The 138534-nt window shown below is 42.6% G+C and overlaps 2 protein-coding genes across 2 annotated transcripts in view; one reads left to right on the top strand and one right to left on the bottom strand.

Annotated features, from left to right (window-relative positions):
* Positions 1-15708, bottom strand: part of SPIDR (scaffold protein involved in DNA repair) — a 1142289-nt gene extending 1126581 nt beyond the window's left edge. The window contains exon 1 of the mRNA XM_082258691.1: positions 15548-15708. Coding sequence (XP_082114817.1) covers positions 15548-15562 — 15 coding nt within the window. The 5' untranslated portion in view covers positions 15563-15708. The remainder of the gene's footprint in view (positions 1-15547) is intronic.
* A 41632-nt stretch (positions 15709-57340) lies between these two features.
* LOC309556950 (ethanolaminephosphotransferase 1-like) lies at positions 57341-127441 on the top strand (the record flags this gene model as incomplete). The annotated part of the gene is made up of 10 exons (XM_082259528.1): positions 57341-57397; positions 89375-89443; positions 99066-99174; positions 106341-106415; positions 113372-113640; positions 113891-113999; positions 116207-116255; positions 119090-119270; positions 124505-124687; positions 127376-127441. 10 exons carry the CDS (start codon positions 57341-57343, stop codon positions 127439-127441), a joined length of 1167 nt encoding a protein of 388 aa, XP_082115654.1.
* Between the last annotated feature and the right edge of the window lie 11093 nt (positions 127442-138534).

The raw sequence follows: 138534 nt of genomic DNA, 5'->3' as shown, positions 1-138534 counted from the left end.
ACATGGAAGGGTCCTCTGCGCCCTCCTGTGGTGCAATCTCCTCCACCAGGCCCAATAAGAAAACCGAGACCGTCAGAGGTAGCGCAATGCACATTAGGGATGTCCTCAGAAGTTTGAGAAGGTTTGGCAATGTTGGCTATCTGATACCCTGAATTAGATACATTTTCATCAAATGTTATAGTAAGATGAAGGTACGAATTTTGGCAAAGTGAGGGAGTTGTTTAGAAGAGACCTGTCTAGCTCTCTGGTACATACTATTGGTATTGAGTCCTGGTTGACTGTGGGTAATGTTATTCCGTGCTCTTGTGAATCTTTATGCACTGTATAGACTATTGCACTACGGGGTTGGGGGGGGGGGGGGGTTGAATTGTCTACTTTACTGTCCACCTAGTTAAGTGTTTTCATGTTTTGTAAGTCTGTACTGTTTTTTGTGTACGTTGAAAAAATCTCAAAAATAATTTTCCAAAAAAAGATCATTTGGCCTTCACTAAAGGCTATGCCTACAAATGGAAGGGTAGGAATGATGGGAGAAGTGGCCCCGTAAGGGAGGGTCAAGCCCAGGGCCCCCCTGTTATCCATGATCTTATTGAATCTGATTCATATTTACTATCTACTTTTTCTCAAAAGACAAGTTCACGTTTCGATGGATCACAGGCTTCTAACTCGTCACGTAAACAATCTAGTTTTGGCCGTGGTTCTTCATCTGCGGAGTTTAAAAAGGGTAAAAAAAAAAAAAAACAAACAAAACATCGAGACAACCACACACCCACGTCACCCCCTAGAGGACCCTTACCTTTAGGTGTTGGCAATCCTTTACTTACACTCCACAATATAATTCCCAAAATGTTGGGTCCAGTCCCCTCTAAAACGCCATCTGTCAATGACAATGTTTTTTTAGAGCTCACAATCTGAGTCAAGGAGACAGCAGAAACCTAGACACGTTTGTCCTCAAACCATCGACTAACCCACCTCTCATCATAATAACCACTATACACAATAAATTATTATTAATCTCGCTATCATGTAACTTTCACAGGAATAGATGTCTGTCTTACAATTGGGCCTAGGATTTTTCCCATTGAACACACTTAATGTCACTTAGACAAAGGATTTATACCTTAAAAGAGGTTGTAAACCCATATATATTTTTTTTTTTTTTTTTTGTAACCTGAAAGATAAAACACATGAGCTAGTATGCACCGCATACTAGCTCAGTATGAAATACTTACCTTAGGACGAGCCCCCGCCGTGCCGCCCGCTTACCTGTATGACGGGCGACATGTCCAGTCGCCCGTTTTCCGGGATCGCGGCATCCGGCCATCTGATTGGCCGGAGCCGCAGGAGCCGATGGTCACGGCACGGGACTCTGAAGGAACGGCACCAGCGGCCGTTCCCTCAGAGCGCATGCGCCAGTGACGTCACTGGCTGCATGTAAGGTAAATATCTCCTAAACGGTGCATGTTTAGGAGATATTTACAGTACCTATAGGTAAGCCTTATCATAGGCTTACCTATAGGTAAAAGTGTCAGAGGAGGGTTTACTTCCTCTTTAAGTTTATTTTTGACAAGAATCAGCAACAGGCACAACTGGAAAGAGACCTAACTGAACGCACCAAATATTTTGCTATGACTGAATTTCAGGCCCTTCAGGACCTTATGTTACTGTATGAGGAGGAGGGGGCAGTGGAGAATGATCTCTCCCCTGCCCCTACACCTCCTATTGTTACTTCTACCTAGTCGCAGACATCATTGGGCCAACCATCAACCCATCAGGACTTACCAAATCTACCTCTTCCAAAATATTTAAACCTTGATCACAAAATTTTCCAGATCCAATGACGACCCCGATTATTTGGGCCTTTTTACATACCATCAAAGACCCAAAACATCAAGAATGGTTGGACGTTCATCCTAATTTTGCCCCTGGACAAAGTAGGGCCCTAAAAAAAAAAACCTTCAAACCATTACAGATATTGTTAATAAACCATCGGATAAGGGTGGGAATATTATACTAATGCTGACCCACAGACAATATCAATTAACGTGCCATAGGAACCTGGACAATTGAGCCTGGTATGGACTGAATTCCCCACAGTTGATTCAGGAGTTCATCTGTGAATACCAAGCTCTGATTGCGGGGGGCCTTCTGGAATGGCCTTATTGACAAAGACAACTTCCAATTTTTGAACATAAAACACCCACGTACACCAACATTTTCCACGCTTCCAAAAACCCATAAAGATTAAGAATCACCGTCTGGTAGACCTACAGTGTCAGGCATTGGCTCTTTGACAGAAAACGGGAGTAGGTTTGTGGATGCTTTTCTGGTGCCCCATGGCCACGCCCTGCCATCTTATATTAAAGAATCCACTGATCTTAAACATATCGAGGACATTCAGGTCCCTCCGGATGCCCTCTACATGGTCTATAGACGTGGAGGCATTGTACTCCAGCATTCCCACTAGGGGAGTATCCAGTCGGCAAAAGCGTTTTTGATGGAACAGGATCGTTCCACCTGGAATCTGAATGATTTTATTTTCAAATTATTGTAATTTATCCTAACACGGAACTATTTTGTCTTCATGGAACAACACTATTTACAAGTGCAAGGTGTGGCCATGGGGGCAGCATGTGTACCGTCTTACACCAATATTTATCTGGGGGGTTGGGAGAGGTTTGTCTTTTCTGATGTCTATGCACCTTACCTTCATCATATACTATTTTGGTACAGGTAGATTGATGACCTGTTATGGGTGTCGACTGGCCCAGAGGGGACTTTGAATTTGTCCAACTTTTGAACACTAACAATTTCAATTTACGTTTAAATTTCCATTATGATCAATGTCAGATATCCTATTTAGATATGTTGATCATCAAGGAATCAGATGGAACAATTGTTACTAATCTTTACCGTAAACCCACAGCAGGAAATACCTTGCTACATGCGACTAGCGCACATCCCAAACCTTTAGTCCGTAGCATTTCATATGCACAATGTCTGCCCCTTCGCAGAAACTGTTTAAAAGATGAGGATTTCTTTACTCAGGCCAACCTGCTCCGTGAGCGCCTCCTGTTGATAGGATACTCACAGACTACTCTTAAAAAAGTCTTTAATTGGGCTTTTACACAAAATAGAACCTCCTTACTCTATGATTCACCACAATCCAAACAATGGGATACAGTAAAAATCATTACCAAATACTCCGCCCATTATCATCAACTTCGTAATAATTCGACCAAACATTGGCATCTTTTAACTGATCACCATATCATCACTAAATGTTAGAGACACCCCGGAATTGGTGTTTTGCAGAGCTGTGTCTCTGCAGGATCGCCTAACCAAGAGCCACTATACCATTGAGCACAATGCGCAGCCTGTCAGACGAGGCACCTTCCAATGTGGCCAGTGCCCCCCTGTCCTTTGGTCCTTGAGGGCACCACTTTCAAACTTCTCAATGGCGACCTCTTTTCATCACGCACACATGCCCACTGTGGCACTGAAGGTGTGATCTATTTGATGACATGTAATGATGAATGTAAGGCATTGTATGTTGGCAAAACCATTAGTGAATTTTGCCAACGCATTGGTGACCACCTTTATTACTCCACCAATGGTAAATTTTCCACAATAGGTCACTATATAGAGCTGAACCATATGTTTAACTTTGAAGTAGCCACATTTTTTGTATTGGAAGTGGTTTTCCGGGACTACAGAGGGGGTGACTGGGACAAGATTGTGCTACAACGTGAGACTATGTGGACTGAAAGGCTTAATACCACTGTTCCACCTGACCTCAATGAGGTATTGACTTATAAGTAATTTCTTTGATTACCTCTCTGTATTTTTTTTTATGTGCAAATTTTGGGGTACCATCCTCTCTCCAGGTTCCCTTGATATTTTAGTGCATCTTTGGGTCATTTTCCTTGCCTTGTTTGTTCTTTTTCCACTTAATTTTGTGTTTTATCCTTTTCTTTTATTTCTCCCACACTTTTTCCTTTCCCCCCTCCCCCTTCCTTTTCCCTACTTTGTTCAACACGCTTACCCAGGCAATGGTCCGCGTTATCCTATGGGTCAGTCTGGGGTCAATTTATAATTATATATTTTTCTTTGATTGTTTCATAATGTTATTTGTAATTCATTATGCATTTGTCCTTCTTAGCTTGTCTTAATATGTTTGTGATTGATATTGTAACCTCTGTAGACGTGCTGTTATCCCATCTACATTTGTGATTGTAAACATCTGAGATATTGCTGAATGCCATGGTTCCCAGTGGCCTGGTATTTGCTTCCTTCTCTCCCCGGCGGATATGTGATGCGCTGGGTGGGGGGAGGTCTCAGTACTTTAAGCACAAAAATGGTGACTGCACTCCGACGTACATAGAAGCATTGAAGTTTTATTGATCACCACAAATTCCATACAGGACTGACACATCACAGGACAGGTACATAGGTTGACGCGTTTCACGACACTATGATCGCTTACTCATAACCATGCCATGAGGGAGGTCTCAGTACCTCTTCCCGCTTGTGTGCTGCGTTCCAATGTGGACCACAGCCGAAATGCACATGCGTGATATTCGCGCAAGCACGATACGGTGCATCAAACCTGACGGCAATGCACACCGACGAATGTCGGTGTGATACATGCCGCTGAGTTGGGGACTATATAAGCAGGCGGTACCATCATGTAGGTGAGCTATCCTATACGTTATTGTACACTCTATTATAGGCCATGCTCACCTCCCTCTCCCTTCTATTTTACCTTTGGAAACTATAGATTGGTTAGTCCCCACAGCGGGAAGGATAAGATCCAATCATACATGTCTACCTTCAGTCCATGTGGCGAATTTCCAGCTATGTCTTAACCCTTAAAACATCAGGATACATATATTGCACCTGCACTTGATAAGGCACCCCACCTGACCCACACTCTGGCTTGCATTTTGTGGTCATACTAATCAGAAGGTCAGGTCAGTTCTATATCAACCATGTATAATAGGTAATATACACTGTTTGATCATTTTCCTTCTGGTTTTCTACCGTGTGATTTTTTTATTATTTAGGCTTTATACATATAGTCCCCCATGTCCGTCGGGGCGAGTGCCGTTTGGCTGGCCATTCTGCAGTATCAGGTAACTGGTGCACCTTCTTTGGTGAGCAGCAGTATCTTTTATGTTTTTATTCCCCTATACCTGCAGTATATATGCATGTATAGGTTTTATGCATGTTCCTGACTATGATTTAACATGTCTCTATATATATGTGGTTATACATTTATACTTACATTCTATTACTATATCCTTTTAGAATTATTATAACAATCATCCTCCTGAAGAAACTGGTCATCCCCTGCGAAACATGTCGGGGATAATTAATGTTCCACTTTGGAAGGTTCTATGCTATGTCTTCGGAATGTATATAATCCCTACTAATTGAGTAGATATTTGGCCAGTTTGGCTATATTCATACACTATTCTGTTGAATGCAATTGTTTATGTACTTAATTTGTCTATTTTAAACTCATGTATGTGTTAATAAAACTTTTTTAGATTTCCTTGTGTATATATCTATGCATTTAGGTACCTAGAAAGTCCCAACTCCCCCTTTATATATTTTACACACATACATACATACATACATACACAGGAAATGTATTTTTTTTATACTAGTAATGGCAGCAATTAGCAGCTTCTAGCAGGACTGCGATAGTGTGATGGGCAAACTGACACTGGGTGTGAACTAAATCTCACTAACACTAATACAATGCACTGTACTAATGACACTTGATAGAAAGGGGTTAACATCTGGGGCAATCAAAGGGTTAACTGTGTGCCTAGTGAGTGTTTGTGTTTACTGTGTGGTGCTTTTACTCAGGGATGTGACAGGTCTTACTCCGTGACAAAAACCACCACATTCCCGTTGTCAGGAGAGAGATCCGTGTTGTTTACATACACAGATGTCTCTCCGGCCATGAATTATTGGGACCCAGTGATCGACATGTAAGGGAGGCAATGGCAGTGAAATAGCAGTACACTAATCTTCCCAGTGCAAGGGGGTGTCAGCATAAGTCTGACAACTGGAGTACAGGCAGGCTGTGCTCCCAAGTAGAATGCAAAAAAAAAAAAAAAACCACGCTGGGATGGATGTACTTCCATGCCCTGGTGTGGTCAGCTTAAAACAGGAAACCAAGACTGTCACAATCGCCTATTTTACACAAAGGAAGTAATGCAAAGAGAACAGGATAATTTTTCATACAACTTCATGCACAGGCACATATCAGAAATATGAAATGTTGGAGCACCAAACACTTTAAGCACTGCCCAATCACATTAATACTGTAACCATTAGATTTAAAATCTCGTTTAGGACATTCCATAACATCCCAACTCTAAAGTACAGCTAACTCCAGCAGATCAAGATGAGCAAAACTTCCAGCAGGATCATATACTAAACAAAATTATAAAACGCAACACTTGTTTTTTCCCCCATTTTTCATGAGCTGAACTCACAGATCTAAGAAAACTGGGATTCATCCATGAAGAGAACACTTCTCCAAAGTGCCAGACGCCATTGAATGTGAGCATTTACCCACTCAAGTCAGTTAGGACGACGAACTGCAGTCAGGTCGAGCCCCCGATGAGGACGAGGAGCACGCAGATGAGCTTCCCTGAGACGGTTTCTGACAGTTTGTGCAGAAATTCTTTGGTTATGCAAACCTGGACAGATTTCTTCGCTAACAATAGTGATAAATAAGTATGAAATAACAACATTAAAGTTTTTGTGAAAAAGGGGAAGCTGCACACATGGACCTATAGAGAATCCAAAAAGTTGCTATATATATATATATATATATATATATATTTATATGTGTAGCGCTTAACCCATTAATAAATGCATGAAAAAAATGATTTTATAATTAAAAATATGAACAGCATGTGATATCCACAAAATAAAAATTAAATGTGATAATTACTGAGTCCACTGATAACAGTCCCAATATATACAGTGCCTTGCGAAAGTATTCGGCCCCCTTGAACTTTGCGACCATTTGCCACATTTCAGGCTTCAAACATAAAGATATCAAACTATAATTTTTTGAGAAAGAATCAACAAGTGGGACACAATCATGAAGTGGAACGAAATTTATTGGGTATTTCAAACTTTAACAAATAAAAAACTGAAAAATTGGGCGTGCAAAATTATTCAGCCCCCTTAAGTTAATACTTTGTAGCGCCACCTTTTGCTGCGATTACAGCTGTAAGTCGCTTGGGGTATGTCTCTATCAGTTTTGCACATCGAGAGACTGACATTTTTGCCCATTCCTCCTTGCAAAACAGCTCAAACTCAGTGAGGTTGGATGGAGAGCGTTTGTGAACAGCAGTTTTCAGTTCTTTCGACAGATTCTCGATTGGATTCAGGTCTGGACTTTGACTTGGCCATTCTAACACCTGGATATGTTTATTTGTGAACCATTCCATTGTAGATTTTGCTTTATGTTTTGGATCATTGTCTTGTTGGAAGACAAATCTTTGTTCCAGTCTCAGGTCTTTTGCAGACTCCATCAGGTTTTCTTCCAGAATGGTCCTGTATTTGGCTCCATCCATCTTCCCATCAATTTTAACCATCTTCCCTGTCCCTGCTGAAGAAAAGCAGGCCCAAACCATGATGCTGCCACCACCATGTTTGACAGTGGGGATGGTGTGTTCAGGGTGATGAGCTGTGTTGCTTTTACGCCAAACATTACGTTTTGCATTGTTGCCAAAAAGTTTGATTTTGGTTTCATCTGACCAGAGCACCTTATTCCACATGTTTGGTGCGTCTCCCAGGTGGCTTGTGGCAAACTTTAAACGACACTTTTTATGGATATCTTTAAGAAATGGCTTTCTTCTTGCCACTCTTCCATAAAGGCCAGATTTTTGCAGTATACGACTGATTGTTGTCCTATGGACAGAATCTCCCACCTCAGCTGTAGATCTCTGCAGTTCATCCAGAGTGATCATGGGCCTCTTGGCTGCATCTCTGATCAGTCTTCTCCTTGTATGAGCTGAAAGTTTAGAGGGACGGCCAGGTCTTCGTAGATTTGCAGTGGTCTGATACTCCTCTTTCTGTCTTTTAGCAATTGAGCTCCCTTGAACATCTAAATATACATGTCATACACCATTATACCTGTGTTTATGAAGCCTGCTGAGGTCTATCCCTTAAATTAGGTGACCATGTATATTTGGTAAGCGGCGCCTTTGGATGTTTTTTTTGGGTGATCACTCATGGGTGTGTGTGATATCTCCTACATTTACCAACGGAGTGGAGTTTCATCTGCTGAAATCTGTGGTTCTTCTCCCTGATTTTTGGCTTTGCATGTGACACATGGGATTAATGAGGCCTTTCATGTGAGTGTAACATCTTACTTCTCTTCTTCCCACCGTGTGTACGGTATCACGCTATGTTTTTTTTAATACCTTGTTTTACATATGATCTCTGAATACCCGCTATTGAATGCCCTCTACCCCTATATTGGTGTGAATAAGACTGGGTGGATCCTGCCAATACTTACTTGAGCGAGCTGAGGTCTATCCATTAATTTGGATGACCATCTGCATCTGGTAAGCAGCCCCTTTCATTAAAGCCTAACGTGCACTTCTTCAACGCAATACACTGAGCAGCATCCACATATTGGGATTTGTTATACTAACAGCCTTTCAGCAATAAGAGTGACCTTTAGACGCTGGAACCTGATTTCTTTAATATTTTTTTGCACCTATATATTGGGACTGTTATCAGTAGACTCAGTAATTATCATATTTAATTTTTATTTTGTGAATATCACATGCTGTTCATATTTATTTATAAAATATTTTTTTTCATGCATTTATTAATGGGTTAATCACTACACACATATATATATATATATATATATATATATATGCAAACCAATTGTTGCAGCAGCTGTCTGGGTGGCTGGTCTAAGACGATGTTGGAGGTGAAGATGCTGGATGTGGAGGTCTTGGACTGGTGTGGTTACACGTGGTCTGTGGTTGTGAGGCTGGTTGGATGTACTGCCAAATTCTCTGAAACACCTCTGGAGACGGCTTATGGTAGAGAAATGAACAGTCAATTCACGGGCAACAGCTTTGGTAGACATTCCTGCAGTCAGCATGCCAATTGCACGCTCCCTCAAAACCTGCGACATCTGTGGCATTGTGCTTTGTGATAAAACTGCACATTTTAGAGTGGCCTTTTATTGTGACCAGCCTAAGTCACACCTGTGCAATAATCATACTGTCTAATCAGCATATTGATATGCCACACCTGTGAGGTGGATGGATTATCTCAGCAAAGGAGAAGTACTCACTAACAGATTTGGAGAGATTTGTGAACAATAAGTGAGAGAAATAGGCCTTTCGTGTACATAGAAAAGTCTTAGATCTTTGAGTTCAGCTCATGAAAAATGGGGGCAAAAACAAAAGTGTTGCGTTTATAATTTTGTTCAGTATAAATCCAGCTAAACTTATGGTGATCTACAACACCTCTTATAGCAATAGGCAATTTGTGTGCCACACTCTGTATATGGGAGAGGGGTGAGGAGTGTGCCTCTCTCTGTTTATGGGATAAGGATGAGGAGTGTGCCTCTCTGTGTATATGGGATAAGAATGAGGAGTGTACCTCTCTCTGTATATGGGATAAGGATGAGGAGTGTGACTCTCTCTGTATATGGGATAGGGATGAGGAGTGTGACTCTCTCTGTATATGGGATAGGGATGAGTAGTGTGCCTCTCTCTGTTTTTGGGAGAGGGATGAGGAGTGTGCCTCTCTCTGTTTATGGGATAGGGATGAGGAGTGTGCCTATCTCTGTATATGGGATAGGAATGAGGAGTGTGCCTATCTCTGTATATGGGATAGGAATGAGGAGTGTGCCTCTCTCTGTTTATGGGATAGGGATGAGGAGTGTGCCTCTCTCTGTTTATGGGATAGAGATGAGGAGTGTGCCTCTCTCTGTATATGGGATAGGAATGAGGAGTGTGCCTCTTTCTGTATATGGGATAGAAATGAGGAGTGTGCCTCTCTCTCTGTATATGGGATAGAAATGAGGAGTCTGCCTCTTTCTGTATATGGGATAGAAATTAGGAGTGTGCCTCTCTCTCTGTATATGGGATACGAATGAGGAGTGTGCCTCTCTGTATATGGGATAGGAATGAGGAGTGTGCCTCTCCCTGCATAAGGGATAGGAATGAGGAGTGTGCCTCTCTCTCTGTATATGGGATAGAGATGAGGAGTGTGCTCCTCTCTCTCTCAGTATATGGGATAGGGATGAGGAGTGTGCCTCTCTCCCTCTGTATATGGGATAGGAATGAGGAGTGTGCCTCTCTCTGTATATGGGATAGGAATGAGGAGTGTGCCTCTCTCTCTGTATATGAGATAGGTAGGAATGAGGAGTATGCCTCTCTCCCTCTGTATATGGGATAGGAATGAGGCGTGTACCTCTCTCTCTGTATATGGGATAGGGATGAGGAGTGTGCCTCTCTCTGTATAAGGGATAGGAAGGAGGAGTGTGCCTCTCTCTGTATAAGGGATAGGAATGAGGAGTGTGCCTCTCTCTCTCTGTAAATGGGATAGGGATGAGGAGTGTGTCTCTCTCTCTGTATATGGGACAGGAATGAGGAGTGTGCCTCTCTCTCTCTGTATATGGGATAGAAATGAGGAGTGTGCCTCTCTCTCTCAGTATATGGGACAGGGATGAGGAGTGTGTCTCTCGCGCTCTCTCTCAGTATATGGGAGAGGGGTGAGGAGTGTACCTCTCTCTGTGTATGGGAGAGGGATGAGGAGTGTGCCTCTCTCTATATATGGGAGAGGGGTGAGGAGTGTGCCTGTATATGGGAGAGGAGTGTGCCTCTCTCTATATATGGGAGAGGGGTGAGGAGTGTGCCTGTATATGGGAGAGGGATGAGGAGTGTGCCTCTCTCTGTATATGGCAGAGGGATGAGGAGTGTGCCTCTCTCTGTATATGGCAGAGGGATGAGGAGTGTGCCTCTCTCTGTACATGGCAGAGGGGTGAGGAGTGTGCCTCTCTCTGTATGTGGGAAAGGGATGAGGAGTGTGCCTCTCTCTGTATGTGGGAAAGGGGTGAGGAGTGTGCCTCTCTCTGTATAAGGGATTGGGATGAGGAGTGTGCCTCTCTCTGTATATGGGAGAGGGGTGTGCCTCTCTCTGTATATGGGAGAGGGGTGAGGAGTGTACCTCTCTCTGTATATGGGAGAGGGATGAGGAGTGTGCCTCTCACTGTATATGGGAGAGGGATGAGGAGTGTGCCTCTCTCTGTATATGGCAGAGGGGTGAGGAGTGTGCCTCTCTCTGTATATGGCAGAGGAGTGTGCCTCTCTCTGTATATGGCAGAGGGGTGAGGAGTGTGCCTCTCTCTGTATATGGCAGAGGGGTGAGGAGTGTGCCTCTCTCTGTATATGGCAGAGGGGTGAGGAGTGTGCCTCTCTCTGTATATGGCAGAGGGGTGAGGAGTGTGCCTCTCTCTGTATATGGCAGAGGGGTGAGGAGTGTGCCTCTCTCTGTATATGGCAGAGGGGTGAGGAGTGTGCCTCTCTCTGTATATGGCAGAGGAGTGTGCCTCTCTCTGTATATGGGAGAGGGGTGAGGAGTATACCTCTTCCTGTATATGGGAGAGGAGTGTACCTCACTCTGTATATGGGAGAGGAGTGTGCCTCTCTCTGTATATGGGAGAGGAGTGTACCTCTCTCTGTATATGGGTGAGGAGTGTGCCTCTCTCTGTATATGGGAGAGGGGTGAGGAGTGTGCCTCTCTCTGTATATGGGAGAGGGGTGAGGAGTGTGCCTCTCTCTGTATATGGGAGAGGGGTGAGGAGTGTGCCTCTCTCTGTATATGGGAGAGGAGTGTGCCTCTTTCTGTATATGGGAGAGGGGAGAGGAGTGTACCTCACTCTGTATATGGGAGAGGAGTGTACCTCACTCTGTATATGGGAGAGGAGTGTGCCTCACTCTGTATATGGGAGAGGAGTGTGCCTCACTCTGTATATGGGAGAGGAGTGTGCCTCACTCTGTATATGGGAGAGGAGTGTGCCTCACTCTGTATATGGGAGAGGAGTGTGCCTCACTCTGTATATGGGAGAGGGGTGAGGAGTGTGCCTATCTCTGTATATGGGAGAGGGGTGTGCCTCTCTCTGTATATGGGAGAGGGGTGAGGAGTGTGCCTCTCTCTGTATATGGGAGAGGGGTGAGGAGTGTGCCTCTCTCTGTATATGGGAGAGGGGTGAGGAGTGTGCCTCTCTCTGTACATGGGAGAGGGGTGAGGAGTGTGCCTATCTCTGTGTATGGGAGAGGGATGAGGAGTGTGCCTCTCTCTGTGTATGGGAGAGGGGCGAGGAGTGTGCCTCTCTCTGTATATGGGAGAGGGGTGAGGAGTGTACCTTTTCCTGCATATGGGAGAGGAGTGTACCTCTTCCTGTATATGGGAGAGGAGTGTGCCTCACTCTGTATATGGGAGAGGAGTGTGCCTCACTCTGTATATGGGAGAGGAGTGTGCCTCACTCTGTATATGGGAGAGGAGTGAGGAGTGTGCCTATCTCTGTATATGGGTGAGGAGTGTGCCTCTCTCTGTATATGGGAGAGGGGTGAGGAGTGTGCCTCTCTCTGTATATGGGAGAGGGGTGAGGAGTGTGCCCCTCTCTGTATATGGGAGAGGGGTGAGGAGTGTGCCCCTCTCTGTATATGGGAGAGGGGTGAGGAGTGTGCCTCTCTCTGTATATGGGAGAGGGGTGAGGAGTGTGCCTCTCTCTGTATATGGGAGAGGAGTGAGGAGTGTGCCTATCTCTGTATATGGGTGAGGAGTGTGCCTCTCTCTGTATATGGCAGAGGGGTGAGGAGTGTGCCTCTCTCTGTATATGGGAGAGGGGTGAGGAGTGTGCCTCTCTCTGTATATGGGATAGGGAGTGTACATCTCTTTAGAGGAGTGTGCCTCTCTCTGTATATGGGAGAGGGGTGAGGAGTGTGCCTCTCTCTGTATATGGGAGAGGGGTGTGCCTCTCTCTGTATATGGGAGAGGAGTGTGCCTCTCTCTGTATATGGGAGAGGGGTGTGCCTCACTCTGTATATGGGAGAGGGGTGTGCCTCACTCTGTATATGGGAGAGGGGTGAGGAGTGTGCCTCACTCTGTATATGGGTGAGGAGTGTACCTCACTCTGTATATGGGAGAGGGGTGAGGAGTGTGCCTCACTCTGTATATGGGTGAGGAGTGTACCTCTCTCTGTATATGGGAGAGGGGTGAGGAGTGTGCCTCTCTCTGTATATGGGAGAGGGGTGAGGAGTGTGCCTCTCTCTGTATATGGGAGAGGGGTGAGGAGTGTGCCTCTCTCTGTATATGGGATAGGGAGTGTACATCTCTTTAGAGGAGTGTGCCTCTCTCTGTATATGGGAGAGGGGTGAGGAGTGTGCCTCTCTCTGTATATGGGAGAGGGGTGTGCCTCTCTCTGTATATGGGAGAGGGGTGTGCCTCTCTCTGTATATGGGAGAGGGGTGTGCCTCTCTCTGTATATGGGAGAGGGGTGTGCCTCACTCTGTATATGGGAGAGGAGTGTGCCTCTCTCTGTATATGGGAGAGGAGTGAGGAGTGTGCCTCTCTCTGTATATGGGAGAGGAGTGAGGAGTGTGCCTCTCTCTGTATATGGGAGAGGAGTGAGGAGTGTGCCTCTCTCTGTATATGGGAGAGGGGTGAGGAGTGTGCCTCTCTCTGTATATGGGAGAGGGGTGAGGAGTGTGCCTCTCTCTGTATATGGGAGAGGGGTGAGGAGTGTGCCTCTCTCTGTATATGGGATAGGGAGTGTACATCTCTTTAGAGGAGTGTGCCTCTCTCTGTATATGGGAGAGGGGTGAGGAGTGTGCCTCTCTCTGTATATGGGAGAGGGGTGTGCCTCTCTCTGTATATGGGAGAGGAGTGTGCCTCTCTCTGTATATGGGAGAGGGGTGTGCCTCACTCTGTATATGGGAGAGGGGTGTGCCTCACTCTGTATATGGGAGAGGGGTGAGGAGTGTGCCTCACTCTGTATATGGGTGAGGAGTGTACCTCACTCTGTATATGGGAGAGGGGTGAGGAGTGTGCCTCACTCTGTATATGGGTGAGGAGTGTACCTCTCTCTGTATATGGGAGAGGGGTGAGGAGTGTGCCTCTCTCTGTATATGGGAGAGGGGTGAGGAGTGTGCCTCTCTCTGTATATGGGAGAGGGGTGAGGAGTGTGCCTCTCTCTGTATATGGGATAGGGAGTGTACATCTCTTTAGAGGAGTGTGCCTCTCTCTGTATATGGGAGAGGGGTGAGGAGTGTGCCTCTCTCTGTATATGGGAGAGGGGTGTGCCTCTCTCTGTATATGGGAGAGGGGTGTGCCTCTCTCTGTATATGGGAGAGGGGTGTGCCTCTCTCTGTATATGGGAGAGGGGTGTGCCTCACTCTGTATATGGGAGAGGAGTGTGCCTCTCTCTGTATATGGGAGAGGAGTGAGGAGTGTGCCTCTCTCTGTATATGGGAGAGGAGTGAGGAGTGTGCCTCTCTCTGTATATGGGAGAGGAGTGAGGAGTGTGCCTCTCTCTGTATATGGGAGAGGGGTGAGGAGTGTGCCTCTCTCTGTATATGGGAGAGGGGTGAGGAGTGTGCCTCTCTCTGTATATGGGAGAGGGGTGAGGAGTGTGCCTCTCTCTGCATATGGGAGAGGGGTGAGGAGTGTACCTCACTCTGTATATGGGTGAGGAGTGTACCTCACTCTGTATATGGGAGAGGGGTGAGGAGTGTACCTCACTCTGTATATGGGAGAGGGGTGAGGAGTGTACCTCACTCTGTATATGGGAGAGGAGTGAGGAGTGTGCCTCACTCTGTATATGGGAGAGGGGTGAGGAGTGTACCTCACTCTGTATATGAGAGAGGGGTGAGGAGTGTACCTCACTCTGTATATGAGAGAGGGGTGAGGAGTGTACCTCACTCTGTATATGGGAGAGGAGTGAGGAGTGTGCCTCACTCTGTATATGGGAGAGGGGTGAGGAGTGTACCTCACTCTGTATATGAGAGAGGGGTGAGGAGTGTACCTCACTCTGTATATGAGAGAGGGGTGAGGAGTGTACCTCACTCTGTATATGGGAGAGGAGTGTACCTCACTCTGTATATGGGAGAGGGGTGAGGAGTGTACCTCACTCTGTATATGGGAGAGGGGTGTACCTCACTCTGTATATGGGAGAGGGGTGAGGAGTGTACCTCACTCTGTATATGGGAGAGGGGTGAGGAGTGTGCCTCACTCTGTATATGGGAGAGGAGTGTACCTCACTCTGTATATGGGAGAGGGGTGAGGAGTGTACCTCACTCTGTATATGGGAGAGGGGTGAGGAGTGTACCTCACTCTGTATATGGGAGAGGAGTGTACCTCACTCTGTATATGGGAGAGGGGTGAGGAGTGTACCTCACTCTGTATATGAGTGAGAAGTGTGCTTCTCTCTGTACGCAGAAGTTTAGACACGTCTACGGAAGTTGCGGCGGAGCTGGGTTACCTTCCCATGTGGCATGGCGGGCTGAGCGGACTCCAGCTGCTGTAATCCGGGAACCTTTGCCGGACAAAGCCGCTCGCCCTCCGCACTCCCGGATCACCCTGAGAGCACTTCTCGTTGGTGTCTGGCGCCCATGCTTGTATTTCTCTCGTGATTGGTCAGCAGTCGCCGGGAAACGCGCCAATAGAAGGATAGCAATATCTACGCATGCGGGAAAGTAAGAGGCACGCACAGCGCATGCTGCATGTGTAAATGAAAGCGATCTGCTTGGGAGAAGCGATGGGCTGGTTGCTAGCAAGCTCTGCTGCCTTCAGCCTAGCAAGAACTGTGTAATAAAAAAAGAAATGTGTAGGAATAAAGTGCACATTATAGCAGCCTGGAATAAATATCCTGCTGGAACAGTGAAGTATTTGGTCCTTCTTACAGACTGAAAGGATAATGTTGACACTATGGCACCAATTTTTATTCAAGGTCCGTAGCCTATAATGAACTGTCACTTTGCTAGTGATAAAAGCACTCACTGATTTTGCCAAGGAAGGTTCTAGACAGCACAGTAATATGAAACATTTACCATTGGACTGGTCTCAGCGCAGCACCATGATTGGCGGTGTGATGCGCAGTTTATATTGATTCTTCATTGGTGTCCCTGCAGTGTATTGTGCTGTTGTGTGGTGGAATGTGGGGCAGACATGCCGTATCTTTCTGCACTAAACATCACATCAGTGACATAGGCGTGCGCAGCCTATTGCATTAGGGTGTGCACCCCAAAGCTCAAACACACATGCATGTATATATATATATATATAGAGCAGTGATGGCGAACCTTGGCATGAGACGGTCAGAGACTGCAGACATGATACAGGAGATGGTCAGAGACTGCAGACATGATACAAGAGATGGTCAGAGACTGCAGACGTGATACAATAGATGGTCAGAGACTGCAGACGTGATACAGGAGATGGTCAGAGACTGCAGACATGATACAGGAGATGGTCAGAGACTGCAGACATGATACAGGAGATGGTGAGAGACTGCAGACATGATACAGGAGGTGGTCAGAGATTGCAGACATGATACAGGAGATGGTCAGAGACTGCAGACATGATACAGGAGATGGTCAGAGACTGCAGACATGATACAGGAGATGGTCAGAGACTGCAGACATGATACAGGAGATGGTCAGAGACTGCAGACATGATACAGGAGATGGTCAGAGACTGCAGACATAATACAGGAGATGGTGAGAGACTGCAGGCATGATACAAGAGATGGTCAGAGACTGCAGACATGATACAGGAGATGGTCAGAGACTGCAGACATGATACAGGAGATGGTCAGAGACTGCAGACATGATACAGGAGATGGTCAGAGACTGCAGACATGATACAGGAGATGGTCAGAGACTGCAGACATGATACAGAAGATGCTCAGAGACTGAGGACATGATAGAAGATAGAAGAGCACTAGGGGGGCCGGAGAGCACAGGGAAAGCAGAGAGCACTGGAGGAGGTGAAGGGCACGGTGGGTGGGGGGGGGGGGGGAACTGGAGAGAATTAAGAGGGGGTTTGCAAAGCATTGTAGGGGGGTTGGAAGGTGCAGGGGGTGGAGAGCACTGGGGGGGCGAGCAGGGAAAACCAGGGGGGTGGAGAGCACTGGGGGGGACAGGGAGCACTTGGGGGGCGGGCAGGGAAAACCAGGGGGGTGGAGAGCACTGGGGGGGACAGGGAGCATAGGGGGGAGGGAGATAAAATGCACTGTGGGGAGCTGAAGAGCATGGGGGGGCTAAAGAACAGGGGGTCTAGTGCACTGGGGGGGGGTAAGAGCACTGAGGGGGGGATAAGAACACTGGAGGGGGGGTTAAGAGAGCACTGGGGGGCCAGCAAAGGAAGTTGTATAGGAGGGGGATGGGGCAGCTGCATATAGAGGAATTGATCTTTCACCATTCTTCCTGCAGGAGGGAGAGGAGGACAATCAGTTATTCAGCAGCTGCAGGAAGGATGAATTCCTCTATATGCAGCTTCCCCATCCTCCTCCTATCCAACACAGAGCACACACACACTTGGGCAATGGGCACTCACCTTCTTCCCGCCGAGGCTCCGCCCCCTCCTTCCAGCTGAGGCTCCGCCCCTTTCTTCCCGCCGCGGCTCCGCCCCCTTCATCCCGCCGCATCTCCGCCCCCCGCTTGCAGCACGGATGCCTTCACACTGCCATACAGGACGCTGGCTGATACCCCCCAGTGCGCCCCCCTATTGGTACCCCACTGTGTGTGTGTGACACAGTCACTGTCATGTAGCTGCTTGCAGGGAGGAAGACCAGCTGTCAAAACTTAGCGGTGATGTCGGGGGTGGGCGGGATCAAGCAGCTGTCAAACACCAGCCAATGATTGGGCTGCTTAAGAAAGGGGCGGAGCCACATAAATGAAGCAGCCGCCCAGACCCCATCCCATTGGCTGGTGTTTGATAGCTGTTCGGTCCCGCCCATCCCCGACATCACCGCTGAGTTTTGACAGCTTGTCTTTCTCCCTGCAAGCAGTTACATTACCTGACAGTGTCACACACATGGCAAGCCTCACTGTCTGCTGGAGCCAACAGCACAGCCGCCTCTCCACCGAGTATCTCACTACCCTCAGTGCCAAAGATGGAGATCTTGGGAGGCAGCTACACTAACAGACACAGGGTGATTAGGGTGTGCCCAGGCACACCCGGCACACCCCGTGCGCACGCCTATGATCAGTGACATTGTGGTGAAGGCAGGGCACATAAAACACAATTCTTTCTCTATCGTCCATTGACAGACGCAGCTCCATATCTTCTTAGACCATTGGGTTCTGCTCCTCCCATCAGGGATAGGACACTAGGCAGAAAAAAGCTTTACCACGCCTATGAGGGCTGTCCCTGCAGGCATAACCCCACACACTGCTACAGCCCTTAGTTTGTTTCTGCCTAGTTTAGGAGTAGGACCTAGTTCCCTGCTGGGACTTCGGTCTTAGCTATTTAAAAGGTACATTTTTGTGATGTGTAATTTTTATTTACTAATTTAGAGTTTCTTGATAATTACAAGCAACAGATGGCTGGGTTTCGGACTGGATAGTCTAGATCTCTAAGGGTTCCCAGCCTGGCCAGCAAGCGTGAGCAGGTCATAGTCCAGCACTAGGGTAAAATAGTCTGGTGCACTAATTGGTGAAGTTGTGTAAACAATTAAATGTGATGAAAACCACACATAAATATCATACAAAAATATTTGTGATGTCTAAATCAAAACTATTCATCGTGATACATATAATAATGTGAAATTGGTACAAATTTCCAAAAATTGGAAGTGAAACAATGTTGCAAAAAGTTCAACTCAAAGTCCAACAGTGCAGGATGTGATAAACGTGAAAAACGAGAAATGGACTGGTGCTGGAAAAAACAAAAAATGATCCAACGTAGGATGTGACAGTTTCCCACCACCTCAAAGGTTTGCTTCTTACCAGCAGATGCAGTATAAAGGGCATATGAAAGGCAGAAACCAATTTAGGGAGAACCTCTTGTGACGGAACAAATAGAAGTGATCAATTCCCACACCTTTAGGCAAAGGGGCCTCTTACCAGATACAAAATATATTAGGCTTCAAGGTATACTCCTTCCGTCTCTCCTGACACCTTATGAATGGATAGGATAGAGTTCTCCTGGCTCACACACTCAATTCGACATCCAGATATTTTACATAAATGGAGCAAGAACAGAGGGAGGCGGATAGTGCATTATCCCCAAGATTTTATTAAAAATAAGGTAGAGCACTTACAATTATGAAGACACAATCTGTCTGGTTGTAGATACTGTGATCCGCGGTTGCCTGCAGTGCAAGCCGCGGTGATGTGAGTGACAGCGCGGCTCCTCCTTGCGCTGACGCGTTTCCTCCCAATAGGGCTTCCACGGAGATAGGAGGGGTAGGCCCAGGCACGACAGAGCCCCGATGGATGGGGACGAGCCTGCGAGTGGACCATCTCGCTGGGACGTGACGACCTGGAACACCTTGAGTCGCAGTGTACCCCCTGGCTGGCAGCACCCCCACCCTCGGTTTGAGGTGGTCTGTTCAGAGTGGCACCCACCTGGTACCATGGTATGGTGAGTAATGCTGTCCCCCCCAATCCTCTGGCAGACTCGGGTGTATGTGGGCCCACTCCTGGGAATGTTCGGACTCTCGGGAGATCCCTCGGTTCCTCTGGCCTCTCGGACATACCAGACCTCCCCCCAGTTATTCCTCCCCCTTCCCCTAGTAGGTTCCTACCTTGGGGGGCAGTAATATTATGGCCACTGCGGCATTCCTGCGGCGTTGGGGTGACTGTCTTGGTGGGGTCCTCTGTTAAGGACCTTCCAATGCCACTTGTCTGCGACCCCCCTCTGGTGTCCGGGAGACCGCATGGCGCGCTGTAGGGGCCGCCATTTTGCTGTAGATTCATGCTCATTATTTTCCATTGACAATGTATGGACAGCCATTTTCTGTTAGTTCCCCATAAGAATGCATGGGGTGGCCATTTTCTTGTAGTCCAGATCGCTGGACAGACAGCAGGCATGGCACTTTTGATCTAGCAATGACCCAGGCATTTTTTTCTATTCTATTTTCTGTGTCAGATCGTTTTTACTTTCTGTTTCACAGAACGTTCCAGCAAGCCTCCTGAGCAGTTGGGTAATGTTTTTGGGGTCCCCTGTAGGTTGTCCTTACTCACTCTGCTATCAGATTGTACTGGATTGGGATCTGTGATACAGCTAGTGCGGCGATAGGATCGTGATTTTGCGATCTGTTTAAAGGGACACTGGATTATTATAAATCAGTGAAAAATTGAGTCCCAGGACAATGTTTCAACTACAGACCACCTCAGCGACTCTGGGTTCCGCTTTGGCAAGGGGTTTTCTTCCCCTGGACAAGCTGCAGAAGTTGCAGGGGGCAATTCGGTTGCTGTTGGCAAAAATCTGTGGATTTGCATGCGGGCCTTGGGTCTGATGGTATCAACCTTCGAGGCAGTTCCATTTTTGATCAGTTCCACACGAGACCTTTACAAAGAGAGATTCTTGTCAAATGGAACAAGGATCCGAAGTCCTTGGACATCTTGATTCAGTTGAGCCACAACACAAAGTCTGCTCTGTTGTGGTGGCTTCAGTCGCCAGCACTATGCCAGGTCAAGTCTTTCCTGACGTTGTTTTGGACGGTGGTGATCACGGACGCCAGCCTGTCAGTCTGCGGTGGGGTAATGGAAAGCTCTGTGCCCAGGGAACCTGGACAGTGGAAGAGTAAAAACTAACGATCAATGTTTTGGAGCTCAGAGCAATAAAGCTTTGTCTGAGCCAATGGACGACTCGTCTGCGAAGATGTCCGGTTCGGATTTAATCGGTCAATGCCACGGCTGTGGCTTACATCAATCATCAGGGGGGCACCAGGAGTGTCTTGGCGGCCAGGGAGGTGGCCGAGATTCTGGTTTGGGCAGAAACATTTGTTACAGCCCTCTTTGCTGTATACATCCCAGGTTTGGAGAACTGGCAAGTGGATCACCTGAGTCATTATCTGAGGTGTTTCATCTCCTGTGTGTCCGGTGGGGGATTCCCAAGGTCGATCTGTTTGCTTCTCGTCTCAACAGGAAGGTTCAGAGGTTCATAACCGGGTCTTGGGATCCTCTGGCCAATGCAACAGATGCACTGGTAGCTCCTTGGGGTCGGTATCGGCTGATTTATGCCTTTTCTCCACTGAAACTCCTGCCGAGGCTTCTATGCAGGATAGAGGTGGAAAGGATTCCGGTCGTTCTGGTGGCAACAGACTGGCCTCGCCAGTCTTGGTATGCAGACCTGGTAAGGTTGGTTGCCAATGCTCTTTGGAGACTTCCTCTCAGAGAGGATCTGCTGTCTCAAGGGCCGATCTTCCATCCTGCTTTACAGTCGCTGGCTTTAACGGCATGGCTGTTGAAAGCCAAGTGTTGAGAGATAGAGGTCTTTCTGACTCTGTGATTCCTAGACTATTGAAGGCCAGGAAGTCGACTTCCAGGAAGATCTATCATCGTACGTGGAAATCGTAAATTTAATGGTGTGAATCATTGAAGGTGCACCCTCGCTTGTTTTCAGTAGCTAGGGTTGTGGCCTTTCTGCAAAAATGGGTTGAACAGCGGTTTGCTTTGGGCACTATCAAGGGCCAAGTGTCAACTTTGGCTGTATATTTCCAACGCCCATTAGCTACACATGCCTTGATTTGCACTTTTATTCAGGGAGTTCGCCATATGGCTCCACCGAGACGATCCCCACTACCTCCGTGGGATCTGAATTTGGTATTATTTCTTCCTCAAAAGCCTCCTTTTGAGAACATTCGGGAGATTTCTCTGCTTTCATTGTCTCAGAAGGTTGCATTTTTGGTGGCTATCACTTCTGCCCACAGAGTATCTGAATTGGTGGCATTGTCCTGCAGCTCACCTTATTTGGTGGTCCACAAAGATAAGGTGGTACTCCGACCTAATCAGTCTTTTCTTCCTAAGGTGTTTCTGATTTTCATTTGAATGAAGACATTATGCTGCTTTCACTTTGTCCCAAGCCCAAGCATCCCAAGGAATTAGCCTTGCATTCTTTGGATGTGGTCCAGGCGATCATGGTTTGCCTGGCGGGCACTGAGTCTTTCCGAAAATCAGATGCTCTTTTTGTCCTTACCTTGTAAAGGATTGGCTGTGTCTGCTGTGACCATATCCAGATGGCTCAGGCAGACGGCTGTTAAAGCTTATTCACTAAAGTGTCAGGTTCCTCCTTTCCCTACAAAGGTGCATTCTACTAGGGCGCTGAGTGCCTCTTGGGCTTTTCACCATCAGGCGTCAGTGATGCAAGTTTGCAAGTTGGCAACTTGGTCGTCTTTGCATACGTTCACAAAATTCTACAAAGTAGATGTGTTGGCATCTTCGGATGCCTCTTTTGACCGCAAGGTTTTGCAGGCTGCTGTTTCAAAGAGAACCTTTTTTTTTTGTTCTCTTTGAGGGTGTATGTTTTTTTTAGGTGAGCTCCAGTTGTTCCTGGATGAGCTCCATGTTACCTGGTTGGCTAATTTTAGCCTTTGGGGAATTACCTTCTTCTCTGCGTTGTTTTTTCCCACCCCTCATGCATGTACTGCATTGGGACGTCCCAATGGTCTAAGAAGATATGGAGCGATGTCTGTCAATGAACGATAAAGAAAACTGGATTTTTGTACTTACCATAAAATCCTTTTCTCTGAAGTTCATTGACAGACGCAGCACCCACCCCTCTACTTGTGAGTGAAATTGGGTTTTTTTGTCTTCTAAACACTGCTTGCAACTAATCTAAGGGCTGTATCAGAGTGTGTGCGGTTATGCCTACAGGGACAGCCCCATAGGCATGGTAAAGCTTTTTTCTGCCTAGTGTCCTATTCCTGATTGGAGGAGCATAACCCAATGGTCTAAGAAGATATTGAGCTTGGTCTGTCAATGAACTTCAGAGAAAATAATTTTACGGTAAGTACAAAAATCCAGTTTTTCTGTGTCCTGGCAGTTGCCTGCGTTATCCAGTGCAGAAAAACACCAGTCACCGCACACAGTTTAAACACCCCCAATGTGCTTGACGTTTTTCTGCACTGCTAGGATACACAGAAAATAACTGTATTCTTTGTGCCCTGTTCTCACTGCAACAAAGCTAGGAGCAGCGGGAAAAGGCAGACAAGGCACTGCATATCATTGTACAGTAATGCAACACACAACACTGCTCTACGGTGACATGAATGAAGTGTCACTTTCGTGCACTTTAAATTAGGTTTCTACAAAAAAAAGAAAGGGAGCTGTGTGATGCAGTAAAACATGCACCGCCCTGCCCCCTACCACCAACTCACTGCAGCTAGAGCAGAATACTGCCCACACACTAAAACGCTGCAGTTTAGTGTGTCGACAGTGAGAACTGGCCCTAAAGGTTCAGTATACCTATAGGGCCATGTTTTTTCCTACACCCTCACTTTGGCTTTACTATGAAATATAGTCACATTCGCCAACACCCCATCTTCAAACCACCATCCACTTACCTTAAAGAGCTGGATCAGTTTGTAAAAAATTAAAAGTCCACAGCTACAAATAAAGTTGCTGCTGACTTTTATTAAAAGGACACTTACCTGTCCAGGGATCCAGTGCTGTCCTCCCCTGGGCTGGCTCTTCACCAGTCTTCAAGTCCTCAGTGCCAGCATGTTTACTAAGGGAAGCCAGCTCCAACTTCTTCATAGCCGGCTTCCCACTGTACATGGTCTCGCAGCCTCCTGTGACATGTTTCAAAAGGTTTTGGTATAATTGCTAATGCAGTCAGAGCAGAAGTTGGAAACTGGTACCTGTCAAAACTAAGTACATGCTCCCCCCCCATCAAAACAAAACATATTTCAAATATGACCCCTTTCACACTAGCGGACCGATTGGATCAGTTTTTCAGGCGGACCTGATCGAACCTTTCAGTCCCCACTATGGATGGACATGTGTCCATTTATACGCGCTGAAATCTGATCCTATCAGCTAAAAACAGACGGATGGGGTATCCGTCCCCAATCCGTCTGGCGAATCGGAAGTCAGTTGGGTGTAAACGGACAGGCAGTCCATTTCCATCCAGCTGACCATAGAAGAGAGTGGCTGTGTCTGTGCCCGCTCTGCATAAGCGGAGCAGACATAGCCATCCGCCTGTTTAGCGGGAATCAGCGGACAGATTCCCCGCTGAACAGGTGGAATCCAATGGAGCCTGCGCCGTGTGGAAGGGGCCTATGATAGAGGAGGGAAGGAGGAGGAAGAAAAGCTTATGGTGAAGTTCCAAGTATAATGTTGATGTTTTATTATAGCGTGGTTGTGAACAGCTCCAACTACACAGTCACATTCATCCACACATCTATTCACAGGGATCTGTGAATGTGAAGACTATACGTCCCATCTGTCACATCTGTCATCAGAGGCACTTGTGGGTCATACTGGCACCAGTATAGTGGCATCACCGTACTTGTAGTCCATTGTTTACTTTCTCCAGCCCCACAGCAGAATGTCTGTACCTTCTCTCTCGTACCTGGGGCTGGGATGTAAAACAAAGCAGGTGCCTTTGCATTGCACCTTCCCTGTACTCAACACAGTTGCAGTGCTTTACAGGCTTCAGTGCAAACATTTATTTATTGCCCATTTTTTATTTTATTGATGTGGGTGCATGTATTACATTTTTGCAAAAGTTGAACTATGCCTTTAACACAGTTTGGCAGCTACAAGAGCATCCCAGCTGGTGTGAATCATCCCTTATATAAGAAGTCCCAAAAAAAGTCACGCTCAAGCCAAAACTAAAAAGTAAACCTTGGGACGTATACAATGGGCATTGCCTACCTGCAGAGTGATTTAGTTTTTCTTTCCGGCATTGTAGTACTGCACTTTTCTACTCCACTTCCTATTGTCTGTCATCTAGTGATCCCCAAATGTGCCTACCGGTAATACATGCAGGAAGCCTGATGTAAAAGAAATGGCAGTACCGTGAGGTTTCTCAAAACCTATAATCAGATTGAAACATGCTGTGGAAATCACTGCAGTGCACAATTTACTTGTTAGGCCCCTTTCACACAGACGGTCCGTTTGTTCGTTTTTCATCCATCTGTTGACGGATGAAAAACGGACATCAATGCATCTCTATGTAAAAACGGATGACAACGGATGATCATCTGTTTTCATCTGCTTCTGTCAATGTCCGTTTTTTGGAACGGGTGAATACCCTATTTTTCATCCGTCCAAAAAAACGGATCGGAAGAAAAACAGATGTAAACGGACAAACGGTTTTTGCATTGGTAGTGGATGTAAAAAAAACGGATGAAAAAAAACGGATGAAAAAACTGATGAAAAACGGATGAAAAACGGATGAAAAAACGGATGAAAAACTGAGACATTTTGACGTGATTGAACCGATGAACTGAACAAACCATATGTGTGAAAGGGGCCTTAAGAGGTGCTCTTTATTATTTACCTACAGTAGGCCAAGGTTCAAAATGTTTTACTCCATACCCATTTTGAGCAAAACTGCAATTAATTCCTTTTTACTATATTACAGTACATGATGACATATGAAGCTGACATGTCAAGCTCTTTTCTTTTTTTCTTTTCTTTTGTATGTTTTTTCTTTTGGGGGGGGGGGGGGAGTAGGGCAAGTTACCTTTTTTGTCCTTTCTTGTTTTCCTCAGCCAGTTTAGTAGTGTTAATTGAATAAGACCCCACATTGTTCCAAAAGTTTTAAAGGCAACCATAGCGAAAATGTTCTCTTTTTTTGGATATTTTAGCTAGGATCTTTATCAGGATTATTTTTATTAAAGTGTAACTCCAGGCATAGGCTTTTCTAATTTTGATTGTGTAAAGAAAACTAATCTCTCCTGATGACACTAGACCTGCAGTGTATCAGAGCCTCAGCACTCATATCTACAACGAACAGATGTACAGCAAGAGATTTTGGATAGCATCTTTATCAGGACTTTTTAAAATTAAAGCAGGACTTCAAGCATAGGCTTTTATATTTCGGGTTTGTAAACAATAGTTTATATGCTGAGGAGTATCCCATGGTTCTATTAATGACACTAGCCCTTCGAGGTATGAGAACCGTGGCTCTCATATTCACAGAGATTGGAAGTACAGCTAGAGCAGGACAGAGTGGCAATCTGGCCATAGAATTCACCTTAGGAGAGGTACCTATTGTTTATTGCCAAAAGAAAGTCCATGCCTGGAGTTCTGCTTTAATATCTGTGAGAAATTCACTGTCCTGTTGTCAAGATGGCAGCATACATGTGATAGTTTGCTGCCATGGATTAGTGCCAGGAAAGGAAAATTACAGTAAGTATTTGATACAATTTCCGTTTTCCATTTCTGTCCCTCTGAGAATTGTCACTGGAGCAGTAAATAAGGCAAAATCTAAAAATTGACATTTGTTGATACAACAAGAAGTAACTGGAAATCCAGTACTGAGAAGTAGACAGGAAATTGTCTGCCAGGGTAAGACCACCCTATTTCCAAGGTGGTAACTCGGCCGATTATAAGAGATATGCTGCTGTGTAGTACCGCTGTAAGTTATCTGTGGCGAAAATGCTGATGTAAGGGCGGCCATGGAGCACTGACCTGCATGCCAGGACAATACCATTTGTTGGTGTGTGGTGACGGACCCGCTGTGTCCTCTCGGACTGGGAGAGAGTACTTTGGCCAGGTGTGTGCGACCAGGCTGGCCGAAAGGCACAGGGAGATGATGTCAAAGGCTGTTAGCGGCTACCACGGATACCAATTGTGATGTCGTATGCACAAGTGGATGATGAATCCAATATCCAGCAGTCTATCAAGGGGTCCTCGTCCTGACGATGTGTTTTGGTCGTGGCCCTTCTTCTGGTCATGTGACATGGACAGCCTATAGGGGTTTATATATAGGCAAGTGCTATGTGAGTTAGGTGTTTGTTAAAGGCAAAACTTTTCCACATTGTGGAGGCAGCAAGCTGGATTGCACCTTCTCCTTTGTTGTCAGGTGTCCGCCACCGAGGCCAGGTTTTTAACTGGGTAAGAGAGGGAAGTGGTTTGCCTTTAACAAACACCTAACTCCTAAAGCACTTGCCTATATAAACTAGTGATCGACCGATATTGTTTTTTTGTTGCCGATACCGATATTTTGGTCAATGCATATTGGTATCAGCCGATATGGGCCGATATTTTTGTACATCTTTTTTTTTTTTTTTTACTTTACAGGTTCCCCCTGTGGAGGGATCTGGGGGTCTAAAAGACCCAAACCCCTCCTTTGCACTTAAAAGCATTCAAAACGCCAAGTTTGGCTGTTTTGAATGCTGTCATTTTTTTTTTTATCTGGCGCCAGACAGTACCCGGAAGTGATGTCACTAATGACATCACTTCCGGATTTTTGCATGGAGATCCGATCAGAGTCAAATGTGGCTTTGATCGGGTCTTCGATGGCCATGCAGGCTGGTTGCCCGGGTCTCCGGGGGGGACGGGAGACCCAGGCAAGCCGCAGAAGGCCCCTCCCGCTCCTTGTAATGACAGCCGAGCGGCTTCTCAGCCGCATTGGTTGTCATTACAATACAGCCGACCGTCGGCTATGGATGCCTGTACCGGGGTAATGCCTCTAGCTGCAGGCATCACTCCAGTACAAGCACTTTCCCGAAATATTGGCAATATCGGTCACCTTGGTGGCCGATTCCGATATATGGGGGAAAGTGCATATCAGCCCTCGATATATCGGCTTTGCCGATAAGCGGCCGATCTCTAATATAAACCCCTGTTGGCTGTTCATGTCACATGAGCAGAAGAAGGGCCATGCCTGAAACGCGTAGTCAGGATGACAGCCCCATGACAGACTGCTGGATATTGGATCCATCATCCACTTGTGTATATGGCATCACAATTGATATCCGTGGCAGCCACTGACAGCCTCTGACATCATCTCCCTTGCACCTTTCGGCCAGCCAGGCCACACACATCCAGTTGAAGTACTCGCTCCCAGTGCTCCGTGGCCGCCCTTACATCAGTATTTTAGCCACTCATGGAGACGTTGCAGTGGTGCTACACATAGCAGCATATCCCTATATCCCTAAGGATTGGCCAAGTTACAATCCTTGGAGATAGGGCAGACCATTTCCGTCTCTTTCTCAGTATTGGTTCCTGTATGGTATTTGAAGCCTTGTGTGCAGCTTCTGTTTAAAATGTCTGTTTATGATGTCTTAGTTTTTTGACTGTTTATTTAATAAACATTGCATATCTTCATCATCTGTCTGTGGATTCATCTAATTCTGTGGGACTACTAGTGCTAGCCAGCAAGATCTTTTATTTTGGCTGCATAGACTCACATCCCCCAGCACTACATTTCAAGGTTTTCTGTGTTGTTCTTTTGTGTATTGGCACCTCCTTTGGTGCAATATATGTTCCTCTCAGCTATGGGTGTATATCTTGTTTGTTTATTTATCTATCACTGATTTATCACATATCAGCTTATTTTCCTTTTTATTTATTATTTGTTTTCTATGGTCCACTATATAGTGCATGAATAATTTGTTTGTAGTACCTGGAAATTATCCAGTGGGGACACCTGCTTTGGTTACAACTGTCAAAGGTGAGATTTCCCCTCAGGTTGCATCATGGACATTTCTTTTCACTTCCTGTCCTGTTTCCAGGACAGGAAGTGGAAGGTAAAATGAACTAAAAAAAAAAACATAGAAAGCCATAAACTTGAGATAGTTTCCAACCCTTTCCCACGCATCCAAAAAACAAATCAATATAAATGTAGTTCCATTAAAAATGCTAAATATACAGAACAATTGAAAAAAAAAATTACACACTATATGTGATATATACCTTAAAGTTAATGTATCATTAAAATGTAAATTCACATGGATCAATAGAATACACAAAAATTAACAGACACGTTATTATTAATATTATTATTATTATTATTATTATGAGAAATATCATACCTCCTTTTTACCATTAATAAAAAACTCCTGTCACCCAGCTCCCTGCAGCGGCAGCAAAGGTCAATCATTCACCAATGTATTCTACAAGACCTATGATATTTTTTTTTTTTTATTTTAAGACCTATGATATTTCAGTCTCGGCCCAGTGGTGCCTCAGGTCTTATAGATATTTCTAATGTCTCTATGTTACAGTATCTATAACATAAGACACACATTCTACATAAAATGTGAAAATGTGTATTAGAAACTATTTCAAGTTTACCACTAGATGGAGACATATTTATGCACTATTTACTACGGGCAAATGCTATGTAACCTAATATGCTGGGATAGTCACAAAAAGCAAAAATTATTTATTAGTGTGACGTGTCTCTAGGGACTGTTTTACACAAATTATAATAGGGCCGTGTGTGCGAAAAACAGAGTCTTTAAATAAGTCTTTAGCATGCATAGTCACATGTGAGAGAAGTGAAATGTAGGTGTTCTTTTAAAGTATAACTACATTTTTTTTTTTTTGTTGTTATCTTTGGATAGAGTGGAGAAGTATTAGAACACATATAAGGCAGCATTCACAGGGGACAAGTGTGAATTGCACCAACCAGCCGCTGCAGCAATTTGCAGCTATTTGCACAACCAGGCCTGCAGTGTTCCCTGGCTGTGTGGACAGCAGCAAGTAGCTGTGGCTGTCAGTGACCATCCATTTTAGTCAGTGTCATCTTAACAGCATTAAAGGGCCCCCGGGCAATGCAGTGCACTGGGGCCCTGCCTACACAACCACCCATGAGAATAAAAATGCAAATTATCGATAAGGCAATATTTATTGGTACAGCAGTGCCAGGCTAATGACAGCTTCCAAGTTGGGTGGCTGGGTCCGGTGAACACACACACGGATGGGAGTCAGACTCGACTATTTACTGCTTTTCTTGTGATCAATAATACATTCCATACAAATGACTTATTACCACCAATTATACTTCTGTGTTCTCTAAAATATAGCAGTAATGGGAGGTGGGTAAGGGGTGGAACCAAGGGAACAGTGCTCAGTGGTTGGTAGGGTAGAGAAAATGGGTGACTTAGAAATGGGTAGTTCCTGCTCCTAGTCTCTAAGAAAAAAAGCCCTTCTAATAGGTATACAGATGATGGTCCCTACAGGGGAGCATCATGCAGAGAGAGGAATGTAGTGACTGGCCAGAACTGTTATCCAGAAGAATGGGTGAGTAGAGTCACTTCATCCAGACTATGGGGAAAGTTACAATGAACTGGTGCCCCGACACAGCAAAGGTAACACAATATCCTTAGTAACATGGAAAGCAGAGATACTTTGGGCAAAAAGGAGGTCCTTGATCCAAAAACAAACGTGTCTTTGTGTAATTAAGGCTACCTTATGGGATACCAACTTAAAGGAAATGCTCTGAATAAATGTATGTAGACAGAGATCTTTTTAACACCAACAATACAAGATTTAAATTCCACGTTTAGACTGGAGGTTAAACACTCGAAGCAACATTTGTAACATCTGAGTATGAATCAGTGAATTATTATTTTTATGTTGAAAAAGAAAAGACAGGGCAGGCACCTGACCCTTTTTGGTGCTAAGGGCTAAATGTCGTTCAACCTATAACTAAGGCAAAGAAATATCACGGCCCCCTAAGAAGGCACGTGGAGAACCTCCCAAGGCCTCATGCCAGTGAAAATAAGTCATCAACTTGTGAGGATTTATCTTGCAGGAAGTAGACTTACTGTTAGGAACCATGAATCAGACTGAGACAGAAAATGCAGTAAAAATCACACCTTTATTGTAATAATAAAAATAGTACAGATCAGGAACATAGTCAAAACATACAGTAAGCCAGGGTTCAGAAGCCAAAACGGGAAATCAGACAAGCCAGTGATCAGGGAGCCAGAAATCAGCATAGTCGAAAGCAGAAGGTCGGGATCCAGAACCAGAATGGACGTCAGCCTGGCAAAGTCTTTAAAAGGAACACAGCAGAGAAATTTAGAATATATTGACAAGGCAAAAGCAGGAAAGGAATGAACAAGGCAGCCTATAAAGCAAGAAGGAGCTGGCTGTAGTTGGGACTGACGAGCAGATAACGATAACCAGATGAGCCACTGAGGAAACCATGCTGACAATTATCCGACAGCTGGGCAGCCCGAACACAGAGAAGAGAGCTGCTGCAAGCCCAGCCCTGACAGTACCCCCTCCTCAACAACCCCTCCCCCTCGGAGGGGCACCAGGTTTGAGAGAAAAATGTCTATGGAAAGCACGGCGGAGGACAGGAGCTTGTACGCCCGAGCATGAGACCCAAGAGCGGTCCTCCTGACTGTACCCTCTCCAATGAACAAGGTACTGTATGCATCCCCCCAACCTACGGGAGGCAATATTGGATTGTATCTCATAGTCCTCATTGTTCTCAACCTGCACCGGGCGAGGACGTGGTACCGAGGTGGTGAAGCAGTTGCACACCAAAGTTTTTAATAATTTTAATACATTTGAAATACGCATGTTAGAAAGAAGGTATAATGCAGGGATCCTCAAACTATGGCCCTCCAGCTGTTGCGGAACTACACAGGTATGACTAGGCATGATGGGAATTGTAGTTCCTGAACAACTGGAGGGCCATAGTTTGAAGACCCCTGGTCTAATGCGTAAGCCACAGGGTTGATCCTACAAAGAATACAGGAAGGCCCAATATACCACAGTGCCAGTTTCAGTGACGGAACATGGAGTCAGAGGTTACGAGTTGACAGCCAGATCCTCTCACCAACCTGATAGGAAGGCTCAGGTAAGTGTTGGGGGTTGGCATGTTGCAAGAATTCTTGGACCTGCACCCAAGTGGAACGGAGATCATGGAGATGCTCCTTTAAGTCAGGGATTCTTTGAGGAACAAATGTGTCAGGCAACATTGATGGCGTTTTCAGAGGTAAGACGTTGAGACAGAAGGGCTCCTACTGCAGTCTCAGATGAATCAACCTCAAGAATGAAAGGTAACGGAGGATCAGGATGTGCCAGCACAGGAGCTTAAACAAAGCCAGCATTGAGAGACTCAAAGGCTTTAATGGAATCCGGAGACCAACTCTGTGGGTTAATGGTAATGGGGATACCTGCGCTTAGGCTAAATATAGGACATTTATGTGTTAAAGCTGCTGCTAGATGAAAAAGTAGGACCCTTGTAAAATCAAAACCCTGACTGATATGGCCAGGAAGGATGGCAACCCACAGAGTTGTGTGAAAAAATATCAGCGCTGCTTAAAAAAGTGTGAAACGAAATTGCGACATAAAGTGAAATAAGTGTAATAAATTATTACTAGAACAATCAAATCATTATTAAATTATTAAATATATCAAATTAATTATATCAAATTAAACAAGTTTACATATTGTGCACTTTATATAACACAAGATAATTGTTTAATTTGATATATTTAATAATTTAATAATGATTTGATTGTTCTAGTAATAATATATTACACGTATTTCACTATATGTCGCAATTTAGTTTCACACTTTTTTAAGCAGCGCTGATATATTTTCACACAACTCTGTGGGTTGCCATCCTTCCTGGCCATATCAGTCAGGGTTTTGACCTGAGAAGAGAAGTTATGAATGCATTTCCGATTTTAATTGGCAAAGCCAAGAAAAGCTTGTAGCGGACGTAGACGTACGGGTTGAGGCCACTGTAGAACTGCAGATAGGTTCTCTGGGTCCATAGAAAAAATGGCAATAAAAATTACATAAACCAGAAAAGTAACCTGTGTACGATGGAACTTGACTTCTTCAACTTACAATACAGGTTATTATCTCCAAACCTTTGTAGCACAGGGGAGACATCTGTGTGGTGGCTCTCCAGGGATTTTGAATATATGAGAATATAAACCACCACACATTGCTGCAACATATCTCAGCGGACATCATTGATGAATTCTTGAAAAACTGCAGGAGCGTTGCAGAGACCAAATATTGTTACAAGGTATTTGTAATGTCCAGTCCTGCTATTAAACGCAGTTTTCCTTTAGACACCCTCCTTGATCCTCATGAGATTGTATGCCCCTCTCAAATCAAGCTTAGTGAAAATCGTGGCTCCCTTGAGGCTGTCAAATAATTCCGTAATCAATGGAATCAGATAAGCGTTCTTAATCGTGATGCGATTGAGACTCCTATAATCGATACAAGGTCTCAGTTCACCACTCTTCTTTTTCACAAACAGGAAGCCAGCACCGGCAGTAGACAAGGACTTGAGGATGAACCCTTAAGAAAGAGAATCTGCAACATAGTCCTCCGTGGCTTTATACTCCAAGACAGACAAAGGGTTGACCCGGCCACAAGGGCCTTGGCACTAGGTTGAAGTCAATTGTGCAATCATACGACCGGTGTGTGGAGTCAAACTACCGGCTTGACCTTTGTCAAAGACATCTCTAAATTTGCGGTACTCCTCTGGCAAGGAGGAGAGTGAAGAGGTGCACAAGACCTTAACAACTTTCTGAAAACTTGTTTTATTGCATTGTGTCAACCAGAAAAGAACATCAGCACAATGCCGATCAAAAGAGGGGTTGTGCCTCTGTAATCAAGGATAACCAATGACCACTGGGTAATAAGATGAGGAAATGATTTGAAATTGGATTATCTCATAGTGCAGAGCCCCTACGGCCATGGTTAAAAGAGCACATGGGCAGGCTGTAAAGGTCTCCCATCAATAGCCTCAATGGCAAGTGGAGTGGCACGAATCTGTGAACAGGCCTGCAGCCCCAGAATAAATTAGAGCCTGTGTATTGATGGACGACTCAGACCAAGAAAGCCAAGAAAGGGTACCTGGAACTAGAGGCTTATCCTTCAGGATATCTGGGGACATAAAAATGTCACCTAAGGTCTGTCCCCTACAGAACCTCAGGTGCGGGTGTCCCCCCCAGATGGGTAGAACAAGACTTCAAAAAGTGACCTGCCTAGCCACAGTAAAGGCACAATCTCTCCCTCCTCTTAAAGACCCTCTCTTCAGCAGAGAGACGTGTAAAACCCAACTGCACGGCCTCAGTACCAGGAGGCATGAGGTGAGGGAGGCATGGGTGCAAATGCAAAGCTCTGAGCCAAATGCACAGGAGGCTTCCACAAGCACTACTTAAAGTAAGGTCTCTCTCGGAGTTTGGAGTCAATAAGAATGGCAACGGTGATTAACTTTTCTAGTTCCGTAGGTATGTCTTGGGCTGCTATTTAATCTTTAATGTTATCTGAGAGACCATGAGAAAAAGGCCACGAGGGCCTCATTGTTCCAAGCAACCTCTGCTTCCAGAGTACGGAATTCAATGGCGTAATTGGCAACAGTTCTCGTACTCTGTTTCATGGACATGAGGCTCTTGGCAGCAGAAGTGGAGCGAACAGGAACGTCAAATACCCTTTTAAAGGCAGCCACAAACTCAGGGTTACTCAGGACAATGGGTTTTTGCATCTCCATAGAGGGTTTGCCCAGGCCAGGGTCTATCAGAAAGCAAAGAAATAATAAAGCCTACTTTGCTTTTGCCGTGGGGAATGCCTAGGGCAGCATCTCAAAGTATATCCCAACCTGGTTGAGAAACCCTCTGCATTGAACTGGATCGCCCCCAAAATACTGGGGAAGGGGAAGCGGAAACACACATACTTCTTACAGAGGTAATATTCAAGGCGGGTGCCTGCACAAAGACTGGAGCAGCAGCAGGGATGGCCTGCAACACTGGTTGTACCAGAACAGCCACAGTGGGAGGATCCAGGTGAGCAGTACGAATCAGGAGCGTCTGTAACACTGTGGCAAACTGATCCATGTTCCTGCTCATTCAATCTGGAAAAAATACTACCACTAGGAGGATTGCCTGCATCGTCTGAATTCATGGCCTTTGCCTAATGTCAGGAACCATGAATCGGACTGAGACAGAAAATGCAGTAAAAATCAAACCTTTAATGTAATAGTAAAAATAGTACAGATCAGTAACGTAGTCAAAACATAAGCCAGCGTAGTCGGAAGCAGAAGGTCGGGATCCGTAACCAGAAGGCATGTCAGCCGGGCAAAGACTTTAACAGGAAAACAGCAGAGAAACTCAGGATATCTTGACAAGGCGAAGGTAGGACAGGAATGAACAAGGCAGCCTTGAGAGCTGCTGCTGGCCCAGCCCAGACACTTACAAGCTTTAAGCATGGCTTTAATCAGTTGCGAATCATCCATCGGTGCAGGGTGTTCACTGAACATGGGCCCGAAAGGGGGGTGCCACTGTGCTCTGAACCACACTGCATTCATAGATGATCCATCCCTGGTTGACAGTTGGGGATGATCAGTGCGTTGGTGGGGGCAGTTACAGGCACTGATCTCCCTTTACAGCTTTCAAGGAAGCAGCAGACAGCCGCGGGAGGCAGAGGAGGTGAAGCAGAGAGGGAGAAGCCTGTAAGCGCCCCCACCACGGCACTGACCATCCCTAACTGTGCCCCCTTGTCCTCCTCCAGCCCCCCCTGTGTGCTCCTCTGGCCCCCCCCTGTGTCCTCCTCCGGGCACCCTGTGTCCTCCTCTGGCCCCCGTGTCCTCCTCTGACCCCCCTCTTCCCCCCGCAGAGCTGCAAAACAAAACAAAAAACGACTAACATCATCCACTGCCCTACTGACATTGTCCGACTGTCCACTCCCCCCCCCCCTTCCCTACCAACACATTGTGGAAAAAAATAATTTAGAAAAATAAATTGTAAAAGATTATAAAATAAATAAAATTGTAAAAAATAATAAAAAATAAAATAATAATAAAAAAAAAAATAATCTGACACTGTGCCATGCTCTACTGACACCATCCACTGCCCTACTGACCTTATCCACTGGCCCCCAAAAAGCATTTTGAAAAAAAATGAAAAAGAAAAATAATAAAAAATAATAAAACAATTAAATTGACAAAAAAAAATGAAATAATAACAAAAAAGAACTACTAACACTGCCCACTGCACTACTGACACCATCTTGCACATACTACCCACCACCATACACGCAGAACTCCACATCTGCAGATACTGCCCACCGCCATACACTCTGCACTCCTCTCCTGCAAATACTAATCACTGCCATACACTCCACACTCCCCTCCTGCACATAATACCCACCGCCGTACACTCTGCACTCCTCTCCTGCACATAATACCCACTGCCATATACTCTGCACTCCTCTCCTGCACATACTACCCACTGGCGCACACTCGGCACCCCTCTTCTGCACATACTATCCACCGCCATACACTCCGCACTCCTTTCCCTGCACATACCACCCACCGCCATACACTCCATACTCCTCTCCCTGCACATACTAACCACTGCCATACACTCCGCACTCCTCTCCTGCACATACTACCCACCGCCATACCCTCTGCACTCCTCTCCCTGCACATATCACCCACCGACATACACTCCACACTTCTCTCCTGCACAAAATACCCACCGACGTACACTCCACACTTCTCTCCTGCACAAAATACCCACCACGATACACTCTACAGCCCTATTCTGCATATACTACCCACCACCGTACACTTTGCACTATACATTCCCTGTTTACCATTACCATATTCTGCACATGTAAGTCATCTCAGACTCCCCTTAAAGCCAGGCCGAATATTTAGTGCAATTTAAACCATGCCTACTTTTCGCTGTGGTGCGCTTTGCATTTATTCTTTTATCAGTGCCTAGGGCTCACTCTTTTCTTGCACACAGGCCCATTTATTTCATGATATGCCCCTGGCTGCAATAACTAAATCCGCCAAGCCTCTGTCTCTTTAACAGCCAGGTCATCAAAGCCAACAACCAAGAAACAGGGCTGAAGATCGATCCTTGCCCTCCGGCAATGTTGGGAAAGAAGTCACAACAAAGACATATTGGTTTGTAGATGTTGGAAACTTATCCAGGGAAAGACTGGGCTTGTCCAAAGCTGTGATGATACACATTTGTAAAGTTCTAGAGTGAAATTGGGCAAATAAAACTGTATCAAATGTGGATACCATTAATCCCATTACTCACATGCATGCAGCTCTGTTGGGAAGACCGAAACCAGGATTGAAATTGCTGAACCAGACAGTGCAGTTTTGTCAACGTCCCCTAGGATAGGAAGAGCCTGGCTTAAAAGGTATCCAGGAGAAGGCCCAAGCAATGTGACAAATTCAGATATGAGTTTTTGAATGTTACAGTACCTATTAGATCTGCGTCTGTACATCCAAAGGCCTGGACCATGCTGTCCACATGGGACAATTGTGCACTAAATCATTGTCTTTTGGCTATAGCCAGTTTCATGTGTAGACATGAGCATGCATGTTGATTTTTGTGCTTAACCACTTGCCGACCAGTCGCCGTAGTTATATGGCGGTAGGTCGGCTCTGTTACGCGAAACAACGTACCTGTATGTCGTTTCGTGTAGCAGATAGTGGGGGTGTGCGTGCGCCGATTGGTTAGAGTCGGCATCTGCAATCGCTCGATGTAAACATAGCAGACCGCTGTTCTGTCAGCGATTAACACAGAGATCCTGTGTTCCTCCTATTTAGCAACACAGGTCTCTGTGTTCATCCAGTAAGTAAATCCCCCACACAGTTAGAAAGCATCCCCTAGGATATATTTAACCCTTTGATCGCCCCTGGTGTTAACCCCCTTCCCTGCCAGTGTTATTAGTACAGTAACAGTGCATATTTTTAGCTGATTACTTAAGTAATGTCCCTGTACCCCTCAAAAGTGTTAGTTAGGTGTCCAATAATGTCGCAGTCCCGCTAAATGCCACTGATCGCCGCCATTACTAGTTAAAAAAAAAATAAATACATAAAAATTACATAAATCTTTCCCCTAGTTTGTGGACGCAATAATTTTTGCGCAAACTAATCAATATACACTTATTGAGATTTTTTAATCTCAATGCTCCTGGTGGTGAAGATAGATTTGGCTGCATCCTGGTGCCAGGTCCCAACTCCTGGGTGAACCTTGTTGCTGGTGCGGAGACAAGCCATTCAAGAGGACAATGAAGGGAACAGGAGTACAGGCAGGCAGAGATGAAGAGGAGATCCATAAAACAGGCCGAAGATCATAGAAGGCATCAGATGAGCTAATCTGATAGATACGGCCAGGGTTTCTACATAGTAGATCAATCCATCAAAACAATAGGTAGGACAAGAAGTAGCAAGAGGGAGCTCAGAGACAAATGAGAGTGTTTCTCAGACAATAGGAGCCAATCTGAGTGTGACTTAAATAATAAGAGAGATTGGGAGGCTGGACAGAGAGTGGCCAAGAAGAAAGTTATATTACTCAGCAGGCAGGTGAAGCAGCAAGGAATCAAAAAATGAGTACAAGCTTGTAGAACCATAGCACCAGCGGAACCAAAGCAGCATGGAGGTAAGAACAAACCACAATCATCACAGATGCAAATCTCAGCTCAGCCAGCTGCCAGTCAGGCATGTGAGAGGATCCTGACATTATTGTCGTGATCCTGGCAGAGCCTGAACCAGCTGTGTGATATCAGCTGACAGCAGACTTTAGCCCACTGCCTGTTGAATCTGGTTCACAGGAGTGCAGAAATAAGTGCACTCTTGTAACCCACAGGAGAAGTATGGCCAAAAGAGCTTTAGCCATACTTCTTTATTAACGTGTAATGTTGTTTTAATAGTGACTATCCCTTCCTGAGACCTCTATGCCTGGCCTGTATTTAGCATAGATACTCACCACAGACAATGTTCGTCAGATAGCTGAACTCACTAAACACTCGAAATCCAGAGTTGTATAAAGTACTCCAAACCCATACTTGAGTAAAAGTACAAGTGCTCGATCAAAAAGTGACTTGAGTAGAAGTACTAAAGTATTCAACATTTTTTGTACTTAAGCATTGCAAGTAGTTTTTAAAAAATGTTGCTACTCAAGTACTGAAAGTAAAAGTACCGGTAGTTTTGAAAAAAAAATGCTACTCAAGTACTGAAAGTAAAAGTACAAGTACTGTGTTATGTAGTTATTAAAGAAAGAAGTCAAAAGTTTGAACATCATATTGTTTTTTATTATGTCAAATGCAGCTTTTATTTATACATACAGTAGCTTTTATTTTCGTATGCGATAATACACATGTTTTGAGCTTCATGAAATCTGCCATCTACTGTTCTGGCAGTGGTAATTTTTAAAATTGTAACGAGTAACTATGCAGCACAAAAAAAAAATATCGGAGTAGAAGTATTGAAATCATTGAAAAAATGTAGTGAAGTAAAAGTGGAAGTAGGAGAAAAAAATTCTACTCAAGGAAAGTACAGATACCGCCTTTCGGTACTTAAGTACAGTAGTGAAGTAGTTCTACTTAGTTACTATACATCTCTGTCGAAATCCACAAATGTCTTTATTGCATGCAGAAAGCTGTGGCAATACAATAAGATGCGGTAGACTTGACAGGAGTCTCTTAGACAGTCAAAAAGGAGTATTGGCTTTTTCTAGCCCCAGTGTGTGTCTTGTGAAGGGAAGGGGGGGGATAAAACTTACACAAGGAAGAGGAAATTATCTCACAAGAAGAGAAAAAGAAATACAGAAAATAACATGTAACACTAAAAATGGACACAAGGTGGCAGCATGAAAATCATAAAAAACAACTAACCAGAAAACAACACAGGCTGTATTCATGGATACATCTGCACTTTCTTTGTACTACAGAGGCAGCACACTTTTTCTTATTGGAATTATGGGTGGAACAAATTTGATGAGTATTAGCTATATAGTATCTTGTGCTACTGTGATGTGTAAACAACAGGCTTTAACCCCTTGCCACCTCCCCCGGGTCTTTAAGAGGATCTAAATGCTGGAAAGCATGCTTTCACCTACCTCCCAACTTTTTGAGATGGAAAAGAGGGACACCTATTAGCAAAAGTTTGTAGGCATAGGAAACACCTCCTGCCACGCCCCCTTAAGGGAGAATTTAACCACTTAAGCCCCAGAGGATTTGGCTGCTCAAAGACCAGGCCCTATTTTGCGATTCGGCAATGCGTGACTGTATCGGACGATTGCTCGGTCGCGTGACGCTGTACCCAAATGACATATTTTCCCGCAAGCAGAGCTTTCTTTTGGTGGTATTTAATCACCTGTGCGATTTTTACTTTTTACACTATAAACAAATAAAGAGCGACAATTTAAAAAAAAAAGCAATATTTTTTAAATTTTTTATATGAAATTCTCAAAAAAATGTAAAAATCAAAATTTTTTAACATTTTAGGCCAATTTGTTTTCTGCTACATATTTTTGGTAAAAAAATCACAATAAGCGTATTTTGATTGGTTTGTGCAAAAGTTATTGCGTTTACTAACTACGGGAAAGATTTATGTCATTTATATTGTTTTTTTTTTAACTAGTAATGGTGGCTATCTGCGATTTTTTTTACGGGACTGCGACATTGCACTGCACAGATCGGACCCCTGACTGACATTGTTGACACTTTTGGGGTTACCAGTGACATTACTACAGTAATCGGTGCTAAAAATATGCACTGTTACTGTAAAAATGACACTGTCAGGGAAGGGGTTAACTTTATTGGTGATCAAAGGGTTAAGTGTGTCCCTAGGGACGTGATTCTAACTGTCAGTGGGCGTGGCTTGTTAGATCATCACAGAGACATACGATCCTACATAGCATGATCGTATAGCCTCTGTCATGATCTAAGGGAGAATGACAGACGGCTGTGTTTACATCAGCCGTCTGTCTTTCTCCCTCTCCTGAGGGAGATCGCGAGTGGCCGGTGGACATTGGAGCCGCCGGTCACACGCGCAGGGAAGGCAAGGAATGAGCGGGGGCGGGAACGAGCGGGGGCGGGAGCGCGCCGCCGCCAGCTCGGGCTCGCCCCCTACAGGCTCGTGGGCGAGCGAGGTAGGTCCAAGTCGCTTTGCCCAGGAGCGGCTGACTGCCGCAGTAAATAGTCGTGCGGCAGTCGGCAAGTGATTAACAAATAAAGATTAGGTGAACCCACAAGTGCTTTTTTTTTTTTACCCTTATTATTCCTTTATACTGGCTTTTGAAATATACAAATGCAGCAATTTAGAATTTGGATGAAAGATTAAGCACTGTGAAACACTTTTTTAAAGATAAATAGTGCATTTTATATACAAAAATATAGATCAAACCAAAATGAGGGACAAAAAAGGAGGAAAGAGGAACACAGGGACATTGTTCTAAAACAAGGACAGTCCCTCAAAATAATTTGGGAGCTATGCTTTCAGATCTTGTGACTGATGTGACTGGAAGCTACTGAAAGTAGGTGTGCTACGGGAGCTGCTGCAAACAGAAAACAAACAAAGGGCGCACCGACCTAGCGCATTATCCTCAATAAAGGCTTTATTGAATAGAAAAAAGTAACTACTTACAAACAATGGTTATAAAACAGCATATCCAATCCAAACATCAGGAACAATCTGTGACGATACCCACTGTCCTGAACGGATGATGGCTGACGCGTTTTGAGGCTTAGCCCCTTCCTCAGAGCCAGTGGGTCATGTCAAGACCACTAGTTTAGATAGCAAATGACCCATGCCTTAAACAACTCCTCCCCCATGGGTGTGGTTTCAATAATATCACCCCCTACGACACAAACTAATGATATCAACCTCCAAACCTTCCATCATAAACTGAAGATTCATAGCTGTCATGAAATATAAAACAATCAGATATACAAACAGTCATATGACAGCCTCCTGTGTTCACGCTTGCTGCGCGCCCACTGCTGGGCGCAGGCAGCGCACTCTGTGTTCGGCAGTGTCTGGAGCACAGATTGAGGTAAAGAGCCAATCAGCAGCTCTTTACTATGTGATCAGCTGTGTCCAATCACAGCTGACCACGACGCCAACAGAAGCCAGTTACTGGCTCTCTTCACCGCTCCTTCACACACTGTCAGCATGTGGAGGAGAGGAGAAAAGAGCTGATCATCAGCTTCTGCCAATCTGTGTCCACCACTGCTGCCAATCAGTGCCCACTGCTACCAATCAGTGCCCACTTCTGATGCCAATCAGTGCCTACCAGTGTCTCCTCATCAATGTCACCTATCAGTACCGCCTACCAGTGCCCATCAGTGTCACCTACCAGTAACCATCAGTGCCACCTATTAGTGGCCATCAGTGCCAAATATCAGTGCCCATCAGTGCCATCTATCAGTGCCCATCAGTGCCACCTATCAGTGACCATCAATGCCACCTATCAGTGCAGCCTCATCAGTGCCCACCAGTGCCGCCTCATCAGTGCAGCCTAATCAGTGCCCATCAAAGCCGGTTCATCAGTGCACATCAGTGCCCATCAATGCAGGCTATCAGCGCCCATCAGTGCAGCCTATCAGTGCTACCTCTTTATCGCACATCAGTGAAGGAGAAAAATTACCTGTTTGCAAAATTGTATAACAAACTATGAAAACGTTTTATTTATTTTTTTCATAATATTCAATCCTTTTTTTTTTAATTTTTTTTTTTAGCATTAAATACCACTAAAAGAAAGCTCTATTTGTGTGAAAAAAATTGATAAAAATGTTGTTTGGGTACAGTGTTGCATGACTGGGCAATTGGCATTCAAAGTGAAAAGCTGAAAATTGGCCTGGTCAGGAAGGGGATGAAAGTGGCCAGTGGTAATGCATTCCTTGCATTAGGGTAAAAAAATGTTTAGGTAGCAGTATGCCCCAACCCCCCCCCCCCACCATACTTACCTGAGCCTTCACTCGATCTAACACTGTGCCTGTCTGCACCGGCTCGCCCTACTCCCACATGCTTTGCTAGCAGGCAGCAGGAGCCATTAGCCCCCAGTGGTTTCAGTCAAATCCTGTACAAAAGGAGTGAGAAGGGGGGCGTGGCGGGGCTGAGCCAAGCCACACTGTGTGTACCCATGGACGCAGGCAGAGCTGTTTGGAATAGAACCTGCAGGTGTGTCACAATAGGAAGTGACTTCCTATGGTGGCACACTGAGAAGAGGAGGAGCCAGGAGTTCCAGCAGGGGACCCAAGAAAAAGAGATTTGGGGCCACTCTGCGCAATTCCATTTACAAAGCAGGTAAGTATAAACCCATTTGTTATTTTTTTGTTTGTTTGTTTTTTGTTTTGTTTTTTAAAACAGAGTTTACTTTTAGGCTCCGTTCACATCTAGGCGTTTTGGGGCGTTTTTGGGGAGTTTTTCTGCTCTAGGATCAGCTCTCAAAACGCCCAACAAGACAAATCCTATTCATTTCAATGGCCCCTGTTCACATCTGAGCGTTTTGACGCTGTATACAAAACGCCCAACGCTCAAAAAAGTACATGAGCTTCTTTTTGGGCAGATTACAGGCGTTTTCCATTGGTCTCTATTCAATCTAAAAACGCCTGCACAAAAATCGCGGTAAAAATCGCGGTAAAATCGCGGTAAAAAACGCCGCAAAAATCGCGGTAAAATCGCGGTAAAAAACGCGCGAAAAACGCTACGCTCAGGTGTGAATGTAGCCTAAGCCATCTCCTGTAGCATTGCACCAAACTGCATTTTTTCCTGGCAGGCATAGTAAACACCCTTAATAGGATGTTTCAAGTATCACTACACCTTGACCCTAAATAGTGTTTTTTAAGTATCATAGATACTTTACAATTACAAACCTTCACCCGTGAGGCCATTACAAGAGTCCTGTTTCAAGCACGTAGGCTTATATTAGTATGCTGGAAATCAACTTGTCCACCCACACATGCAGAATGGTTGAAGCAGATGGGAGAGACCCAGAGTTGTATAAAGTACTCGAAACCCATACTTGAGTAAAAGTACAAGTGCTCGATCAAAAAGTGACTTGAGTAGAAGTGGAAGTGCTCAATCAAAAAGTGACTTGAGTAGAAGTACTAAAGTATTCAACATTTTTTGTACTTAAGTATTGCAAGTAGTTTTTTTTTTAATTTTGCTACTCAAGTACTGAAAGTAAAAGTACCAGTAGTTTTGAAAAAAAATTGCTACTCAAGTACTGAAAGTAAAAGTACAAGTACTGTGTTATGTAGTTATTAAAGAAAGAAGTCAAAAAGTTTGAACATCATATTGTTTTTTATTATTTCAAATGCAGCTTTTATTTATACATACAGTAGCATTTATTTTCGTATGCGCTGATAATACACATGTTTTGAGCTTCATGAAACCTGCCATCTACTGTTCTGGCAGTGGTAATTTTTATAATAGTAACGAGTAACTATGCAGCACAAAAAAAATATATTGGAGTAGAAGTATTGAAATCATCGAAAAAATGTAGTGAAGTAAAAGTGGAAGTAGGAGAAAATAATTCTACTCTAGGAAAGTACAGATACCGCCTTTCGGTACTTAAGTACAGTAGTGAAGTAGTTCTACTTAGTTACTATACATCTCTGGAGAGACCCTCATACAGGAGTGATTCATTTATCAGCACAGGGACTGCCCAAGCAAATTTGAAATTTATGAGTTCCATGGCTTGATACCCCAGGCCTCAGTCCTATTTATTAAGTTACTGACATCATTTTGTTATAAAGATATCTATATCTGGAACTTTGATTAATATAAGGCAAAGCACTGCATCTGCTCATGGGATATTATATTACTTTATATGAATGTAGCTACATGTCTATTAGGTGGCAATATGTTGTTCTCTTATGGATGTCTATTTACATAGATTATGTATATATGTTGCAATGCATCCTGTCTGCTCTGGAATGCAGTTTTGGAATTTCTTTCAATAAAATCTATTTTCTGAATAAAAAATACAAAAAGGTCCACCAACCCAGCATCTGCATACATGTATGACTGGTGAAAACAGGTAATCATCATGCTGACAAAACAATAAGGATTAAACAAAGCATCCCACCTGCTGGTTAAAAAAGAAAGGCATAAATATTTTTAATAACATTTTATTTTTCTAGCTTTGCCTATAATAATAACTAAATAAATACAATATGTTTAAAACCACTACACATTCCCAGTATTCTTACATTGATCCAGCTTGGAAAACCTCCTTTGCCACTGGACTGGAGTCTGACTCTTACCTGTGTAGTTAAATGTTAATTTGTAAAGTGATATTTAGCCCAAAACTAAAAATATTATAAATTGCAGCTTAAGAATCATTGGATGTGGTGGCTGCATTAGTTTCTTTAGGCTTTTCCCTCTCTGTTTTTACCTGGTGATCTGGCCAGTAACACACCTCCTGTATTACAATGCACCCACTCTAGATGAAGGAGCACCGGAGCACCTTGGGACTGCAGAATTGTCAGTCTGGGGGAAGGGCAGTGTTAGATGTACAAGCAGATTTAAATACTGTACATTAACACATTGAAGCCAAACTCCAGCTAGTACTTTATAAGCAGTTACAGCAAACAGTTTTTTCCTTTTGAGATAAAGGTTTTACATAAATAAATAAAAGGTGATCATTGTAAGCATTATGGTACTATGTACCCCATACTCATTCACATGGGGGGGTGGGATCTGAGGGCTTCCAGATTCCGATAAACCCCCTGCCCGCAGACTCCCACAACCACCAGCCAGGGTTGTGAGGAAGAGGCCCTTGTCCCCATTAACATGGGGTGCTTTGAGGAGAGCCCCCCTGCAACAATGCACCCCCCCATGTTGAGGGCATGTGGCCTGGTACGGTTCGGGTGGGGGGGCGCTCGCCTCTTTCCTGGCCTGCTGGGCTGAATGCTCGGATACGTTTTTGTTATACATTTTGGCATCAGAGTTCCCCTGAAAATCCATACCAGACCCAAAGGAGGTGACTCTGTTATTCCAAGATCTTCCCAAAAACAATGATGTCATCAATATACACCAGTTTCTCGACTAAGTTCATATCTCACACTGTCCGCTCCATCAGTTGCTGGGTGGTAGCGGGGGGACCGGAAAGGCCCTGCGGCATTATGTTGAACTCGCAGAATCCTACTGGGGTGATGAAGGATGTCTTTTCTTGAGATGCTTGGGTATCTGATAATACCAACTCTTCAAATCCAGCATGCTGAAACACTTAGCCTCCCGATAGGGTCTGCAGAGCATCATTGATTTGGAATGTAGTGTACTAATCGGGAATTGTCCACCCATTGAGCATCTGATAGTGAATGCCAATGTCCTCAGGGACCCATTCTTCTTTCACACCACCACAATGGGTGAAGCATAGGGGCTCTGTGATTCTCAAATAATGCCAGTCTTCCTTAGTTCTATGAGTTGCTCACGCAGATCTTCCAAGTCACTTAATGGCATTTGCTGCATTCTCTCTCTGAACTGCTTGTCTTCTTGTAGGCGAATATGGTGTTGTGCTTGAGAATATTTTCTGCCATCTCAGGAGTCACTGCTTAACTCTCTTTCTCCACCCGGGGGGTAAGGGAGAATGTTGGGGGTTCAAGGTATCCTCCAAGACTTCAGAGACTCCCCCCACTAAAGCAGTTGGAGCCACAGGAGTGGCATAATGCACTTGTCCTAACAACACAAGCTTTCAGCATGTCTACGAGGCTTGTAGGATTTTGAATTGTGACAGAGATCTTTCCTCAGTTTCTCTGTAAGTCCTTGGTGGAGACCACTTCCGGGACCAACTCTGCCTTCTGTGTCCCCTCCCCGAGATTCGGCTTCAAGGACTACGAAGGGCCCAAGCTAGTCCCATGTCAGCTTGACAGTGACTGTTATATAGGAAATTTCTCAGGGCTGTAACACTCTCTCTTGCGTGCCAAGTCTCCAAAGTTTCCCTACCCTTTCCAAATGGAGCTTTCTGTTCTCACAGGACCTGCTGGTAAGCCTAGTGTACTTAGTCTGTATTCATTCCTATCAGCAGGGAGCTTTGCTTGACCCTAGGGGGTTGAGGACAAGTAATTGCCAGCGTGTCAAAGGGGGTCTGTCTGCCCAGCTATCATGGGGCTGAATGTCAGCCTAACTGAAAGGCATCCATCATATGACAGCTTTTGTGTCCCAATGCCCCCAATCTCCAAATCTTCCAGTTTTCTCAGGGTTATGTGCCTTTAATTCTTGTCATAGAAATCCTGATACAGCAGCATCACTTGCACCCCCATATCTAGCAGGGCCTTGGTGTAGATCTCTTCTATTTTAAAGGTCACTATGGGAGAGGAACCCACCATTTGCTCAGGAACTGCCATGAGTCAGTCTTGGTTGTTCTCACTCTAACTAGTTTCTCACTCTTCCTTGGGGCTAGGGAAAGTCCCCTGATTTTTGAGGAATTGACGTGCATTGCCTCTGTGCCCCCAGGTGCCTGCCTCACACGAGTGGTTGGGACTGTTGTTTGGGAATGGGAACTGGATCCTTCTCCTAGGTCCTGGGCCCTGGCTGCTGCCTTTTGGCTCTCTTTGGCTTGGAGCTCTTGGTAGTGGATGGGTAGCTGGCTCTGTCACTGGAGCCCCTTGAATTTTCCCACCAGCTTTTCAAGTAGCAGCTTCTATAATGACTTTCAAACTTGATAAAAAAGATCTGGTCTTCTTGCTTGGGGCACTGTGCCCTGAAGTGACCAACCTCCCCACAGCCAAATCACCTCCTCCTCATTGGAGCAGTTTAGACTCAGACTTGTCCCAAATGGATGTTCTTCTCCCAGACGTGAAGGTGGCCATGGCTTGTTTCCTGTCTCCAAGAGACAGTGCCTGTGCCATTAGGGCTAGGCGTCTGTGTCAGGGGAGGTGGAAGGTACTTGGATCTTTGACTCAATGGCCTGCCCACTGTTGCCTCTGTCTTCCTCCTCAGAGGAGTAACCCCAGCAATTGAGATGAGTGAGAAAAAAATGTTCTCCTTTTTGTACATAGGCTTAAATCTTGTACTGAACTCCTGACTTTTCTTCTCTAGCAGAGCTTCTTCTTTACATACTGTTCTAATGAGTTTGGGGTACGTTAGTGACTAAACACTTTATGAAGTCTTTAGTCACAACCATATTGGGTCTGAGTGTAAAGCTCCCCTCAGGATTCACTTCATCCTTGCCTGGTCTAATGCAGTGGGTTCCATCCCCTTCTTGGATGTTATCTGGTATAGCAGCTTGTTTATCTGCCTAATCTAGTCTGACAGCAGTTCCTCTTGCCACTGAAAGGTGTGTTCGAATTGATAGATTAAATCTGAGGCCTTCTCAGTTCCAGAATCTATGGGGTTGGCCTGGTTACATTTAGTCATGAAGCCCTCCAGGGCTGTGAGGAATTTTGCACCCACTGTGACAGAAGCAGGGAGTGAGGTCTGAACCACTGGGCCAGTTGCTTGGGCTCACTACCCCACTGCTTCTAACCAAGGGCCTCATCTGTATCACCTAGACTTCTGTCTCATTATTCAGTTGTAAGCTAGAACTCCAGAAGTATGTTTGGTTCCCCTTCCTCCACTCCAATAGTACTAGAGTATAAGTTCCATCTGGATCACCCTTGAGATCTACGATGGATACCCTCTGTTCTGGGGCCAGAGCGATGACAGTTTGACTGATCTGCTCCTCTAATCAGGCAGTCCCAGGGATTTTGGGAGTCAGAGGAATCCTGGATGAGTCCCCACTTGTAGTGCACCTCCCCTAATTTGATGAGCCCTCTGAAACTTAGTTTCTTTTCTTCTAGATATTGAGCCTCCCCCAGCACCACTCTGACACACCCCCTCTGCTGAAAAAGCCACACCAAATTGAGCAAACACTGTCTGTATTGTTAGTGAAATGGTTAAAAAGAACAGGGTAGTACAAACTATGACAAAGATAAGATAACACAAATTACACAAAGCATTTATATAGCACAGTTGTTTTCCATAAACATCACTATTAGGGATGATCGAACGGTTCGGGTCGACCATCGGTTCGACCCGAACATTGGATGTTCGATATTCGGCCAAATACCGAACTTTTTGCGGCAAAAGTTCGGTATTCGGCCACCAGAACCGCCCAAAATGCACTGGGACAGGAACTGGGCTTTAAAAGCCCGTGATTGGCCCAGAAACGTCTGCAAAAGCCAATGAGGGGGCAGGAGTCTCCTAGGAACGTGATTGGAGTGACTACGGGGACCAGAGGCCAATCAGGAGTGAATACGCCCCACACTATATAAGATGGCCCCGCCTAACCCCTAGCACAGTTATCCAGAGCCTGTTGAAGAGAGTTGAAGCAGTTCTGTCTGACTCCTGCTTGCTACACTACATTTCCTATATATTGAGTGGTTCTAAAGCTCCATATAGCAGAATTGTATTTAGCTTACAGCCAGTGTAGTTAGATACAGCGATTGTGCTGGTTCTTAGAGTTACAAAAAAAAAAAAAAAAAAAAACTTAAGGGACAGTGTCAGTCTTCTGCTGTATGGAGCTTTCTATTTAGTGGAAAGGGATATCTAGTGTAGTTAGGGAACTTTGTACTACATTAGTTAGATTTGAAAATTTAGTTTCTGTAGGGAAAGTGTGAGGGTTCTGTTTAGTGAGCACGTGGCACAGTGCTGCTCTATCACAGCAGGTATACGTGCTTGCTAGGCAGCAAAATACAGTGACAACTTAACGCCTGTTGTTCAAAGCGTTAGGTGCACTGTACAAAAGCCTTTGCAACTGTGCGTGACACGCAACTGCTGTGCTGTATCCAGCGACAACTGTGGGTCGCATAGCAGTGTGCGTTTTTCACCGCACACAGTTGCCAACGCATCAGTGACAACCTAACGCCTGTTGTTCAAAGCGTTAGGTCCACTGTGCAAAAGGCTTTGCTACTGTGCGTGACACATCTGCTGTGCTGTATCCAGCGACAACTGTGGGTCGCATAGCAGTGTGCGTTTTTCACCGCACACAGTTGCCAACGCATCAGTGAGAAATATGCCTGGTAGACCAAGAAAAGGCATACGTGGCCCTGCTGCGGAAAGGGGCACAGCTTCTAGGGTGTCTAGAGGCAGGGGTGGACGTGGTGGTCAGTCCTCAGCCAGGCCACCATTTGGATTGTTCTCCGGCAGTGGCCAAGCTATACGTCCACAGTATGTACAGGAGGTGGTGGACTATATGAACAAACCCTCATCATCGGCATCATCTGCAACTACAGTGACCCAGGCAGAGAAAAGTGGTCAGTCTTCTGCAGTTGTCAGAACAAATACAGATGAGTCCATGTCCACCTCATGTCCTCCCTTAGACCCAATTTCAGACATGGCAGAGGAGTCAGCTGAGCTGTTTGACCACAGTGTCGGCCATCTACTCCAGCCTGATGCTCAGTCCTTTATGGAGTCTGATGTTGGGTCTGAGTTTGAGGAGGCAGAGCAAACAAGAGGGGAGAGCAGACGGCCCGCTCCATCTAAGGCCGCACCTGTTGTCTCCCAGGCCAGGCCTGATGCTCAGTCTTTGATAGAATCAGATGTTGGGTCTGAGGTTGAGGAGGAGGCAGAGCAAACAAGAGGGGAGAGCAGACGGCCCGCTCCATCTAAGGCCGCACCTGTTGTCTCCCAGGCCAGGCCTGATGCTCAGTCTTTGATGGAGTCAGATGTTGGGTCTGAGGTTGAGGAGGAGGCAGAGCAAGCAAGAGGGGAGAGCAGACGGCCTACTCCATCTAAGGCCGCACCTGTTGTCTCCCGGGCCACTATACACACCTCATCTTGCTGGGCCTTTTTTGAGACATCCCATGCAGATAAAACAGTTGCGATCTGCAAGATTTGTAAGAAGGGTATAAAACGTGGCAAAAATGTCAACCACCTGGGTACAAGCTGCCTAAACAGGCATTTGACAACCCACCACTCGGCCCGTTGGCAGGAGCATTTAAAGAACCCACAAAAGGGCCAAAGATTGGTCAGTCGGCCTCCTAGTTCTCCTCGCGCTCCTCCTCATGCTCCATCTGCTCCACCTGCTCCACCTGCACATCAGTCTGTTCCTGGCCCTGCTATAGTCACTCGTCACCTGTTGGCAGCCTCCACTGGCAGGGATGATGATATAGCTGGCAGTGTCGCATCTACCTCCAGCACACCACCAGCTGTATCATCTAGACACCAAATTTCGATTCCACACATGCTGGAACGAAAAAAAATGTATACTCCCCGCCACCCACATGCCCAGCGTCTAAACAGTAGTTTGGCTAAACTACTGGCTCTGCAACTATTACCATTTAACCTGGTAGAGTCTGCTCCCTTCCGTGACTTCGCAAAATGTGCAGTTCCACAGTGGCAGGTGCCAAGTCGGCATTACTTTTCCCGTAAGGCCCTGCCATCCCTATACCAACATGTGGAAGGCAATGTAGTGTCGTCCCTGGCCAAGTCAGTCAGCCGTAAGATACACTTGACGGCTGACACTTGGTCAAGCAAACATGGGCAGGGACGGTACATTTCTGTCACTGCTCACTGGGTGACACTGCTTGCCAGTGGAAGGGATTGTAGCCAGGGCTCGGTGCTGCAGCCAGTGTTGCCCCCACGTCTGCAAACAGCTGGTGGTGTCGCTGATCCGGGTAGATCGATCACTTCTACCCCCTCCTGCTCCTCCTCCTCTACCTCCTCCATGCCCTCCTCTGCAGAATGGTCCTTTGAATATGATGAGGTACCACGTAAACGTTCAAAGGGCTATTCTATGTCTCAGGCCAAAAGGTGTCACGCAGTGCTGCAGCTTGTGTGTCTAGGGGACAGGCAGCACACTGCCCCTCAGATTCTTGGGGCTCTGCAGGCACAGGCCCAGAGGTGGTTGACACCACGCCAGCTGCAGCCAGGGATGGTGGTTACTGATAATGGGTCAAACCTCCTGGCCGCCCTTCGTCAGGGAAAGTTAACCCATGTGCCATGCCTGGCGCATGTCCTGAATCTCGTGGTACAGCGGTTTTTGAACTCGTACCCGGGAATGCAGGATGTGCTAAGGATGGCAAGAAGGGTGTGCAGTCACTTCAGGCGGTCGTACAGTGCCACTGCACGTTTGGCCGAAGTGCAGCGCGAGTTTCACCTGCCGGTACACCGCCTCATCTGTGACATGCCCACCCGCTGGAACTCCACCTTGGCTATGCTGCAGCGCCTGTACACGCAGCAGAGGGCCCTCAATGAATACCTATGCGAGTACGGCACCAGCACTGGCTCTGCGCGCCTGGGCTTCTTTTCACCACGGCAGTGGCTTTTGATTAAGGATGCATGCGCTGTCCTCTCGCCATTTGAGGAGGCCACAAGGATGGTCAGCCGGGACAGCGCATGCATCAGTGACACCCTACCGGTACTGTTTTTGTTGGAGCACACTCTGCGTGGCATTATGGACAGGGCACTGGAGGCAGAGCAGCAGGAGGAAGAGGAGGACTTCCTTGCCTCTCAAGGCCCCCTTTATCCTGAGAATCCTGACCCCATTATGCCTAGCTCCCAGAGGCCCGAGCAGGATCCAGGGGTGGAAGAGGAGGAGGAGGACGATTCTGCGGGAACTTTTGCAGGGTTTGAGGAGGAGGAGGAGGAAGACATGCGGCAATCTGCAAGGCCTAGTTTGACTCCCTCGGGACACTTTGGAGTAGTACGTGGCTGGGAGGAGGAGGAGCCCGTTGAAGATAATGTCGTTATGAGTGACCCCGAGGAGTCAGCTTCTCAGGCCTTCGCTAATTTGCGACGCATGGGAAACATCATGCTCCAGAGCCTGCGAAAGGACCCCAGAATCAAGGCCATTAAAGAGACTAACCACTATTGGTTGGCCACCCTACTTGACCCCCGGTACAAGTGTAAAGTCTCGGAGCTTTTCCCATCCACCCATAGAGTCCACAGGATCAAATCCCTTGAGGACAGTCTCAAGAGGAATCTGGTGAACATGTTCCCCGACTCCCGTAGGGTGCAGGGGCGGGGACAACCTACCATGGATTCTACTGGTGGTCACGAGAGGAGCGTTGGAGAAGGCGTGCGGTTGACGGATGCCTTTCGGTCTTTTTTTAGTCCCCACCGCCCAGGCCTCTCAGCTGCCACATCGCATCGACACCGTCTGCATCACATGGTGGACGATTACGTGAGGGCACAAAGTGACACAGAGGGCTTTTCATGTGACGAATCCGATCCACTGGCATACTGGGTCTTAAGATTAGACCACTGGCCAGAACTGGCCCAGTATGCCATGGAGTTGTTGGCCTGCCCTGCTTCCAGTGTCCTATCGGAACGGGCATTCAGCGCAGCAGGAGGATTCGTCACAGACCATCGAACTAGACTCTCCACCGACTCAGTCGACCGTTTGACATTCATTAAGATGAATCAGTCGTGGATATCAAGCTTTGATGCACCTGATGCAGACCTTGTAGACTAGGCTATCGTTGTGATGTGGCAGTTGAGCCTCAGTTTAAGCCTGGACCATGGTGCCACCCTCAAACCCTCCTCTCATTCTCTTTACGTTCACAGAACCTCATTTTGGTTATGACAAAAACGACAATGTTTGCGCACCTGTTCCACAGGTGCACACCTTTACAATTTTTGGGCCTCCTTCAACACCAGCTCTTTGGGGTTAAGGTGGGGAGGCTATGCTAAAACAAAAACGACAATGTTTGCGCACCTGTTCCACAGGTGCACACCTTTACAATTTTTGTGCCTCCTTCAACACCAGCTCTTTGGGGTTAAGGTGGGGAGGCTATGCTAAACAAAAACTACCATGTTTGCGAACCTGTTCCACAGGTGCACACCTTTACAATTTTTGGGCCTCCTTCAAAGCCAGCTCTTTGGGGTTATGGTGGGGAGGCTCCGCCAACACCAAAACTACCATGTTTGCGCACCTGTTCCACAGGTGCACACCTTCATAATTTTTACGCCTTCTTCAACACCAGCTCTTTGGGCTTACAGTGGTATGGCTCCGCCAACACCCAAACAACAATTTTTGCGCACCTGTCACACAGATGCATATCATTGTAATTTTTTTCCTTACAAAGGCAATTATTGCTTTCATTACCAGCACTTTCATAGGGATATGGTGTCAAGGCATCGTCCGCACCACCAAATGCCCAATTTTTAAGCATCCTTTACTTCTATTCAAAGTCAAGAGACAACAGTATTCATCCAAAATATCTCTAATCTTGTTCACTCTGCACTACATTGTGGCCCCTACCCCTAACCCTCAATGTATCCGTGCATATATGTCTGTTTCTTGTGAGATTTCAAGTTAAAGTGCACCAAACACCATTTTACATGAAATAAAGTGCAATTACATACATCTTTGGACTTCTTGAAACATTTGGTAATAAAAGCCCCATTGTGGAAATACACCCGTTAATTATATGCACATTTAAAGAGACAGCACCTTTTTCCAAAAAAACCTCTAATCTTGTTCCCAGTGCACTGCATTATGTCCCCATCATACACATTGGCTGAGCCGTTGATTAGGAGCAAAAGAAAGGTGCGGTTAAGCAAAAAAGTCATTTTTGAAGGTTTGGTATGCTGTAATTCTGGTTCTGGACATGCTACAGAGCTGAAACTTCACAGGTACACCTTTTAGAACCCCCAGACACTAAATCCAAAGAAATCTCTTTTTTTTTTTTTTTTTTTTTTAATTTTTTCAATAATTGGCTATCTATCAAAAACGACAATTTTTAAGAACTTTTTTTTGTGTGATTAATAGTCCCTGGGGCATGACCCAGAACCCTAGGCACTTTTTAGGGGCATTTATTGGGTTTTAGGTCTTAAAAATGGTGTTTTTTGATTACAGAAGTTCGGGTCCCATTGATTTCAATGGGGTTCTGAAATCTGAACCGAACTTTCGTGAAGTTCGGGTGTTCTGGTCGAACCGAACTTTTCAAAAGTTCGATCATCCCTAATCACTATAGGTAACTGGGCCCAGATTTTACCAATTCGCTTAAACTGTAACAGAGTCACCTTGAGCAACATAGGGGCAGTCAAGAATGGACAAGGTAAACCCTTTGCTGATTTTGGTCCCGGCGGTGACTATGGTGGTTCCAAGTCTGCCTTCAAGACCTAAGTGTACAAAAATGTGAAGAAAATGGCTAAAGTCTGTGGAAATACTGTACACAGGAATAATGAACTCCATCTGGAAAAGAAGAAAAAAGAAATACAGTTGCTTCTGCCAGCATAAGTGGGACCTGTACGGTGGTGCACTAGTGATGTTGCTGAATGGCTTCCTGACACCCCTAATTAGGGGAAGTGGAGGCTTCATGAAGAGTTCTGGTTGAAAAATGTTTAGCAGTAATGGAAGAGTCAGTAACAGCTGCAAAGAGGAGTTAATTGGATCCTAATTAGCAGAGTAATCCAAGACAGTTAATATGGCACCTCTCAATGATGTATAGCAGAGGTATGGTAGTTTCTGCAGAGCCTAGTGGCAAGCTGTGTAATCGGGGTCTCATTTAGTTTTGTGATGCAGAGTGTTTGCAACCCTCTCGCTAATCCTTCCCTGGTCTGGCACCAAAAGACCCCAAACCTTCCCGAGCAGCCCGCTGAATTTCCTCCACTACACATCTTAAGCAACCTAGCTTCTTGGGATTGTAATTTCCTCCCAATAGGAGGCAATGACTACATCTCCCATAATCTTTAGCTGAGCAACTCTGCCTCCCTCAAGTCTGAAACAAGCCAGCCTGGAGTGAGCAATGAAAGTCAAAGTAGCATAGCTTCTGAACATGCTTGGACATGTTGTCCCACTCTAATAATTGAAAGGTTTGTCTTTAGGTTGTCTCCCCCAGAGGGATCTTTGTGCCAGCTTACGTGGCTACACATGTTCGTATGACACAAGAATATTTACTACTAAAAATATTTTCCATTGAAAGATAAATGGATTTCCTTTTGGAATTTATTTGATCAGTGACATTATCTAGTATTATAACCATGAGTCATCTTTTTCCAGATAACAGCACTTTAGTATTTCTAGGCTAAAGTCCATAGGTTAAGTAAGCATTCTGAGCAAAAAAAAAAATATATATATATATATATATATATATATATATATATATTAAGTAATATCTGTGAAACATTATGGCTCCATAACAAATCTGGTTTGTAGAGACACAAATTATGATGGAAACATTTCAAAATACTGAATTATAGTGTGCTGGCTTACGTGAGCTTTTTGTACTCTCATACAATACACATAAATGTTATTCAGAGCATTTCTATCTGAAAAAATGTAGGGAGGGAATATTTATGTAATTCAAATTATTTACTTTTTATTTTATATTTAGCTCCCCCAAACCGAGAGACAGATCAGAGCTCCTTTAGCTCTTTTCAAGTCTCCAGATTACAGAAAGTAAACTTCTTTTGTAAACAATGCTGAATCATTGTACTTGTAGTCTGTACTACAGAGCATTTTTATGGAATGCTCTGCAGCAAAATCAGATGCCCAAGAGCTGGACCTGACTGTCGTTGGTTCCAGCACAGAGTCTCACTAGGGCCTGTGCTGTTGTAATATGCATGCAGGTGCCCTCTAACCACCGGAGGTTGGAGGGGCAAATGCTTCTTGCTAGGAGCCCTACAGAGGGAGGAGACCCATACTTGTACCTCAACGATATTGGAGTGAGGTTGCTGTGCACAGTTCTCGGCCCAGCCACCCACCAGCCATTCGGGGAATCCAAATCCCCAGCTCTTCTTCCAGTTCTTTATTGTACATCACCAGTTTCACTCTAAATTTTCACCCTCAGGCAAGGATCAACAGTCCTCTCAGTTACTACATGTGAGCAAGGCCTTGCAATTTCACATGGTCCTGAGCCTGGTCTATAGGATTCCCCTGTCCCAAGACCAAAGACCACAGTGCAGGTGCACCAAGAACCTACTCTGACTACCCACTATCAGGCTTTTTACATTCTTTAACTTTTGTAATTTTTTTTTAGTTTTTACTAGTCCTTTAAAAGAAACGTAAACCCTATCTTCTCTTGTTTCGTCCCTTTAGTATGTTACATATACCACTGAAAGCATTTTCTTATATCTAGTTTTATAAAAAAATAACCGTTGCCAGAAATCTTATCAGCTGATAAGGTTCTGTGCCTGTCTCTGCTGCACTCTTATCAGTTACTGTACATTGTTCGTAACTATATCCAAGGACTACATAACCCCTACCCTCTATGTAATGGAGAAGGGGAAGTTGTCAGGAAGTTTCTGAAAACACTTCTCCTCTAATAGGTTACTGACCACATTGTAGTATAATACTGCTGTATCATCCAGAGGTACTGTTTCTCTTCTCTGTATACTATAAGGTTTTGAAAAAAAAAAAAATGAAATATAATTAAGAACAAAAAAAACACTATTAGAAAACATTTTTAATAAAAAGATCAATAGCTTCCTGTATTGTTCTGGTTATTGGCAGATGGCAGTTAAAGCAAGGTGATACTTTGAATACCTGCCTTACTTGGTTGTGACATCAAGAACTGTACTCTCCACAGATAAGATAGCAGTATACAGGCTGACAAGCACAGGAACACTAACTCTTCTTACTGAACAGACTGCTAAGCTACAAGAAGACCTGCGTTGTGCTGCTGCCCAGAGGGAAACAATCAGAAGGCAGGAATTGTGTAGAGACAGACGAGTCATATAAAAATTCTGAATGAACATCATGTTTAACTACCAGTATATCAACTCAGATCAACTTGCTGGCTTTGACAAGTACAAGGTAACCCACAGTGTTACACTGTCTTTTTTTATCTTTTTTTAAGATATATTTTATAGATTTTTTTCAATAAGTATTATACAGTCTACAGGATATCTTGTGCCATTCATGCTATTAGGTGATTATTACTTTAAGGCTTATTAACATTCTAAATGATTACCATAAATTATATTGTATTCTTTTAGTTGGTAAGTAATTTTAATTAGAATTGTTTAGTTTTTTTTTAAATTCTGTATTCATTCAGCTTGCATGCTAAATAGTTTTAAAAAAAAAGTATTATCATGTATTACAGTAGAAAACAGCCTAAAACCAAAGTTACAAATTTTAAGTAAACTAAAGAGCAGGATTGAATATTCCCTTTTGGAATTGTGGCAGAAACCAATTTTAGGGGTCCAATCATATCATGTACATTGGACAGAGTTGTATAAAGTACTCCAAACCCATACTTGAGTAAAAGTACAAGTGCTCGATCAAAAAGTGACTTGAGTAAAAGTGGAAGTGCTCGATCAAAAAGTGACTTGAGTAGAAGTACTAAAGTATTCAACATTTTTTGTACTTAAGTATTGCAAGTAGTTTTTTAAAAAAAATTTGCTACTCAAGTACTGAAAGTAAAAGTACCAGTAGTTTTGAAAAAAAAAATTGCTACTCAAGTACTGAAAGTAAAAGTACAAGTACTGTGTTATGTAGTTATTAAAGAAAGAAGTCAAAAGTTTGAACATCATATTGTTTTTTATTATTTCAAATGCAGCTTTTATTTATACATACAGTAGCTTTTATTTTCGTATGCGCTGATAATACACATGTTTTGAGCTTCATGAAATCTGCCATCTACTGTTCTGGCAGTGGTAATTTTTAAAATTGTAACGAGTAACTATGCAGCACAAAAAAAAAATATCGGAGTAGAAGTATTGAAATCATTGAAAAAATGTAGTGAAGTAAAAGTGGAAGTAGGAGAAAAAAATTCTACTCTAGGAAAGTACAGATACCGCCTTTCGGTACTTAAGTACAGTAGTGAAGTAGTTCTACTTAGTTACTATACATCTCTGACATTGGACTACACTGGGCAACACAGTCTGCATTTTTAGGCAAGCAGGTTGCAATGCACTATAACTCATCACAGTGCGCTGGAGTGCTTAGATGTTAATAACATGCTATTTTGTGAAAATTTTGTACATTTATTAAAAAGAAAAAAAACATAACAGTATAATGCATTGTACCAATGTATTGCACCACTCACACACATCATACACCAGCGGGATCGTGCTATAGGAGGCAAAACGTGCACCACTGGTGTAACTGGGCCCTAAAGAAAAAAGTTAGCATAAATTAATTTATTTGTGATGGGGAAATTTTCTGTATGGCTTATTCTCATTGAATTTTTAAACAAGATTTATTTGTCAATTTTATCAGTTTTGAGTGAGGATTTGCTTTAGGCATGGGGCCTTTCATGACAATGACAAGTACTTTTAATATCAGAATTTGGATATAAATTATCCTGCCTTAATCTCTAGATCTCTATTCATATTGATATTCATTTTTTTGTTTTTTTTGTTTCAACTGTTTGTAAACTCTAACTCTAAATTTCTCTTATTTGCTCACTATGGTTATTATGGTCTGTAATTTCCCTTATTTGCTCACTGCGCCATGTGCCATGTGTGCCATGTGTTGATCGGGGAATCAATTGATTTTCTTTCCTGAAACCCGTGTTTGCAGGAAAGAAAAAGGCTCCATCTATAGCCGCTTTAAAAAATACCATGGACCGCATTTTATTATATCTGTTTGACAAGTGCAAAAGAATAGCTGCTCTATTCCTCCGTGGACATTTATCAGTGAACATTATTGCCAGTTACAGTATCTCTGTTGACTACAAAACACCTCCTTATTTCCCTAAAAAATATCTGACTTTGACTCTGAAACTCCACCTTCTATTTTATATTGAAAACAAATATTATCAATAGAGTTTACAAACTTCTATATAGAAATACCAATTTCTATTCACATACAGTACAGCTTGACATACATACAAATAGCTCGAAATCTTGGCCAAGTATAAAGGTAAAACAACCAATACCCATCAACACCTGGTATTATGCATTGACCCTAATGTAGGTATATAATGCAAGAGAATAATGAATGAACAAATGTCCATAAGAGGGTGGCTCCAGTCAAGCTGTATATGTCCAGTGAATACACTTGTAGTTTCTTTTTGCACCTTCAGCATGTAAGAAAATTAATTATATTTCACTGCTTGAGGTGGAACCCAGAACCTCTAATGCAGCTGGTGAGATACTGCTTAAATCAGCCAGGCATATCTTGGCCAACATACGAGGCAGTCACCTGGTATAGGCTTCTGTTGGGATATTTTTACTGACAGAGGATATTATGGACTGATAAGTATTTGTCTGTTATACTGTACTTATACCATTGCTTATGGATTGCTATCCGGTCATGGACATTCTTCCATTTCGTACGGATGGCTTCTGAGTGTTTACACATGGGATTGCTTATATATGCCTAACACCAGGCAGGCTACTGAGATACACCTGTGGGGAGGTTTTTATGACGTAGGACCTACTATAGTATGGATTTGCTTCTGGATGCGGACCAGTCCTGGTTTACCACAGTGTTCTGGCCAGCAGTGTCGTAGCGTGGGTTGTCAGCGCCCGGGGCAAGGTAAGTAATTTGCGCCCCCTACACAAACCTACTAGACCACTACACTGACCTAGCTGACCACTACAAAGACCTACCTTATTCCTACACTAACCTACCTGATTACTATACTGACCTACCTGATTACTATACTGACACCTACACAGACCTACCTGACCATTACACTGACCTACCTGATTACTATACTGACACCTACTCTGACCTACCTGATTACTATATTGACACCTACACTGACCTACCTAATTTCTATACTGACACCTACACTGACCTACCTGACCACTACACAGACCTACCTGACCAATACACTGCCCCCTACACTGACACCTACAGAGACCTACCTGATTCATACACTAACCTACCTGATTCCTGCACTAACAGACCTGATCACTACACTGACCTACCAGATTCCTGCACTAACAGACCTGGTCACTACACTGACCTACCTAATTACTATACTGACCCTTACACTGAACCCTACACGGACATTCCTGATTCCACCCTACACTGACACCTTCACTGACCCCGCTACACTGACACCTACACTGACCCCCTCACACTGACACCTACACTGACCCCCCCTACACTGAGCCCTATAATGACCCCTACAATGAACCGCGTACACTAACCCCCCTACACTGACACCTTCACTGATACCCCCATACACTGACACCTACACTGACCCCCCTACACTGCCACCTACACTTACCCCCCATACACTGACACCTACACTGACCCCCCCCCCCCCATACACTGACACCTTCACTCACACCTTCACTGACAACTACACTGACACCCCCTATACTGACACCCCCCTATGCTGACCCCCCTATACTGACCCCCTACACTGACACCTACACTGACCCCCCCCCCCCCATACACTAACCCCTATACTGACTCCCCCCATACACTGACCCCTACACTGACACCTATACTGAACCCCCCATACACTGACCCCTACACTGACTCCCCTATGTTGACACAGACACTGACTCCCCCATACACTGCCCCCCCATACACTGACACCTATACTGACCCCCCTACACTGTCCACCCCCATACACTGACACCTACACTGACCCCCCCTACACTGACCCCCCCATACACTGACCCCCCTACACTGACACCTACACTGACCCCCCTTCACTAACCCCTCCCTACACTGACACATACATTGACCTCCCCATACACTGACCCCCCATACACTGACAACTACACTGACCCTTACACTGACCTCCCCATACACTGAGACCTACGCTGACACCTATACTGACCTCCCTACACTTACCCCCAATACACTGACCCCTACACTGACCCCCCATACACTGACCCCCCATACACTGACCCCCCTACATTTCCATATACGCTGACCCCCCCCAACACTGACACCCCTACACTGAACCCCCCACACTGACCCCCCCTACATTTCCACATACACTGACCCCCCCCTACACTGATCTCCCTACACTGACCCCCCCCATACACTGACCCCCCTACACTGACACATACACTGACCCCCCTACATTTCCACATACACCGACCCCCCCCTACACTGACACATTCACTGACCCCCCCTACATTTCCACATACAATGACACCCTCTACATTGACCCCCCCATACACTGACCCCCATACTGACCCCCCTACGCTGACCACTGACCCCGTACACTGAACCACCCCTACATTTCCACATACACTGACCCCCCACATTGACCCCCCCCCACACACTGACACCCCTACACTGACACCCTTACACTGACAACCCCTACACTGACACCCCCCATACACTGACACCTATACTGACCCCCCCACACTGACCCCCCCTACATTCCCACATACACTGACCCCCCCCATGCACTGACCCCCCCATACACTGACCCCCCTACACTGACACATACACTGTTCCTCGCTACATTTTCACATACACTGACCCACCTACAATGACGCCCCCTACACTGACCCCCCCCCATACACTGACACCTATACTGACCCCCTACACTGACCACTGACCCCCCCATACACTGACCCCCTACACTGAACCCCCCTACATTTCCACATACACTGACCCCCCCCCCTACACTGACACCTATACTGACACCCCCTACACTCACCCACCTCCTCCCCTCCCATGTCAGCTTCCCTGGGCTCCCGGGGGCAGGCAGCACATCACTTACCTTGTTCTGTGTAAAAACACTGGTGACTCGAGGAGGGGATCCGGAGCGAATGGGGAGAGACAGTGGGCTGGCCCGGACATCAGGGGGAGACTCCAGAAGCGGTGCTGCACATGCACCGAGCCACATGGCATCTTCACACGCAACCCGCCCTGCCCCCTGGCCACCGCTCTTCCTAAACAAAGTCAGTCACGAAGCCAAGAGGCGGGCGGGGGCTGGACACTATGATCCCGCGGATGGCGGGCGTGGGATGCGCCCCCCTAAATGTTGCGCCCGGTGCCAGTGGCACCCCCAGCACCCCCCACGCTACGCCACTGCTGGCCAGTTCACCGGACCGCACACACATGGTTATTTCTTATAAGGGACTTTGGAGTAGATTCACTAAGAGTTAAATAATGGCAAATAAAATGCAGTAAAATACCGCATGCGGAAAATCTTTTGTGCAAGTTCAGTGCACTATGAATTTACCAATAAATACAGAATGCGATATTTGTTTGATTTAGCAATAATTACCACATTATTTAATGAGGTAAGTTACCGCATTGAGCCGGTTGCTAAGGAGCGGACCGAGGGACCCCCAGGCTATTTTTTGACAATGTTGGTTGCTAAGCAGAAGGCTGGGATGCTGGCCACCGCATCCTTAAGAACCAATGACCCATCAGCTGTCAGCAGGCTTCCCTGCTTACAGCTAATTGTAAAAAAAGTTTGAAAAAAAAACAGGGCCAAAATAAAAAATAAAATGGCGTGGGATTCCCCCCAAAATACATACCAGACCCTTATCCAGGCATGCAGCCCAGGAGGCAGGTCAGGAAAGTGGGGGGGAGGGGGGCGCCCCCTCCTGGACCATACCAGGCCACATGCACTCTACATGGTAGTTCTGTCCCCCACCCTTAAAGCACCTTGTCCCTATGTTGATGGGGACAAGGCCTCATCCCCCACAACCGCGGCCGATGATTGTGGTGGTCTGTGGGTGGGGGCTTATCTAAATCTGAAAGCCCCCCTCTCACAAGTGGGCCCCCAGATCCCACCCCCCCCCAAGTGAATGAGTATCAGGTACATGGTACCCCTACCCATTTACCAAAAAAAAGTGTCAAAAAGTAAGAAAAACACAGAGACAGATTTGGACAAATACTTTAGTAAAAAATAAAAATAAAAAAAAAACAGTGTCCCCTGATGTAAATCCATCGTTAATCACACCGCCTTGCTGACCCGCCAGAACCAAAAAAAAAAGAGCTCCGCTCCCAAGGGCGGCTTGCCTCCTTTGCTGTATGGTCGTTTTTATATCGGTAAGGGCTATTTACATCAGGGGACACTGTTTTTTATTTTTAATGAAGGATTTGTCAAAACTTTCTCTGAGTTTTTCTTACTTTTTGACACTTTTTTAGTGAACAAGTAGGGTAACAATGTACCCCATATTCATTCATATGGGGGGTGCTGGGATCTGAGGGCCCCCTTGTTAAAGGGGGGCTACCAGATTCCAATATACCTCCCACCCGCAGATCCCCACAACCACTGGCCTGGGTTGTGGGGATGAGGCCCTTGTCGACAATCAAAGCACCCCCCAATGTTGAGGGCATGTGGCCTGGTATGGTTCATGAGGGGGGGGGGCTTGCTCATCCCCCCTCTTTCCTGACCTGCCGAGCTTCATGCCCAGATAAGGGTCTGGTATGGATTTTGGCACTGTTTTTTCAATATTTTTAATTGTTTTTATTTTGAGTCATCAGTTGTTAAGGACGTGCTTCCTGGCCCGCGGCTTAGCAACTAGCTATTTGTAAAAAAACAGCCGGGGGTTCCCTGACACCGAGGATGTTTTTTGACAAATGCTGCATGTGATACCACCAGCAAAACCCTGGTGGTAATTATCACATGCTTTTTTTACTCTCTGGCATGTTTGTAAGTTGGACTTAAAGTTCCGGCCACAAAAAATATTTTCAATGAAAATACCCCCGGGACAGTCAGGGCTAGTACATTCCACAATGGCTAGCCTCTGATCTGTCCCGGTTCACACTTACCTGCAAGAAGAAATACTCACTTTTAAAATTTCTTCTCCAGCGTTGCCATCTCTGATGTGGGCAGCTGAAGCCAGCGCGATCCTCTTCTGTGTCCTCTTCCGTGTCCTCTTCCCCCAGAATGCGCCTGCACCGGCCCCTCTCGTCACTTCCGGTGCAGCGCATGCCCAGAAGCTGTTTAGTGGGGAATGCGGCGTCGCACCGGAAGTAACGAGTGGGGCCGGTGCCGTGGCATTGATTCCTGGAAGCGATGACGTTCAGCTCCCAGGAATCATTGCAAACCGGAAGTGACGGCGCGGCCCGCGGCCGCCGAGGGAGGAAGTGGAGGAAAGGTGAGTATATTTTTCTACAATAACAAGGAAAGTAAAAAAAAAAAATCGTAACTATCCATTTCCTTTTCAGGTGAGGAAAAGCAAGCGGATGGCCACAAAATCGATTATGTCGATTTTGTGGCCGGAACTCCGCTTTAAGAGATTTTTATGCAATATTTACAGGCATATTTTTTTTGTTATTAATTGTTTTTTTTTGTGAATCTGACTTCATTTACTGCATCCAATAATTTATGCAAATGAGTAACATGATACCCTTATCGCATGTGGTAAAGCTTATTGAATTGATGCCCTTATTCCCATTGTGAAAGTATAATTTTATCAGGCACATCTGAAGCTACTTTGTTGTATATTGCAATGCCCATTCATAGTACATGGAATTGAGTGCACTGCATGCTATACATGCACTCTTCCATTGGTCCCTAGTAATGGTTTCACTTATATATGGGTTCAAGTTCAAGCAGTGAAATCTGATCCATGTTCTTTCATGCTGAAGATAAAATAAGTCTTAGCCAGGTATTTTTAAAATGTTTTGGGAAATAATTGTATTACTTTACCGGTGACTCCTCCACCCTATTATTTTTTATAGAATTTCCTCCTCTGAGCAGGGAGGTTGGTGGGGTCTTGAGGATATATTTATGGGCTTCATACAAAACAACCCCTCTATGAAGAAGAAGGAAGTGTTCTATAGTCCTAACACACTGCCTTACTAGGGTAACAGCAATGCTCCTTCTAGATATAGTATGGTTGTCACCAGTGGCGGCCGGTCCATATTGGGCGCAAGGGCGCCGCCCCCCTAGTTTGCTTGCCGGAAGCCGGACTCATAGCTTTCTTCGAGTTTTTTTTTTTCAACCCCACGATTAGAACTGAAAAAGGTTGGGCTCGGGGCACAGAGCACAGCGTACCAAACCCACCCACTTGTGACACTAGTCTTTTCCTCCCGGCCAATCAGGACTGGAGGCGGATCTAAAGAAGACTGGGTTAGCTGGGAGGAGAAGCCAGGGAAGCCGTGGCACTGTGACTCTGAAGAGAGTGCAGCCCTGGGCGGGGGGGGTTCTTTGTTGCCCCCCAAAAAAGAGTTTAGCACCGGCTGCAACTGGTTGTCACACTAGGACAGAAAGTATGTTCCTGGCTTGATCACCAGGTGAAAAGAAAAAAGTGTGAAAAAAGAAAAATGAAGTACTGTAGCTGCCTACCACATCTAAAGAAAATTAAGCTACAATACATTTAATTTTTGCTTTTGGGGTTTAATACCACTTTAAGGTAATCTCTACTTTTTTTACTACTGTTTTTTTTTTTTTTTTTTTCAAATTATATACACATTTTACCGGACCGCACACACATGGTTATTTTGTTTAGGTTTCAAGGGGTCAATATGCAACTGAGTGGAATTGGAACAGTTGAAAAATTCCCCTGCAGAGATTGAAGCAACACAAGGGATATCAATCTCTTCAGAGAATTATTCCAGCTAATAAATTAAGACTATTGACCTCTTGATACACCACAAGGTCCGAAGCTCTAGTGAGTATATTTGCTTACCCTTGATGATAGTAGCTATCATTCCTTTGAGCACAGTGGAGGTTGTTTAACATCTAAAGCATATGTTAATCTCTTTGTGATAAAATAAGGTGTGTTTTTGACTTTTTTAGTAGAGTGTGATATTTAGTGCTGAAATTATTTACATCTGATTTCTTCACTTGTGTACACCACCTTTTGTTTCTGCACCTGTCATCATAGACAGATGGAATAGCATGGACACATTAATGTGTGAACAATTGTGACAGGATTATGTTAAAGCTGAAATTCATCCAAATATAACAGACACAACTTAAAGTAGCTCCCTGGTTAATATATCACAGAAAGTATTTTTGTAAATGTAAACAACGCAAGTACCTAATTTCAACTTGCAGTCGTTTATACAACAGAGCATAATGAAGGGGAAGGAGAAGCAGGACAAGGAGCTAGTCAGTGTGCTGCAATGCGAGGAGCATGGAATGAGCAAAGTTACAAATAGGTGAGCTCATCAGTGTGCTACTTCTATTTTCATTGCCACGTCACAGGTTGGGGGTAGGGAAGAGATATGTAAGTGAAAGTGAAACTGCAGAAAAGAAAGGTCAGTTTCCCAACTGTCAGGTAAGGCTGTTCTGTGTGGCAGATCTGTATAAATCTCAGACCTGGATGATCAGGATTCAAATAATAATCATTTGGCAAGTGAAACAGCTCACATATATGTACTTCTGTGTATTTAGTTGTATCTTTGAAGTTCAGCTTTAATTTTAAGATTATCTACATGTGGGTTTCTAGCTCTGGGATCTTTTTCAGTTTCAGAAGAGTGTTTCAGCCGATAAAACTTTATCACATAAGTATATAACAATTATTTGCACTTCATACAGTCTAGGTGAAAGAGTGCTTATGATTAATTCACCAAATTTAGATCTTATTTCTTCCGTTGGCCTACTTCTCAAGCTTAGCAGTTGGATTCTGTTGCATGATGACAGTGAACTGAAAGAAAAGATGTAAGTGAACATGATTATGTGATGGGTTGTTTTGTTGTATAGAAAGCTTCTATACATGTACTCGCTTTCATTGGATGAGAAAGAAAATGAATGTGCTTTCCTAAAGATTATAACATTCCATGTAGGGCTAATTAATTTTAAAAAAATCAGATATAAGGGGCTTTACATCAGTGGCATAGAATAATATTTAGCAAAGGCGTCACCTAATTTTAGCACCTAATATATTGTGGATATAGATGTATGATTTTTTAAAATCTTTTAATACATTATATAGTCACCGTAAGTCACTATTTTGTTGGTATATATTTGGCTTCAGTATTGTTTAACAAGATTTCATATCGTAATCCAGTGCTCATAATGGAGAAATATTAGGGACCAGGACTTGCAACAAATGTTAAATTAGGCATATAGTTTTACTTCGGTGATATTGGTAAACAGGACAAAAAGAGAGGGTGAATCCCCCTAACAGGAACACAGGCAGCAATAAAAATTCTGACAGGTGTTCTAATCCCTCTTCATTATATATACAATGTAAAACTGTAAAAAAATGTTTTGCTAAAACTATAATTAAAGTTCCACTTTGTTATAAATGTAGGTTCATTTGGCATTAAATTCACTTTAATGAATAAAATTCCACACCATTTGTCTTCTAGTGATGCCAGTGAGAGGCATGTTGAGCCCATTGAATATTTAATTTTTTTGTCACAGGTGTTTGAAAAAATTACAAAAAAAACAAAACATTTTTTTTTACAAAAAGTTGTAATTGAAATGATATATTGCTTGGTATATGTGGAATCACACCCCAAAATACATTCTGCTGCTTCTCCTGAGTATGGAGATACCACATGTGTGAAACTTGTTGTCAGTCTAGTCACGTACAGGACTCCGAAAACCAATCACTGCCTTCAGGCTTTCTAAGGGTGTAAATTGTTAATTTCACTTCTCACTACCCATCACAGTTTCGGAGGCCATGAAATGCCAAGATAGCACAAAACCCCCCCAAATTACCCCTTTTTCTGAAAGTAGACACCATAAGCTATTTGCTGAGAGGCATTTTGAGTATTTTGCAAATCTCACTGTTTGTCACAAAGTTTTGAAAATTGAAAAAAGAAGAAAAAAATAAATTTTCCTTTTCTTTCTTCATTTTCCAAAACAATTGAGACCTACAAAATACTTACCATGCCTCTTAGCAAATACCTTGGGGTGTCTACTTTCCAAAAATGGGTAATTTGGGGGGGGTTCTGTGCAATATTGGCATTTCATGGCTTCCGAAACTGTGATAGATAGTGAGGAGTGAAATGAAAGTTTTACGCCCTTAGAAAGCCTGAAGGCAGTGAATGTTTTTCGGGGTCCTGTACGTGGCTAGACTGCCAAAAAGTCTCACACATGTGGTATCCCTGTACTTAGGAGAAGCAGCAGAATTTATTTTGGAATGTCATTTCACATTTAGCTTTGGCATGTTTGAGCAATATATAATTTAATGAATAACTTTGTGTAAAAAAAAAAAAACAGCTTGGAGTGTCTACTTTCCGAAATGGGGTCATGGGGGGGGGGGGGGGGTTGTGCTATCTTGACATTTCTCACACATGTGGTATCCCTGTACTCAGGAGAAGCAGCAGAATGTATTTTGGGGTGTCATTCCACATATACCAATGGCATGTGTGAACAATATATCATTTAGTGACAGCTTTGTGTAAAAAAAACAAAAAACAAATTGTAGTTTTCCTGAAACTTGTGGCGAAATATAAAATAATCCATGGACTCAACATGCCTCTCAGCAAATAGCTTGGGGTGTCTACTTTCCAAACTGGGGTCATTTGGGGGGTTTAAGAACTGTCCTGGCATTTTATGCCCAATATTAGAAGCTTATGCCACACATCACCCACTCTTCTAACCACTTGAAGACCAAGCCTTTTCTTACGCTTTTTGTTTACATGAAGAAATACTTACTTTGAGCCCCCAAATATTATATATTTTCTGAAAGCAAAGGCCCTATAAAACAAAATGGTTGGTGTTGCAATTTTTTTGTGTCACACATTTGCGCAGAGATTTTCGAACCGCAACTTTTTGGGAAAAAAAAAAAACGTATTTATTTCAATGCACAAATACACTATATACAGTATCTCACAAAAATGAGTTCACTCCTCACATTTTTGTAAATATTTTATTATATCTTTTCATGTTACAACACTGAAGAAATTACACTTCGCTATAATGTAAAGTAGTTAGTGTACAGCTTGTATAACAATGTACATTTGCTATATGTATAAGGAGCAAGAAAACCAAAACACTATAATGGTCAAAAATCTTACTCACCCAGCGCTTAGTGAATGCAATAATTATTTCAAATTATTGCAATAGATTCAATCCACGGTATAAAATAAAATCTAAAACACTAGCAGCGCTAAATTATGCACATCGCATCTATATGCATATAAACAAAAGAACACATATATTAATATGTAAATTACCGCATGCATGCATGCATGTGAAAAAAGTCCCAGCTGAGAGTTAATTGTCACAGTCCAGATTAGATGTCAAACTTATATGAGGAAGGGTGTGAAGGATTCTTATAAGCACCCAATAAGCCACCACCATCAAGACGTGCTCCCTGTCAAAATGGACACTCACCAGACTGCTGAAAAAACCAAGCCTGTATATCTCAAACAGATCACAATTCTTTGGACCTCAATCCTGCTGCAATACGGTTCCAGTCCAGATGGTAATCAAGCCTCCATATGTACTCCACTCACCATGGGGCTAGTCCATAACCTCCTACCAGGTATACTGCTCCACAGCTGCAACCTAAAATGTCCAAAGCCAAGGCCATTTTAGGTTGCAGATGTGAAGCAGTATACCTGTGTTCTTTTGTTTATATGCATATAGATTCGATGTGCATAATTTAGCGCTGCTAGTGTTTTAGATTTTATTTTATACTGTGGATTGAATCTATTGCACCTTGTATGTAGTGTACATTTGCTGTCCCCTCAAAATTACTCAACACACAGCCTTTAATGTCTAAACCGCTGGCAACAAAAGTGAGTACACCCCTATGTTAAAATGTCCAAATTGGGCCCAAAATGCAGGTGCCAGGACTATGTAATGTACAGAGTGCAGGGGGTCAGGAATATGTAATGTACAGAGTGCAGGGGTCAGGACTATGTAATGTACAGAGTGCAAGGGTCAGGACTATGTAACTTACACAGTGTAGTTTTAGGAGTATGTACTGTACAGTTTGCAGGAGTCAGGGGTACGTACATAGTGCAGGGGTCAGGAGTGTTTAATATACAGAGTGAAGAGGTCAGGAATGGGTAATGTATAGAATGCAGGGGTCTGGGATATGTAATATACAGAATACAGTGGTTAGGAGGGGGTAATGGCGAAGGCAGCCAATGAGGGTATACAAAAATATCCCCCAATCACGTTCAGTGGGCAAATGCATCCCACCCTGCTGAATGGGGACGCCTCACAACCATGTAGAACAAAACGCAGTTGCAGCGAGATGATGCAGTTTTTTAAGGATTAAATTAGATGGTGAGGAGGTCTCTTAATGCTTCCTTGCAGCCTGGCAAATACCCTTTGAAAAGTGATCCATTGTGGTTCACTCTTCAGAGGGCAACACTAGTGTACCCTAATTTGAGAGAAACATCTATACTGAATATAAAAAGAGTTTAGAGCGTTTTTTGCCGATCTTTGTTTAAAGAAAGACAATACTATCTGGTGAGTGGTTGTCCATTTGAAATAGTGAAGGGACACGACAATCTGCACTGAACTTAATATGTTTATACAAAGAAATACATTGATCTGGGGGTTTTTCCTTCTTTTGGATTGATTGTGGGTATAGGATTGTGTATATAGGACTGCATACTTTTTTCCCCTTTTATTGGTTGAACTAGATTGACTAGATGCTCTTTTTTCAACCAGACTAAGTGCCGGTTCACACATTTCTGATGTCAGACATCACATGTGATTCGCACCGCACTGCTCAATTCAGCACTCACCCAGCTCCGGTGTTCAGTGTCTGTGTGCCTGGCATCAGCTTCTCCTTTTGTTAGTGGCTTAGATCACCCTCCTCACTTTTGATGGTGTCCTCTCAGCACCATCCTCTTGCTCCTCTCTGGCTGGTTCAACTCCAGGGGCTGTTGTGGCTTGGGCACTCCTTCCTTTCTGAACCACCTCAACCTTCCCTCACTCTGGTCTCCACACTCCTCTCACCCTTGCTCTCCCTTCTCTCTCAGCCCTTTTTTTTCCCGGGCTCCAGGCTGTCCTTCCTCTTATTTTCTCAGGGCATGCTGGGGCTGTAGTATTTCTTTAATTGATTAAAAAGGAGCCATAGTCTTCCGGGACTATATGTCCCATGATGCACTTGTCCTGGCTCCTCATTGGTCCCTGGCTTCAGCCAATCGGGAGGCAGGAGGAATCAGAGTGGGCAGCGATCCCTGAAAGCACCGCTCTGTCCCTGTCCAGCGTTGCTTGACAGAAGAAGGGGGTTGAGCGGGGGAAATACACTGACAGCCCACGCTTGCTTCTCCCCTTGTCACAGTGCGGGCAGTGGCGGTGGCTCTTGCATGTCAACAGAGAGGGCTCTCCGTGCCAGCTGTGGCACGCATGCCATAGGCTCACCATCACTGCCCTAGCCGATTGTGTGCTTCCAGCACAAACATAGGAATGCATATATGTGGAGTCCAGGAATAAAGCCCATTTCTTTGATGTCACATAAATGTGTTGTGCAGTTGTAAAGGGGTTAAATTTGGGCTTAAATTTGGGGTTTAGGTATAAATCTTTCTGTATAGTTACGTCCAGCTTGGACCAATGTAAGAATGTATATCTCATACATGATCCCTGTGGAAGGCGTTACAAGGAGTGGATGAGGAGGTGATCCTGATGTCACTGCCCCACCTCCCCACCATTTCCAATCAGTAAACTTGTATTCACTAAAAATAACACAAGACTTTCTCTGATTGATGACAGTGCTGAGTGAGTGACAACCTGTGGTTACTGTGCAGAAGGGTAGCCACTCAGCACTGGACCTGGGAGACTGCTGCTATCATTATAGCTTTACTCGGAGTACCCTTTTTAGCACTGATCGCCTGGTCTAAATAGCACTCAGGATTTACATGAGGAATTCAGAATGATCCAAGCAGGGGTATAGTGGCGAACTTCTGCTCACCAATCCACATTCTTTTTTTGTGAACTCAGAAGTGTTCTGCTCTGACCACTACCAGGTTTGTGGCAGTCAAATTCTGTCTGCAAGTGGCCAGGATGTATACAAATCATGTTTTGTCAGTGCTTGATTTGTTTCGAAGAAGTGCAGGTGAGACATCAGTAGACCTATGATGTCTCCATAAAGAGGAACTATGCCTTACCTAAATTATTGTTAGCCCCATGTGATAGCAAATAGTAAATAAATAAAAAGTCAATTACAATACATTTAAAACATTTTAAGGGCCCCACATCCTGCCCCCATACACCACATACATCAACCTTCATATCCCTAGGATCATATCGTTATGTACAAATATGTGACACATAGTGGATACCACCATGCACGCCAAAGTGAGAGGAATAATTCTAGAATTATTATTCACACCTATGCATTTTTTAGAGCGTTTTCAGTTTTGCAGAAACACACTAAAGTCCATTTATCATGGTTTCCTATGGGTCACGTTTACATCTGTGCATTTTATGGAAAGGGCCAGGGGCTTTTTTCTGGTTCCATAGATTTCAATGGATCAAAAAAATTGAAAACGGCAACCTGCATAGGTGTGAACCAGGCCTCATGGTCAACTCTTAACCACTTGCCGACCGCCGCAAGTACATATACTGTGGCGGTCAGCCCCGGCCAGGCAAAGTGACGTACCAGTACATCACTAGCCTGTCACCGGCTTGTGAGCCAATAGCGGGCGAGCACGTGCCCGCTGAGGCGCGTGCCCGCCCGGCTCGTTCCCTAAGAAGTCAGTGCGTGTGATCGTTCGCCGGGAAGGGAGAAAGGCAGGCGGCTAATGTAAACAAGCCGCCTGTCATTCTCCCCTGTGTAAAAATGGAGATCAGACGGTTCTACTATGTAGGACCGTTGATCTATGTTTTTACACTAGTAGCCATGTCCCATCACAGTTAGAAGCACGCCCCTAGGACACACTTAACCCCTCCCTCTCCAATACAGTTAACCCCTTCCCTGCAACTGTCATTTTTACAGTAACAGTGCATATGTATAGCACTGATTACTGCAGTAGTCACTGGTAACCCCAAAAGTGTCAAAAATGTCAGTCAAGGGTCCGATTTGTCCACCGCAATGTCGCAGTACCGCTAAAAAAATCGCAGATCACCGCCATTACTCGTTAAAAAAAACACCAAAAATGACAAAAATCTTTCCCTTTGTTAGTAAACGCAATAACTTTTGCGCAAACCAATCAAAATACGCTTTTTGCGATTTTTTTTTTACCAAACATATGTAGCATAAAACAAATTGGCCGAAAATGTTAAAAGATTTCGATTTTTACCTTTTTTTTTGGGGGGGGGGGGAATTTCATATAAAAAAATGTGAAAAATATTGTTATTTTTGCAAAATTTTTTTTGTTTATAGCGCATGATCAAAAAATCGCACAGGTGATCAAATACCACCAAAAGAAAGCTCTGTTTGTGGGAAAAAAAGGACGTCAAATTCGTTTAGGTACAGCATCACACGACCGCGCAATTGTCCGTTAAAGTCACGCAGTAAAAAATCGCAAAAAAAACCCTGGTCAGGAAGGGGGTAAAATCTTCTGGGGCTTAAGTGGTTAAAATGTGTTTTTAAACCATTGCCTATTTGAATATTGTAAACTATTGCTGTTTAGCAAAGGCAAGCAATGTTAAGCTTTACATTGTCTTCTATTTTAAATTTTACAAAAATGTTGAAAATATATTGTGTTTCTGTGCACAGCAAGTAGGTTTAGTGTATATTTCGTTGAAAATATAGGTTTGAAAAACAGTTGCAGTTACAGTTAACCTAAAATTGCAATTATAATTAAGGAAGGTGCAGCGCTACAGAAAAAATATGTGTATCAGTCCAAAAAAAAAACAGTCCTTCCACAGGGGTCAGCTGTTTATGCAAATGTGTGCCACCACCACCAAATCATCTCCAACCACACTGCCTCTGGTGGGGGTGGCACACATTTGCCTAAACAGCTGACCCTTTGCGGAAAGACTCTTTTTTTCTGGACTGATACACATTTTCTCTGTTTCTAGTGCTGCACCTCCCTATATTATTTCTGTTTATGTTTTATCCTACATATGTGCAGCTGCTGGTGTTATTTGAATTGATTATCTTTTATTGTATTATGTCTGGTTGTAGTTGATGCAAGCACAGCTTTTCTTAGTTTAAAATTGGTAAGAAGGCCTTTATTGTCATTGTAATATAAACTTAGAATGAAATTGCAATGCCACTTCCCACGTAACAAATATTAATACTTACACACATCTCATTAAGCTTGGGTTTACACATATGCGATGTCAGACATCGCATGTGATTCGCACTGCATTGCTGTGCAGATCACATGCGATGTTTGTCCAAATGCAAATTCAGCCATACAGTTGTATGGCTGAACTTGCATTGGATTTGCATGAAAAAGGTGCAGAAACCTTTTTTTTCCCCAACACTGGAATCGAATCGCATTGGGTGTTCATACCCATGCAATCAAATTCCTTTCCGAATTTAGAGTTCGCACTGCGATCTGCGAACTGATCTGGGGGTGTCAATAACTTTATATTGACACCGGCAGCAGTTCGCAGAGGGCAGTGTGAACTGCCTGCAGGGAAGATGCGATGCCGGAACCCGCACTAGAATCAAGCTGGTTCCCACATCGCATATGTGTGAACCCAGGCTAAAAGAAAAAAAAAAGACAAACAAGTATTCATGTATAAATAAAATAATATATATAAAGAAATAACAATCACATCATTATAAAATGGTTATGCCATACTATATTTCTGGGAACAGAATCTGTCACCACTGGCTAACTAACTTGATTTATATTCTGCATTTATTGTGTTAATAGTCCTTGGGAAAAAGCTGTCCCAAAATTAGAGCTGCACGATTATTCGTTAAAAAATCCAGATCTCGATTTACCCCCCCCCCCCCCCTCACGATCCTAAAACGGCATTTCTTCAATTCACACAGAGCAGAGCTGTTCTCTGCTCACTCACACGCTGTAAAAAAAAAAAAAGCCTCCGGCAAATGTTTATCAACATTGCTAAGGCTGGGAGATAACTATAAACAAAGTATCATTTTGTTCCTTTAGCCCTGGTTCACATTAGTGTGATCGCGGAGATCGCATGTAATTCGGGGCGCACTGCTCCTAAATTACATGCGATCTCATGTGCGGTGCAAATTTCAGCCATGCACTTTGTATGGCTGAATTCGCACCGCATCCGCACTAAACTCAACCTGACCCTTTTTTTTTTATCCGCAGCAGAATCAGATCTCATAGTGGTTCACACTAGTGCAATCCGATTCTGTGCGAACTTGCAGATCGCACTGCGATATGCAATCGTAACCGGGGGTGTTGTTAACTTTTACACACCCCCTGTGTATCGCATATGGCAGTGTGAACTGCCAGGGGTGCGGATGCGATGCGGGATCACGCTGCATATTCGCAGTGTTCCCGCATTGCACAAATGTGAACCGGGACTTAGATCAAAGGAATGAACTTCTGTCTGTAAGTTCACACATATGCAATGCCGGAACCCTGCAAATCCACTGCGGGTCCCCGTATCACACTTGACTAGCAGGCAGTTCACACTGCCATATGCGAATCGCTGGGGTGTCAATACAAAATTAATGACACCCCCAGATCAGTTTGCATATCGCAGTGTGAACTGTCAATTAAGACATGAATTGGATTACATAGGTGTGAACACCTATTCAATCTGATTCTGGTGCGGACCAACAAAAAGGGTCCTGTGTGACTTTGGTCCGAATGCAATGTGAATTCAGCCATACAATCTGTGTGACTGGCGGCTGAGTGGCGATGAGTGATGTCATCGTGGCTCCAGGCAGTCACAGAGCCAGAGCCGCGAACCCGGAAGACAGACCGGGTAGAGATGGACGCTGCTTTCAGCTATGGCATTGCTGGAATACTTCATTTTCAGGTAAGTTTAACATAATGTGCTAGCATGCGATGCATACTAGCATATTATACCTTTGCCTTGCAGGTAAGAGAAAAAAAAAGTGCAGCGGTTTACAACTGCTTTAAAATCAGTATTTTGTGCTAGAAAAATACTTAGAACCCCCAAACATTATTTATATATTTTTAGCAGAGACTCTAGAGAAAATAATGGTAGTTGATGCAATATTTTATGTCACACTGCATTTGCGCAGCGGTCTTTCAGATGCAATTTTTTGGGAAAAAATACACTTTAATGAATTTTAAAAAAACGAAACAGTAAGGATTGCCCATTTTTTTTGTATAATGTAAAAGATGATGTTACGCCGAGAGTCGTGATCTTTATTCTAAGCAAAAAAATTGTAATACTCATTTTATCCAAAAATATATCTAAACCCAACATTTCATATTCCTGATATGTACCTGCTGTACCATGTACTTGTATGAAAAAGTATCCTGTTCTCTTTGTGTTGCTTCCTTTGTGTAAAATACCTGGTGATCCTGCCAATCTCTCTGCTTTCTTATCAAAAACTGACCACACTACCCATAAGAGCACAGCCTGTTCAGTTCTCTAGCTGTGCTGGGATCTGGGATCTGGGATCTCAGCCTGCTCTCCTCCAATGATCAGACTTGCCCTGACAACCACCCTTCCACCCTGCAAGTCATTCACTGGGAAGATGAGTGTGCTGCTGTTTCTCTTTCCCTATCTCTTATGCAGAAAACAGAGGGATGTAATCACTTATAAAAAAGGGGGGCAAAGGTATTTATTATGTTTTTATATTATACACAAATGTTTTGCCTTACATTTCTGTTTTAACCACTTAGTCTCGCACTATAGCCGAAAGACAGCTACAGCACAGGCTTAAATTGCCGGGAAGGTGTACATGAGCCCCCTCCTGTTCTTGCGCTGCCTGCGCAACCCTTGTGGCGCGTTGGCAGCGCACTCTAGGATTAGACGAGTCCCTGGGACTCCGCTGATCACAGATCCGAGTAAAGGGCCAACCCCAAGCCCTTTACCACGTGATCAGCTGTCAACAAATGACAGCTAATCACATGATGTAAACAGAAACCAGTAATCGGCTCTTTTTTTCCTCGCGCGAGAAGAAAATAAGCCGATTACCAGCTTCTGTAAAAATTACATCAGTCCTACACAGTGATTGCCAGTGCTGCTAACGAGTGCCCACCAGTGCACCTAACCAGTGCCCACCAGTGCCACCTATCAGTGCTGCCAATCAGTGCCCATCAATGCCTCATCATCTGTGCCCATCAGTGCCACCTACCAGTGCCCATCAGTGCCACCTATCCGTGCAGCCTCATCAGTGTCTCCTGATCAGTGACCACTAGTGCCACCTATCAATGCCCATCAGTGCCAACTATTATTGCAGCCCACAATCCAAATAAATAACCCTTATCAGCCATTAAGCCGCTGGAGTACCACGCTGATATAATGGGCTTAGGGCACAGGAAGTACTTTACACACTGTTTCTTTAACCAGAATTTAAGAAAAAAATGAAATATTTTTTTTTTTAAAGGTACTATTTAGGCCTAATTACATTTTCAATGTTTAAAAGATTTACATTTTAGGTCACCTTTAAAGCTGAATTTAGCATACTGTATATTTTTTGGGGAGCACAGCACCAAACACATAAGTTATGTACGTATATGTAGTGCTTACCGTTAAAGAGATGCTTAAAGTGGAGTTCTGCCCCCTCCCCTCAAAAATTAAAAGTCAGCAGTTACACATACTGTAGCTGCTGACTTTTAATATTAGAACACTCACCTGTCTTGGAATCCAGCTATGTTGGTACCCCAGTTGATGTTTCCATTGGCTCTCAAGTGCTGCCGCCGCCATTGCCAGTAAGGGAACCCGGCAGTGAAGGGAGGGAGGAGGAAGGGGGCCGAACTGGTGACGTATCTTGCCGTGGCGAGGCCTGATGGAAGTGGGGACAGGTTACCTGTCAAAAACAGGTACTCGCTCCCCTATCCCCACCAAAAGGTGCCAAATGTGGCACCGGGGGGCAGGGGTTAGGAATCACATAAGCTCCTAATGGATGGCGTGCCATTCATAGAGAGAATCGTGCCGCGACAGTGATACCCGCACGCAAGAGTGGGAGTGACGTCATCGCACTGGTCAGTCAAACAGCAGCTGCCCGTGAACCCGGAAGGAAGACTGGATAAATATGAAAGCCATGTCAGCAGTGACAGCGTGTCGCTGGAGGACTTCATTTTCAGATAAGTCTTTCAGACTTTCATAATGTGCTAGAATGCGATGCATACTAGCATAATTTGACATTAATGTGCAAGGACATTTTTTTTTTTTACTACTGCTTTAAATAGTAGTAAAGTGTATTGCCAATTAAACAGCATCAAATAGTGATAACCCAACAGCTGAACAGTTTACTAATCAGGCAGTGAACAGTAAATGTCCAATGTATCTTTCTTTTACCTGCTATGGGTAATCCTCAATAGTGAAAGGATCTCTAGGGGATCACTACAGCAACAGTCAGTAATCAATAAAACACTTGCTCTACACCTTCTACTGGCCAGCTAGTTGGGGCCCAGAAGAGAGCAATAGTCAAGCATCTCTAGTGAAAAATGGCTACAATTACTTATTTTCTGCCGGTAAAGTACCAAGCTACATATAATGTGTATCCCAATATCTGAATGCAGCTTCTTCTAGCAAAAATCATCCATGCAGAACCCTGAAATCTCACCTTTGAGGCAGAGAAAGGAATTGAGGACACATATTCTTCTGTTCCTTTCTCTGTAGCCTTGGTTGCCCTGCAGATGAATAAACAGTACACAGAGGCTCCTGTTGATTTGTAAACTGAAACATAGCAAACAGTGTACCAAGCTATTATTATAGATATTTGGTGGGGGGGGGGGGGGATTGTGCTATCTTGGTGTAGCACCCTCCAAGTCAGGTGCTAGGTAAGAGAGTGTTGTTTTTGGCTCTCTCTGCTTACCAGAAGAGCAGCAGGTAACACATATCTGCAATCTGCTTATCAGGGAGCAGGATTGATAGTTAGGTCTACTCAGTGTGCCCAGTGAGGGATCAATCTGGTCTCAGGGAGTGTCCCCGGCTGATCCAATAGGGAGACACGTTGGAGGCTGGAGGAAACCTAACCAGTGACACACAGGCTTTTAGTACTGTCCCAGGAGTTGGCACAAACAGTGGTGCATTATGGGACAGGGTATAAAAAGCCACGGGCACATGAGGTATAGGTCTTTGGGTGGGAAGTCAAGACCCAGAAGGAGGGTGGCGGCTTCTCCTCTTCTGCAATAGTGGGTGGTGGTCACAGGCAGCCGGTCTGGTGTACCAGGGGCATGAGACTGAACCCAGAGGTCCAGGTGAAGCTGACTACAGAAGTTGGGGCACAGCAGAATCTGGAAAAACAGTGTCCGTGAGTACAGGAAAACTTGCCCAGGGGTCTGCCCAAGAAGAGGACCACTCCAGAGTGTAGAGTCAGTGGACGGGTATCAGCTAGCCCAGAGAGAAAGGGGGAACTAGGGGAGTGCACCTTTAAGAGAAATGTAATGGAAACACTTACCTTATCTTCATTCAAATGGCAGGATGAAGCAGCAGCCTTTCCGCATTCTCAAGTTTAGAGTCCTTAGTATTGTGAATAGTTAACAGTTGGAGTATCCCACTCATACCATCCAAATTACAATAAAACCACAAAACAACATCCACTGGACTGATCTTTGAATGAGCCAGGAACTTAAAGTACTAAGGTTTCTGCTTGCAGTTGCTACGAGTAACCCAGAGGAATCCTTGAAGTGTAATCTTCAGCAGCCCTCTAGGGGGCAGTGCAACATTGGCATTTCATGGCCTCCGAAACTGTGATAGGTAGTGAGGCGTGAAATCAACAATTTACGCCCTTAGAAAGCCTGAAGGCAGTGATTGGTTTTCTGAGTCCTGTACGTGGCTAGACTGCCAGAAAGTCTCACACATGTGGTATCCCAGTACTCAGAAGCAGCAGAATGTATTTTGGTTTGTCATTTTACATATAGCCATGGCATATTTGAGAAATATACCATTTAAGTGACAACTTTGTGTATAAAAATATTTACGAAACTTGTTGCAAAATATAAAATATTCCATGAACTCAATATGCCTCTCAGGAAATAGCTTGGAGTGTCTACTTTCCAAAATTGGGTTGTTTGGGGGGGGGGGGGGGGGGTTGTGCTATCTTAACATTTCAGGGCCTCCATAACTGTGATCGGTAACGAGGAAGTAAAATAAGCAATTTGCACACTTAGAAAACCTGAAGGGGGTGATGATGCCGAGTGTATAGATACCAAACATGCCATGCTTTAAAATTGCGCACGCCCGTGCAACGGCAACAAACTTCGTACATTTTGAAAAGCCTTTAAAAGCCTTTACAGGTTACCACTTTAGATGTACAGAGGAGGTCTACTGAAATAATTACTGCCCTTGATCTGACGTTCACGGGGATACCTCACATGCATGCTGCAATTGCTGTTTACATATGACACCATACCGATGGTTGTGTTTGCCTTTGCCCACAAACACGGGGGGGGGGGCAGGGGTGCTTTTTTTAAAATAATTTTATTATATTACTCTACTAGTGTGTGGTAGCGACTAAAACAGTCCCCGATGCAGAGACCAGGTTGGCCAGTACAGGAGGGGCAAAAATAGTGGATGTCATGCCTATCTCTGCGTTTTCTACAGACACGGCATCTTCTTTGGAGTGTTTTTTGGGTAGGGGTACCAGGGAGGACAACTCGGAAAATGGCTCTAATGCAGCCGGCTCACTGCATCTGGATTGTGAATTTGGGCCAAAGCACCTTCTGGATACAGAAGGGCTGTGATGATCTCTTCCTGGAATTATAGGAAGGATCCAGGTCTTCCTGACACTTTATAGCACATATCCAATTGGAATAAGTATACAGACACTTTTTTGAACCAGCATTTGGCCTTACGGGCAATTAAGTATGGCGCCATCATCTTGTCGCTGGATTCCACCCTTCCCACGTTAAGGTTGTATTCGTGGACACAGAGGGGCTTCCCAACAACACCAGTCGCCATTGCAATTTGGACTGTCATATCTACATGAATGGAGGACAGAACGAAAACATTCCATGTGTCCCTCCACTTTACTGCAAGCAATGTATTACACTTCAAGCAGGCTCTTTCCCCCCCGTCTAAGTCGGGAATCTACAAGCCGTTGTGGGGAAGCCCCGGCAATTAGGTCGCACGGTGCCACATGCGCCAATTCCAAAATCAAAAAGGTGACTAAAATGTGGCACGCTTGTGTAATAATTGTCCACGTATAAATGGTACCCCTTTCCAAATAAGGGTGACACCAAGTCCCAAACAATCTTGCCACTGCTCCCCATGTAGTATGGGCAGTTGGGGGGGGCTCCACATTGCTATCATTTGCCTCGTAAATCCGGAAACTACATGTATAGCCTGTTGCCCTGCCACAGAGCCTAAACATCTTGACCCCATATCTGGCATCCTTGCTGGGGAGAAACTGTTTAAAATCAAGGCGGGCAGAAAATGTAATCAGGGACTCATCAATGCAGACAGCTTGTTGGGGGGTATAGAAGGCTGCAAACTTTTGGTTGAAGTGATTTACGAGAGGCCGAATTTTGTGGAGCTGGTCATATCAAGGGTCACCCCGAGGACGACAGAGTTCATTGTCACTGAAGTGCATGAACTGCAAAATCTGCTTGTATCTAGTACTGGCCATGGCAGCAGAGAACATGGGCGTATCATGAATTGGGTCAGTGGACCAATATGACAGCAACTCACTCTTTTTAATAATGCCCATGAGAAGGGATAGGCCCAGAAAGATTTTAAATTCGGAAACAGTGATATGTTTCCAGGCAAATTCTCTGGCAAGGGTCAAATTTGGATTTGTGGCGATGAATTGATAGGCAGATGTAGCACCCTACAAGGTAGGTGCTAGGCAAAGTATAGTGGGCCTTGGCTGCCTAACAGCAGGGCCATGATTTTCAGCTGGGCTGTCATGTCTCCCAGGTGTTGCTATTGAGACTGGGGAGTCTCCCGACTGGCTCCATGAGAAGGGTTCTCATTGGGCAGTGGAGGAAACCCAATCAGTGGCACATTCAGGCCTGTATCTACCCTAGAAAGGCAGATTCTGCCGCACAGGATTCTGGGAGTGGGTATAAGTTTCAGGGGAGCGCATGACGCATCGTCTTTGGTGGAAAGCAGAGTCCCAGGAGGGAGAGTACGGCTGTCTCTCCTCCTGTCAGCAGAATTGGGTGTTGCCTGAAGGGACGGAGCGAGCTGAGGTATAGAGAGGATCCGGTGTGCCGAGGACCAGCGGAGCAGAGGGGGTCCAGTTTCAGGAAAGAATTCCCAGTATGTGAGCACTGTAAACTGCCCCTGGTGGTCTGCCTATCAGAGGGGACCACTCCGAAGAAGGTCCAAGGGATCCAGGAGCCAGCTAGTTGTAAAGGGGGTGCCAGTGTACAGTGCTGAGAGTTGCAGAACTGCAAGCAGTTACAAAGAGTTACCTCAGTCAGTGAATGGCTGGAGGGAGCTGTTTACAGGACTTTTGAGCTAACCAGAGAGTCAAGAGTCAAGTCTCAGTCTAGTCCAGGACTTTTAAGCTAACCAGAGTGTTAAAAGTCAAGTTCAAGCACAAGTTCAGCAAGTCAGTATTTTTCAAGCGCCAGCAAGCGTTGGTCGGCATTCAGCTGGCATCAAGACAGCGCTAACAGGCATTTTTTTGCAAAGTGTCCCAGTTGTACCCAGTTGAGCCAGAGGAGTATCCCACTCATTCCCTTCTCCCATCCCCATTATCAAATAAACAAAACAAACCAAAGATGCTGGAATGGTCATTGTCTCCAATCTCACAATTGTGTATTCAGCTTAAATGGGCTGAAGGTGTCACTGGTAACAATGGCAGACCCACATCAGGCCGCATGCCTGGAAAACCTGCTACACATATAAATTGCTTTGGTCCACAATAGATCTGTACAGATCTTCTGTGAAAAACAGCTCATAAAAACCAAGTGGAGTAAAATTGGCTGTTTCCACCTGAATTCTGGATTTGCCAGTGAATGGGGGAAGTACGGACGCTGCAGAAATGGTGGGCTCCCAAACAGGATTTGTAAGCGCTACAGGAGGGACACTCTGGGCTCTACGGGCCTGTTTTTTAATTATTGGTGACACTACTTGTGCTAGCTACCGCACCAGCTTAACTGCACTTATGGTACTCGCCATGTCACCAAGTGTTACTGCAGTGATGGTTTGACTATGAACAGGATGTAGTAGGCTGCTGGTGCTTGCCAGTTCACCAGAAGGTTGAGCGGCACTAGTACCGACACTCTGCTGCATACGAGAACCCTACGGTTGTTGCACCTCAGCAACAGAAGAACAGGGTCGGGTACGCCTGACCTTAGCAGGGACTGCTACTCCGTTGTCAGAGCTATCTTTCAGGGTGCCCCTTCTCTACTGGTTCGAATACTGAGCTTGATTCTGAAAGTGAGGCTTCCCTATCGCTCTCATCTGTCATGCTCAGCATCGTGTAGGCCTCTTCACCAGTGTACCTCTGTTTGGACATTTTGGCCAATAAATTTATAGGTACCTAGTGTGACTCACTGGTAAAAAAGGACCTGGTTGTCAAGGACAGTTTGAACCGCTACCAACAAATGTAACTGCTAGTGCTAGCAGAGATCAGGCCTGACTCTGCTAACGCTGCGGTTTAGTGTGCTGTGTATTGGAAGTGACAGTAATCTGCTGATTCTGCACTTCTGGGGGGGGGGGGGGGCAGGTGTTGAGGCTGATCCTGCTAACGCTACATTTTTGGACCACTATACTATTGGGGACGCTAGTATAGTTCTGATCAAAGATATTGATCCGTTCAGACACTATACTAGTAATGGAGGTGTTTAGTGTATGTGTGTGTCACTGGCAATCAAAGGGTTAAAATGTATTACTAAATATGCGGCGGACAATCTGACGCTGTCCTGTATTGACAGCAACTAACATTAACGCTAACTGATGTCACCTGTGCACTAATACAGTGATAAGAAAAAAGGTGCTGTACACTATAATAGTGACACTGTGACAGGGCAATGCACCTATCTGGGACTACCTCTAACTACCACTAACTGTCTCTCACACTAATTGAAGTCACAAGTGACACTAATACAGTGATCAGTAAATTATCTGTATACTGTACATAGTGTACACTGTGACAGGGAATGGAAGGGTTAATGGGGGTGATCAGGGGGTTAAATGTGTGCCTATGTGTACTGGTGTCAGTGTAGTGCTTGTGTACTCACAGTTGATGCTCTCTTCTCTCACGCAGGAACCGAAAAGGGCTCCAGGAGAGAAGAATATAGCATTTCCTGTGCCTGTGTTTACATTACACAGGCACAGGATGTTCTGCAATTGGTCCGAACCAATCACTAGGTCCAGGCCAAAAATCATTGGCCTTGACCTGATGACTGATCAGTTCTGAACTAAAACAGAACATCGCGGGGATGGCAGGACCGACGTACAGTTATGTCGGTGCGCACAGCCGAGCCACCATGCCGCAGACGGGCGGTCAGCAACTGGTTAAAGTACCACAGTATGATGTCATGCTCAAGTATGTAAAGTAATATTCTGTTATACACAGGGCCTCATGTATGGTTGCATCTGCTGGAAAAAGCCGCTAAACAGCTTGTTTATTGTATACTGCAAGTTTAGACTATATATTGAGAGATTTTCATTTAGACTTTCATATAGTATGTAAAGCTTATATTCACTTTTAGGTTGTCTGACTGCTGCCTTGCTTGGATGCTAAATTGCATTATATACAAAAAGATATATAAATATAAAAAGCACATTTGTCCTCATACAGAAAATGAGACATAGCCAGGCACACATATTGACCCTTTATACCGTTTTCTTATCTCATAACACTATAACTTGCTTGAATCAATAGACAGAGCTCTTTGGGAATGCGGTGGGTGGACACTTTTCATCTGGCTAATGACAAGGACACTGGTACTGCTAGTATCATTTATTGCCTTTTATCGCAGCGAGTCTTGCTGCACCTCCTGGTACGTCTGTCAGTTAATAGTAAACCTCACAGTCCCAGCATCACAAGACAAACATTCAATATTGTTGCAGATAACACTATTGTTTCATATCTTTGGTATGAAGAGCAGATGGTACCTCTTACCATAATTTGTACAGCTTTAAAAGTGTATCTAAACCCAAAAACTTTAAAAATTTAAGTTTTTGGGGACTGCAGAGGCTTACTAATGGGGGTATGGTCTACACCAGTGCCAACTCTTTATAGGGGGGAGTTAACAGAGGAACATTATCTCCCCACTGGGCTGTATAGTATCCAATACGGGTTTCATTGTTCTTAAATGATATGTGCTCCTTTTGTAAATTGTCAATTTTGTATGTAAATAAAATTTTGACATATTTTACATATGTTTTTGGTCTGTTTAACCGTCCAGGGACGTTACCATGAAAATCCCCCTTTTCTGCCCCTAGTATCTGTTTTTTCTTGTTCAGTATTTGGGATGTAGGTACCTTTAAAATCTAATTAACAAACTTATAAATTTTTGCCTGAAGCAATCAATGTTTGCTAACTCTTTATAGTTACTGTAGTTTACCAACAATTTTTGCATTGCACATAAAAAGAAGACATTTTGGGCACCAGCTGGTCCCCTGACAGCAGAAGTTCAAAGCCACTGGATGGCTCCTTCCTTGCTCTGGTCCTATGACAGAGCCAAGGGGACGAGGAGAGGACATCCCCTCACTCTGAACTGACATTGCCTCTGGTCTAGTGAGTAAGTTTAGGAGGAAGGGAGATCTGTACTGAGAGATCTGTATTGGGTGGGTGGGGGTTGTACTAAGGGGTCTGTACTGGGGACCAGTGTCTGTATTGAGGGGTCAGTACAGGGATGGGGGGTGGGCGGTGGGTGGCTGTGAGATTGGTCAGGGTTTGTAAGCTTTTATCAGAGTTAGAGTATTTTTCCAGCTGGAAAACACATCTTAAAACCCACTAGTTTTGTTTTGTATTTTCAAGCCAGAAAAGGCCCCTCCCAAAAACTGCTGTAAAAGGCCTATGTGTGCATGGACACATAGGATAACATGCTTGGGAATTTACTAGCTGCAGAAAAAAATGTCTGACACCAAAAACTGCAGCTGTAAAAACTTTCAGTGTGCATAAGGCCTTAGTGATGTTATTTATGTGGATAAGTGTGTTCCGAACTGTTTTTTTGAAGTCTTTAATCTTGTAATGACTGCTATAAATTGTCTTGGTATAGTTTTCTTATAGAGACTATAAAGCCCCATTTTGTGGCCATCCTAAACCTGTTATGCATTATTACTTTCAATTCAGTAAACTGCAAGTTACAATTAATCTTTGTCTGATCATTCAGCTGTTTTTTTTATCTGTTAGACATGGCATCTATAAACAGGATTGACCATGTCAGAATGGTAATGGAGTTGTGTGACAGCAGCGCCCAGTAATACTACTCCAAAGGGAAGCAGGCAAGCCCTTGCAATTATGACCCCCTTATTCCCGGCAGGATTCCTGCTACAGGAATTACCCAAGTACACAGGGCCAGCACAGTGAATGGATCAAGAGATTATGGTGCCTTATCTGATCATATGGGTGAGACCTTAAGTGTACCTCATCCATGTACTAGAAGAAAATACTGTGACGAGATACAGAGAGAAGAGCCAATGGTTGACTCCCTAATAGGGCCAATACTATTGGGGAAACAATAGTATTGCCCCTATTAGGGAGACAATAGTATTGCCTCTATCCCATTCCCAGAAAAAGAGCAAAGCTATTACCAGAAACCAACAAACTGCTGAATGAGTAGTCTAAAAAATAAAAATAGTAAAACTCACAGTAAGGAAAGATACACCGCCGATGTGGTACAGTCCGATACTTTTGGTCTCGGCTGTAGACCGGAAGTGACGTCACCCAGCTCCTCCGGCTTCCATTGAACTTGGTTAAGGATTTAGCTCACTTTATTAATGCATTGTCCCCACCAACTATAGTGGAGAATCCCAAGAGTCACCCGATCATTAAGAAGAATCACAAGAGTCACATTTTTATCCTTGGAAGCACATTACTTGCAGCACTATTTTGCACATGGACTATTTTCAATGATTGATCATTTATTTATTCACCTTCATTTTAGTGTATTTTTTATTATTATTCCTTCACGCACTTAAGCACTTTACTGCCTTTTTGCACCATGTATGCATGAATCGCAATATATTATATTTATTGATTTATTCACTTCATTTGGATGGTACTACATTATTATTAGCACCTGTATGTTATTTGCACACGTATTACGGTATCTAGCATTTGATTTTATACATCAAGTTATTGATTCTGAGAGTTGCCGTTTGAATCGCACCCATTTTTATCTTGTGTTGGATTACGTAAATCATCATTTATCTATTGTGCATCTGATTATTGTCATCCATAGTCAGCCTTTTGGATGATTCCCCTTTTCTTTGGGATTCACATTGGATTTTGAATAGTATGCGATTCACAGCACTTTGATTAATTATTTATATATTCACTGGAAATTAGCACAGATTTTCCTTCATTATTGCTTCTTTAATAGTGGTGACACTTTTAAATTGGCAGCTTCTTTCCATTCTCATTTTGTTCACCCCCTTTTTTCCCATTATTAATACATCCACTCCATTGGTTCTCTGTCTTGCATCTTATTCACTTATTGATTTCTTTATCACAGACAGAGTTTTCCTGCAGAAAATAACGGATGCACACATTCATAATATCTCTTGGTCAGACCATGCACTGATCTCACTAATAATTGCATTAAACCAAATGCCCACTAATACATCACTTTGGAAAAACAACACTTATTTCCTTTCTCAGGAGAAACATTTGTCTGTGCTAAAAGAAAGACTAAAGGATTTTTTCACAATTAACAATCAAACTTCTACCTCTACAGCCAACCTTTGGTGGACACATAAGGCCTATATTAGAGGTTTACTAATACAAGCTGCCTCTAGGGAAAAAAAACAGAAACTACAAACAATTATTAATCTTATGGACAACATCTCCAACTTGAGAAAATCCATAAAACCTCTCTAATACCGCCCTCCTTCAAAAATTAATTATCTAAGAGCAAATTTAATCTCTAATCATGAGCATTACCTCAAAAAACTTAAACTGAACCATTACTCCCAAAATAACAAGGCAGAAAAATTATTAGCCTCCCAACTGCGCCAAAGACAGAACAAACATAAAATTTCATTTCAAAACTAATACATCATAAATCAGGAAAAAACATCTATAATCCACAAAAAATAGCGGATACATTCTCAGAGTATTATGAGCTCTTATACAACCTGAATAAAGACAGTGAAACCCCCCAACTCCTTCCAATTGAAATAACAAAATTTTAAAATAAAGTCCATCTACCCTCTGGTAATCCTGATACATTAAAAAAACATAATGACCCAATCACTGTTGAAGAAACAAGCAAAGTTATTCCCTCCTTACCTCTAAATAAGGCCCCAGGGGCTGATTGCCTATCGAGCGAATACTATAAAGCATTCATATATACCCTAGCTCCTTACCTAACTAATTTTTATAATCAAATGGTACACATGCTCAATATGAACTAATGCTGGTTAATAAGAATCTTTCCACCACAAAGTACATAAAGGCATGGAAAGCCTGGCTACTACACCCCAAAGCTTCTAATTACCTGAAAGACTTTAGTTGATTGCACTTCATCTACAAAATGCATTAAGAAAGGTAGCTTTCCCCTCTGTACCTTATGTTCCCCGCCCCCCCTCCTTTTTTTTTTTCCTTCCTAATAGGAACAACTCCTATTGACAGTATGGTCCCAACAGAGTCAATAGGTATTACTGTTCCTATGTTTGAATAAATGTTTCAGCATTAACCTGTATTTGGTAATATATTTGCTATGCCTATGCCTACATATTCTGTTTATATGTGTTTTTTATATTCTTGAACCTAATGGAAATGTAATGGATAGCTTGTTACATATATTGCAAGCATTCTTACTTTACAGCATTTCTTCACACTTGCCTAAAACTTATACTGCTTTTGTTTTTACACAGTTATGCTTTTAAGTTATAAAGTAATTAATGTCCATTCTTTTTATCCTTTTCAGTATAGTGCAGTGGACACAAACCCTTTATCTGTATATGTAATGCAACATGTATGGAATAAAATTGTACAGGTAAGATTAATTTTTCTTTAAATAGATGACTGAATTATTTTAACCCTAAATTTGTACGATATATAGATTGATAAAACATTATCCATGATAAAGATCTAAATATTAAAGAACATAATTTCTCATCAACATGTCCAGTACAAAGACTTTGCTGCGTACAGCAGCCAATGCAAGCTTTTTTTTCTTTTAATCTACTCATCCAGGGAATCTTATTGTGTGACATAGGAAGCTGCAGCAACAAACAGAGGTACGTTATTAAATATTGTTCTTCTTCCTTTGGTCATTCCATAAACCCATGCAGGAGTCATGAAGAATGGGTTGAGGTACGGAGAGGCTTAATTAATCCAATGCCTGTATCTGGCCATTGTTTCTCCTTTTCCTCTTGGGCCTTGTTATCTCCAAAGTCATTGTACGCTTTCAACTGCTTTTGTTGTTTTAACTAGGTATTAATGTGGTTATATTCCCTGTGTCATTTGTTTGCTATATGTAGCCACCATGCTGTAAGCATCTTTAAATTAAGTCAGCTTGGAATGCAATGCCAATTTATAATCTGTGTCTTGTTTAGCCTTCTCCTAAACTAATGCTAGCTGTTAGTTCTCCCTGTGTTATGCATATTCATATGCTTTTTCAGCCAACATCTAGAAGTTTCTTTGCCAGTGGTGCATTATGGGAAACAGTATACAAATTTGAGGTGAGCTGATGCAAACTTTCTTCTTGAAGAGGCCTGAGTGTGTCTGGATATGGAAGCTTACCATGTCTAGAAGTAGGATGCAGTCCCAGTTGGTGCTGGTTGACTTTCCTAGAGAAACATGATGGCTGAGCACAGAGGGATTCCTAAACATAAGTGTGTCAGATTTGACTTAAAGGACATTTTACTTTGCTGTCATGTGTGAATTGGTGTCATGAGTAATACACTTCATGTTCACCTAAAAGTTACTGGTGGCCATCTGTTCACATTTCAAATTTTTTCCTGAGAACTACACCCTGAGGTAAAATGTCAGCCCACTCTGTATCTGGGGGTACCACAATGCCTCCAGGGGTTCAGGGTGTATTACCCTAGGGTTGTGTTAGTCCTGCCCCCTGCTCCCACCACAGTTCTGGCCTAGGCCAAAATTACGTGTACCTTGTCCTGCAACCTCCTGGGATACTTACATCTGTTGGAATACATTGTTCATGTATTTTTGTACAACTACAGATATATGCTTTAGCCAATAGATGGCAGTGTTAATATGTTTGTAGCTGCTCTATGGTAAACTCTATGTTTTTTCTCTGTATAATAAAAGTTTCCTGTTTCCTGTCTGCAGTTAAGCAGCAAAGCCCATGTGGACTGTGCACTGTTTGTTCTGTAGCGCTTTATATGGAATTTCTAACAGGTTATGGGCCCAGACATAGCCCAGACACCAACCCAGAGAAATGGTGAGACTCCAGTCATAGCCCAGTCATAGCCAGCTACAGCCATTGATGCAAGATACAGTAACAGAAAGAAGACTGAAACAACATAAAAAGTGGCCAGTAACACAGCTGCAACAAAGCTTTAATTTGCAAATCTGACAAACCGGGGCTACCAGTCTTGAAAGTTTAAGATGAAAATGCTGCTAATAAGAGAAGGTGGGATGTGTATAAATCAGTCAGAGCAGAACACCCTTAAGATGAGTGGATCTAGATCTCATACACTACCCCTTTATTACTCAGTGACTTACCAGAAAGTTACTGAGCACTTGATGCATGTCCAGATGTTGAACTGAGAATGGAATAGGCAAACTTGTGAAAAAATATAAGCAGAAAACAGAAAGCATTAATTGTGATGGTGCTTCTGTTGCAGAGTCTGCTTTAAAGATGAAAGATAGGAAGAAAAACAGTAACATGCGACACGAAACACGCAAATGTTTTGTGTGCAAAAAACATGGTTATTTAAAAGCAGATGGCAGAATCTCGAAATCTAGAATAAAAAAATAAACTAAACTACAAAAGGCCAAAAGTGTGAAGAAAAAACAGACTTTTCTTCAGATAATGAATATGTTTTTTCAATCCAAAAGTTGCACCTCACCTTGCAGTCATGGTGTGTTGATTCAGGATATACAAGTCACATGACAAATGACAGAAATGTCTTTATTCACCTTGACCAGAGTAAAAAAGAAAAAATAACCACAGCTAATTGGGCAAATAATGGAATCAGAAGGACTAGGAGACAGTTTTCTTTACTGTTCTATTTCCCAGAAATGTTGTCACCAGAAAGATACCTGTAAAAAACATTCTCTATGTCCCTGCTTTTGAAACGAATCTTTTGTCAGTGAAGAAGCTTGCAAAAAAAGGCAATGTAGTGACCTTCCAAGATGACAGTTGTGCCATCACAACAGGGGATATCTTACTTGCAAAGACTAAACTTACATATGAACTGTATCAGCTGAACTGCAATGAGGTTGTTATTACTAATGAAGAGGAAAAAAATTCAAACTGCATTCATACATGGCACAGACAACTTGGACACAGAAGTGTGGACATAATAAAGAAATTAATTGAGAATGACTATGCAAGTGGAATAAAAACTAGTCAATGTGATCAAACACTGAAATGCACCAGAAAAGCCTTTTCAAAGCAGAGTAACCACAGAGCTAAGAAACCTCTGGACTTAATTCACTGGTGGTCCAATAGAAAAATATACTTCTGTAAAGGTATTTTCTTACTTTTATAGATGATTTCTCCAGGAATACTACACTATATCTGTTACACAACAAAGGTGAAGTACCAGAGAAACGTGAACAGTATTTGGCTCGAGTAAGCAGCAAATTTGGCAAAATGCTGAGTGTATTGCACACAGACAATGGAACTGAATATACAGGTGATAACACATGGGCGATTCTCAGAAAGTGTGATATAATATTTCAAGCTACTGTTCCATACAACCCAGAACAAAACAGGGTTGCAGAAAGAATGAACTTTACTCTATGTGAGAGAGGAAGAACCATGCTGTTTGATGCAGATATGCCAACCACATACTGGGGGGAGGCAATTATGACTGCATGCCATCTCCAAAATCGACCACCAGTAAATTACCTGAAAAAACTCTATATGAACTGTGGAATAGAAAAGTCTTGAATTTTAACCATGTAAAAAATTTTGGAAACAAAACCTATGAGCACATTCCAAAAGAAAAATGTACAAAATGGGATGCATGCACAAAGGAAGGTATACTTGTGTGGTACAGCAAATCTCAAAATGGATACAGAATTCTACACAAGACACACAATGTAACCATCAGAAGAAGTGTAATTATCAATGAAACTTCACAGTGTGTTTAAAATTTAATGAACTAACACAAACACTTCAAATTGAGGGAAATTCCACATCATTGTCACATGAAGATAAGCAACAAAGTGACAAAGAAAAAGAAATTAATGCAGACAAACAAAATGCTGTAAAATAATAAACCAGGCCATTTTTGAGGCTTCAATCAGGAAATCCACCAGAAGCAATAAAGGTATCCCAGTCAAACGTCTGTCCTACGTTGCTCACGTTGCATTAAAACCAGAGACTGGTACATGAGATGCAAAGACTTCCAACTCATGAGAAACAAAAGTAGATCAGAGCTGCTGATGAAGATTGCAGATGCTTTGACGAAACTGCTTACAAGAAACAGATTTATAGAACTGAGATCTGAAATGGGACTAATATAAGGAGTAGTTGTTGAGTGGGAGTGTTGGAATTCATTGTTCGTGTATTTTTGTACAACAACTACAGATATATTCTTCACCCAGGAGATGGCAGTGTTTATAAGTTTGTAGTTGCTCTATGGTAAATTCTATGACTTTTCTCTGTATAATAAGTTTCCTGTTTCCTGTCTGCAGTTAAGCAGCAAAGCCCATGTGGATTGTGCACTGTTTACTCTGTAGGGCTATATACAGAATTTCTAACAACTTCACATCTCCCAGGAGGCTGCGGGATCGTCTCAGAGGGGTGGGCCGGGGGGGCAGGTCCGGTGCATCATTGGAGCTGGCGTCCTACTCCTGGAAGAGGCAGCCAGCTAAAGAGGACCAAGATGGCGGCACGAAGCCCGCTGTGTGACACCAAAATGGCAGATCGCAGTGGAACAACACTGGATTCACTGTGCAGGTGAGTATGTGCTTTGAAGAGCACTATAGCACTGCAGGTAAATTAAAAAACATGGGGGAGGTGGGGGGAGTTTAGTACCGCTTTAAGCATCATGTCTTTTTTAGGAACTGTCCTAAACTGTAAGTGAATCAATAAACAATTTGCCCATGTGCTCCAGGTCTTTAGTCTGGTGGTTTAAAGGTCCTGTCCTTCAAGTTCCTGTGTATTTGCTTTGGAAAAGAGATTATCCCACAAAGGTCAAGAGACAGTATTCTGCTAATTTTCTATGCTGTACACCAAAGCAGTGAAAAAAAAAAATAGAAATTATTCCTAACTGAAGAAGGAATTGCACTGCTTAGTGCCACTATTTGGTTAACTGTAAACTGATGAGCTGCAAAGATTTTAAAAGTGTCACTTAAGGACAATTTTGAGTATGGTCGTTTTTCAGTGTTTTTCACATGCAATTTAATGGATAAGTTCACCTTTTTATGAAAAATATAATAAATGCACACATTTTTGCAAAATACTGTAAAAATATGCATTTACTATTTTTTCCAGCAGGAGCCTGGAAAGCATTGCACCCGTGATAAGTGGATCAGGGGGTGAAATGTCAGGTTTCTGCACACAAGTCCTGCAGTTTTCAGCCTGTACCTCCATACAATCAGTCAGTTAAAAACAGTGCAGCTGTGAGGGGCTCTGACCACACAGCCCTGCAGTTTTCAAATTGTGACAGTGGGTGTGGGAAGAAGATCCCCTGCCCACTGTCATACACTAAATAGAGGTGAAACATATAACATGTTCCAAAAGGTAAACGTCAATTTAATATATTGCAGCTTACCAATCAAGTAAAGAGGCAATCACCAGGGGGGCGGGAGTAGATAAAAGCAAAAGCCTGGGGACACAGAGGGGAGTTGAAGAGAAATTTGGCTGGTGTAAGGAGGTGTGTGCGGGAGCTGTTTAGAGCTATGTGGGCCTAGACCAGACCGGGTTAGGCTGGGAAGCTGCAACTGACACTGAGAAGCCGGGTATCCTGTGAGAGGCAGACTAGTGGAGACCTGTTCACTGTAGGATCCCGGAAGTCATCATCGTCATTACAGCCACATCTTCAAAGAATAAAGACCCCTCCCCCCAGCATGCTCATCATTTTGCCCTACAATACACAAGGACCGGATGAGAGGGTTCCTGACCCACCTAACACTATTCTTGTTTATTGTCATTTAAGTTTTTTTAAGTTCAAGGATACTCCTCAGCATAGGCCTTTACAAGTCACACATGTGCCAGAGCCCTTTGAGTGCTGCAGTCTGCCATTCCTAACTGTTTCAGAACACTGCCTGCAGGTTACCTGACTGGGTTAACCCCTCTCAACTCCCTGCTAGGCAGAATTCTGTAGCTACTTTAACCTAAGTCTAAGCCATCTAAGGAAGGGGTTTGTCACCCAAGTTCAACTTCATTATTTAAACAGAAATACATCTCACAATCTTTTCTCCCCCCCCTCTCTTTTAAAATGAACCTTTCCTATCTATTCACCACTTATTAAGGATAACTCTGTAAATCACTTTGCCGCCAAAAAAAGGAACTATTCTGTTTCTTCACATCTTAAAGGGACTACACCTTTCACTGCACGCCACCTTAAGGGCCCCAGCTAAGTTGGAAGAAGAACCTAACTGATCTATGTGTATGTGGGAGATGTGTGTGTAGGACATTTGACAAACTTGCTAGTGCTTAAATGTAGACATATTTGACTAAGGGCCTACAAGTGAGTTAGACTTAGTTTCTTGTTACTCTTTTCCATCTCACTTGGGGAGTATCTCCCAGTCTGAGGGCTATTTTTTCTTCTTTTAATCCTGCAAGATTGGTGGGCACCCCAAAAAGGGTATTGTACTGTATTGCATTGTTCCTGGGCTGAAACACTTTTTTTATGGTTAACCCTAGTCCATTGTTGAACTGTCTACCCATACTTTATTGATCTCAATGCAACCTAATAATTTATTTTATAACAGTGTGTGAGTATTTTCTTTGGGTGACAGCCTGGATACTTCCTGGCCAAGGTGTTCTGGTGGTGTCAGCAGGGGGGGTTCTGTCTAGGGCCTAGTGAGGAGCAGGGGGCTCAGATATACTAAAATATAAGAAAAAAATAATAAAAAATTTCCGCGCTAGTATAATGAGTAAAAAGGAATGATAAATATCAGCAGCCAACACAAAATCAACCAACAGTGACTCAAAATGCAATATAACGTAAAAGTGTAGCGCTAAAGAAAAAATGATAATCGTGAAATTGATAAATTAGTGTCCAAATGAATAAATCACTAAAAATCATAATAGTGTATAAAAAATGTCCAATTGAATGAGTCTCCAACGAAAAAAAGACTGATGTGGAGAAAAAACTTAAATCCGCAAGTGCAATAATCCAAAGGGGGAGGGATTCTTCCCGGGACACCAAGGGTATGTGAAGGAGGGGAACACCTCTGTGATGGAATATGATAAGCAGCTTACCAGATTTCCATGGCTGCTCAGATTAGTGAGTCAGCCTCTCCCAGCTGTTAATCCAAACCACTGAAGATCAGAAATTACATAGGTACTTTATCAGCTCCAAGGAATCACCACTTGAGATGCAGGAGGATCAGTATAGGATTGGCACTCATCAATATATATCATCAATCATAAATGAATATGTGAAAAGAAGAGAGAGGCAAAGCCCATAGCGTAATCCCATTTAAAACTTGTAATCTTGTTTATTAAAAGTTATACTCACAGTGTTTCATAAAATAACAGGCATATCAATGGCTATGTCAGGGATAGAGATGCGGCGTCCCGCAAGTGGTCCCAGATAATAGATGATGAAGGCCGGCTAATTTCAGGGGGCGTGTGGACGTTGCGTCTGGAGTCGCCAACGTTTCGTCTCAATAGACTTCGTCTGGGCGTGACCCCAGACGCAACTCACACGCCTATGTACCCCCGCATCTTCGCTGACTGGTCGTGGACTCCCGCCGCTGCATACCGGTAATTTGTGTGTATCACGATCGTCAACCAATCCGCGATCAGCGGAAGTGACGACTGTCACCCAATCAAGTGTTAGCGGAAGTGACGAGTGCGACGATCGTCCACCAATCCGCGATCAGCGGAAGTGACGACCGTCCACCAATCGAATGCCTGCGGAAGTGACGCACATCGACCCATCGTCTAGTGCGCACGTCGGCGGAAGTCACCTGACCAGAGGCGGAGAGATGAGGCTAATCGTTCCTCACATTAAAAACAACAGGAAAATGAAAATCAAAATGCAATATCCTATATGGACATCTCATCATAAAAACCCAGTATTCCCGCATAATTTGTGAAAATAATTTGCAGATGAAAGACTTCATATGCATTTTCCGATGAACAAAAGGCTCAGATGTTAGTTTCTATTTTCATAGCAATGCATAGAATAAAGGTCCGCTCATTAATTAAAAAACGGGACAACTGGAATATTATACAGCATTGCAACATACATAAAAAACTATAAATTTAGACAATCTCAATGTAATAAGATTTTGGGATTGTGCGTTTATTTCATCCTGCTGGATAATATATAAAAAAGTAATGACGTCATCTAGTGGCCAAAAAGGTGTAACATTTGAACACCTATAATATATATATGTGAACCTCACAAAAAACGTGTAACAAAATAGAATAAAAATGTGAAAAATTCATATATATAAAGTAACCTCATATGCTAAGAGTAAAATATTGTGTATACAAAAAAGATCAGTGAAGATCACACTAAAAACGTATATGGTGTTAAAACAAAAAAAATTTTTTTTTTTTTTTTTTTGCAAAAAATTGATTAAATTAAGCAAAACAATTGACCAATGACGGCCATCTCTAAGATGGAGGCTTCCATCTTCCATCGGGGACACGGAGGATAGACAGAGAAGATCCTCACACAGGAGGAAGAGAAGCCGAGAGTTGGGAGAGATTTCCCCCTTCATATCCGGTCACCGTGCTGGGAAGAGTCAGAAGTCACCCAACCATAGAAGAGTCATCAGAGGAGCTCCACATCAACCTCCAGAAGAGGACACCATCAGCCAATTGGATCGTCAGTGTGGCTTTTTGGAGAGACTTATGAGGATCTAAAGAGAAGGGGAAGATTGTGTTCCTTCAGTTTCAAGTGTTGATTGATTTCCATCTGGTAAGAGGCTAACCCAGGTGTCTTTCACGAGGTGGTTGCTGGATCACTACGGGTATTAGTATTTGTTCAGCACATGTGTTTAATAGTGGCACCTTACTTTTTTCCGTTCGGTAAGGAGAAATTTCACTTGGTGGTGGATTTATTTTGGATTTGGAATCAAGTTTATTTTCCTTCATCCTTTATGTATTATCATCACCTTTATGGACACTCATGAACTTTTGTGTTTATGCACTAGTTGATTCATTTACGAATCACTATTGTGTCACCATATTCAATTTATGTCTATTATGTCCTATGTTTTATAACTTTTAGTTATTATTCCATATTGTTTGGATCATATTGTTGTTTAGCGCACCCCACACCCAATCATATATTTCACATATTCACCAAGCACTGAATACCGGGAGCAGCTTCAACACCCTATCAGCGCACCCATCCTCCCTAACACAAAACTTGTTAAACTTACCTGCTGTGTGCAATGGTTTTGTACAGAGCAGCCCCGATCCTCCTCTCCTTGGGTCCCCCATCTACAGTCTGAGCTCCTTCCCCCTACTGAGTGCACTTGTGCATGCTCGCTCCTGAGCCCTGCTTCGTGTATCCATTGACACATAGAAAGGGTCCCTCCTCACTGGCTGTGATTGACAGCAGTGGGAGCCCATGACTGAGCCAATGAGGAGGGAGAGAGCTGAGAGAGCAGCTGCTCTCGTGCACATCACTGGATCGAGATCAGGCCTTTTGAACCACTTTAATCATTCCTGCTAGTGCTAAATGGTTTGCCTCATCCACATAAACTGATACATTTTACTGGAGAGTGTGGTCTCTTAAAAAAAAAACAGATTTGCTGGCAGGATTACCAGATGAAAATAGAAGAAAGAAAGAAAGAAAGAAAGAAAGCCTAAAAAAAGGAAATTATTACAGCCATAACATCTGAGAATTGGTAAGTAACCTTCTGTTAAAAAAATAATTGGTAAGCTGCATTATAGTAAATGTTTTCTTGTGGGTTTAATGCTGCTTTAAGGCTTAACATATTTGGTATATGTTTACTCTACACAGTCTTATCTTGTTAAGTTGCAAAAAAAGTTAATTTTTAAGTGTTTGCCTGCATTAGAATTCGTTTTTGTGCATCTTTACTGAAAAATATATAGGTTTAAAAAACTGTTGCGCAAAATGCATGCAGCATAAAAAAATGTGCTACTATCAATTCTTATTTGAAAATGTTTCTTCTTTCAGGAAACATATGATGTTTAGGGGTTTTAAATAATTTTTTAAGCCTAAAAAAATAATTTTATTGTGTGAATTAATTTTCTTTAGGGATAGAATTAAGAAATATAATATGCATTTAACTGTTTTCATCTTTCTTTTTTCTAGATAGTGCCTCTTTGGATTGCTCCAAATATGTTAACTTTCTCTGGATTTTTGATGATATTATTTAATTATATTTTATTATCTTATTATGATTGGGATTATACAGCGTCAGGTAATATTATCTCTCACACATAAATAGTCTTTGCATCTAAGCTGTTCTTCTCACTATTGCTTTACCTGTGTATGGTTTTAGATGTCTATTCCTTTAGGTTAAGAATTAGAGAGATATTTAATATTCAGATAAACATTATGCCTAGTGAAGTGAACAATTTAGATGATACACAGAGATGAAACAAATCCTCCTACATAGGTATTATTAGTTTATCTGCAGTCTTCCCCTCTCTACTCCCTTTCAGAAGTGCAGATTGCGTTAAAAATCTTTCTTTATCTGTATTAGTACAGAGGAGGGGGCGGGGAGACTGCAGTTACACTGTGTGAGAGCTGATTGGAGGAAAGGAACACACCCCCTTAATACACAGCAGAACTGTGTTGTGAATAGACAAGCTTCGTTCTGAGCATTTCCCTCTCCCTCCCTTCCAACATAAATTTATCTCATGTGTTGATACTGAAATAAATTTGAAAACTTATCAGAAGTGACTCATGCTGATAACAGAGGACCGAAGCACCAGAGAGAAACATCACTTAGAGCTTTGGAGAGTGATAAGTAAACACTAAAGATATACAGTGGGTACGGAAAGTATTCAGACCCCCTTAAATTTTTCACTCTTTGTTATATTGCAGCCATTTGCTAAAATCATTTAAGTTCATTCTTCTTCCTCATGAATGTACACATAGCACCCCATACTGACAGAAAAACACAGAATTGTTGACATTGTTGCAGATTTATTAAAAAAGAAAAACTGAAATATCACATGGTCCTAAGTATTCAGACCCTTTGCTCAGTATTTAGTAGAAGCCCCCTTTTGATCTAATACAGCCAGGAGTCTTTTTGGGAAAGATGCAACAAGTCTTTCACACCTGGATTTGGGGATCCTCTGCCATTCCTCCTTGCAGATCCTCTCCAGTTCTGTCAGGTTGGATGGTAAATGTTGGTGGACAGCCATTTTTAGGTCTCTCCAGAGATGCTCAATTGGGTTTAAGTCAGGGCTCTGGCTGGGCCATTCAAGAACAGTCACGGAGTTGTTGTGAAGCCACTCCTTCGTTATTTTAGCTGTGTGCTTAGGGTCATTGTCTTGTTGGAAGGTAAACCTTCGGCCCAGTCTGAGGTCGCATTCATCTTTCCCTCGATTGCAATATAACAAAGAGTGAAAAATTTAAGGGGGTCTGAATACTTTTCGTACCCACTGTATGTGCTTAGTTCAAAATCCTTGACTAGGGTTTACAACCACTTTAAGTGAAATTAATACCAAGGGGCCATTAAAAAAATTATAATAATAAACTTGATTAATGCAAGCTTAAAGTGACCTTTTCATTAAAACTAAAGGTTTTCTTTGCTGCTACAAAAATTAGCTTTAAAAAAAAATCATAAATAAAGCTTGCCTTCCCCCCTCTTTTTTACCTTTTACCAGTCTTCCACCACTCCTAATTTAAAGATGACAGATGAAGAGAGGCACAGCCCAAGCATTAGACACATGGCAATTTATATTTCTTGATAAAATATATTTTCTTTCAAAGTTGTAACAAGTGACTTTCTGGCTATAATAAGCAACTTCTATTTTTTGGCTCTTTGAAATACAACAAGATAAAGATTATACAAAATAAATAAAGCTTTGACAAAAAAAAATGTGCACTGGTTGAAGAAATTTAAGCTTTTCTGTGAGGTGCATCAAAAACCAACCCAAGGCAAGTATTGTTTAGCTTGTTTTATAAAAACTTTATTTTTTAGGGCTTTTTTAAGCCCCACGAAAAATGTAAACCCACAAAGACATACTGTAAACATACTGATACACATTACTAAATACCCAGTCTCTAGCTACTGACAGCGAGCACTGTGCATCATGTAAAGGAAAACATTCATTCCAATGGCCATTAGACTTTCTGTGAGGAGTCTTTGAGAAGATCTTGGAGGAGCAGGAAGAGGTATGTATACATACCTCTAAAGAGATGCTGGTTTGGAGGCAGAACATTTACAGGATAGCAATACTAAAAGTACAGTTATCCTGTAAATCTATACACATTATGTGCCAATGCACATTGCAATCCTAGCTGTGATGATAACATAAAATAAGTGCTGTATCAGAGCTGGCCATGTTTGGTCATATACACAAATATGGTTTTGTGTGCTCCATATGTCTGGAAAGTACTTTCAAATTCTAGTTTGCAGCTGTTTGGAACCATTATAGTTCTTTCTTGGTATGACAATGAGGTAGAAAATGGCAGCCCATTATGTAGATATTTAGTCTGTGGTTAGCTCTGTAAACACTTGGATACTGGATATACAACAAATTTCCAGTTGTGTCTTCCCTGTTTCTACGTGTAGTTAGCAGTATTTTTTTTTTTAACGTTATGCATCATTTTACAGCCTAACCATTTAAAGCTGGTGCAGAAAAAAAGAGCTGAATAAACTTTTTTTTTCACTGTGCTTCTCCTTCAGTGCCTATTCCTTTGCTGCAACCAAAAACACAGAGCATGTAAATCATGGGTGCCCAACCTGTGGCCCTCCAGCTGTTGTGGAACTACAAGTCCCATCATGCCTCTGCCCTAAGAAATCATGCTTGTAACTGTCAGTGGCTTGCAATGCTTCATGGGACCAGCAGCTGAAGGGCCACAGGTTAAGCATCCATGATGTAATTTTTTTAGAAGTTTAAAGGGATTGCATAATGATTTTGTATAGAGTATATTTTATTTTTCTATAGTATTTATAATTCGCAATAAAAAATTATTGCATATTAATATTTTGTTGTTTCATTATCTTTTAATTCACCCAGGGATGTTCTGATTTTCCATGTTTTTAGCAAACATTTACACACATGTAAATAAATGAGGGAATGACTCATGACTTTTCCAGCCTATTTGTTAATACACTTCAAATTAAGTTTTAATCAGACACGAGAGTCTGAAAGTAAACAGTTTTTGCTCCCTATTTACATAATCCAGAATTCTATATGAATCCTGTGTTATCGGCAGGGCCGGTACAAGGCATGGGTGGAAGGGACTCCTGCCCTGGTCGCAGTGTCTCTGTGTAAAGGTAGGGGGCGCACTTGGAGCTCCAGCAGTTTCCTTCTCCTTTCTACGGAAGCCAAAAACAAATACAGGGAAATAAAGTTCTAAATCTTCTCTCCTAACATGATAACAGAACATTCCCTGCAGAGGCTCAGCGTTTTTTATTGCCAGGCTGACATCGGTATCTCTCTCTTCCCCCTGCCCCAGCGCTGCTATCTTCAGCTATCAGTGCACTGCTTGTCAAATGTTTCCAGTTACCGGTGTAACGTTAGAAAAGCATACCCGGTGAGAAATCCATACCCACGTCACTTCCTGTCAGGAACAGCTGAGCAGCGTAGCAGTGCGCATGCTCACAGCACCGGATACATCATTGAACAGCTGAGGAGCTGACAAGTGCGGAATGCACGGAGGGTATGGATTTTTCACGGTAGTGTGTGTAGCGGTAACCGCATCAGCTGTTGCGGCGTTTACATTAAAGGTTACATAAAAACAGCTCGGCTGCAATATGAGTCATCTCCGCTCCTATCCCTGTCACTTCCCTGTTCTCGGCTAGCAAATATAAAAGTGGCGGCGGGTGTATGAAATCTAAATGACGGAGATCTCGGCTCCGTGATTTAGATTTCATACACCCGCCGCTGCCGCTTTTATATTCAGTAGCCGAGATCAGGGAAGTGACAGGGGTAGGAGCGGAGATGAATCGTGTTGCAGCCGATCTGTTTTAATGTAACCACCGCAACAGCTGAAGTGGTTTAACGTTACACACACTGCCGTGAAAATTCCATACCCTCCGAGCATGCGCACTAGTCAGCTCCTCAGTTGTTCAATGACGTAGGTGCTGACGTAGGTGCACTGGAAGTGACGAGGGTATGGATTTTTCACGGGTATGGTTTTTTCACAGAACACGGGACAGGTCAGTGTATACGCAGCTGAGCCTAGGAGTGTGCAGAGAACTTCACTAATCAGGTGGGGAGATTAACACTTTAGGTCCCTGCATTTGTTAGGTTAGCTACAGTTAATTACTGTCAGTAAGGAGAAGGGTCACCTCTTAAAACCAGGGCTACTGCTCCATTCTTGTAGATTAGAATTACCTACATTGAGGAATTTATCTATCCTCTTTTTTTTTATTTTTTATTATATATGTTTGTTGGTTTTTAATCATACAGTGTATTCAAAGTTTTATAGTAATACCTCTAGATGAGCATTAAACCAGAAAAAGAACTGCTTACAAAAATAAGGATGCCTGAACAAGAGTTCATTATCTTTTGATTGGCCTTTTTAGGTGTATGATGGAATGAAGTAGCACATGTACCATGAATATATTTAATTAAAAAAGAGGATTGTCCAGGTTCTCTCCTAAACAGTTCAATCCTCACCTAGGCATCATGGTATTTCTCAGTATTGAAGACCAACTTTGATATTTTTCTTTGAGGGCTCCTTCACATATGTGGAAGTGAATGTTTCTCCTCTGAAAAGCTATGCTTGGTTCGCTTTTTAGAACAGTTTGAGAGGTGGTGATTTCACTTGATAATTGCCATAATTAGATGTAGGGAGGTTGCAGGGTGGTCTCAATGGACTATATTATTTGTGTTCAGAGGTAGCACCACCAAACAAAAGCAAAATGCAGTTTATGCTCAGAATCCTGGCTGTGGCATGTGACCAGCTATGTTTTGTGTTCAGGCGGGTGTGGTGTCTGGACACCTCAGGATCCTTTCACACAGAACAGAGCCCACTTCAATCTGCTAGGGATCCATGAGCAGATCCCTTGCTGAATCAGAGCTTTAGAGTTAGTTTACAATTGCAACGGCCCCCTGAAAAGTGATTCACATTGGATTGCTTTTCAGAGATTATCTGACAGACTGAGAGAGGGCATTATATCACCTCCTCGCCATCTATTTTAAGCCCCCTAAAATCCCACACTGTGTGGATGGATTGCATGGGGTTGTGGAGGGGCTGCAGCTCAGCCCTATTCACTTGCATGTATCATGCTCAGCGGGATATCTTCCTGTCAAACGTGACAGGGATACAATGTTGTAGTTTTTGCTGTGCATCTGTATTCTCCCTATATAAATGCCTTTGCACCTTGTTTGGGTTGGGTAGGGGGTGTGGGTAGTTGAGAGGCAGTAAAAGCACATCTTACCCACCTGTTTTTACCCCCCCCCCCCGAACCACAAGTATAAACAAGGCCCTTGTTTGTTTGTTTACATGAGTGGGACAAGGGTGCTAAAAGCAAGCAGTTGTGCCAAGTTTTTACCACCTCCAACCACTGACTTGAACAAGGAGATGCAGCTGTTTTGTACATGTGCCATGACCACAACGCTTTGCTTTCCATCCATGGCAAAATTAAATGGAACAGGGTCACTCTGCAAGCACAGTGGGTCAGTGAGTTAAAACAAGCAGGGAGGGGGTGACATATTGCCACCTCACCAACTGTCAAACACTCCCTGAAAAGTGATATGCCACATGTGGCAGCAATGATAGCCACACATCTGTATGGGCCCTTTCATCTCAACTTCCTCACACATGACCCCCCTGGATCCCTCTAGTTCTATGCACTCCTTAGAGCCCACTTCTCCATCCCGACTTCATCCCACTGACCATCCTACTCAGACTGACACTAGTGATGCAAAACCGTTTTTTGTCTTAACAACACCCCTGACCATATTTTCTCCACCACTGTTACCTGCATATTTGTGTTTCAATTTAAACTCTTCAGTTTGCTGTAGTTTAACCCGACAATTGGTACTATTTCAGCACATACTACAAACATTACATACATTTTTATATTAGCCCCGCCCCCTCCTACCAGGTAAGGGGGGGGAGTTTACCATCTTTGCCCTGGGCGCTGGATCACCTTGTCCCACCACTGGTTATCGGTACATCCTGTTTTGTGTTTATTTGTGTAACACAGTTTTTAGGGTACCTCCAAAAAGTTTCAACAATACTCCACTTAACCAATGCCACCACCAAGCTATTAATTCACTCACTTGTTTTCCCTCATTTTGACTACTGCAGCTCCATCCCCTTTGGTTTACCTTTACCTAGGCTCTTCCCCCCTTCAGTCTATTGTGAATGCTACTGCCAGACTCATCCACCTTACCAACATCTCAGGGTCATCTACCCCTCTCTGCCAATCCCTCAACTTGCTTCCAGTCACCCAACAAATGAAATTCTACATTTTTAAAACAATCTCAAAGCCATTCACAATTTTATCCCTGGCTACATCACAAACTTTGTCTTGAAATATTAATCAAACTATCCTTTTTGCTCTCTACCTCCTCCTGGTCACATTTTTCAATATTCACCTCCTGGACTTCTCCAGAGTACCCCTTCCTCTAGAACTCTGTACCCATGCCTTTACCTCTCCTACTATGTCTGCTTTTTAGACAATACCTGAAAACTCATCTCTTCCGGCAAACTTATCCCACCTCTAGCTAACAACTCATCCCCATATGGTTACAACCTGTTGTATAATTTACCTTCCACTTCAGATTGTAAGCTCCAATGAGCAGTACCCTCCTGTCCCTCATGTCTTCAATTGTATTGTAACTGTACTTTCTTTCTTTATTTTGCAAAGCTCTGCACCAACTGTTGGCCCTATATAAATTGTATATACTACTAATAGTAGAAATGGATAAAACATTAACATTTTTTAACAGATTGAAATTCTCTAAATCATAACAATTTTCTTCTTCTCTGTTTTGACAACTGTGCACTGACTTAATTAACGTGTACTGTGTTGAACTGTGTCGTTTTTATTACTTGACTGTATGTTTTCTGGAATAAATAAAGAATTGGGAAAAAAAACTGACCCTACAACATAATAGTTCCTCTTTAGGAGATAAACACACGAGAAAGACAGTTCAAAGACAATAACTTGACAGAGATAAAAGGAAAGGATGAGAACTCATTAATGTTCTATCAGCAGCCCCAATCAGTGTTGGTTCTTGATCAAATAAAATTGCTTACAAAGTTTGTAATTTAGGAAGATGCAGTTTAATGTTAAGTGTTACATAATATCAAAGAAGAACGCACTGCATTGTATGCAATAGACACATTTAATAGCCATGTTTAATGGGAGAGCTTTCCCAGGAACTTTTGGGGGGATATTCATAAATGTGTTTTTTAAGCTATATTATTCATGTTTTTGATTTCCAGGTATTGGCAGCCAGCATATTCCAAACTGGATTTGGATCTCTGCAGCTTTGGGCAACTTTTTGGCTTATGCATTAGGTATGGTAGTGATAGCTAATTATATATAAAAGCGTTATTTTGCATATGTTTCATTCCATTTTTAGTGCTTAGTGATCCTGGAAAGCCAGACCCATCCTCTATGAAGGCACACAAGTACACACAAACATTGATGTGCCTTTATTATACCCGTGGTAATTAAGGGTATAAAACTGCCATCATTTTTTAAAGGAAATTCCACCTAAACACATTTCTCAGTTTGGGTGAAGTGGTCCAGATTCTGATCCAATGCCGGGCCTTGTCTGTTGTCTTGGAGCCTGGTGAGCTCATCCCAGCAATGAAAAGCTGAGCAGCTTGTTGCAATGGTCCATATAATTCCCTATATTCCTATTGAAAAATGCTACACACAGTACTTGCATTCTGTAGTGTCTCCTCAGCTGGTATGAAAAACACACAACTTATGGTCAACAAGAGGTTTTTCAACTGAGTTTTTCATGATCATAGCAGGGAACTCTCCGAATCTCAGATAGAAACTCTGTATATTACGAAAATGTGGCACAGTTTTTCACAGCAGGCTTGGGTTGTGTCTGCAAGCCTGCTTGGTGTGCCTTGTGAATCCGAGTTCTGAGCTGTAGAGACTGTTGTCACTTGTACTATTCCAGGACTGTCCAATTTAGCAGCAAATGTACATATAGATGACTGCAGAACTCTTTTATGTTACTGTGTTTGTAAGTTGTAACTAATGTTCATTATTTTCAGTGAGTGCACAATGTTACCACAATGGGGTAGGGCAAATGCTGTCTAGTGGGCAGGGAAGATGCAGTGTGCTTGTTCCACTCCACTCAAAATACAGAAATGCCATTCTTGTGGCTTTTACTCCTCTTGAGTTTTTTTTTTTATAATATCAAATTTATATTTGTCATGGCTATTTTAACTGATAGACTGTTTAAAGTCATAATTTACTGTGTAGAAAGCTAAACTATGGCATTCATTTATAAAATCAGGAGATTCTCTCTATAACAACGTAAAGTGATAATAAACAGAGAAGTATTAATTGCCATAATAATTTATATAATTCATATATATCATGGCACTGTTTTTTTTTTAATCCTCTAAGTACCTTACTCCTACAGCGCTGTTGTACGGTCACATGATCCTTCCCTGTTCTTTGACATCTGCAGGCAAAGATCTTTGGGAGGGACTTCTATTACTTCTATTACTCTGCTGATGTATGCTCTCTACAGTTTGAGTCTGTGTCTGGCCAACCCTGATTGGTGCTGTGCCAGTCACATGACTAAAAAAGCTGTTTTAGAAGAGCAATTCAAATTAGATTATAAACAATAAATAACTGTTTTACAGCTCCCAATAAATCTGACAGCAGCCGGTAAATGGCCGTCAGTGTGAGGAAAAAAAAGCAGATTACCGACTCTGTTTCCATCATGAAATGTGTCAACCTCTTGGATGTTATAATAGAGATATTTCCCAGACTATGTATATGCAGTATGAGAGCATAACAATGTATTGTTTTTAACAAAAAGTGTCACTTTTTATTATTATTATTATCTTGTAATAAAATGTTGCTGTTTTATTATATCAATACACGGCATCTTATCCGGGTACCACTAAAGTCCGTATTCCATTCCCCTTTTTCCCATATTTTTTCTCTGTTTCCATCACGTGATCAGCTGACAGCTGATCACTCCGATCTATGATCAGCCAAGTCTCATTGACTAGCTGATCACAGAGCAAAACCGCACGCGCCCCTCAGGGAGCGCGCAGGCAGCTCATGCACGTGAGGACGTAAATGGATGCCCTCCTGGCAATTTAGGCCGGGGCTGTAACCGTCTTTCGGCTATAGCGTGGGCATGAAGAGGTTAAAATAGAACTGAATTAAAAAAGTGAAGATTTGCTGTTTTATAAAGAAGATTTAGAAGTGGCAATTGTGCCTAAATAGTATCCTAAAACATCTACGTTTTGCCTTGTATGTGAGGATGTCTAGGTACTCATGCACATACAGCCTTATACTGTAGCAGTATATCTGCACTGTGAGATCATCCTAGGCTACTAGTACTCCATATTCCCATTGCACATTTTCCTGAGGAAAGCTCTAAAGTTTTCGGTGCTGCAGCAACCACCAGCTGGAGACTGGTCAGAAGGCCATAATAAAGAAATTTGCCAGCACACCACAGATCATCTGGTAGTTTCCAAATGTTTTTTTTTGATTGAAGCATGATCACATCACAAAAAGTTAGTGCAACGTTCCGGAGTCACACAGGACCCCTTTGTCAGTCATGTGATGACACCACGACATGTCTGACGAAGGGGTCCTGCTTGACTCCAAAACGTTGCACTAACGTTTTGTGATGTGATCATGCTTCAATAAAAAACTGTTTGGACTCTACTTGATAATCTGTGGTGTGCTGGAAAATATCCTTATTATTATCATCCTTGGCTATTGCTACAGTATCTCTGACTGCTAGTCTCATGAGATTGGGAGCAAGAATTAGTGATGCCACTAATGTGCTCCTCACTTTTCTCCTTGCTGGAGCCTCTGACATGAGAAAGCAAAACCCTGCCTCTACTAAGATGGCCACCTCCACAGACAAACACAGTGCAAAACAACGCATGCAATGGGGGGAAATTAGCTGCAGGCACAGGCAATTATGGTGATTAGTCCTTTGCCCATTGCTTGAGCACAGTTTCCAGAGTTCTGATCCTCTTTAAGACACTGGGCTAATTGATCGATTCTAAAGTTTACGTGATGTCTATACCAACTGTTAAAGTGTTATTAAACCCAGACTATGTAAAACTCTCATTACATGCTATATAACAGAGTGTGTATACTCACAAAGCCACTAAAGCATTTGTTTTGTGTAGAGGGAAATATACCTGGTTGATCCTGCCTTCAGCTGTCCCTCCCAAATTCTCTGTGTCCCACCGCAGGTTGAGATTGTGTAGACCAGCTGGTGTCCTCTACGGAACATGTTGGAATTTTGGTTACCTTTCAAGCTCTTCATTTGCTCCTTTTTCTTATCTGTGCAGCCCATGTGACTATAGAGTCACACATGTGGGCATATACACAGTGGTAAATTACACTCCCCTCCCTTCCTCCTTCAGGTTCTCCTATTGCTAAACAATATGGGGCTGATTGATTGCATTCACTAAGAAACTTAAAAAAAAAACTTTTGTTTGTTTTAAAATATAAATCAGTATTAAATATATCAACTGTAATTGCTAATACCTATAAAGTAAAGAAAAGAACCTTGGATGCAGAAGCTGTCTGAACAAAGTGAAAGCTAGTGTCAGCCATCTCTGACTATGCCTACACCATTTTAATGCACAAAAAAAAAAACATCTGATGTTCAAAATCAAGTACAAAAGATGCAGCATAAAAACAGATAAGGCCAGAAACTTACATAATCAGCCACCGCTCCTACCACGAGCATGTGGTGGCAATGACGTCACGGCCCCTGCTGACGCGTTTGGTGCTCAAGCACATTTTAAAAGGTATAAGCCTTATCTTTTTTATGCTTCAGCTTTTGTACTTGATGTTAAGTTTAATAAACTACTACACTATGTGAGCATCATTTTTGGGCTCCTGCGGGTGATCTTTTTTTTTGCACAGTGCCTGATCTTATTGGAGACTACCATTCCACTAGTATACAAGGGTGGGATGTTTCTTCGCTTCAGAGTAATGATCTAAGGCGCATTATCATTTGCCATCTGGTGAGTGTACAGATTGGTGGAGATGTGTGACAAATCTTTCCCAAACTCACTGGGTGATGTCTTTTTTAATGCTGGATATTTTCCAGTTTCTGGTGAGTGGTTAGACATAACAAGCACATTGTTGGAATCATTTTTATTTACACTGAAGATTGGTTGAAGTCAAGTCACAGATTCTTGTGTTGGAACTCTATTTACATTATATGACTGTTTTTTTTACTAATAACAGGAAGCGCTGCACACCTTTTGTTATTTTATGATTATTTGAGGGTTGTATGTTCACCTATTGTGTGTCAATTTCTAAACAAATACACAGCGCTCACTGTCTTTTTTTTTTTGCTTAAGAGTTACCCACCACCAGTTACCCCACCCTTACCCTAGCCGGCCCCTAATTCTGTCCCTAAACAGGCCCTCATAATTTGTCTAATGATATCACACTGTTAAATGTTTTATGCAGAATTAAATTACAAAAATAAATATTAACAGCAACAACTTTATCAGTGACAATAAGTGCAGCCTCATCATTGCAGCATATCAGTGCAGTCTCAACAGTGCAGCTTATCAGTGCCCATCAGTGCAGCCGTATTAGTTCCCATCAATGCAGCCTATCAGTACTCACATAGGCAGTCTATTAGTGCCTATCTGCTCAGCATATCAGTGCCCATTAGTGCAGCCTCATCAGTGCCCATCAATATAGCCTATCAGTGACGACCAATGCAGCCTTATCAGGGCCCATCAGTGCCCATCAATACAGCCTATCAGTGCCCATGAGTGCAGCCTATCAGTGGCCATCAATACAGCCTCATCATTGCCCATCAGTTCAGCCTCATCAGTGCCCATCAGTGCAGCCTTATCAGTGCCTATCAATGCAACCGATCAGTGCCCACCAATGCAGTCTATTGGTGCCCATCAGCACAGCCTATCAGTGCCCATTACTGCAGCCTCATCAGTGCCCATCAATACAGCCTATCAGTGCCCACTAATGCAGCCTCATCAGTGCCCATCAATGCAGCCTCATCAGTGCCCATCAATGCAACCGATCAGTGCCCACCAATGCAGTCTATTGGTGCCCATCAGCACAGCCTATCAGTGCCCATTACTGCAGCCTCATCAGTGCCCATCAATACAGCCTATCAGTGCCCACTAATGCAGCCTCATCAGTGCCCATCCATGCAGCCTCATCAGTGCCCATCAGCGCAGTCTCATCAGTGCAGCCTCATCAGTGCCCATCAGTGCAGCCTCATTAGTGCCTATCACTGCAGCATCATCAGTGCCCATCAGTACAGCCTATCAATGCCCATCAGTGCAGCCTCATCAGTGCCCATCAATACAGTCTATCAGTGCCAGTCAATGCAGCCTACCAGTGCCCAACAGTGCCACCTATCAGTGCACATCAATGCAGCCTATCACTGCATGGAGATCACAGGGAGGAATCGGGAAGAAAGCCAGCTGGATCACACAGAGCAGTGATCTCCCGCTGTGACACAGCTTGGATCTGAAACACTGGCTGCTGTCAAACAAAGTCCTGCTTCCTGGATCAGCTCCTATGATAGACGTCACATTACTTACATTTCCCAGTATTGGACCAGTGTGTAGTCTATCACAGGAACCGGTCCAGGAGGAGGGACTTTGTTTGACAGTGGCCGGCATTTCAGATCCAAGCTTTGACGTAGCGGGAAATCCCCGTTCTGTGTGATCTGGCCGGCTCTCCTCTTCCTCTCCCTTCTCCACAGTTTCCTGGCTGATTGCTGGTAGGAAAATCGGTGCCCCCCCCCCCCCCCCGATGTGGCTTCACACTAGGGCTGGTGCATATGATCATATACTAGAACGCCACACTCTTTTATATACTGTACTTATAGAGATTTATTACAGTAAGGGAATTACCATTTAGTGCAGGTAAGCTATATATTTGATAGACAATCATTGTATTGCAGGAGTAAAATATTATCAGCAACTTTGGAATATTTTTTTTTTTTTATGTTAAGTTATTAGGAACATGTAACAATTATAAAGAAGGTATTATCCCAATTTGGCTGCAAAAGTGGAAATGCACTTGAAGATATTGCTCTGTGTTATTAACCAAATTAAGTTTTATTGTGTAGAATTTTAATGAGCCAGAGCTTCAAACAGAATAGTGCTTTTTCAGATTTATTTTGTTTTAATTAAATCAAGAATCTGCTTATTCTTTTCAGACATTACAGCAATTGTCTTCCATTAAAACTGGAAAGCCTAAAGCCTTAGAGTCTTAAGCCTAGTACCCACCACTAGTTTTTTTTTCATTCAACCCAGCGAGTTGAACAAAAAAGAAAACAGCTCCGGTCAGATCCACTGTATTAGTAACCTGATATTAGTACAGCGATCTTCCCTGCTGTTCTATTGTGTTCTGACAGGAGGATGGCTCTCCCGCCAGAGCACTCTGGTCAGCACTCACACACTGGAGAGGTTGGCTGCTGGTTTTTCAGCATGCTCGTCTGACAAAAGCCAGCCAAACAACCGGCTTCTGTTGGATTGGCTGCCATACACACAGGCTGAATGTCGGACATTTTTTATTGAACACCAGACATTTGGCCGTGTGTACTAGGCTTTACAGTTACCTATCACTGTGTCTACTTACAAAAATGGACTAAATGTCTTACCCATACTAGAGGCCCATGTTCATCACAATCAATATTTGAATTTGCCTAGCAGACTTCAAAATATTACTCTGCAAATAACAGCAGTGCAGCCTTAGCCTGATGTCACACATCACCAGCAGCAGAGTCATGTGGGAGAGCCTTCCACCTCTGTGACATTGCTCCCATGCTAGCCCTAAATGGTGCTAAATCTTGCTAGCAATAGGGTAGTGAGGGAATAGCACCTTGCTAGCCCCACTAGCAAAGCAGTTTTTCCACAGTTACTGGCAGGCAGTCTCTTATCAGTTCTGAAGCTTGCAATTTGTTGTTTGATTGTTTGATGTATGACACAACCCTACTGCTACAAATGTCCTGCACAGAAAATAAGGGCAGTGGTGAAGGACAGATAGCAGCGTTCAAGCCAGTCAACAAAATTAAAAAATCACCAGGACTCCATACATATCTTTGGAGATAACACACAGCGTAGATGCATGTAGCTTGACAACGATATTTGGGTGTTGTTTTTTACAATATGAAATTTAAAGCATTGAGTATTTATGTAAAGTACTGGAGATTTTGCCTCTCCCAAAGTCACAATACAAACATCTCAATAATTGTATCCCTCTCTTCTGGATCTTCTAAAATGTCACTTATTGTTTGCAGATTCAATTGATGGGAAGCATGCCAGAAGGACTCAGTCCAGCAGCCCATTGGGGGAATTATTTGACCATGGGCTTGACAGCTGGACAGCGTCTATCTTTCCACTATCTTTGTTCTCAATATTTGGATGTGATTCAGGAGAAGCAGGATTAACACCCATGAAGATGTATTTAGTCACCAGTGTTGTACTCTTCACCTTCATGCTATCGCACTGGGAAAAATACAACACAGGGATGCTCTTTCTTCCATGGACATATGATATCAGCCAGTTGGTGAGTTTTTAACTTGTGCACCGTGATAATAACCTTCATATGAAAGTTGAAGCCCCTTATTTTGACAACCGGAGTGTCAAAATCACAAGCCATGCTACAATAACTAACCAAAATGTTATAGCCATAATTGCTACATAGATTCCTTTTGCTAACTTATATATATGCCTCTTTAGTAGCATTGCATCTTTGACATTGCCATGCAAACAAGTGAATTATAATAAAAATGTTTAATGCTTACTTTCTCTTGCAGTCAATGACAGGTGTGTACATTCTGACTGCTGCAGTTGGAGTAGATGCATTCCATAAAACAGTGATCCCTCATGTATACATGACTGACCTCTTAATTACATTCCTTGTAGGTATGTATTCTTTTGACTGAAAGGTATCAGTTTTTTTCTAGTTATAATATCATATAGCTGACAATTAATTTGGGCTCATTTACTGTTTAAACCTTTAATAGGTAGCTTATATCTCTAAACTGTGTAAAAGAGCAAGAATTTGTAAGATTTATAAGGTGGATTATCACTAAATGAAACTGTCAATACACATATATAAGTTAATATCCAATCTTTTATTGAAACTTAACCACTAAACAAAAAGTGGTTGATATTAAAAAGGCATGAGCAGCCTCACCATTGTTAAAGGCAACATAAAAAACATGTAACCCCCTATGTTGCTTTTCTAATAATGGCAAGGATATTTTTGCCTGACAGCCACTTTCTGTTTAGTGGTTAAGTTTAAAAACAGGATTTTTGATTGCGCACGACTGAATGATTAAAATCAGCACAACTTTACCTCATTCACTAAAATAAGATGCAAAAAGAACATTTAATTAGTGCATGAGGTGAAGTTGTGTTGACTTCAACTTCTCCTTCTTGTAACCATGGCAAAATGTAATGATGTAGATACAATGAGGTTGATTTGTTAAAGGCAGATTTCTGTTAACTTTGAAAGGAGATTTTCACTGAGCAAGGGAATTTTCCCTTTCGCTTAATGAATAAGGGGAAATACTGCCGATTTCCTGACCTGGGAATGAATAAACCAATTTTTAAACCATATTTCTGCAAATATATGTGCATTTATTATTTTTTGCAAAAGAAGGACTTAACCTTTTCAATTAGTATTAGTAAAAACTCAATCAACAACATGCTTTAGCACATTATGGAATTTGGTAGGTGCATCCCCTAGTAGACCTGCTATGGCCCCCCTGTAAATCTACAATTTGTTTTTCATATTCTATACTTCTGTTTTATTTGATTACTTTATTCAGTTATTGAAATTGTCATCCCATTATAAAGTCTGGTTAGCTCATAGTACTGACCCTCCCTTTTGTTTGAAGGGATTTAAAGCGTTTGTAAAGGCTCAGTTTTTTTTTTTTTTTTTTTTTTCATTTTGAATTTTTTTTTTTTTTTTCATAAAAGTACAAAACAAGAGTGAACTCTTACAATAATCCTACAATGATGGTTAGATGCCATATTCTGAAGAGACACAAGCAGTTATAAAATTGAATTCCCTTTTACATAAACAAATAAAAACATTTGAAGATGGTGTAAACAGGACATGTGGGTCTCCATACAGCCTCTGCCCCCGGCTCAGTTTGAATTAGGGTGGACTCAGGCTGGGTGGAACCTTCCCATTCAGTTCTACTATAGCAAAGACTTCATCCGCACAGGAGAAAATTAACTTTAGATTAAAGATTATGGACCCTGGGTTGGGTCAGTGAGACATCATCCTTAAAGGGGAGTGTTTCCCTTTTCTTATGTTTATCCCAGGAGCCTTAACAATGTGCTCCATACATCTCACTAATGGCGCTTTTCCACTGCATGGAACCGTAACGGTTCGGAACGCTTTTGTGCTTTTCCACTGCTGGTACCGCATGGGATAGGGTCAGAACGGTTCGGTACGGTATAGGTTTGCTTTTCCACTGCATGGAACCGAACGGTACGGCTCTGAAAAAACAGTACCTACTCGATTGTGGTTCCAACAGGTACCAAACTGGTACCATATCCCACAATCCTTTGCATGCAGTCACTACTAGCCACTGATTGGTCAGAGAATCCCACCCACCTCGTTGTTATCCCACCCACTTAACTTTAGTACTACTTTAGTGGAAAAGCAAACCTATACCGTACCGTACCGAAACGTTCCAGTGAAAAAGCAAACCGGGCCAAGCAGGGCCGAGCCGAGCCGGTACGAGCCGGTACTTGCAGTGGAAAAGTGCCATAAGGGGAGAAAAAAGGAGGACAGAAGTAAAGAAGAGAGGGGAGGATAGCAGGATGGATTCATACCCCTGGCAGGATGGCAAGATGGATTCATACCCCTGGCAGGATGGCAGGATGGCAGGATGGATTCATAACCCTGGGCTGACTACCTCATTTACAACACTTTTTAACTTTGGTTTTTGTAAGTGTTTTAAATCCTGTGATATTAAAAGATTACTTTTAAACTACACTCAGTAGGCGCCTCCACCCCCCCTTTTTCTTTTTTCATATCTCTGTCATGGTTTGATGCCTTAGGCAGATATAGATGTATGTCTTTTTGTAATTGTATTTTTTTTTCTTTGCAGGATGTAGTTTACTTATAAGCTTTCCTCAGACCCTATACAATATAGTTAGGTAAGTTATAAATGTATCATTTGAAATGCAACATGAGTATTGTGTATTCAAATATGTAGTTAATTTTCCAGTATAAATAAAGGCTTTCTGAACCCCAAACGGAATCAGATATTTCATGGATCCACATTCTTACAAGTTTTTGATAAAAAATGTTCAGGTCAAGCTAATATAGGGTAAACACTACTAACCTCCATTATAGGGTAAGCAAGGCACGAACATGTTGTTAGGAATATATTATATCACAAAAATGGATGCCCAGTTGACACTGGTAAGCACAAGAAGTTACATGGAGGCAACAACGTGATGATTCATCTCAGGCTATGCCTGCGAAGTCAAAGCAAAAGTGAGCTCATCTCTTAGATGATCCTTTCATTCGTCTTTCACTTCTTGTCAGCATGCTTCTTGTTAGCCAAGTATCTGATTGGATCATTGTGCTGCTTCTTCTCCTTGCTATCCAGCTATGCTGCACATGGACTGCAACAGGCTCAAGGTCAAATTCAGATATTTACTACTTGCATTAAAAATAAATAAAAAATAAAAAATTTAATGATGTATTACTGACTACAGAACTGCACTAACTTTGTGTCTTTTAAATCTGCCTAGAGTTCAAAACTAGCAGAGTTGTATAAAGTACTCGAAACCCATACTTGAGTAAAAGTACAAGTGCTCGATCAAAAAGTGACTTGAGTAGAAGTGGAAGTGCTCGTTTAAAAAGTGACTTGAGTAGAAGTATTAAAGTATTCAACATTTTTTGTACTTAAGTATTGCAAGTAGTTTTTTTTAATTTTGCTACTCAAGTACTGAAAGTAAAAGTACCAGTAGCTTTGGAAAAAAAATTGCTACTCAAGTACTGAAAGTAAAAGTACAAGTACTGTGTTATGTAGTTATTAAAGAAAGAAGTCAAAAGTTTGAACATCATATTGTTTTTTATCATTTTAAATGCAGCTTTTATTTATACATACAGTAGCATTTATTTCCGTATGCGCTGATAATACACATGTTTTGAGCTTCATGAAACCTGCCATCTACTGTTCTGGCAGTGGTCATTTTTATAATTGTAACGTGTAATTATGCAGCACAAAAAAAAAATATAGAAGTATTGAAATCATTGAAAAAATGTAGTGAAGTAAAAGTGGAAGTAGGAGAAAAAAATTCTACTCTAGGAAAGTACAGATACCGCCTTTCGGTGCTTAAGTACTGTAGTGAAGTAGTTCTACTTAGTTACTATACATCTCTGAAAACTAGACATAATAGCTCCAATGCTTCAAATAAAATGTTGTCATTATAACTTGTGTCAGTCAGTTAGCATTCTGATTTATTAAGGATACAATTGAATTTCCAATGTTTTAGGATACAAGTAGTGCATAGAATTCAGAGGTAGTTGTGTTAGTTCTAATTCTAAACATGCAATTAAAGCGGTTGTTCATCTGTTATTTTCACTAGAAAAAAACATTGAAAGTAAGCAGCTACTGACTCTTAAGTAAGTAGCTGCTGACTCTTTAAAAAATAACACTTGCCTTTCCAGGGATCCAATGCCATCCTCATCAGAGCAAGTTTTTCATTGGCCTTTGGTTTCCCAGCGCCAGAAACCTAACTGTGGGCAGCAAGCTATGATGCATTCAGCTTTCACAATTGGCTGGCTGCAAACTGCGGATGTGTGGGCCACGCTGTGCATTGGGAATGGTCCCAAAGTTTTCTGGGACCTGTGACGTGTCCCAGAAGACTGCGGGGATGCTCTGAGCAGCTGCCTGTTGAAACTAGGTATACTCCACCCCCCTCCCCCAAAAAAAGATATGCCAAATATGGTAAAAGTAGGGGTAGGACATAGGTGTGCGCAGAGGGTGTGGCAGGTGTGCATGGGCACACCCTAATAAATACTTGCAGTGCTGATTCCCCCTACTGTCCGGGCTTTCCTCTGTGTTGGTCCCCATGGTCCACAGTGCTGCTGGCTTCTCTCCTCTTCGCCCAGCTGCTGAGGGGGATGTTCCAGGATAGAGAGTGGGGGGAAAGGGCTAGAAAATATGTCATTTACCGGCCCCTTTCTTTTCTAAATGAACATAGTGAACACACTCACTGTGTTCATTTGTAACTGAAGCATAGCAAACTGTGCTTATTATGCTTCAGTTTGTGAATTAACAGGAAGCCGCTTAGCACAGAGAACTTCCTATTTATTCACTGTCCAGTGCAGCTGAGGCTGCAGAGAAGAGCATGTGTGTTGGTGTGCACACCATAATGCAAAAGGCTATGCACACCAACAGGGGAGGAGGACTGAAAGCAGAACTTTCCTTTTGGTTGACGTTCTGCTTTAGGAACATTATTTTCAATGTGCTTATTTTGGGTTGGGTAGTAGTCATGACTGATGATATTTGGACAGGGTAGCCTGAACTTCCCTTTTTCAGGCTACACACTCAAGTTCTACATCTGTGATAAAAATATTTAATGACCTGTGAATTGATTACAATATTTGTAGGTTGGTATGACTAAAAGTATAGCTGCATTTTCACAAAAGCATGTTTATTTCTAATTTTCCTAGCAGCCTCTGAAAAATACCAATATGGTTTACCTTTGCCAAACAGAATTCCTTTTTTTCCAGCAACAGAACAGGATTTATCTTCAATAAAGATAACACATCATATTGGCATTTTTTCAAAGACTGCAGGAACAAATAAAATTGTGTTATGTTCAATATATTTTAAGCTATAGATTGATTAGGAAAGGAATGGGAGATCCTAGGAAATTAGGCAGCTTGAAAAAAGATTTGTATTCAGAAAGAATGACATTAGTGAATTTGATTGTAGTGATCAACTTAAATTCTTTTCTTCTTTTACACTCAGGGGTTATCAACAGAAAACTCTGCTAAAGAACTCGGTATATGAAGGGCTATTACCATTGTTCTCCCCTTCTGTTTTATTTCTTTTGCTTACAGTTTGGGCTGTATTTTCCCCTTGTAAAATTCTGGACAGACAACCAAGGCTGTTTTTATGGATGGTTGGTGTACTTTTCTCAAATGTAACGGTACGTATTCAGAAGAAACTTCTGTTTAAGGAAAAAAAAAAAAGGATATTGTTTCAACCCTTTTTCTATTAAGCTACATTTTACATTTTTTCACACATTTTAAAATGCAATTTTTTTCAGTAAAAATATAATTAAATAAAACAATATACCGTATATTTTCTAAATGGGAAGAATGTTAATAAAATAAGGGTAGTTGCAATTTTGGGCACAATGTTTTCCCAACTACATTTCAAATCTGTTTTTCAGTGAATTATACATCCAGATTACCTTTAGTGCACAAAATACAGTAAGAGCTCCAACTTTTCTATGAAAGATTTTTAGTAGAAGGATCTCAAATATATCAAACCTCAAAATTGTGTGCAAATTGGAAATAGTGAAAAACGATTACATTAATAAATATTGCTAAGATACACTTCAAAAACCTTCCCAGTTCATCAGTTTAGAGCTATTTGAAAATTATTGCTCCTGAACTATTCCTCCCACTCTGCCATGTGTGGGGATACCCAATATGTTCCAAAAAAGAATGCAAACAGCTCACGCTTTTTACATGGCCCTTCCACCTGTAAGCACACATGGTATGTAGGGAAAATACTGTGTAAGCAAAGCAAGTATCCAGTACAGCACAATCCTCTGAATCCTTCCTTCCATTTTTTGTAAAAGCATTAAAGGAAATCTGCGAATGCTTTTCTGCCAAAAAGGGCTTTAAACCGGAAACTGCCTTCTATGGGTGGAAACATCCTGATGGCTCGCATACCTGTACATGCAGCAATTAGGTAATCATTGTTCACAAACATGCAGCAATTAGATAATTATTAATGTGTAAATAAAAACAACAAAACTGACAGAATTTACAAAATGTAGGCTGCTGTCAAATATATGACAGTTCAAAGAATGGATATACATAAATGGCAATAGTAAGGCTAGGTTCACAACTATGCAGATGCAGTTGATGTGTTTTAGATGCGTTTATATATTTTTTTGCTAATGGGAAAGGCTCCTTAACAACAAGTAAATAGTGGTTTGTTAAGGAGCGGGAGACCCTTAGGTCTGGTATGGATTTTGCCGGGAACTCCATACCAAAATCCATACCAGACCCTTATTTGAGCATGCAGCCCGGAATGCCAGGAAAGGCATGGACGGGGGGGGGGGGGGGGGCAGCTTTTGTTTTTTTCCTTTTGTTTACATTAAGCTGTCAGCAGGGAATCCCGCTGACAGCTAAGTGATCAGTTGTTAAGCACATGGCAGCCATCTACTCTCTAAAAACTGCTATTCACTGGTTGTTAACCTCCCTGGCGGTCTGATTATGTCAGGTTTTCTATGCTATAAGTGGTACATTCTTTTGCATTGAAATATTTTGTTTTATATTTAAAAACTCACCTTCCCCTGTGATCCCCCGTCGTCCTTCCTCGCCGTCCGCCCGCTGTCCTCCCAGCCGATGCCGACACCTGTCTTCCGGTTCCCTTCCCTGCGAGCGTTGCAATGCAGGGGGGTGAAACCGGCGGCAATTTCAAAAATGTAAATACACTAAATTACATGATACAAAGCTGTGATCCTAATGGATTACACTGTATCATGCCATTTCACCACAAGATTGCACCTGGTTAATTTCCCACTGCCCTGTCTGTGCTTTTCCAGTTCTTTGTGCCTGGAAAAATGAGAACGACCATGGCATCCAAAAAGCGTTCTTTTTTGTGCAAAAGCACTTTTAGCTGTCGCTGTTTTCCAGTTTGTCTAAAAGCGCTTTTGCGCAAAAAGAACGCTTTTTGGACACCATGGTCGTTCAAAATTTTACAGGAACAAAGCACTGGAAAAGCACAGGCAGGGCACTGGAAAAGTCACCAGGTGCAATCCTGTGGTAAAATGGCGTGATACAGTGTGATCCGTTAGGATCACAGCTTTGTATCATGTCATTTTTGTATTTACACTTTTAAATTTGCTGCCGGTTCCACCCCCCTGCGTCGCAATGCTCACAGGGAGGGGACTGGAAGGCAAGTGCCGACAATCAGCCGTGCACAGAGCGGGGAGAGAGTGCAAGGACGGCGGGGGGGAGCGCAGGGAAGGTGAGTAACATTGCGGGGTAATCCCGAGTGTGAACAAAGAAAATGGCCTCTGCCCCCACCTATTACTGGCCTTCATAGCAAAGAACACATGGAAGGCCAACGCACATGAAACAAACAAAAGTAAAATTCCCAGTTCAATTTGCTAGCCAGTTTGCTTACCAACCAGATTAACCTGTCTAACAGTTTGCGTCAAAACAGGGGTTTAGTTAGCACACATTTGCAAACGCATGTGAAAGCTGCAGGGCCACTTCACGGCTCCCTGTATACCTGCAGTCCTAACTCTAATGAATTTATAAGAGTCTTCACAGTGTGCTTCCACTTCACGGCTCCCTGTATACCGGCAGTCCTAACTCTAATGAATTTATAAGAGTCTTCACAGTGTGCTTCTACTGTGAAGACTCTTATAAATTCATTAGAGTTAGGACTGCAGGTATACAGGGAGCCGTGAAGTGGCCCTGCAGCTTTCACATGCGTTTGCAAATGTGTGCTAACTAAACCCCTGTTTTGACGCAAACTGTTAGACAGGTTAATCTGGTTGGTAAGCAAACTGGCTAGCAAATTGAACTGGGAATTTTACTTTTGTTTGTTTCATGTGCGTTGGCCTTCCATGTGTTCTTTGCTATGAAGGCCAGTAATAGGTGGGGGCAGAGGCCATTTTCTTTGTTGTTAATGTGTACTGGTGAGTGGACATACTGGATGCCTTTGCTGTAATACCATCAGCTGGGCATCCATTATGCCCCCAATTACCTTTAGGAGGGATGGGCCACCTCCAGGCTCACCTGCCCCCTATCTATCCATTAACTTGCATGTGCTTCCACTGTGAAGACTCTTATAAATTCATTAGAGTTAGGACTGCAGGTATACAGGGAGCCGTGAAGTGGCCCTGCAGCTTTCACATGCGTTTGCAAATGTGTGCTAACTAAACCCCTGTTTTGACGCAAACTGTTAGACAGGTTAATCTGGTTGGTAAGCAAACTGGCTAGAAAATTGAACTGGGAATTTTACTTTTGTTTGTTTCATAATCCCGAGTGTGGCTCAGAGTTACCGATTTTGGTACTGAAAGTTAACCCTGAGCCACACTCGGGAATACCGCTAAGGAGGTTAAGGAGCCTTTCCTATTAGAAACCCTTTCCTATCAGCAACAGCCTTCCCAGAAGAGTTGAAGCTATTATAGCTGCAAAGGGTGGGCCAACTCAATATTGAATCCTACAGAATAAGACTGGAATGCCATTAAAGTTCATGTGCGTGTAAAGGCAGGTGTCCCAATACTTTTGAAAATATAGTGTATATATACATACATATAGGGAGATTTTTCTTAATAATATCAGTCACTTCATTATATTCTTTAGAATATTTAGTAGCAAAAGTAAGGACACAGTCCAATCATTTTTTGTTTATTTTTACATTCTGCTGAATTTAATCTTTTCCATTCCTCAACACAGATCAACACATTACCTTACTAGCTTTGCACTTCTAGAGGTAATAAATATCAGCAAACTCCTCCTTATACCCACTATGTATCCCTAATGTAACCAGGTAGACACTGGCTGGACCAGTGGTTGGAGATGATGATCTACTCACTGTCCCAGTCTTTCCAGAAGTAAACCTATACCCACAACTATGGGGCGTCCCTCTGGAAAGGTGCCTTGTTTGTGTATTTTAGGCAAATGATGAAACCATAAGATAATCTTCTGTTTTCTACTTAAGACAGCCATTTGTTACCCCAAAAATAATATGTCCTTTATCCTTTTCTGAAAAAGAACAGTAGAGTGGGGGCAGTTTAGAAAGTGATAAGTGGCTGGGTCTTCTGATAGCCTAAGTTCAATAACCACATGAATTTATGACCACCGCTGCTCTTCTTTTATCAGCATTCTTTACCACCCAAAATTTGTAACCTTCAAAGTAGTTTAGAAATGATCTGGGGGCCGTAAAGCCACCCAAATCACTTATACAGTACAAAGAAGAAAAGCTGAAAAAATGTAAACAAACTCACAGTTGCTGTTGGCTGCTGCCAGACTCTCTTTTGACAAACACTTCTACCACATTGCATATCCAAGAAATGAATTTTTTTTTGGTTAACCTTTATAGCCTTACAGGTCACCTCCTTCCTCATTGGGCGATGATGGTGATTCATTATAAACAATTAACAGGCTGGAGAGGAAGGGTTGACACTGGAAGCTGCAAAGCTTAGAATATAAATGGGTGCATCTTTGCCTGGCTGTGCACTGTGGCAGGAATATGTGATTCACAAACTGGCTGAACAAAGTTACAAATCCTGCAGCAGGTAAAACAAGTCACATAAATGTGTATTTAGCTCTTTAGTTAGAGTTCTGTTGTAAATTAAATATATAATATTTTCTGCTTAATTTTACTTTATTTTTTAGGTTTATAAACTGTTGTTTTATATACCAGTTGTAATGTATTGGGTATTATTACAGACTACATTCACGTCTTCGTTTTTGCAACTCATGCTGGGCTTTCTAAAAAGAGAGCACAGCATTGCCTATATGCTTAATGGCAGACTGTATTTGATTTTAAATACACCACAGTTGTTGGTGGTTAAAGAGAAAAATTGTATTTTTATACTGCAATAATTGAAAGAAATATGTTAAAAAGGATATTTTCCCTTTGCAAACCTGTAAGGGTCGATTTAGACATGCATCTAAATCTCCCTTGACTCTGAAGCCTAATCCATGTTTGGATTGCACTCCAGAGGCTACTGACAGGTGGTGCAGAAGCGATGTGATGCCTCCTCACTGCCTGTTGTAACCCCATTTTTGCCAACAAATGCCCCATAATGTGTGTATTGCGGTGGTTTTCCATTTGATTGAATGTGTAATTTTGGCAGGTTGCCACCTGCTGATCGCTACAAGTTGGGTTAACTTTGTTGCAGGTATGAAGCAAAGCATGTAAACACCCCCATCCACTGCCTGTGTTTAATGGGGGGGTGGTTGGTGGGTGGCAAAATTGCGGCTCAACCCTGCAACCAACCGCAAGTCTAATCGAAGCCTAAGTCTTTTGCATTTAACACAAAGTATGATCCTTTGGTGGAAAAAGATCCTCATGTGATATGAGGATACCTGGCAGAGGTTCAGTGGTTCTAATGTCTTTGTTTAAATGAATGTATTTTACCACCTTTTTCTAAGAGCTAACATTAGTATCTTTATTTGACAGTGCAGGGTTATCATATGTCAGATGAGTAACACCAGGTCAGAAGTTTTCCACTGGCTCCTCTGGCCACTGGCTCTTGTGGTTGGACTGACTGTCTCTGGGTATCTTGGGACAATGGAAGAACCTACCCTTTTTGCTATCACAGTTTGTGCTACAGTAGCACATGTTCATTATGGAGTATGTGTGGTGAGTGTTCTTTTGCCTTGAGAGCTTTACATTCCTTAGTGGTTTTTTTTTAACTGTGGAAAAATGTATATTGTTGTAGTCATTCACCAGGTATAACTACCTGGGTCCAACAACTATTTCGGTCACCAGCCCAGTGTTAACAGCCATTCCGGCAGGTATTAATATAGTATTGAGCAATGGTATATGACGCTCTCTCGACAGGACCAAGCTGGGGACCCATACAGTATAATGAAATACAATCACTGAGTCATAAGGTGGAGTATGAGTCTCTGGGGAATGGGAGGTAGCTGTCCTTAGTGGCTGCCAGCTGGAGCATGGATAAGCTCTGAAACAGAAGAATAGAGGAGAAGCAGTGCCAACTAAATGTAGCATTAGCAGGTTTATTAGAAGTTAGAAAGTGATGATATATTCACAAAGGCAGGTGAACACTGGCATTGTAAGGTGTAGGTGCATCTGCTTTATCTCTGGTGGGTGCTGTGACATCAAAGTGATGAGGGCTGTCGCAGGTCTGTAGCGCTGGTGGCTGCCAGCGTTATGTCCGGGTCGGCATTGCTCGGCGGTGCTCGAGAGGATTCCAGAGTGGGTGACGTCACTTCCAGGTCCGGGTAAGCAGGAAAAGCGTGCGTTCGCAGCATGCGTGCTCCCTCGTCAGGCTGAGTCAGGGGCCATGTTGGGTGAGGATTTTAAGGCTGGCGGAGGTAGATGGTGGGCGTCAATAATGTTACCTAAACAGGTTTTATTGACTAGATGTGCATATACTGTAAAGGGCCAAACAGGATGTAATAGCAGCAAATAACCAGTATGGGCAATAAAAATAATGATAAAAAAAAAAGGTTGAATGTTAGGTGAGAAAAAATAAAAAAAATGTATTTAACATTAAAAATTAAAATGTTAATAAAGCAGATGATCGTAGCTACACCTTACAATGCCAGTGTTCACCTGCCTTTGTGAGTATATCATCACTTTTTACCTTCTAATAAACCTGCTACTGCTACACTTTGTTGGCGCTGCTTCTCCTCTATTAATATAGTATTGAGCTCAGTGGTAGCCAGTGCTCTAGTCTAGAATATAGCAACACATATGCTTGGCATGCTAAGTTGATATGTCTGGAGTGGGGAAGCCAGACTTTTTTTCGTCCCTTCTAAGTAAAAAGCAAAACTTAAAATAAAGAATAAATACTGATGCTTTGCGGGTATAACCCTTAAGCCTTCAGAACCACTTTACATAGAGCGGGGAAGGCTAGAACCCTGCCAGCTTTTTATTTCTATCTGTGTCCATATTGGATATTTTTCCTTACTTTTCCTGTCTGGTTAAACAATACTGGCTGGAACAGAAAGTGAGGGAAAATCTCTCCGAATGAGTTCAGTTCCAGATAGCGGTTAGGAAAAAAAAAAAAGGGATTCTATCCCTTCCCAAAAAAATCTAAAAAAAAAAAAAAAGGTTTTGGTTAGACACACACTTCAGTGACTTAAATGTTAATTATTATTCATCATTGAGTGACAATAAGCGGTGGTAGTTTTAGAGCCTAGAACTTCCACTGAATCATGAAAAGCTTGTCTTGAAAACAAGCTGGTACTCAAAATTCAGTTTTAAAAATATTGTATATACAATATCTTGATAATGCCTCTGTAGTGGCTAAAACAGTATGGTTAATCATGAATCTAAGGAACCAAAATGTTTGTAATAACTGCTGTTGGTACCACCTTTACTTAGCTGCATTACTATAATATGCATGCAAAAAGTGATTTATAATTATGCAAGCAATCCCATTCTGTGCATATAATAATATTTATTAATAATATATATAACATATATAATACATACATATATATATATATTATATATATATATATATATATATATATATATATATATATATATATATATATATATATATATATATATATGTGATGCTGTTTGTATGCCGATGCTGCTATTGAGCCCTGAAAAATAAAAAACAAATGCTCAGCAATTGAATTAAATGTTATGTTACCATAGGAAAATATAGAGAAAGGTCAAATAAATTGTGGCTAAGGCAGAGATTGGGACAAAATTGATACAGTATATAACATGTAGAGGTCCTATACTGTATACTGTAGCTTTCTACATGCTAAAAAGCTACAGTATGATGTTCGTTGTGATTGATGGCATAATTGTGCAAAGCAGTAATTGTCCTAGTCAAGCATCCCAGTCTTAGTCCGAAGGATTCAATATTGAGTTTGTCCATCCATTGCAGCTATAACAGCTTCAACTATTCTGGGAAAGCTGTCCACAAGGTTTAGGAGTGAGTCTATGGGAATGTTTGACAAATTTTCCAGAAGCACATTTGTGAGGTCAGGCACTGATGTGGACGAGAAGGCCTGGCTCACTGTCTCCGTCCTGATTGATAACCATTGGGATGAATTAGAATTTATGGACCGCCTTCCGAGAAGAGTTGAAGCTGTTATACTGTTAGTTGGAAAGCGTTGGCCAACTCAATATTGAACCCTTTGGACTAAGACGGGGATGCCATTAAAGTTCATGTGTGTGTAAAGGCAGGCATCCAAATACTTTTGGTAATATAGTGTGTATTTGTGTACTGTATGTATATATCCATATTACACAGTGATATACTAGTTAAATAAAGTCTTTATGTGCATCAGTAGCTGTAATTCTTATTGTTTTTTTTAATTTTATTTTATTTTTTAGGGAAAGCAGCTTAGCAAACACTTCCATATCTATGTATTCTCCCTAAAGAAGCGGTATGCTGACTAAGTGAATGACGTGTTACTCTGCATAAAGGTTATTCTATTGTACTAAATATGAAGGACTATAATCATTTCAATGTAAATATCATTTATGTTATATTCTGAAGATCTCTAGCGTGTGGTACACAATTGTCAGAATGTAAGTGTTTGAAACTTGGTCAGTGAAAAGTCTTCTGAAATAGTTACTGTCAGTTATCACCAACTGCCCATAGCTTACAGGGCCAGTCCAATGTTTGCCTTCTTAAAAATACTAACAAGGGTCTGCCCACACATCATTCGCATCTTGAACTGAAATGTGAGAACTGCCATTGCTAACATGATTTCAAGGTGCAGGGATGGCATCCTTAATTTTCCTTTGCTTACTACTTAGAGAATAACTGACTTGGCTTGCATACTTTACAGGCAAAAGTAATGTTTTTTTAAAAACATTAGACCTGCAAATAAAAATTGAAAAGCATAATAAAAAGAACTGGATCAATAGGTATAACTCTTTTTAAAACCTTCTTTTAAAGTATATTTAGTAGTTATATATGTACATTGGGGTGGACAAAGTTGCCCTTTACACATATATGCTCTGCTTCCTTTACATTGTTTGCTGATCCTCTTATATTAATGCAAGCTAAATAGGTGCCAGAAAAACAGAGAATCAGCAGACTCCTATTATATGAAACACTCACAATGCTTATGGCAGTCAGAGACCAGCAGGGGAATTCAGTAAAGCAGCAAAGTCACTTTTCAAGGGATTTGGCCTGTGCCTAATTCTTAAAGCCTTCTGCCAGTTTTGGTACAAATACCAACACATGCCCAATTTCAGGCAGTTTTTACTACAGCCACTAGTAGAATCTTTCACTATGGTTGTGACAGATCCTAAAAGAAGTACCACTAGTTCGAAATAAACAAGCCTATTAAGACCTACTCAAAGTTTTGTGTTTATTACTATCAAAAAATGTATGTTTGGGGTTTACATTTTAAGCTTTGGTTGCTAGGATGAAGATCACCCGCATCCTAGCAGCAACTAATGGGGCAAGTCACACTAAACTAACAGTGGGTGAAGACTGATAGAAACTCTGAGACTAGTTTCCCATGAGGTCTGCTTTGCCTTTGATTGACAGTGGACAGCAGTGGCAGATACATAGCCGATATTTAGTCCAATAGCAGCTTTGGAATCTGCCACTCTCAATCACAGGCAAGGCAGACCTGATGGAAAACTAGTCTCAGAGTTCCCTATAAAGCTTCGCCCACCTGAGAACTCAAATTAATGCCCACTATGCCTGTTGAGTGTCTGGAACCTGATGGGGAACTCTGAGACAAATCCCCCATCAATTCAACCTTTTCTGTGATTGACACGGCACAGCAGTGGACAGATTCCAAAGCAATAATTGGACTTAATAGTGGCTATGGATGCGCCCACTGTAAAGCAGACCTGATTGGGAACTAGTCTCTCAGTTTTCCATCGGACTCTGGCAACCTTTAGTTTAAAACTCCTTTGCCACACATCTGTCAGTGTAGATGCTTTTCCTTCAGTTTTGCCATTGACAGACTCACGTAACTGTCTGTGAAAGGTATATGAATCTGGCACAAGCACTATCACTTTCAGTGTTGTGCTCTGATGGAGTTCTAATTTATTAAAACCTTTTATGATTTCCCAAGCATTTGTGTTTAGTTATGTGAGTAGCTTGAGAGCAGTCCTATCCATCCATGACAACAATAAGTACGTAGTGAGACACCATTTAAAACAAGTTGGCTATGGCAGCATTTAAACATTTATCATAACAGGCTTACGTTACAGAACTTCCTCCCTAACCAAATGTCCCAATATTCACCATCACATTATGACCTGTAGAGTGTGTCATCCAGTATCCAAGCTTTAAAACTATCCTGATCTCTTTCTAGTAAAATGTAAATGATAGCAGGAAGCTGTGTTGGGCAGAAACATATAGAAATTACTTAGAGCAGGTACTTTACTTTCACTTTTTCTTAACACTATGTTTTCTTAAGTGCATTCAAAAGTTTCTTTTTTTTTTTTTCAAAATAAATCAGGTCTCACACACACTAGGCTTTTGGACATTTCTCGCCTTTCATCCGGGCAGAAAAAACAATGCTTGACGCTTGTAAACGCATGTAAACGCATTTAAGCCTATTTAAGCCATTGACGCTCAAGTGCTAAATGTCCCTAGTGTTAATGCTTTTACACATATTTACATGTGTCCAATATTTTTTCTGACAAAACGCTACTGCTCCTGGACGCACTGGCAGTGGGGTTTGTTTTCTGCCTCTTAACGACGCTGCCTTTAAACTCCTCTAAACGCCTATGTTTTTGCGTGTCTATGCATTTCAATTAAATATTTCCTTTTCATGTAATTACCATGCAAAAATTTTCCAACTCTAGAGCAAGGGTGAAATCCTACTCATCTTTAATAGTAATTTTTCCTATGAATGGCAGAAAACTGACACATTTTGACTGTTCTGGCAGTTTTCAGAATAGTAAAGGATCACAGAGACACAAAAATCCTTACATGTCTGCCTTACCTAATGCCATAACTAATAGCAGTAGGCAGATGCCCACTTTCCTTCTAAATGTAATAAACTTTAACTCAGACTTGAATACTCATATTCATTTATAGGCGCAAGGTGCATTAAAGACTTGCCCCTGATCTAGGTTTTGGTGAAATATTTATTATTTTAATCTATCTTTTAGGGAAATCATCTGACCAACGATTTCGTCATTTATCACATGTACCTTGAAGAAGTTCTTTGGAGCCTGAAAGTCTAAGAATCATAAGGGAGAAATCATAAAGGTGTCTGTCACAGGCAGGCTCTAGACCTGGTAATCTTCGCTTTTCACAAGCAATACTATTTATTGCAAGGCACTGAAACAAGGCTTACATAGCTATGTATATTGCAAATTTGGTTATAGTTTACACAATATTTTTAATAAAATCATATGTAGTACAACATTGTGATGTATCCGATCAGCCTTTGTTAGTTTAACCATAATACGTTTCTCAAAGCTGATATTGGTTACATGGAGTTACTGTATCCCAGTACTTTTTGTATTAATGTATTATTAAACAAGCCCTGCAGTCTTTTAAGACATATGGTTTAAGCATGGAAATGTATTTAATGTTTTGTATTTTAAAGAATAAAGGAATTATTTGTTCTGTAAATTTGCCAAAATTATTATGTGAACGTGTTGAAAGCTTGAATTCAATTCCACCCTTATCCTAGAAAAGAAGGTTTAATGTGTACCCAAAAATGGCATATTGCTAGAGAAACTCACATGGACACAAGAGCACAATTTAACATTTCTGAGCAGCAATATGTATTTCCATAATCACTAATAATACATTTTAAGTGGTTTAGCATATTAACAACTCATTAATTAAGCAATTTGATTGAGAAATCATCATTCCTCAAAAAGTGTTCTAGGACTCAAAATCATGTAAAAAATTATCTTTGGGTCACCCTTATCCACATGTAGCTTAAGCAAAACCACATGCTGTATTCAACTGAGTTAGACTAAAGTATGTTAACAGCTAGTATACATTTTTTATAATAGTTAAAGCAGTACTCTGAATGTTCGCCACAGCCATCAATGCTGGTTGTTTCAGATTGAGAGGAGAGCTAGAGCACACTCAGCAATTTGTTACATTAGGTTTCTCAGCTATCTTTTTGTGTTCGTTTCCAACTCATATGTTGAGACTTTTATAAGAGTAAAGGCCCGTACACACGTACCGATCGTCGGCATACAAACGTCGGTGGACGAAGGATCTGCCGATTGTACGCGTGTTAGTATGGTGCCTCCGACAGATGTCTGCGCACAATCCGCGGACAAAAGTCTTTCGTGCAAACATGAAAATATTTGTATGCCGACACCAGAACGGACGATTGTTCGCCTGTCAGTACAGAATTCGGCCGACAGACCGCAGATTTGCAAGACTGGGCATGCTCAGAAAATAGAAAACACAGGGAAAGTTAACCATTACATGACATCACTTCTGCAGTCGGCGGACAAAATTCTTGTGCTGTCCTTGTGCTGTCTTTGCACTTTTCAGCAGACACCGACATCCCGGGGAGAAAAGAGGAACATTTGTAAGCCGACCATCGGTACGTGTGTACGGGGCTTAAGAGTTCTCTTTCCTCTTCTGTGATTATGAGAATGATTACTGTTCTTTTAAACTTCCACAAGCAATCACAACTCTCATACACACAGGTGTCAGTGATGTGCATACCTATAGCCACTGCAGATTACAGTAAGGCCCAGTTTCCCTCAAGTGTTCTCCTCAACATCATCTCGGTGTAGCTTCTTGTAATGACTGGTATGGATCCAATGTTTCTTTAAGTTTGACAGCAGTCTCCCTGGTCAGTAAAACCTGAAAAGGTCCCTTATATCTTTCCTCATTACTCTTTATGATTGGCCTCAAACAATCAGTGTAGTGTGTTTAACCCTTTTGCCAGAGCTGGTAAGGAAATGTCTAGCTCATCAAATAGGCTCAAAATCAAGCACTATGCCAAATACATATCTGTTGGACATACTTCTTTTACTCTTAGGATGTTTTCAGGCAGCCTCTAGAGCATAAAGCTCAGCTTCTTGATCTGACACACGAGCAGGTAAGGCTCCCTTCACTATGATGTCAGTCTCTGTACTTACTGCATAGCCAGTCTAAAGCACTCCATTTTTAGTGTAGTACCTAGACCCATCCACAAAGAGATCTAACACATCTGGTTCCTGTAGAGGGCCTCTTTCACTCAGGCTGTGGCTTGAGATTCTTCTATCAATGCAAGGCATTCATGACCATGATAGGGATCTGCCCTACAAAAATTGTCACAATTGTCTCCTGAAGATATACTGCTGAGTTTAGCACATTTGCACTTTTTTATAGTTATATTGGTGGGGGAAAGAAATAAAGGTTCATATTTTGTCAACCTACCCATACAAAGATGTTTTGTCTTAATTTTTTCTAAAATCTGATGTATTCGATGTGGGACCAATATGGTTATTGGATGGGCCAACACCATGTGTGACACTTTGCCTAAAAGTAAAGCACAAGTTGTCACAGCCCTAATGACTGCTTCAAGTGGAGTGGAAATATGTCACTGGTGCTTACCACCATGCATCTGTCTTAACATTCCTCTGGCATGTCCATTCAATTCTGTGCAGGAAAAGGAAGAATGGAAGGATATACCCCACCCCCTCCACCAAGTCTGACCATAATATTAAAGGACCAGAGGGGGAAAGAACATGCCAAAGCTCAACATTTTACGGGAAGAGTCAAGATGTATATTCAGCTGTCTACATTCATATATACTAAAACACTGCCTATAGTAAATATTTAACCTTGGGAAAGGTTCATGCTTTTTCGTCATGGAATGCTGTATAACAGTAAATTTAAAGCGTACGTAAACTCATCAATTTAACAGTTTCAAAAAACTGTTACTTTTCTGACACGTGCTCTCAACCAAACTGTCAAACCATCCAATAGCTGGTGTAATAACGGATCACATATGCAGCACCATGGCAGTTGAAGATTAAACAGAGGCCAAGATGGCAGCTTGGCTGAAAATGATAGAAGGATTTATTTCCACTTTAAATAGGGTTACAAATATCAACACCATGCGTGTATATATTGATGACCAGTCACAGATCATCCTTCCACTTCTGGTTTACTAGATAACAATAAAAGTATTCCAACAGTTTTCAATTTCAAATTTAAATTTCAATGGCTTTCAATTTCAAACAAATGCCTATCACAATCAGCACACATAGATTTGGCCATCTGTATCTCATTAGGGAAATTCCCAATCACTTTCGGTCCTGTAGACTCAAAAGGAAGTGAAAGGATGCTTTTCCATTGTAAAGGTAATCCCCTCTTGTACAGTTATCACAGGGACAAGTGTTCCATTGGAAGATTTTCTTTTAATGCCTGTTCTTGTGGAATCAGGAGTGAACAACCTTTAATTTCACCCACAAGTTCTATATTAGACTAAAATCTGCACTCTAGTGTGGCCATTCCAGAAAATGTTTTTTAATCCATCCTTGTGTCATTTTGGCTTTATGCTTGAATCATTCTCTTGCCAGAAGACAATTCTTTTTTCTAGGCTCAGGATTCTTGCTGAGTGCATTCAGTTTTCCTTAAGCATTTCATTTGCTGTATTTTTTCTGGCCTCACAAGCCTTCTGTGTGCTTTTGCAAAGAAACATCCCGACAGCATAATGCTGCCAACCACAATGATTGATGGTGGGGAATGGGGATGGTACATTTATAATCATGTGAAGTGTTTGGTTTACACCAAAGTGTTTGCTCTGGCAGTAAAATGCTCAGTTTTGGTCCCATCTACAGCCTTCTTCAAGCTGTTCTCACATGTGCCATTCGACAAACTGTAGGTAGGCTGTCATGGGATTTTAGTTACCAGTTGCCTTCTTTGCTGCTCTTTGATAACCAGTTGTGTATAGCTTAAATCACAGAGGCTAAGGACTTGTTCCCACTTGCAATTTGGGTGCATTAAAGATGGACAGTTGACCCTCGGTTTTACCACTCCCCAACTGCCCCCCTTAAAGAGGAAGTAAAGTCTGGAGAATTTTTTTTCTTTTTGTTTACCTGCAAAGTAAATGCATAAGGTGCTAGAATGCAACGCAGAGATCAGGAAGGGTTATCTAGATCCATTCCTACATCTGAATTGCTCAGAGGAATAATACAAGAACCCTGCATTAGTTAAAGAGTTGAAAGATATCAGAACTGGCGGGCTTTTCTTGCAGGGAGCCAATTTTGGCACTTCACCATAATAAGGCGGATTTTCAGCCTCAATCATTGTGCATGCTGAAGGTGGTCCCACCCTTCAATCTCAACCAGGACATTGTTTTTCCTTCAATTTTTCTTAGGCCTCCACACTTTTGGATGTGGTTTGGGCTGTCAGGATGCATCTATATGTATGCTTGAACCATTGAAAATCTGGTAGCGCTGTTTGCTTTTTCTGTTATTTCTCTTTTTCCATTTTTTTCAATGATGTGCCAATTATCCGCATGTTAATAAAATTATATTTGCAAAAAAAAAAATCTGGTAGCATTGCGCAGAGAGCTGTAGCAGTGACCATCACCTTCAGAAACTGGAAAAAAAGGTACTTCCTGTATTTAAGAGGTTATATAGGAGAGGACTTTTTTGCAGTGTCCAATAACCTGTGGGTGGTGCATAACCCTGTAAAGATAAATAGAGCTGCCCTGTGTCCTGTGATGTATGATAAAGAAGTACTTGACACTGTAGCATAAAAAAATGATTTTCACTGAATGTACCCACTGTGCATGTATGCATGCATTTTTATCATCATGTGTTTGACATAAATTATGAAGATTTGTGACATGTATACTTTATAAAATATTGTGGAAGGGTTAGAACCTATTTCTTTTGTGTGAATGCTGATAAACAAATTTGCCAGGTGCGGTTTGTGAATATTTTGGGAAACTTTACATTTCAAAAACTAAAGTAATCCCCAATTCTTTGGGGGAAATCTTATTTTTCAGTTCTATTCATTAGTCTTATAAGCAAGCTCATGTCAAACAAAGGCATTGGAAACAAGGCACTGCCATGAGGAACATGAAGTAATGCCAAAATTTGAAGCAGGGTATAACCTATTATTTCTTACGATACGGAACTGTCAACTCTCCCTAAGGACACACACACTGACTATATGGCTGCTGTTAGTCCGCCCTTACATAGTGAGGGGGTGAAGGTATCCATGCCTTCAGATTTTTGGCTCTTGTGACTTAAGGCCCGTACACACGATTAGAGAATCAGAAGTAAAATTTCATACAACGAATGATCGGCCGATTATCTGATCGTTAGTATACTGCTTTCAACAGCTGATTCTGACTTTTCAGATGACAAAATCTGAAGGTGCAGGCTGTAAAATGTTTATCGTAAGTGAACACAAAGTCCAATTTTTGTTTAATTTGTACAGTTTTCTTCCGAAAAAAAAAAAGTAAGAGCAAGACTACACATGCTCAGAAACAAAAGAATACGTTACAAAAACAATTCAACACATTACATGACTTCCGAAGTTCTGTTGTACGAGAATTTTCATATGTTAAGTAACTTTTTTATTTTCAATGTGAGACTAGCATGCAACAAAAAACTGACATTTATTCGGTCAATAATCTCATCATGTGTACCAGGCTTAAGCAGAGTCAAAAGCCCTGCACGTGATATGAGTTGATCTATAATTCTGGTGGCGAATCTGCAAAGGTTTGGTCGAAAGTTTGTGATCCTGGCAAACTCTGAGGACTCCCAGCAAACTCAGGGTAGCAGCAAACAGGAACTACATCCCTATTTGTGTCTCAACTGGGGAACAGGTGTTTTCATGACAAGAAAGACATACAGCAATAAAAAAAATTTTTTAATACTAGACATTCTAACCCTTCCCCTCACTACTAACAATGTGGATTTATTTTTGTCTCCGTTGATAAATTTCGTATCAATTTGTTTCCCTTTCAGGAAAATGAGGAAATATTTCTTTACAAGAAGACAGACAAAAATTAAACCTTGCTAGAGGCTCTAACTCTTCCACGCTTTGCCCACAACTAAAATAAATGTTGGCGGCAGTAATTGGGATTTAGCATGCTGGCCGTTGTAAAAGAGCTGCTGGATAAAAATGTATCCAGAAGATCCTTTACAACTGCTGCAGACAATACCTTGTTCTGTTAAATAGTTCTGATCATGCAAAGTAGCCTACGTATCTCTTTTATATAAGCATCCCAGGAATTCTTTATAGAAATATATTTTTATATAGCAAAATCACTGTGTATATTTTCTATCAAATATTAGGACAACTCACTGTGTGGTTATTCTATTTGTTGTTGTCTGTTGAGGTTTATGTCCAGTGTGCAGTGTCTATAGGTCATCTTAGTATAGCCGAAATTCAGCTACATGAAAAATACATATTTACCTGTAAGTCCACCCTTGGCAGCAGACCCTGAGCTGGATCTCAGTCTGACTAGTACATAGTGCATTGCTGTGTTGAAATTGTTACCTTTGTTTTTACATGGGATTGTGAAGACCTCTCAATTTTTCACCTTAGAAATGTGTTGAATAATGATTTCTGTATTTAAAAGGGTTGCAATTTTCCTATTTTTTTCCCCCAAATCTCCTATCCTGTTTTTTGACATTGATCCCACTTAGCTCCCACTTAGCTCCAGGACCCTGAATCCTAAGACTGAAAGTAGTTTTATCTATTAACTGTATGAGGCGTCTGTAACATTTCTATGGAAACTTGCCTAAGATTAAATTTAAGATTAACCGGTTTCTCCCAATGATGGTTACCATTTATAGATTTGTATATTACAATCATATCACCTCTTCTTCAAGGAAAATAAGTTTATTGTCTGTAGTTCCTCATAACTGAGGTCCTCCAGTCCTTATTGGTTTCATTGCTCTTGTCCTTATCTGGGCTCTCTTCAGTTCAAGGACATCCTTCTTGTGGATTAGTAACCAAAACTGTACTGCGTCCTCAAGAGGTGGCCAAAATAAATGTTTTGTAAAGCGGCAGAAATATAGCTTTGTCTCTTGAGTAAATGTCCTTTTTATTGCATGCCTAATAGTCTTGCTAGCCTTACCAGCTATAGCTTGGTATTGCTGAGTCTGTCATCTACTAGGACCCCCAGCTCATTTTCCATCATCAATATCCCCAGAGGTTCTCCCCCTAGCAAGTAACTTGCATGTATATTTAAAACTCCCAGGTGCATTAGTTTATATTTCTCAATATTAAACCTTATCTACCATATAGCTATTGTACCCACTCTTCTATCTTAATTAGGCCTTCTTATAAATTTGCTGCATCCTGTTGTGAAAGTATTGCCCTGTTTTCAGTTTTAGATTTGTATCATCAGCAAACACTGAGATTGAACTACTTTTGTAATCCCTGTAATGTTTATAAGCAGAATTTCGTCCCAGGACAGAGACTTTGGGCACGCTGCTCACAATTCTAAACCAGCAGTCCCCAACATTTTTGGCGCCAGGCACCAGTTTCTTGGCAGCAAATTTTCCCAGGGACTAGGGGGTGGAAGTGATGGGGGCTGGGTGATATGGTTCCCCCTTCACTGATTTTCTTAGGAGTCTCTGTGCAGTCAAACACAGTAGGGTCTTCGCTGATGACCTGACAAAAGGTAGAGCCCAGGCGACAAAGTGAGTGGCCAGCAATACAGATCAAGCCTCGCTTGTCTGCCGCCTACCCCCTGTCACGCTGCCTTGCCCCCAACAAGCCACAGACCAGTGCCGGTCTGCAGCCCAGGGAAAATATGCTATTAATCACCACTCTCTGAAGGTGCTTCTACAACAAGTTTTCTATCCAGGTACATACAAAATATCAATGCCAAAATACCTTAATATGTAAATTAAGTGTTTATGGGGTACCGTATCAACTCCCTTAGTGAAATCTAGATATACCATGTCCACAGGCCTATCCAAACTACATGTTCATAGGATGCTAAGAGGTTGGTCTGGTAAGAATGGTCTTTCACAAGTTCATGTTGTTTACTATTAATGATACTATTTTCACTTGCAAATTCTTCAGTGTGGTCCCTTATGATTAATTTCAATTGTTTACATACTATTGATTTTAGGCTGACTGGTCTGTAGTTTCCAGCTATATACTCTAGGGTGCAAGCCATTAGATTTTTTCGCATCATGTGTTTCTAATCGTTTCTGTCAGCCACAGGTATACATTCAATATAATGGTATTACTATTACTATGTTATTTTACCCCTCCTTTTCGTTCATATATAGACTGTGGAGAAAAATGAGGTTAATACAGTTGAGACCAACTTCCCTGATCATCTTATATGGGGCTAATATGTTCTGACCTAGCCTTTTTCTTATAATATTTGAAAAATTTGTTTTTTTTTGTTTGTTTTTTTTACACTTCACAGCTCTTGCATTTCTTATTGCACTCTTTACATGTTTGAAAATATGAAGGGGACCCTTACATTTTTTAACCGCTTCCCGACCACCTGCCGCCTATTTAATGTGACAGTGCAGCCCTCCTGCGCAAATCGACGTAGACCTACGTCGGTCGCACACCTGCCCCCACTCGGCAGCCGCCCCCACTCATGAGC

Source organism: Pelophylax lessonae, assembly GCF_965119305.1.
Source record: "Pelophylax lessonae genome assembly, chromosome: 5".
NCBI classification, from domain to species: domain Eukaryota; kingdom Metazoa; phylum Chordata; class Amphibia; order Anura; family Ranidae; genus Pelophylax; species Pelophylax lessonae.
Note: the sequence above shows the minus strand (reverse complement) of the source record. Positions and strands in the feature narration are given on the sequence as shown.